At 33.3% G+C, this 130651-nt stretch overlaps 8 protein-coding genes across 12 annotated transcripts; 5 read left to right on the forward strand and 3 right to left on the reverse strand.

The window, feature by feature from the left end:
* Nucleotides 1–10689: 10689 nt before the first annotated feature.
* LOC133292243 (transcription factor TCP14-like) lies at nt 10690–12619 on the reverse strand. The gene has a single exon (XM_061490637.1). The coding sequence runs from the start codon at nt 12356–12358 to the stop codon at nt 11132–11134; it is 1227 nt and encodes a 408-aa protein (XP_061346621.1). The 5' UTR covers nt 12359–12619; the 3' UTR covers nt 10690–11131.
* A 25128-nt stretch (nt 12620–37747) lies between these two features.
* Nucleotides 37748–42925, reverse strand: LOC133292223 (NAP1-related protein 2-like). Of its 4 annotated transcripts, XM_061490608.1 has the most exons (11): nt 42711–42925; nt 42265–42387; nt 42103–42153; nt 41825–41896; nt 41505–41618; nt 41349–41410; nt 40371–40431; nt 40160–40216; nt 39978–40022; nt 38756–38810; nt 37749–38629 (listed from the first exon to the last, which is right to left on the reverse strand). In XM_061490608.1, the coding sequence occupies exons 1-11, from the start codon at nt 42822–42824 to the stop codon at nt 38607–38609; spliced, it is 777 nt and encodes a 258-aa protein (XP_061346592.1). In that variant the 5' UTR covers nt 42825–42925; the 3' UTR covers nt 37749–38606. The 4 variants fall into 4 exon arrangements, with proteins under 4 accessions (XP_061346595.1, XP_061346592.1, XP_061346593.1 ...); XM_061490611.1 differs by having other exon boundaries at nt 37748–38804; nt 39978–40019; XM_061490609.1 differs by having other exon boundaries at nt 37749–38810; nt 39978–40019.
* A 3230-nt stretch (nt 42926–46155) lies between these two features.
* On the reverse strand, nt 46156–48590 carry LOC133292251 (uncharacterized). Of its 2 annotated transcripts, XM_061490647.1 has the most exons (5): nt 48412–48590; nt 47798–47974; nt 47306–47758; nt 47112–47210; nt 46156–46672 (listed from the first exon to the last, which is right to left on the reverse strand). In XM_061490647.1, the coding sequence occupies exons 1-5, from the start codon at nt 48565–48567 to the stop codon at nt 46382–46384; spliced, it is 1176 nt and encodes a 391-aa protein (XP_061346631.1). In that variant the 5' UTR covers nt 48568–48590; the 3' UTR covers nt 46156–46381. The 2 variants fall into 2 exon arrangements, with proteins under 2 accessions (XP_061346631.1, XP_061346630.1); XM_061490646.1 differs by having other exon boundaries at nt 46158–46672; nt 47306–47974.
* Nucleotides 48591–49777: 1187 nt separating this feature from the next.
* Nucleotides 49778–53951, forward strand: LOC133292249 (putative pentatricopeptide repeat-containing protein At1g74580). The gene is made up of 5 exons (XM_061490644.1): nt 49778–52326; nt 52710–52830; nt 52974–53010; nt 53092–53296; nt 53490–53951. Exon 1 carries the CDS (start codon nt 49800–49802, stop codon nt 52119–52121), a length of 2322 nt encoding a protein of 773 aa, XP_061346628.1. The 5' UTR covers nt 49778–49799; the 3' UTR covers nt 52122–52326; nt 52710–52830; nt 52974–53010; nt 53092–53296; nt 53490–53951.
* A 1013-nt stretch (nt 53952–54964) lies between these two features.
* Nucleotides 54965–57245, forward strand: LOC133292286 (pentatricopeptide repeat-containing protein At1g74630). Its single transcript, XM_061490688.1, has one exon. The coding sequence runs from the start codon at nt 54965–54967 to the stop codon at nt 56894–56896; it is 1932 nt and encodes a 643-aa protein (XP_061346672.1). The 3' UTR covers nt 56897–57245.
* A 2882-nt stretch (nt 57246–60127) lies between these two features.
* Nucleotides 60128–63353, forward strand: LOC133292246 (uncharacterized). The gene is made up of 4 exons (XM_061490642.1): nt 60128–60503; nt 61070–61385; nt 62070–62229; nt 62671–63353. Exons 1-4 carry the CDS (start codon nt 60327–60329, stop codon nt 63137–63139), a joined length of 1122 nt encoding a protein of 373 aa, XP_061346626.1. The 5' UTR covers nt 60128–60326; the 3' UTR covers nt 63140–63353.
* A 5434-nt stretch (nt 63354–68787) lies between these two features.
* LOC133292237 (myb-related protein 306-like) lies at nt 68788–70447 on the forward strand. Its single transcript, XM_061490628.1, has 3 exons — nt 68788–68955; nt 69179–69308; nt 69563–70447. The coding sequence occupies exons 1-3, from the start codon at nt 68823–68825 to the stop codon at nt 70275–70277; spliced, it is 978 nt and encodes a 325-aa protein (XP_061346612.1). The 5' UTR covers nt 68788–68822; the 3' UTR covers nt 70278–70447.
* Nucleotides 70448–95617: 25170 nt separating this feature from the next.
* Nucleotides 95618–96546, forward strand: LOC133292274 (mini zinc finger protein 3-like). The gene is made up of 2 exons (XM_061490674.1): nt 95618–95632; nt 95805–96546. Exon 2 carries the CDS (start codon nt 95970–95972, stop codon nt 96210–96212), a length of 243 nt encoding a protein of 80 aa, XP_061346658.1. The 5' UTR covers nt 95618–95632; nt 95805–95969; the 3' UTR covers nt 96213–96546.
* The last annotated feature ends 34105 nt before the right edge of the window (nt 96547–130651 follow it).

Here is a 130651-nt window from a genome sequence, read left to right on the forward strand (position 1 = left end):
TATGGGTTACAACGAAAGAAAAACTTTGTTGAAAATGGATTGTTAATAATAATAATATTTTGAAGATAATGAACATATTTTTATATCTTTTACTTGACATTTTAAAGAATTTAGTTTGTCATATTCTTTTCCAAGTTGTATTCCTTTTTCTTTCTTTTTTATTATGTGAGATGCTGCGAATACGATAAGTATACTGGTCGTTTCCAAGTAATAAAGTGATGAGTGAGTATCGTTCTCACGAGAAATAAATTCAAGCAATAATTCACTATTTTTATCTAAGTTAAACAATTCAAAAGTGGTTGTGACAAACAACCAATAACTGATTAAAAATCGAGTATAAATGGCAATTGAAAAAATTAATTAAAAAGATGATTTGTGACTTAAGAATGAAGACCTAGTTAGGGTCCACTTCACCTCTGATCCCCCTTAAGTGAGTTAAATTAATGCAAGAAAATTCTAACTCTATTGTTACCAAACGATTAATCATCTAACCGATAATTGGTTAAATCCCTAATGTCTTAGTTATTTAACCTTTTAACCTAATTAGAGTCCTAATTTCTTATAAACCCCTTTTAGATTAAACCTTATGCTGCGCGATGAATCTCACAAGTCTATGTCTAGAACATACAAATATTGGTATTTATCCTAGTGCAGATTAAAATCCTAAATATTTTTATGTAGACCACAACCATCTTTATTCCTATATGGTTGATCAAGTCATACAAGAAATTGAACAAACAATTAAGGAGGAATACAAATTGAGATAGATTTTCTTGAAAACAATTTAAATCGACATAAAAATTACATTAGATTCATAACCCTAACTACAGAGTAGATTAACTAGACATAACTGGCTTATACAAAATAGAAAATGAGAAGAAAACTAAAATAAATCCCTGGAGGAAGAATGTTGGCGCTTTTAGCACGAGAGTGCTTGTACTTTGGCGCTTTTGGCGCCACGGTATTTTTTTTCTCGCTTATTTGAGTTGCTTTTGAGCTTTCCAACATAATCTTCCTCAATGAGCCAAAATTCATACAAACATAAGAATTTCTTGTGGGAATATTACTGACAGTAAATTAACACTTTACTTATACTTCTCATTTGTTTTGTTCTTTTTAGATCAATTTCATACACAATTTGACTCTTAATACATAGCAAGTTAGAAGCTCATCATGAGCCTATTAGGGTTAGTAGGAAAAAAATGTATCACTATCTAGGGGTGTTCGCGGTCTGAATTGGATCGGTTTTGAAAGCAAAAATCATCCGATCCAATTCTTTCGGTTTGATCATATAATCATCCATTTGGTTTGGGTTTTTTTTCAAATCCGATCCGATCCAATCAAAAAAAATTCGGTTTGGATTGGATCGGTTTTTGGTTTTTTAAAAATCCTAAAATTAGTTTCATGATTATTATGCAAATATCATCTTTTGTATATATTGGCTTTTTAAAAAAAATTGAAATACAAAAACATCAATAAACGATAATATAGTTTTTTTTTGGACAATGAGATATGAAGCTCTACACAGAAAAAATTTTGTTGATGAGATGTAACTAGGTTTTTTCTTGAGTTTAGTTGATGGGTTAATGGGTCTTGGGTTTAGAAATTTTTGAGCTATGATTAGGGAAAGGATCAAGTAGGTAGAGAGGAATTAATATATTGGATCGGTTTGGATTGGATCGGTTTTCATCAACCCATCCGAAAACCGATCCAATCCAATTAAAATTTGCGGTTTTTTTCGGTTATCGATTTTTCGGTTCGGTCACCGCGGTTTAAATCGATTTGGATTGTTTGATGAACACCCTTATCACTATCACAAGTTTTCCCTCTATTCAATGGAGTGATAAAATAAGTTTATAAGAACAAGGGAAGCCTATTTTCATTCCATATAGCTTTTCCTTGTTAAGCCAAGGTTTCAGCAAGCATATATCCCTTGCAAAGTTTGGGGAAGATGACATAAGGTTACCTAAGTGTATTTTTATAAAAAGAGTAGAATAGACATACTGATTAGAAATTCTAACACTATTAAAGAGGGACTTGGATGAAAAAAAGTACATTAGAATATATGATTCAAAAGTAAATCACATGGGGTATTTAAACTTTTTCCTTTTTTTTTTGGTAGTCTACTTTTTCCTTTTTTATTTTCATATGTTTGGTCTTTTTTCATTTTTATTTTCTTATCACGGTTAAAAAAAATGAAAAAATGAACAACAAAAAAATAAAAGAAAAAAAAATCAGTGTTGTAATTTTCAACGTATTTAATCTTATTTTTTCTTCTGTTTTTTTTGTCCTCGATCTTTTTTTTCTTTTTTATTTCAACATATAATCTTATTTTTTGTTCTATTTCTTTTTTCGTCTTCAGTCTATTTTCTTGCTTTTTGGATTTAGACTACTTTTTTTTATTTTTTATTTTTTTGTTACTGTTGTTGATTTTTAACATATTTGATATTAATTTTTTTACTTCTTTTTTGTATTTTCTCAATATGGATTTAGACATATTTTTTCCTTCTACTTTTTTTTTTAATTCTTTTTTTTAATAATTTTTTAAGTCTTTTTCTATAAGTGTTGTAAATTTTCAATATATTTGATCTTATTTCTTCTTTTAATTTTTTTGTTCAGTTTTTTTCTTCTAAAAAGGATAAAATAGGTAGATTAGTTTAGTTTATAACATTGTTAAAAATGAGTTCAAATAGAAAAAAAATTATAGGGGCATAAGTGATTAAAAAGAATATATAGGTGTGAGTGATTTAAAGCAACCATAAGGAGCTTTTTGAACTTTCCCCAAGTAATAATTACATAAACGCTTCATATATTTTTAATAGATCTACAAATTTTTATATTTTACCAAAGTTATTTTACAAAAACATATGAAATGATATAGGTATTTCATATTTAAATAATTGTATAAGATATAAAAAAAACTAAGCATATGAAATGATATTAAGTATTTTCATTTATATAAATTTATCCAAAAAATTCATACCTTTAATTTTCAACTCTATTTCAAAAAAGTATATCAAATTTGTACAAAATTTACAATTTCTAAAAGTAATTATTAATGATATTTAATCAAAATTATATTAAAAATTAATCCCTGAAGACCCCAAATGCCAGAATTCTATCCAAAAAATAATAAGGGTTCACTTTTTTTGGAGTCACTGTAGGTAATTTATCTAAAGTAAGTTCAATATAATGTCATTTTGGAGCAGAAATCATGATATTTTTATAATTTTAATTTATTTCAGAGTTATTATAGTCTTTATAATTATAATTTTTTATTCTTTTAATTCTAAAATGATGTCATTTTAAGAATAAATACAGATAATTTATTTGCAGTAACTGCAGAAATATTTTTCTGAAGTAATAATAATCCGGAATTGATAAATATTGCAATCAATAAAAAAAAAAAAACACGCAAAAAAGAGAGTCTTATTAACAACATTGCCATGCGATACTCGATGCATTCCAGTAAACTCTGTTAAAATGATCTAGTAGATTTCACAAATAAAATAAGCCACATTTCATGAGCAAAAATAGTTAGTTTGATCAATAATTTTTTTTAGTTAGTACTACGATTCGGGGGGGAAAGTTTAACAATATGATTCAGTATATGTTATTAAGGTTTCTCTTTTCTCATGTATAACATCTTTCATGTTATAGGCACAATAAATGATAGGTCCTACCACTTGTTAAAAAAATAAAAAAAAGATAGCACAAATCATGCCTTACAACATGAGAAAACAATCTCCAACAAAATTGGAAAATGATTTCCCATGATATTAACTAACCATATGATAAGCTTATGTGGGGACATATTCGATTTATTTTTATTGGAGGAAAGAAAAAAAAACGAACACTTCTGTATTCAGGTCAGAGTTTTCTCTAAAGATACATTCTTCACTTCACATGGATATGCAATTCCCATCACAATGTGTATATAAAGGAAAGCATTTCAATAAAAGATCTTTTACAAATTGTACTCTGAAATTAAACTAAATGATACAAGGAAAGATAAATTATGAAAATGTAAAGATAATCCCATTTATAGAGCTTTAAAAACATCTAGCTCATATTTCTCATCTCTGTGGACAAAATGACAAAGTCCCAAATGATCAGTAAATGTACCTCTTTGTGGGGCATTTTGCTAATGTTTGATGCCAAATGAGTGAAGGGAAAATGAGAATGGATAAATTTCTCAGGAAATATAATATAAAATTATTATCCAGTCCTTTAACTAACATCTTAAGCTTGTAGATAAAATTGATTCTATTACTTTTCTCTAACAAAATTTAAGAAACACCAAGTAAGTGAACCTACTACTACAATTAGAAACCTACACATGCAGCTACTGCATGATAAGTTTAAAAATCTTTTACGTTAAAATCCTTTCTCAATGGTCTCATGCTGCAAAAATGTAAACCAGCATTAGTAAAGACTATATATGAGTGGAAAAACTTCAGTTTAATTGCAGAGTTTTGCATGAAAACAACTACTCCCTAGTCCCTACATCAAAGCCAATCAGGTTGTGCTTAATCTCTGATTTCAGTTTTTCAGTGCACCTCAAAGAGCGTGTGGCCTCAAAGTCTATCTCGTGCATCGCACAGTCCTAAATTAAACTAGTTATATACGAAACATAAAAACGTGTGGCCTCCACAATGATGCATCAGATCAAAGCTTTACGATTCTTGCCAAGCGCGTGGCAAGCACTGATGTGAACTATATTCATGTTTGCCACGTCATAATCTAATTCCATTTTACCCTTTTCCAACTCAGGTTGGTGTCAATTAGTAGTAGACTTTGTATTTTGTAGGCTTCTTCAAAAGCTATGACTACAGCTAACAGAAAACTTGTTACTGCCCAAGTCGGTAGCAAATGAAATTTTAAGATGGGAGATGATATCAATCAGCAGCTAAGTAAGTAGAATGTTGGTGAAAAATGTATGCTGTTGATGCATTTTTTGGTAGCGGATGCTCAAAGTGGATCCAAAAGCCTTGTAAAAGATGTGTGAATTAATCGCAGCATCACACTGCATAAGAAGATTTTGGAACAGTAATAGTTGAATGAACCTTGCTGTCAAAATCTCAGGAAAAAAAAAAAAAAACAGAATCTGGATTTGATGTATCACAATTATTTGTAACGCCCATCCCCAACCTATTCAAAGCTTAACGCTTTGGATAAAGGTCTTTTTAATAGATTATATTATTCTCTGACACACTTAGTATGGCTTGTATGTAATTGTGTGTTTTCACAAAATTCTGGTCCATCTTTAACCCCTAATGGACAATAGCTGCACTAGAAGTAAAACTAAAACTAAAACTACACACACCACCAAATTAAGCAGAGAGCCATACTCATTTGTTTGGCCAGTTTAGAGTCCACATGCTCGCTGCACCAGGCCAAGAGCTAGGACAAATCCTCACTCATCACCAACATTACATGTGAGGGATGTGGCTCACCGTGTTTGGCAACTGCATTTTTGTATTATTGTACCTCCCCTAACTATCAGTTGTCACTGTATTACGTATAAAGAGGGGGAGAGAGAGAAACACCAAGTAGTGTAGAGGATATATAACTACCTCGAAAGAAGGTTGTGGTTTACTACCTGCTTTTTCAGCTGCCTCCCTAATGAATGGGAAGAGTACACAGCGGCCTTAAATGCAGATTCATATGTATAACACAAGATAATGCACATGTTCTTACGGGGCCTTCTTGTTTCCATCTTCTGAATTGCTCATCATAGGAGTAAAAGAAAATGATGAGCATATAGGCATTTATTAATTCTGAGTTTCCAAGCATTGTTTGTAAATCTGTCATCAGAATTTGAGACTTCACAATCTAAACAAACATTCTCTTTTTGACACAGTATTGTGTTTCTTCCTTATAATTTGGATACCAATTGAGTAACTAGCTTTCTACTACCAAATAACACTGAGCTTTTAGTCATTTATGTGTATGCCTCCTTATATATATGCTCGTCATTTTCATCTTCTAAATTTATCATACCCAATTTGTTGAAACCATCAATATAGAGTAAAGAACACACACATATATGCTCGAGTAACATTTATCTATGTTTATTGTTATAGCAATTTATCATATACTTTGTAGTTTCCTACTGCTTGGTAAGACAACATTTAATACAAACTTTGAATGTCTTGTTTTTCATGGAATTGTTGGTTTATATCCTTGGCCTACTATATCTGTTATAATTTTGAGGTAATCAAGCAATTGCACGGTTAAAAGTTTTGTGAATTTGTTATTCTAAATACACCAAAAGGCAATAAAAGTCAATGGGCCAATTTATCTCTGGTGCCCAACATGTACATACAAAGTGCAAACATAGTAAGCACTGGTACGCACAACGTTTGAGTGGATGAGGTGGTGGTGGGTCTAGATCTCTGATTACATAAGACGTAACCAGTAACCACCAACATGTAGAGTGATGAGGCACATGGTGATGCCTCAACATCTATCATATTTTTCTTCTTGCGAAGCCATGGCAAGATTAAGAGATTTCCTGGGCCCAAACGAGGAATTACGGATATTATGGGCCAAATATATAGAATCTGTTGCCTCTTAGCAGGTAAGTTCGCAGACAATTTTGTACCCAAAATCTAGCCAACTTGTTCACCCTTTAAAGAAATTGGGTGGCCTAGATAGTCTAATCATGATATGAATTTTTGAGATATAAATTTTATTAGGGGGGTGGGGACCATTCCAGTGGCTTATGTACCATATATGATATATCACTCATTTGACAGATTTAGGTCCATGTGAACAATAGGTACGACCCAGACCGTATTCTCCACTTCATGGTGAAGGTAAGGCAGCGTTTTCATTCGCTAATTTAATAAACAATATACGTGACAAGTTAAACGTATGAGTATCTGACAAATTAACGACATATTGAAGATGTCTAGATGATAATGCAAATAAAGCCAATTGATCAATTCGATCCATATTTTCTTAACCACCCTATTAATTAAAAACATTGTGATTACAGATTAATTAATCGCCTTCTATATAAATTTTGTTCCTTTTTTCTCTAGTAGTTATTATTAGAACTTTTAATTTCCTTGTAGATATAATATTTCAAATGGTTAAATTGTCAAAATTGAAGGTGACCAAGATAAATAAATTTAACATACGATGCTATTTTTCAGAAGGAAAAAATTGATATGCAAAGTTGCAAACGCCAGACAAGTGTCAATTTTCATTTTAGAAAAAAAAAATCCCCTAAATAGCGAACCAAATACTGTAGTTCACAAAATGGTAAATTATTGAGTTTTTTTTCAAGAAGAAATGACAATGCTCATTCCATTGAATTTTGTGTACATCTATACAATAAAATAACTAGAAAATCAAAATAAAAAAAATTATAAATCAAAAAAATTGAAATTATAAGGGAGGTAACCAATTCAATTAAAGTATAATCTAAAACATATAGATGAAAATTATATTATAAAAAATATGTGCACAATTAATTAATTTAAAAAATTTAAATTTAAATTTTTAAAAAGGGAGGTTGATAATAATTAACATATGTGATTCGTCGAGGTCTAGAGGAAGAATAAATTAATGGGGCATTTGGCACGCGATATTCTCCAGGATTATCGAGAAACTGAATTTTTCTAAATTCTTAATTTTTAAATATTATCGTAAACTGAATGTAAAAATCATATTTTTGAAAATCGAGATTTTTGGTTAAAAAAGATTTCTCCTCTACCAAACGTCTCATAAAAGATAAAGTGGCTCCTAAAATAATGTACCGTGAAGTTGTTGGGATTTAAGAAAAAAAAGCGAACTTTAATGTTTTTTTTATAAATGGATCAATTTGAAAGTATATAAAGTATAAACACTTATGGCCTGTTTGGAGCACCTGATAAAGAAAATAGGATAGTTTATCATATCCTATTTTTATCTCTTGTTTGGTGGGTTAATAGGATATGATTAACTTATACAATTGTCTCATTTTATCTTATCCAATGCATGATTTCTTATCTTATGGGGGGAGCTGGGTTAGGATTCAATAGGTTAGGATATCAATATTGGTTACCCAATAAATACCCACGCTACCCAATATATTTGTATTTATTGCATTATATTTTATTTTTTCTTTCTCCTTTCTCTTTCTACATAATCTTATCAGATTGCTAATCAAGTGCTCATCAAACACAGGACATGATATAGGCTTATCAGCCTCATATCATATCCTACCCTTATCAGCTCCATATCATATCCTACACTTATCATATCCTGTCCACCAAACGAGCCCTTAAGGTTTGGTAAGGAAACAAAGGGCTTTTTTATTGTGTTTTTTATTTTATTTTTTGAAATTATTTTGTAGAATAGCTAAAAAAATAAATATTTTTTTATTTTTTATTTAATTTTAAAGTTTAAAGTCAAAACACAAGACGGAAACAACTAAAATATATTTTCTAAACTTGATTCCAAAAATTAAAAATTAAATATAATTTTTATTTGCAAAATAGATATTAGATCCCAAATTAATTGCAAAAATACAATTTTAAAAATAAAATAAACGAAATTTAGCATAAATAACAAATTATTAATTTTGTTATTTTCAAAAAATATAAAAATATGTGCTAAAAAATAGAATTTGGAGTTTTTAAAAAACGTAAAAGAAAATGTGCTAAAAATAGTAAAGCTTCGTTTCTTAAAAAAAGACACAATAACAAGAAATTTGTTCACTCTCAGTAATAAAAAGAGTAAATACGATACTTCATTATATAAGGTTTGGTATAGTGATTTATCAATTATATTCAATTATGTGGTGCTTCTTTTCCCACGCAACTAATTATTTTCTCTTCCTCACTGCAGAGATTTATTTACATTGCCTCTTCTAGTCTTCTTTCTCTCAAAATTAAATACTTAGACTCCATACCTAAAAAAAGAAAAAATACTTAAGACTACACCGTAATAAAGTTCTATGGTATTAGTTTTTGGTTTGATATGATATGTGGTACGGTCATTACATAAAAAGACAGAAAACCCATGTTTTCGGGGCTTGTTTAATGCACTTCGCAACAACAAACTCCAAAGCCTGACCAACATTGGAGGACCCTCATCTAACTTTATATGATGATTGGAATTTAACAACGGAACGTTGAAGCTTAAGTGCATGTGCTAACTGAAACAAACAACAATCTTTCTGCTTGTTTCTTAATACAAGACATTTGTTGCAGCTCGCTGTGCACGCACGCATATCAGAAAATTCTACTGCAAAGTGTTATCAATTCTCTTTTTTATAAAACATAATTTTTAGGTTTATACTTCTAAGGCTAAGTGGCAAAACGAGAAACGCTATATATAGCTAATTCTGATCTTGTTCATGATTTGCTTTCACAGCTCTGGTGGGAACCATCTTCAGCAGTGTCATTATCAGCTTAATTACTAATGTATTATGCCATAATTGGAACCTCACCAAGGTACCTTATTCCATTGACCATTCTTCTCAAGCAACAGATTATATTAATCAGACGTGGGCTTAATGTTGATTATAATTTAAGAAGCATATTTGTTTTCATAGCTTCTTTACAGTAATGTAATTATTGGCATGATCTTCATAAATAAAGTTGGCTTAATCGAATCATATTGTGCAGAACAAAATTTATAACGGAGGGCATATCCTAATCCTGCTTTTCCCCCTACCCTACTAATTTTCAATTAGTGAGGCGGTGATATTATTAGATTCTAAAACATAATAATAAATAATCTCAACATAAATATATAAAAATACTTCCTCAGTGCCGAAGTGAAAATTTAATTGGTGTAACTCAGTTAGCAACACAGTCAGACAAATATATTTTTTGAATTTGATTTTTAGAGAAGGGATAATTTTTTTTTAACTATAATTAAACTAAATCCCAATTTGAAATTAATCTCGTAATTAACTTAAAGAGTTGAAATTTGTAAAAATATTTTAATAATAGTAAAAAATAAAAATAAAAATTCAGAGGGTGGAATACCAATTTTCCAACTGTGTAGTTAGTAGCAACTAACAAGTTATGGAAACATTTTGAATGGGGACAGTAATTAACGAGGGAAGGGCATGAAACTTCAGATTCCATGTTTACCCTTTTGCAAAGCAGAGACCCAATCATTCAATACGACCATCAAAGTGATGGCCCATAAAATGAAGGGTCCAGATTGATGGAATGGTGGGGCATATACCAGTAGGGTCATTAAGACTCACGACGGATCTTTCTGTGATGCCAGCAACTGCTCCATTAAAAGGGCAAAAAATAAAATAAAAAAAAAAAGAGAAAAGAAAAGAAAAGAAAAGAGAAGATGGGGAATGATCCACCTGTTTGTCAGTGACATGGTACATTGGTTTGGGCAATAACCAGCAGCCAGACCCCACCACCTGAGCCAACACCTGGAACCGATAAGGTCTTGACCCCACCGTCCTATTACCCCCATCTCTCTGAAAAATCTTAATCATTGATGCAGTAAACCTCGAGATTCATGGCAGAGATTTAGAATCGGAATGATCAGAAAGCAATGTAAATTTAATATATAACCAGTACATTTTCACATTAGTCTTGCGGTAACACTGTTTCATCCCTTTTTACCGCACGAGCTTTGTGGCCCAGAAAGAGAGATAGATGGGGAAAAAGAAACCATAATGTGAAAAACCAACATCTTAAGTCTTAACTGTTAGGTAGGAAACTTAGCAAAGGCCATGGAATGGAAGTGAGTCGTTTTCTTCTCTTCAACATAAAAAGCATAAAATTACAAAGCAATTAAAAGGATACTGGTAAAGCAATTTAAACAATGATGATAAGATATCGTGTAGTGAAATAACTCAAAGAAGACATTTTTTTTTTTTTTACCCAAAAAACAAAAAAGCAGGCAGCCAAATACCCAATTGTTAAATAGTGTCATCTCCCAAACCCTAAAAAACCCTCTTCTCTTCTCTTCTCTTCTCTTCTCTTGGATCCTCCCCTCTCCTCAAAAATATTAATCACACACCAAAAATTAATATTTTTGGGAGTAATAAATAAAACTCAATTTTGAAGATCAACCAAACCTCACGTGTGTTAAACACATCATCAAACTACTACACGTACATGTATATGAAGAAGAAGAAGAAGAAGATGATGATCCTCTACGAATGGTGACTTGTGGTATCATGTCGATCATCAGTGCCACCGCGATGTGATTGTGACCCACTTGCCTGAGACTCTGAAACACCAATATTCACAGGCCTATAAGGGCTAAGCCCAGCAAGCATACTCAAATGACCTTCATTCATATTCCCAGTTCCACTGCTTCCTCCAACAACGCCAATCCCAGATGAACCTAATTGTTGACTTGGCAACAACGCCATGGGTGTGGGAAAGTTCATAAAATGCAACCCACTTGACATGCCGCCTCTGTATAACCCACTGTTATTCACTTGTGGGAAGGTCCATATTGGGTCACCACTCATAACTTGGTTATTTGAATTCGCCACCATCCATATATTACCCGGAACCTGAGCGTGACTCGCTGGAATCGCCCCTGCACTCGACTGCAGCAGATAATTCCCCATTTGATGCTGCGTCGATGACAAGTCTTGTTCGGTGGTTCTTCGTTTCCTTCCCAAACCTTCTTCTGCGTTTGTGTCTGACAAATCCAACGTGGACGAAGAGGGAGCACCGACGCCGCCGCCGTCGCGAAGCTCCTGCTTCGCCTGTAACATGCTGGCGGTTAGGTTATTGGATTGGAAATTCAGAAGCGTGGTGGAGGTGTTGGTGTTCTCGGAGGACAACCCGATTCCGGGGAACAAGCTCCTACGTTGTTGAACCGCGAAGTTTGGGTTGAAGTACGAGGATCTAAGCTGAGATGGCACGGACATGGTGGAGCCTGAGCTTCTGAGAGATATGTTGAGGGAGGTGAAGTTAGCTGGGATGGTTCCTGTGCCGGTGGCGGCGATGACGGCTGGTTCGGCCTGCTGGAGGAGCCACTCGATGGTTTCTCCGTCGGACTTGTGGCCGAGCTCGCGGGTGAGCTGGAAAACTCGGGCCGCGCAAAGCGCCGGCATTCGGATGCGGCGGCCGCGGCCGTCTACTTTGGTGTGGCGGTCCTTGGTGGAGGTTCGTTTCGGGGCTGGCTTTTTGTTGGAGGGGTCGGATGAGAGTGGCACCACCGCTAGCTGGTTGGATCGGTTTGAATTGGATGTGTTGGGTGGTTCTGCGGAGATCGCTAGGGAAGGGTATGGGGAGGAGGTGGAGCATGATGCGGCTTCTTGATCTTCTTTCTTCTCGAGTAGCTGGAATGGGAAGTTTTGACGGTGGTGATGCTGATGGTGGTGGTGATGTTGGTGGTGGTGGAGATCATCATCTCCCTCCATGATCGCATGGAGAGAATATAAAATTGGTCACAGTTCTCTCTGTGTGTGTGTGTGTTTGTGTATGATTGTGTGTGTGTATGTGTATGTGTATGTGTGTGTGATCGTTTTTTATGAGACGGAGTGTGATAAGTGGTGAGTTTATAGTTTAATCTGTGTGGTGGGTCTTTCTCATCAGTGACTATGTGTAGAGGAGGGGATGTGTGTTTGTGTCTAGTTATTTTGTTTTCATTCTTTGTATATGGGGAGGGATTTGCTTTGAAATTGATGTGGTTTAGGAGGAAGAGAAAGAGAAAGAGAAAGAAAGAGAGACATGGGATAAGGGAGAGTTGAGAGGGGGAAGAGCTTTTAAGCAACAAAGATAATGAGTGGGAATTATATGGGTGAGCTTTAAAAAGCTTGATTTTTTTAGAAAAGAATTGCTTTGTTGCGTTGAGCTTTTTAATTATTGTTTTTTTTTTTTTTTTCCTTTTAGTTTTTAATCCTTCTATTTATATGGAAAGCTTAAACTTGAAGTGAAAAAAATCTGAGATTCTTGGTTTTAATTTATCTTTTTTTTTGTTTTTTTATTTTTCTTAAAAATAAAAATTATTGTGATGGAATGGAAGGGAGGAGTTCCCTTTTAATTGTGGTTGGACAGCGTCTTTGGTTCAGAGTCCACGTGAGGCGCTCTTTATATCATTCAATCCATAAAGACAATGGTGGCCGAAGTGGGACCCGATCCCAAGTCAAAAAATTGAAAGACCTGGAAAGGAAAGATTATCAAGCGGGTCCCGTCTCATTCAAGTAATCATTTCGTTTTGCCTTTGGCCTTTGCCTTTTGTTCTGCACCTTTGCTGGGGAACTTTGGGATTCCTCAATTGGCCCTTTGCCTTTCCTATGCCCCTAATTACAGCTTTTGCTTAGTTTTTGTTTCGCTTAGTTTCACATCAATTACAACCTCAATCTACCCTTCCCTATCATTAATACATATATCATTCTAATGCTTACAAACATCTTGACCCCCTAACCAGGGCTACTCATTTTAGGAGCATCCCATGGATTAATATCCAAAATTATTATATTATAGCTTCATCTTCTTCACTTTTTCCTTATAGGCATGCATCTTTAGCTGTCTCTTATCAAATGCCTTAATTGGCATTTTTGTTTCATGGATCGATATTACATATGTGCATTCCTCTCAATCAATTCCTTTATCTATTTAACTTCTAATCAAATCAAATCAAACAAATTGCATTTTCCTATTTTGAATCATTGCAACGATTATAATAAATACCAAAGTGCTTAAGATTTCAAGGATTTCGGGGAAAAAGACAAGATATACTAATGAGGAATTTTTGTAGGCACTCAACATATGCTATTGCTGGTAATCTTGTTAAGCCTCAGGACCACAAGTAGCACATGGAAATGGATCTAACTCCTTGTAAAGTTTCAGAGAGAACAAGTAGCAGCTATGTTGATTATATAGGATGTCGACTTCAACATTTCTATTGGTTAGGACTCGTTTGAGGGGTTTCGTTCACTTGAGGTTGAGGCTGACACTGTTCCTTTTCCTCTCATGTGAGCAAACTCCACATAACCCACTTTCGTTTTCTTTGCATTTATGAAGAGGCTCTGGTTTCTTGTTATAGAACTTGGGATTGACCACTAAACTAGCTCCAAAAAATAATAATTTAAAATTAAAATTAAAGTGACACTTCGAGTCTGTGACAACACTGAATCTAAAAATCTCGCGCTCTTCTCCACCGGAATATATCCAAGCTTTTCCTTTTGCCATTTTAGTTTCTTCGCAGTTGTTCTTCTAAATAGCTACATGAAATCAAATAGTTTATACTTTGAATTTTGATGAAGTGGGACTAAAATTTTGAGTTGTACTTTTTTTCTTTTTTTTTATAAACTGTACTCCTATGAAGCACCGACATTTCAAAAACTCCGATATATCGTGTCTGACACTTATCGACACTCTAATACTCGTTGCAAAGACTCAAAAAAAGTTCAAAGATTACGTTGCGTTGCATTTTAAGTCCAACTATTAGATTCGTTGAATTACGATTACCATTTTATTGAGTTTAATATAAATATTTGAAATATCTTATGTTATTATCAAAATTGATGGATATATAAATTTAGCTTTGTTTTTTTGTTAAATTATTGAATATTAAATATAATATACACTATATAAATTAAAAATATTATATAATATCAAAACGTGTCTTAACGTGTCAAAATTTAATATTTTTTAGAATTAACTTGTCGAAGTGTCGTGTCGTAACCCGTATCAATGTCGTTGCAACATAGTTGTACTCCACTAAAGGCAATCTTGTTAGAAAAATATTTTTAATAGAAACATTTACATATTATAATGGAACTAACTCTCTAAAAAAAATTACATTTACAAAAATTTGAATTAAAACTTTATTTAAGCGAAATTAAACACGTACTTATTGAATAAATCCCTTTTGGTTGTTAGTTCTTAAATAGTGAACTTGGTTCTGTTATTTTCACATGCAACGGCATCTCATGGAAAACGACAAAACAACGCCTTCCCCTACAGAAATTAGGTCAATTTTGATTTTTGGAATGAATTTAATCATCAAATAATTTATTGTGATACATCTGCAAAAGTAAATAAGCATTGACAATTCAACGCAAAATCCAATTAACTGGTGCGTACATTTTACTTTCACGACTGTAATTTGTCATTACGCAATCCACTCTTTTTGACCCAGAGCAATTACCGATTAAAATATTGTAAGATTTTAAGCATCTTGTTAATACATTATGGGTTGCTTGATATGACGTATAAGGTCTGATAGTATAAGTTTATATTATATGTTATGACATTTTTAATTGTTTGGTGTGATAATCGTATAGTATAAAACTATAAACTTATACAACAGGATTCATTAATACATCAAAACGATGTATAGCTTAATCCGACATAAGGGGAAGGGATAAGGCCTGATAAGGGGTTGGTGTATTAACATCGTTGAATAGTGTAATTCTAAAAAATTAATATATTATTTTAATATTAAAATATTAAAATAAAAATTAATTTTTGAATATTTTTATTTTTATAAAAATTATTTTTCAATATATTAATTTTTAAAATATTGAATATTTTTATAAAAATTAATTTATGTTTTGGACACACCGATCAATAAATTTTTTTAAAAATTACTATGATGATATTTTTTGAAGAATTATATAAATTCTTTATTAAAGGATATTTTTAAATTTATTTTTATCCTATATAATATTATACAGTACATTACCAAATACTAGATTATATTATTTTATATAATACCGTGTCAAATGCTGGATAGTATTAAAATTTAATCAGACCTTATACTATTAAGTCTTATACTATCAGACCTTATCATATACTATACACCATAAGAGCTAATTAATTGCGGCACTTTGCAACTTTGTTAGACATTACATAAATATAAAAAACATGCTTCTTATCATTGGCATATTTCAAATTACTGAAAGTCGACCTCCTACCTACTTTCTCATTTTTATTTTTGTTTTTAGAAACTGAAAAATCCAAATAAATGCCCAACCTAATTCCTAAGTTTTTTTATTTTTTATTTTATTTTTTTAAAATTAAGACACATTGCAAAGCGGCCACGTGAGATTCGTCAGCTTTTTACACCACATGTGTAAAAGTTCTTGTCGCGAAATTACATGCCAAGAAAGGCAAAGACTAACGTACCGACAAGTTGACAAAATTTTAAACGCTCTCTTCAATTCTTGATAACGACTCTAAACTTAATAGTAAATATTGATGGTCAAAATCAAACGTATAACTTGTTTTAATTTTGATAAAAAAAAAAAAAAAAACACGCCCTGATAATAAATATCATATTAAAAATGAAAAAAATTTGTACTTATCATATCACTCTTATTATCGATTTATTTATCATTGATTTTTGTTGATTTCGAATTTATCTAACAATAACCAATCAAATAATAAGAGTGGTTTAGGATACTAAAAAAAAAAAAAAAAGAGTGGTAAGCTTAAATAGTGATAAACATAAAAAAAATGATTCAATACTTTTTTTTTTGCATTCTAAACATTTTATAATACTGATAAACTTATTAAATAAAAGGTAATATTATTGTTCTGTTACAGGAAACAGAGACATTTTCCTGCGCAGATAAGAATTCAGGAGAGAGAAGAAAAATTGAGGTGAGAGAAAAAAATTTCATGAGTTCCATCTGTACAGTGTCTCTGTAGGAAATTTATTTTATTTTGCTATAACATAAGAATTGAATTCCCCTTAAATAAATCTTACAAAAAAAAAGTTCACAATTTTTTTTAAAAAATAAATAAATATTTATTCCATAGTTAATAATGTGGGATTCATGTTTTTCATATTTATCTCATATATACATATAAAAAGATATAGAACTAATATGAGACCATGTGAAGAGAAAAAAAAATATAGGCACCATATTTATATGTGTAAGAGATAAAATTTATTTCCTACAACATTAAAAATATTATTCCCAAACAACATTTTCTTATATTTCATTGTGTTTGGTTCCAATTAAAAACTCAATATTTGTTAAAAAAGAAAAGGGATACAGTAAAAGATCATGTAAAAATATGTGAGAAGACAACAAAAGTTAATGAAGGACCACTCAAGAGACACACGAAACAGTTATATTATTTTTATACCTTAAATTTAGGGAAAAATATTACTCACCTTTCACACGAGATATTATCTCTCATTTTTTCTTACTTCGATTTTCGTATCCCACCTTTTTTTTTCTTGTAATAGTGGGACCCACTTATTTTCTCTCTACAACATAAAATAAATATCTTATGTTAAATGAGACTAATAAAACCCTTAAATTTATTCTTAATTTTCGCACTTACTCCATCAGTATAGTTAAATTGGCAATACAGTGTGAGTAGCTGAGGATAAAATCTGGATTCAATTGAATCGAACAGATACATTTTTGAGGGATAAAAAGCTTTAAGTGTGACTAAGTTGTTATTATAAATTAATCTCGTAGCCTAAACTTTTAAAAAATTCTGGGGCAGACTCACTTAAAAAAGGTAATTAACGTCAATATTAAAAAAAATTAACTCATCCATAACCAAGAATAAAAGAAACATTTTTTCTCATGAAATTGAAATGGAAATTGGTATCAGATAAAACAATGGAATCAAATGTACGTCTAGTGTCCTATCCACGAGGGCATCGCAGACCTGCGTTGCTAAGCGGAGAAGTGGACCAGATAGATATTAACTGTTGCGACCTTTTCTAATATCACGTACTTATTATATTTATCTCAGGTTACATAAGAGAAGTCAATTTTTTACATGCATAAAAGAGACGTGGGTCTCACTTCTATTTTCTCTCTCTCCTCTTACCTATAAGTCTTATTTATAATTTTATTTCTACTACATGAGGAAAAAAATTTCTTACAACATAAAAAAACTATTTCCCATCACGTATGTACATGCCTTGCTACTTATGCATGTCATATTTTATTTTTTGGGTAAACTATGTGTGTCATATCGAAGAAGACAGCCTGCACAGGTAAAAAAAAAAAAAGACAGCCTACCCTCCGCATTATATATATACATATATGAGGCAGGATATTTTGACACCGGTGTCAAATTTAAAGTTTGACACCTGACCTGAGAGCCGTTAGATCAAAAAATATCAATGGTGTCACATGCTTACGAATCAGAGTCGTTGATATTTTTGATCTAACGGCTCTCAGATGAGGTGTCAAACTTTAAATTTGACACTGGTGTCAAAAGATCCTGCCTCTACATATATATATATATATATATATATATATATATATATATATATGGTTTTATAAGAGTTATGTTGTAGGAAAAGTGATTGTGTAATGTTATAGAGATTCGTTTTGCCTGCCGTAGTTTTTTTTTTTTTTTTGCTTCAAAAAGTGTGGATCTCACAAAATGTTGTGTGTATAGTATACTTTTTTATGTTATGTTAAATGATAAATACAAACCCCATATATATATATATATATATGAAAAAATTGGGTGTTATATAAAGTTTTGTCCAATCACTCCATTCACTTACGGACCTACATAGTAACCAATATTTGCAAGTGAATATATTTGAAATAACAAAGCTTGATATATGTGAATAGCTGGTAAGCCATATCTACTATCGTAGGAGTTGCTATATGAATAACTTAAAATAATATTTAAAAAAAATTAATAGCTTGAATAGTATTTACAAAAAATGAGATATGCATGAAATAACTTGAAATAGCAAAGCTTGAAAAATGTGAATAATTTTCTATATATATATAAAAGATTAATATTTCTTATATTATAAAAGATAGTTTTATTTTTTACATATTCATAAAAGTGTGTGAGACTTATATATATATTTTTTTATATGGGTCTCGCCCACATACTTTTATATGTATAAGAAATAATTTGATGTTATAGAATATTATAAACATCAAATCTTAGATATAGTGCCACCAAAACTGTAATTCCTAATTAATTGGACAAGCTAGCTAGCAACCCAACCCAACCCAACAATATTATCAGTCTCGGAGCCCCCCAGTCAATGCATGTTAGGTCCCACTCTGTTTCAACTTAGCACAGCGCATCACCAACTTGACGTATCTTTTTGAAAAGAATTTAATTAACCCAAAGTTGAATCAAATCAACATATTATAAACTTTTGATATAGAGAGAGAGAGAGAGGAGATTAATAAGGATTAATGAGGAGGGATCTAGGATAGTGACACCAGCTAGAGAAATTAATTGCTATTTTTGTGTTTGGTGGTTGCTGTCATTCACACTTCAAAGACGACTCGGATTCCACTATCTAGTTCTTTCTTGTCACCGCAACTCACTACTAAAATATCACTTCTCCGCTCCATTTCTTCTACGTCAACCCATTCTTCAACTCCATTGATTAGATCTAATAAAACAATTTCCTGCGAAAACATATATAATGCCATTTACATACTAAGTACATTTTTTACCTTTTTATTGTAGGAAATTTTTTTTTTGTCAATAAAATGTGTCCTTTTAACAATTATAATTAGAGATAATACATAATTATAATATTAAAGTTATACTTTTTTCCTCACTTCAAAATCCGTCTGCTAACATGGATATTAAAAAAATATATAACTTTAATATCATAACTATGTACTACTCGTAATATATAATTATAACGGTTAAAAAGATACAATATTGTATTCTTTAGAACAACACACAATAAATTCTTCGATGTTAATGTTTACATGAATTTCCTTATGGGTGGGTCACACACCAGTATCATATTTAATGACATGGAATAATATATAGTTTTGGGCCTGTGTATTGTACAGTGTAAATCTTATATTCGTAAAATGATAAAAATAAAATTCTGAATCATGTTTATGTAGGGGTGGCAATATGGGTTGAGCCCGGCAGATCAACTCGCCAAAACGGGGCGGGTTGGGTTGAGATTTTCAACCCACCTCAACCCGCCCCGCCTAGAAGTAGGTCAAAACGGGTTCAACCCGCCGCAGGACGGGTTGACCCGCCGGGTTTTAAATTTTTTTATTATTTTTTTTATTCTTTTACAATTAGGTAGTATTTCATTAGTACTTAAATTTTTGTGATATTCAATTTTTTTTTATCTTAGTACTTTCTAGAAAAAATAAAGAATAACAATTTTATTTATGACAAATGTTATCTATTTATAAATTCCTAAAGAATGTTTGACAAATATTAGTATACATTTAAGATTGAGACTAAAAAAAATATAGAGAAGTGTTAAATAAAATAAAATAATATTAAAAAAATTCATAAAATATAATTTATTTTTGAATTTTAATTAAATTTTTTTAATTGGCGGGTTGGTGGGTTGACCCGCCAACCCACCATAAAACGGGGTGGGTTCATTCAACCCGCCTCGCCCCGTTTTTGGCGGGTTGGTGGCGGGGCGAGGCGGGTCGGGGCGGGTCAACCCAAATTGCCACCCCTATGTTTATGATTACAATATATCCAAAAAATAATGAAATCAAAGCTCTAGTTGTGCTATTTTGTTGGGTCATCATAGAGCTGAAGGAAAAGAGACAACTTGATTTTAGGATATTCCTCTCTATATATGACCTATTTCGAAGATGATGGTTTTCTTGTGATGGGAGCATGACAGCTTAGAGCTTGTTTGACATCTCTCTTTTTAAGATAAAAGCTACTTTTAAGCTAAAGTTAAAATAAAAATTTTAAAAATAAAGCTACAAGTTGTTTGGTGATTATATATATTTTTTAGGTTACAAATTACTCAAAAGTTGTTCATTTCAAAAAAAAACACACACATTTCAAAAAAAGCTGATATAACTTAAAAGGGTTTGATGTTTGTCATTTTAAATGACATAAGTTATATCATTTTATGAGAGAGATAGATACAAAGAATGAAAATCATGGGGGTAAAGGTGGGAGTTTTTTTTTTAATTTAAATTTTAAATAAAAAATTAATATTTTGTTTCTATCTCTCTCTTAAAATGACATAACTTTATGTCATTTAAAATGACAAACACTTTTCCCAACTTAAAAAAGGAAAAAAAAATATTAAAATATTTTTACTTAAATAAAAGATTACGAAACATGGCATTTTGAAACCAATTTACGGATTTATTGCATTCAGTCTCGCCCAAATAAGGTGAGACCCCTCACTATGTCTCGCCTAAATTAGGCGAGATCTGGCAAGCCTATATATACCCTTTTTTTTCTATTTCACATCATCTCTCTAACTTTTCTCTAGATTTTTCTCTGACTTCTCTATAGATTTCTCCTTGCATTTTTTGCGTAGTGAAAGCTCTGTCAGTCAAGTAAGTCTTAATATCTTCTTTGTATATTATTTAATTACAGCAATAGATATGTTATACTAGTGACCTAAGACATTGTTAGTGACTTAGAAAATTGTTATTAACCTAAGTAATTGTTAGTGACTTAGGAAGTTGTTAGTGACCTAGAAAATTGTTAGCGGCTTAATGTATGAATAATAACGTTGGATATTATTCTGCGACATGGTTAATGATTTATACTAACTTATAATATATCCATAGGGTATTATATTCATGATTAAAAATTAGATTAAGCATACATACTTTTAAGATGGCTATTAATTATGATCGTAGTTAGTATAATTTATTTTGTGTGGTGACTTAGGGCATACATGACGAATATATTATGCTTAATGATGCGCATTAAAATTAAAAAAATTATATTTATAATTTAATTTTTTTTAAAATATTAGACTAGACATGTAAATTATTTGAATTTAAATTATTATAGTAATGAATTTGTAAAAAAATTTCATAGTATATTAATATGGCTAAGACGTCGTGTACCAAAAAAAATATGGCTAAGACGTCATCACTCGAGTCTCCTCGGTCTTCATCGGACCACGAGTCTGAGCCTATCAATCCTACCACACACGTTCTTCCTACACTATACGAGTGGGACATCCTCCGAAGGTGGACACAACACACACACATTGCATAGGCCATGTGGAACGAGGACAGGATTCGAGCGCTAAACACTAGGCGATGCAGACTGCATGGGGGACCAGCCCCTGATGACATTCCAGATGTGGTCATAGAGTACCTTACTCAGGCAAGATGCATACATGTCGCACACATGCGACATATTCAGGTATGTATCTTAGAATGTAATATGTTATATTGTGTTTAAATATAATCTTTGTAAATTAGTGTATTGTTTACATATGAATTGATAATTGTCTTATATATTTCAGATTAATCTCGCCCTTATCAATGCTTTGCTCGAGAGGTGGAGACCAGAGACACACACCTTTCATATGATGATGTGGTGGCTATCATAGGATTGCCTACTAACGGGCAAGTGGTTATCGAATCTCCTTGGATTGGGCGACCGGGTGTGATGAGGTTTTTGGTCATTTGCCTGACGAGGTCACCGAGCTCAAGGATGGCAATCTACGATTTGTGTGCTTTGATAGACATTATACTCATTGGGGTCCAGTTGTTGAGCATCTCGAGCAGGTGATTTTTTACACTAAGGAACATATTGCACACATATATTAGGAGTATGGATCGAGGGGTGTACTATTGCATGTCGCTACATTCCATTGCTCGCAAGTGGCTTTGAGAAGATTGGCAGATATATCTGGAGGGTCTGCGATTCTCTCACATTTGTTTAGGCAGATGTTCGAGTGTATAGACCCGAACAGAGAGTGTATAGACCCGAACAGAGGTGACATTGGTGGGTGCCACATTCTGCTTTAGATTTAGGCATGGTTCAGATTCCTACCCATTTTCCCCCCTTTTCTTCTTCTTATATAGCCGAAGTGGCACTTAGGACCCTGATATGTGTGTTTTGTACTACCTGGTTTAGTATCTTGTTACAAGTATTATAATTAATGTTTATGTATGCATTTAGAATTTAGGTTTAATGCTTTAGCCGACTTTAGGCCACATGAGAGATCTGGTATCAGTATATATTAAACTCGTTATGCAAGGATGAAGTATGTTGTATATCTTTTAAATTTCAAAAAGTGGTTACATATTGTAGTATATTTTGACTATATGTTTATTTTTTGTGTAGGTGGTTTGGCAACCATACGAAGGTTATCCAGTTCTTACATGCATCTGATCGTGAGCGGCGTTTGTGGAAGGCCAAGACTATGGTCATCTGTCTTCACACAATTGAATATTGCCAGCCCGACGAATGCATGAGACAATTCAGGAGGAATTAATCAAAACCATGTAGGCCTAGAAAGCTCAGAGGTGTATATGATCATACTCTTCGAGATAAAAAAAATAATGATTAGGTTCGTAAGTTGAGGCCTTTTATACATAGATGGCAGATAAGGGAGCAATTCATAGATATGCCCTTTCCACTTTGGGGATTAATGTCACCCAACCTTGTGTACATGGATTGGTACAGGATGAGAGAGGCAAGCGCTTCGTGTTGAAGAGGGTTGCAAAGCTAAGATGCAGTGTAAGCTATTTATGTTGTATTATTTCGTGTTTTTTTATTTCTTTTGTTTGGCCAATGTATTTATGTTATGAGTTATAGATTGATGGCTTGGAGATGCTGTATTATGCGATCGCTCTTGAGAACCTCTCGGGGCTCTCTACGGAGTAGGGACACGAGGAGATTGTTGTGACTTCGACAAGTACACCGATCGTACAAGTAATAAAGTGATAGAGTAAAGTTGTCGATTTCACGAGGACTGATGACGAATCACTAATTTATCTACTAAATTAAAGTTGGATCAATCGTGAAAGGTTTTCTTGAGAATATTTTAATTTAATTAAAACAGAAATTTTAAACTAATTATTTTTGGTTTTTAATATTTAGGAAATTAAATTCAGAATTAATAATGCTAGAAATTTGGTTTTAAGTTTTAATAAAAGACGTAGCTAGGACTCGAATTCCCTAATGTTTTCATAACGAGTTTACCTATTCTTATGATAAACACTCAAGATCAAGTTATTAACAGTTCTTTCTATATTTGATTAGATCTCAATCCCTCGGTAATCTGATCCTTTACTTCACTCAAAAGCCTAATCCCTTAGTACTTTTTCATAAAGCAAGCATTAATGCAAGAACTATACAGTTATAAAATTTATAAGTCTATCCCTAGATCATACAAACTCTAGCAATTAATCAATCGGAATCAAAACACCAACATCCTTATTGTCATGCAAGATTCTAATGCCCATTCAAGATTGGCCAGATCATAAATGAGACTAGGAATTTAAAACAGATTAATTGCATAACTTTAAATCAAGAATATAAATGATAATGAAGGTAAACAGCGTTTAAGAACCCATTGGATCCGTCTCGCCCTAACTACTTAAAGAAAATTAGCCTGACATAGTTAGGAAAACAAGAACAATAGATGAAAAGAAACTAAAGTTCATAAAAGGAAAATAAAACCCGGTCTCCACGGTGAAGCTTTGATTGTTCCTCCGCTCCTTGCCTTCTGAATGCACTTCTCTGCCTCGTCTCCCGAATTTATGGAATGAGCCCTAACGTGCATTTTTATAGAAATAAAAATGGGCTTTTTAATTTAGACCAGGCTTACTGAGGATTAATTTTGATTAATTCTTTATTTTTCTTGATCCATATCCTTTGCAAATTGATCTCAACTGCCTTTTCCATCAGATTAGTGATTTGTTATTTCTAGTATGAAACAACCTGAAACAATAAAAATGATTAGAATCTTATCTAGTTGTTGGAATTTTTAATATCTTTTAAGATTTTATTAATTAACACTATATTTTTAATCATATTAATTATTATTTGAACTATATTTGATATTAAAAACATAGTGTCTTTGACACTTATCAAAGATTGGTCGGGATGTTAGTGATTTTTAGAAAGACATCTAGGGTGAAGGGGGTAGGACCACATGCATCCCCATCCTAGTTTCAAGATTAGCTGCAATTGTCTCTTGATATTCCGCATTGTAGACAGGAAGGACACGAGTTAGGACATCGTCGACAGAGTGTACGAGCAATTCCAGAGCCTATTCAGGAACCCAGGCTACACACAGATGGATATTACAGGCCTCTGGTGATAAGTCATACATACAGCACTAAGCCCGTGTATTATGAGCCCCCTCAGCAGGAGGATATGCCAGATCATATATTTACTAGTCAGACTGGTAAGCTTCAAACGATGGACAAGTAGAGTCAGCCGATGTATCATACCAGTCTAGTGGCTATAGCATTCGGGCATGAGCCATCCAGTTAGGCAGAAAGCAATAATTTAACATTAAAACAAACAAATTATGGACTGTGTTTCTTATTATGAATTTGCTTTTTTTTTTATTCAATAACTTGGCATTAGTAATTTAACATTGAAACAAACAAATTAATATATTAATAACCAAAGATAAGGGTAATGCAACATAGACTAAAATGGAATGCATTAAAGGAAAAATATTTAAATTGATTCCATATCATAATCATTGGTTAGCTCCACAATTAGGACAATTTATGCGATTATGACCAGGTTACTTGCAAATACCACACTTAATACGACTTTGACTCGTTTCTACTTCATTCATCTTGTTACATATTCTGGTTGACTTTGGACGGCCCTTTGCATGCAACATAGATTTGTCATTTATAAGCACTGGATCTGCAGTGGGAGGAATAACTTGCTCATTAACAATTGGCTGTCATGGAAATGAGTACGCATCAACCAAGTTAGATGTCAAGAATACGTCATCCAATTATTAAAATGGATTCTGACGAACATGTAAAGTAGCTATTGTGGCATGACTACATGGGTATTTAAAGGCCTTAAACTTTTCACATTGACAAAACTGATCTGGAGGGTTGACAAAATACGATCTCTCATGTCAACCTCGAATACTGTTTGGTCAACATTATATGTACGAGCATGATGACCTGTAGCAGCGGAGTCATTATTCTTCAACACATCAACCACATTTTTACAATGACGATAAGAAGATTGTAGTTGCGAAGCAGTCGCTTGACCCCTGGTAATAAAATAATGAACCAATATGTTGTATGTGTGCTTAACCATAGTGGTTATTGACATATTTCTGGTCATCTTTAACATCATGTTTACTGATTCAGAAAAGTTTGTTGTCATATAGTCATATCTACGTCCCTTTACATCATATGCATGTGTCCACTTTTTATTTGGGATGCTATCAATCGATTCCGCAACCTAAAGACTAGTATCACGAAATCGTGCAAAGGCTATCTCAAAATCCAATATAGAATGGGTATAATTTGCTCACGATAATACAATTAAGACATATAATGTCATCAATGCATTCAAATATGAGATAAGAGTTGTTAACCATACCTAAATTTATTATCGCCTTATTCAATTTTTCATTTCTGAATTTTTGATTAAAATTGCTAGCAATATGATGGAGGCAAAATACGTGATATGCATGTGGTGGCTGCCAACTATGGTGATTCTCCACAGCAGATAATATGCCGCAGTGCCGATATGAAATGAGACATATATTTTACATATCCGTAACATGAAAGCGAATGTTAGCGAGAAAGTATTCCCAAGCTTCCAAGGTCTTGCCTTCAACAATGACAAATACAAGTGATAAACATTCATTATTTCCATCCTAAGTCATGGAAATCAACAATTTTCTTTTTTACTTGACATATAAACGAGTCCCATCAATTTGAACTACTGGTTTGCAATTATTAAAAGCCTCACAACATTGTCTAAATGTCTAAAAAATGCAATGAAATACACATTTTCCAAGAACCAATTGATGATGGACAAAATAATTATTTGTCTGAAGATGATAAGTAGAACTGATGAAAAGCAAAACATATATTCACACCATTTAAACAAAAATACATAAGACTCCTCCCAATCACCATATATCATTGCTATTGCTTTTTGATTTGCATACCATACCTTTCTATATAAAACTTTGAATCCAACACAATGAGTGATCCTCTCCTGAACTAGTGCAATTGTCTTTGGACAGCCCTTTGCATGCAACATAGATTAGATAGTGGACTTCATTATTTTATCTCTGTTCTATGAGATAATTATTTCCTCCACACACACACACACACACACATATATATATATGGAAAAAATTACTCTTATGCTACATGTGATAACTTTCTCTTCTACATACTCTTCGATAACTGTGTCACTTTTTTTTTTTCAGATAGTGGAGCCCACAAATTTGTCTCTATGACATGAGATAACTTATCTACTTTAATATGAAATTAATAAAACCCTATATATATATATATATATATATATATAGCTAATTTTAGGTACATACATGTAGGCTGTAGTTATATCTAGGATCCAATTATTATGTACAGTACTTAGATAATGCTACTGATATGCAGACACAGGGATATCATATAATATATATCTATCTCAATTGGCAATGACGTTTGACAAGAATTTAGTGAATATTTGTAACCTCCGCTGGTATTGGCTAAGTGCGTCATTAGTTTTAGACAGTTCGAATCTCGGTGATCATTGAGCTGAGCAGTGCAGAGCGCAATCCTCACTCCTAAATAATATCTAACCATTCTTATGACGTGACAAGAGCCATTTCAAATTCCTGAGATATATTTGAATTCAATTTAGAGGATATGCCATTAGAATTTTTAAATTTAAAATTAAGGATGATAATATAATAAATTGATTAAGAGTCTTCCATTTAATCTTTCATTTTTTTTTGGATACATAATCTTTCATATTATAAAGGAGAATGAAATTGTGGAGCAGAGGAAAGAAAAAGAAGCATCAAAGAAAATTTAGTGTTTAATCAGCTCGGCATTTCCATTGGGACTATAGTCACGCAATCTACGTTTAGGAAGGAGAAATGGTAATCGATATTCCTCTCCTCAAAATAAAAATACAAAATGACCATTTGATACTTAATTATTAATTAATAATAATCGAAATTGTAAAAAAAAAAATATATATATATATATATATATTTGAATTCAACTATTTTATTCATTCATTTAAAATTCGGTCATCAGTGAGTTAACATTTGTAAACAACATTTCTATACAATAAAATTAACAGATTAATTGTTGGAGAACAATGTAAAAAGAATCACGTGAGGATAATACGATGAAATACCCAATATGGTAAAAAAACATTTAATTTTGAGTTGATCGATGTATTAGCTCAGCTTGACTTTAGAGAAGGTTAGATTAAAACGGGCTTAATCTGGCTAACCGAACTTTGAGCCTAACCAAATTAAGTTGAGTTAAAAATAATTTTACAATGAAAATTTGTTATATATCTTTCATTGGGTTAATCGGATGGACTTACTAGCTCGATTTATTTTAATAAGTGTACTAAAAAGTAAAATCACTAAATCACTCATGAATTGGTTGGCCAATATAATTATATAAACATATATTATTAATTAGATTCTTTTTTTATACAATGATAGCATTAAGATTCAAGCCTATAACTTTATGTATATTACCAAAGCCCTTCACCACTAGTTCATACCTAGTGAATTAAATGGATTACTTTTCTTCTCATGTGTAAGTTTTACTTTTAAAAGCATATAAATTTATATTGTATCTTCTCTTGTGACATAAGAAACCATTAACCCATATATATTCATACATATTTATTTAAGGAGGTGTTGAAATTTCGCTACTTTGTTACTTTACTTTGGGTTAGTTCATATTGGTGGGCGTTGTACTATTTTATTTAAATTATGTTTAGTATTCAGGATGAATTGTCACGTATATCATTGGCAACCACTTATATTTAATAGTCTTTAAAATACTCATTGTAAAACCACAAATCAATAATTATTCAATAAGTCACTCTGATACCAAACTCATAAGGATATCATAATAATCCATAACATTGTTATTAGATGCTTTAAGGTTTTATGATCACAATTCACAATGTTCACATTTGTGGTGTATTTGAATTTTTTTCCGTAAGTTAATTTGGTCATATTGATGATGTATTTGTACTTGTAAATAATTTTACCTACACACACGCTCTTTTCAATGAGTTAAAGATGGGTGTATTTTTAGAAATATTGCTACAAAAGAGAAAAAAACATAAAAAAAAACTAACAAAAATTCTTTTTAAGAAAAAAAAGAGAGTATTTTGAAGGAGAAAATACAAACAAAATCTTTACATGTAAAAAATTACACCTTTTTTAAAATATATTGTTTAAAAATAAAATAAAAATAATTATTATTAATCTCATGTTAAAATAGATAAATTATCTCATATCATAGAGGTAAATTTATGGATTCTATTATTTATAAAAAATAAAATAAAATAAAAAAGCTCATAAGATCCACATTTTTATTAACATAGGAGAGAGAATTTATCTTTTTTAACATAAGAAAATACTTTTTAACAAAAGAAAATATAATACTTTATTTACCAAAAAAAAAATATAATACTTTTAAACTCTCTATTTGTTTTATGAGGAGAGATATTTTCACTACCAAAATTTTTCACTACCAACTTACTACCTATCTAATCACCATTAGATTAACATTTTCTCTCTCTTCAAAATTTTTTTAACATTTTCTCTCTTTGATCTAATAGTGATGTGATGAGTAGTAAGTTACTAGTAAGAATTTTTAGTAGTTAGAATATCCTTACTCTTGTTTTATTTTTTGAAGTTAAGTATAAAATAATGTAGTAATCTTTTATGAGTAAATATGTTTTTTAAATATAAGTGGGTGCGGAGGAGGGTCACATCACTTTCATCGTTAGGCCATTTTGCCTGCCGCTATTGGGCACTTTTATGAAAAGTAGAGCCCAGTGAATCCGATTGAGAAAAGGGTAAATCTGTAAAATCAATGACATCGTACCTTACAGCACACTCCACGTTTTCGTTTGCCGCGTGGCATGCACTCGTGCGAAGCTGAAGAATTTGTTCCCAATAATTTGGATTAGGATGCCAACCCATCTCAGTCAACTGTCAAGTCTTTACCCCAACTTTGTTAATTTTTTTTCCTCTTAATAAATGTAAGTTAACAAATTAGGGCATTTATAAATTGATTGTATAAATTTTAAGAAATGTATTAACTAGTTTATAAATTTTAATTATTATTCAAATATGTCCTTTTATATCTTAACTTTCGTTATGTCATTAGGTTAATTAGAAGTATGATTGCCAGTCAAAGTATATAGTCGAGTCGAAAAACTTAAATAATTTTTTTTACAAAAACAAATTTATTTAATTAAAATGTTACTTTATAATTTTGATAGAAAATAACTTAATTATAATATTTGAAAATGTATATAATTTAACATTACAAAAAATTATAATATAATTACAACATAAATATAAAAAATTCTTAAAAGATTACTTTAAATAATTAATAATAAGAAATGATGGAGGAAAACTGGAACTCTAACTATTCTTATTATTGTTACATTCATCTTTTATATATAATAGATGTTTTTCTATTTATTTGGTATATTATTTAATTGTTTTCTTTATTTTTTTTAATTCGAGTGCAGTTAATTCGCACACTCTAATTTATTAGTATTTTGTGAATTAGTATTTGGAGCGACAATTTTCATGAAAACGATATTCCATCTACTTACTTTATTACTTTAAACGATTAGTGTATTTGTTGTGGCGCAACAGTAATGTGAAAAATATATAAACTAAGGGTAATACATGAGTTATGTTATAAGAAGCAAAAATTCTTTTCCTACAGAGACAACGCAAACCATGGGACCCACAATAGAAGGAGTGAGAAAAAAACATAATGAATCCCACATTGTTTATTGTCTCTGTAGAAAAAAGTTGGTGTTTCATGTGACATAACCGATGCATTACCCATAAATTAACGTGACAATATTGCACATAATGCTCTATAAATGAATATTTTTGTTAGTACATTATAATTTCTATTTCTTACAAATATTTGTGCATAATTTAATTAAATATTTTTTGCTTCATATTTGCATGTATAGCTTGTTTCTAATTCTATTACATATTATTCTGTTTTTGGATAAAACATATTTGAGATAAAAATAATGTTATTGTCTTGAAATTAATGCAAAGTGAAATATCAGCTTCTTATGCAAAGCATAAAGGAACAAGCTAAACCAGTCCACATACGCGTATCTTATCCGGAGGAGTTAGGAGAGGTCCAATGAAACATCACTGTTTCACAAGCGCCAAACAAAAGCTATCTTGTCAAATTACTAAGCTGAATAGACAACGTTAAAAACATTTAGCTTCTAATCTCGGTCTCTTAAGATTAAATTTTTTGTTCCATATTTAGAAATTAGTGTCACACCTTTAAAAAAAATTATAATGAGACATAATTTATTATCTTATGATTTATAAAAATAAATTACTTACCCAAATAATATTTTATAAAAAATATTACTCTCTAATATTAGAAACAAACTTTTATTCACCTTAAAAAAGAATGCAATATCTTCCGTTTCGATTGATTCAATATAAAGTGGCAGGACTAGATGCGGAATTATACTACTTTGTTATTGTCTTAATTTGCTTCACTGTGTACACATGTGGTGGAACTTCAAATTTAATCTCCTAATTATTGTGATATGTGTCGGTAGTGATAACTGTAATGACCGATTCAGCTGACAACTTCGTTTATTTGTTTATTTATGTTGATAGATCGACAACAACTTCGTTTATATTTTCACCAAAAAAATAAATAAATTTATATGACTGTAGGCTCCATTTTTGTTGTCAGTAATTACTCATATATTATTTATACTGTAATTGTAAACTATTACTAGACATGTGACATGCTATGACTTGATAATGAGTAACATCTACATCTTCATCCTAAAAAGAAATTCTTTTAGTACCAAAAAAATAATATAAATATAAATTCTTCAACAACGATATCTTAATGACAATTACATACCCATTAATAGTAGTAATGACGAAAACGACAACAAAATAGTTAATTTTACTTCCTTTTTTGAGCTTACAATATGAGTTTTAGTTTACGTTACGGAAAATTACTTTCCGTATATGTTAAAAAAAATTATTGTTACTTTTTTGTGTGTATATTTTGATATTATTGATGTGCTACGTCATGCCAAAATTGAAGAAATGAAAAATTGTTGTGAATATGAAGAAAATGACTAAAGGAATTTTTATGCTATGAATGGCAATGGCATGTAATAGGCACAGAGCCCTATTTGTTGGAAAAGAAATTTAAGTATAATTAAGAAATTTTACACTAATTAAAAGTAAAAAAAAAAAATCATAAATTCCGTATATTAAATTTTTGGATTGAGATGCAATGTGAGTTCATTATTATGATTTATGAGGTTTAAACACTATTTACTCCGTCCTCAAACCTCTCTTTTCTACTCCGTGTATCCGTCCTTGCTTGCCTTAATTATTATTTATAGTCTGATTTCAATATTCGAGGACTCTATGGCCTATAGAATGAAAATGAATTATACTTGCTCCCGAACACACAAATAGGGCAACATGAGTCCCATCCTCATCTCCACAAAGAGAAAAAATATCCCCTAATTCCTTACATTTGTCGGAATAATACCTAACAGAATTTTTTAGATCGACGATTAATTTTTCTTACTATATGATCCAACTGAAATTTGAACAGCAATATATGGTATAGTCATAAGGATTCTTTCATGAAAAAAAATCAAATGGTAATATTATATGTTAAAATCCAAAAGAATGTCAAATTACCATCCCATGTTAAATTGATGTTAATTTGACATTAAAATGTAAACTAAAGGATCGTATGTTTTGTAAAAAAATAGATTATATTTACAAATTTTTATAAATTATACTATATATTTTAAGAAATACACACTTAAATATTTATATATTTTAAAATATATAATATAATTTATAAAAATGTATAAATAAAAAATTTATAAATTTAACAGTACTTTTTATAAAATAGGAAGGGAACAGTGATCAAAGTGCCACTTTTTGTTAAATTTTTTATCCAAATGCTATGCGAATAATATTTTTTATCAGACTGCCATGTGTCATAATTTGCTACCACTGGTAGCGAATTTCGTGGTCAATGATTTTGTGACACGTGACCATATTGCAGACCAAATTCGCTAACGAATTATGACACGTCAACTTTTTCTTGCGAAAGTTGTCACGTGTCATAAAATCATTGACGAACGTAATTTGTTACCACTCTTAACGAATTACGACTGCTTTGATAAAAAAACACTATTTACGTAACATTTGAATAAAATTTTTGCCAAAAAAATAATATTTTCGTCACTGTTCCAATAGAAAGCCTAACATAGTATCTGATATCCTTGGAGGGGAAAAAGATTCATTAAAATCTGTGCTTCCTACGTGCCACTTTGTTAGTGCTCAAAGATTTGATTTGATTTCCACGGGTTGTCACTTTATTCTTCAAAAGATCAATTATGAATTGACCTTTTCCTGTTCATGTTCCAGAATAATTTTCAGTACACACCATAGAGCATAGTCGTCTATGTTTTTAAGAGGAAAAAAATAATGTCTGTTTTAGCATACTGTTAGGTTTGCTGTCTCCTAAAAATAATTCAGAGTACATGTACATGGCATGCCCTCTTGTGTGTCACACTCTGCCACCTAAATTAAATGACACATCCTCACCCACCCTCACTCTGTTACAATTTTGTTTGTGCCATCTGAAAAAGCTGCCTCAGTTTCTAAAATCCTTAAGCCCAAAAATTAAAGTACTTCACTGAAAATATCTAATATCTATCTATCTTTTTGGGACAACAATGCATGTGTTCTTATCAGTTTTAGAGCTGAACTCCAACATATGCTAGAAACCCTGTTGGCTGGTCCTGTAGATATTAAAACCTCGAAAAGAATGAAACTAGTGGATGGACATTAACCACTCCTCGTTTTCCTTGCTGAACTGGCTTTTCTTGTCTTAGCCAAGATTTTATTTCAAGAGATTCTTTTGTCAAAGCATATAAAGTGTTAAATAAATTATAGACGACTGATGAGTGATTCTAATACAGTCTAAGAATTTTAATAGTTGTTTTTTTACACGATTACATTTTTTCAGGGATGGTTTTAGCATCACTCACATTTTTCAGATGTTATGAGCTCTGCGACATTGCAGCTCCGAAAGAGATATTTCTCTAGCGTAAAAGCAAAAGAAAAAAAGTCACGAAGAGTAATTGTAAATTGTTATATCCACACAAAATCAATGTCATGTATTAGTAAGTAATTTGTCAAATAACTTAAGATATGATATTCTTTTGAAATATGTGAATAACCTTGAAGCAATCTCCTTTATTTTGTTGAAATATTTTCTGAAAAGGAAAAAAAATAAAAATACTAAATTGGTAGAATGTGTTAATGATTTTTTTTTTCATAAGATGAGTTGAATTTCATTTTCATATTTTGATGGATGAATAGTTTGTATCACTTTATTATCATCGTGTTTAAATTTGGAATTGTATCTTCTCATATTAAAATTTCACGTGATTGGATCATGTAAAATTTTTGTATCTATCTTTCTTCACATGCATTAAATAGGTCGGGTCTAATTATTATTAAAGAAGAAAGAGATAGACACAAAAAATTCACATGATCCTCTCATGTGAAATTTTAACATTCCCTTTAAATTTAAAGTTATCTCCAACAATTCTAAAATAACGTCGTTTTGAGATTTAAAGAAAAAAATATATGATATTTAAAAAAATTTACTGTCCTTATTATATAACGAATTTTACTGTCCTCATTATATAACGAATTTTACTAGAATATCATATATTTTTTTCCTAAAATCGAAAACGACTTGGTTTTAGAGTTTAGGGAAAATGCAGGGTAATTTGAAAATTTTACTTTCCTCCTTATACAATGAATTTTATTAAATTCCCTTGCATTTTTTTCCCGTAAACCCAAAAATGATGTTGCTTTAGGGTAACAAGAGACAATTTTATTTATTGTTACAGAAGAAATATTAATCCCTTAATTAAATTTTGTAATATTTTTGATTTTTTTTGTTTAATTAATTTACACCGTCAAACTCTTTTTTTTTTGGAGTTACCCAACCCTAATTATCTCTTTGAGACGAGTTGGCTCCCTCCGGTATCCCCACGAGCTTCGACTCTTTGAGCCGGCTATGGGACTAATCCGGAGTGCGGGGGAACAGTGATGGCTAAAGGTTCAGCCCCCTCCCCAAGAATGCATTCAGCGGGAATCGAACACATAGCCAATCCCACTAACTCAGCGCCAAGTTACCAACTGAGCTGCACCCCATTGGGTACCGTCAAACTCTTTTGTATATACTGGCATTTACTAATATCTTAACAAATCATTATTTGTCATTACCTCATTCTTTAAGTAACAAAAACAAAGAAAATAAATAATAATATGACTAAGTATTAGCAAAAGTTTAATAAAACTTGCTAACAATGCATATCATTTTTCCAGTATAAACCAAACAATAATTTCTCGCCAGCCTCATAATAGTACAATTTAGACTAATTATGTATTTATATTTAGGAAAATTGTTCTGTAACAATAAATATGAAGAAAAGAGAGCTTAATTAATTCGTAAATCAAACTCAATTAGAAAACAAAGGAAATTAATCCGTAACAGGTTGTGGCCAGCTTGGGAACACTGATGTCGACTTGAAAGTTTAACATATTATATACTTTTTGAAGCTTAGCTTACTACATCATGGTCAATTCGGAAATGCCACCGAGAAAACTCCATAATTTTGATTTGATGCGTGGAAGCTTGTGGTCCATATTATCCCCGTAAAAAACACGTTGGCCTTCCGTGTTCCAATCCTTTCAATCATGTCTCTCCTTGCTTGGACGTGTCCCTGGGATGATATCTACAATCTAAGTGAAGCAATTTTACTAAAGCCAAGCTTGCCTTGTTATCTGATTTAACATAAAAGAGACTGGATAATAAATATACTTGTTACATTGGGGCGTTGCTTTAATCTACGTACGCGCACCACACTAACAAAAAACGTTCTCATAAAGCACCGACCAACAAAAAGGTTACAATTTTTTTTTTATTATCTGTGTATATTATAGTAGAGGTCAGCTGCTGGTGACTTAATATCAACTCAATCTTATAAAGGGATTGTGTTAGCAAGTACATCGCCAATATCTAGGGACCACTGGCTTGTTTATTTCCTATGGTGTTGCCATTCGCATGGATATTACAGCTTGTGCTAAACTCTACTAAAACTGTCTTTCGAGTTCAAAATTGAAATGATCTTGTTGCGCTAGGCCCCAGATATCGGGTCTCATCCATCGCATGGTTTGGCCCAATCATATGGTCTAGTTACGGTTGAGACTTATTGCTTTCTCTAAATGGTCCTCATAGCTATTGTAAATGTCTGTAGCAATGAGAGAGATTCAGCAGTCTTCCTCTTTTTTGTTTTTTGACCAAAAATAGACTGCTTATTTTATTTTGAAATAGAACATTTAGCGCGCAATCCAGTTATGTAAACCAACTCTGTCTCTAAATATGGGAACGTTTCAACGACTTAGAATTGAAAGCATTCTGTTACTCATGCAAGTAGAATAGAGGAATCGAACTAAAAAATGTGAGGGAGTAAAACAAATGGAAATATATATATATATATATATATATATATATATATATATATATATATATATATATATATATGTGGATTTTTTTTTTTATAAAAAAAGATAGAGAAATCAAAATAAGAATTAAGACCATACAATAAGAAAAGAGAATAATATTAAAGGGACAAAATTGACAAAACAAAAAACGAGAAACCAAACTGAAAGTACATATGTAAATGATTAACCAGAAAAAGTTGCCTTAATTAAACAGTTCGTTATACTAAGATAAAACCTGCTGCGAACAATCAGAGTGTCCATTGCTTTTTGTATTTATTTTGAATTTATTAGACTTTCCTGCTATCATTCATTTTTGTTCAGATCCTTCAGTGCCAACGTCAGCAAGATGCAAACCATAACATTCCACTTTAAAACCACATTCCAGTTTTAAATCCTTGCCAGGCCGTTACACGGCATTGGTAGGAAGACTGAGACTTAAGAACGACTACTTATCCTAGTAGGCAAGCTATTAAGTATCTTGAGCATTGCACATTCTCAAGTTTCCAGTGTCACGCGGAATTGTAAAGACCAAGGATTGCTTGCTTATGTTCGATATGTTTGAATTCCATCGGACAAGATGGAAATTAATGCCATTCAAATGCAAAGCAAGCATGGCTTTTGTAAATAATAAAATTTAGGGATCCGTCAAGGCTGTTTTGTATTGATTTTTTTTTTTACAAGCTCTCAATTTTTGCATCTACATTTTGAGAAACTGGGTCATTACACGGGAAAAAAAATATTAAATGGGCAGTCAGATATGTTCTACAAGATAATGTCCTACAGCGAAGAATTTTTTTCGAGCAAGCTGACAATAATCGGCATGTCACAATTTAATGGTTGCACAGCTATTTGCACTAAAAAAGTTATAGCCGTACACGACTGCAAATATGAGTGCATATAAGTTTGACATGGAACGGTTGCAATGGGACCGCATAAGTTCAAATGTAGTGACATACAGTTATGCTCAGACGTGCTAGTAACGTCACGCAAAGTGTCGGCAAGCCAAAGATCATACATACAAATATGGTGGAAGGAGTTATAATTACAATTACCTCTTACAATTACGTTGGATTAAAATCAGATAAACAGTTACAAAATAACATCAAGTAAAAGCCATTGATTTAATAAATAAGAAAAATTAAAAACATATCAAAAACAATAAACTAAGAACATATTTTAGAAAATAAAATTCGCTAAAAGTACCAAAAGCTTAAGGGATGATGTTATAACAGGTTCAGATTTACAACCTACAATATAACAGAACAGAGAGAGAGAGAGAGAGAGGAACAATCAAATTACAGTCAGAGTCAGGAACAGAAAACCTACCCAGAAAGCGTAAAAAAGGAGGAACAAAGAACATGGGAAATAAAAGAAATAGAGAATTAGAGAGAATAGCGGCACAAATTGTTGTTACCAAAGAGAATCAAAGATCAGAAGAAATTGTGGAAGAGACACAACACAAAGTAGAAAGGAAAATGGAGTCCCTTCAGGTTCAAATATGGATTATTTGCCAAAGATGGGTAGGACAGTTAGCACAGTCGTAGGAGATGGTGGATATGGAGTTCATTCCGTTTGCAAAGGACGTCATAGCTGCTCCACACTGTTGGGATTTCATATATCTCTTTCAAAACAATGCCCATTTTTGTTTTAAAAAAAAGAAGTCCAAGCTGTTAATTCCGCCTAGGACTGTCAATAACCGCCATGACCCATGATAAAAGCAGCCAGCACGCAGAACCCTCAACGCCATGCATGTCTGATGGCAGTTTGCTCAAATTCTGCCACACCACGGCGGGAAAGCAGCTATTTGACAACACTATATGAATTAATCTATTATTCATCACTACTTCTAAGAAGAAAATGGAAGGAACACTCATTCCAAAAATAGTCATCAGGTGGGAGGAAAACATAAGGAATAGCATTGAAATGATATTGGATACCAGTAAAATGCCTTCAATAGTAATCCTTCATGCTAAGAAATGCAAACAGCTATACACCAAATACTGTAATTTGACTACGTAGTTCCCCAATAAAGAGCCAAGAGAAAAAGCCTAATACCACTAGTATCACAGAGTGCATGAAGGGCGAAACCAGCATAAATAAATTCACAGGTTAATTAATAGATTATGTTCAGCTATCGACTAACTGGCCTTGGTAGCTCTACCTGCAGACATAAGTTAATACCTCGAATGAATGGCCATGGTCACCATGCCAAAAAGCCTAGTTACATAGAAAAATAAACAGGTAACACCACCATAATGCATTTTTCAATTGTCGTCGTCATCCTCACCGTCATCGTCATCATCCTCTTGCTCATCATCTTCGGAGTCAGCCTCATCCTTTCCCTGCCAATGAGAACTATACTGTAATACATGACTATTTCAAAAATTGTAACGTCCTTCATTTAAAATGCATAGTCTGCATGACTTAGATCTTTCAGAATGCTTTCTAGAAAATTTCACAAAATAATTGGACCTTCAATGCAAATTGCACGTCAGTTTGTCAAAGCATTGCACCCCTAAAAGCATTGAACTATTGGTGATCCCTCAAAATCACCTCAAGTGATTAAACAACATACTCTCAATTCAAATTTCAAACTAGCTCAGTAACTGACATCCTGAGCTCCATAACCATTGAACAGGAACAGAAAGAAAGAAAAACTAAAGAGGAGGAAATAGGAATATACACCAAGCAAAACACGCTCCAACCTATGCATTGAGTAGTTAAATAGAAAATAAAACCCAATAAAGAATAATTTCACAGTTCAAGCAAGCTTGAAAAAAGAAGCAACCTCTGCCTGCCCCATGACAGATAAATATTCAACTATGGATATCAGGGAAGTGATACAAAGACCTCATATCTATAATATCATATCAAACTTCAACCAATTACCAATCCAAAGTAGGCAATGAAGAAACAAAAATAACAACCAGTTAGCAAACTCGCCCTAAGTTTTTTGTTATCAAACATCTTAAAATGTGTTAACATTCTTTGTTGTTTTCGGATCATGAATATGATTACAACTTATAGCATTCTGTCATGTCCTCACTGAAAATCTCTAATGTTATTAAAAGGAATTCACATCACATTCGTCATTTGACAGTCAAAACTCCAAAGTTCCATATTCTTTATATAAACAAGAATACCATACAACCAAATGGTGGTAGCTCAGTTGGTAGCAAGAGAGCTGAGTAAGTGAAAAAGAAAGGACCTCGGTTCGATCCCCACATGCCACCTTTGGGAGAGATTTAAAATTAAAGCATTCATTTCAACCCCTGGAGTTCAAAATATCACTGCTAGAAAGGCACTTATACATGCTCAACAATGACATGTGCTGCCATTAAAACTTTGTGTCTTTATATTGAATATTAAATTTGAGTGCCCACTGACTGAACTTGGATGGATTCAGCATAGATCCAGTAATTGTCAGATTCCATAAAATTATTAAAAGCAATACTCCAACAAATTGTCAATCACCTATATTTTTCTGAGAAAAATGAAATTTCAATTACCTCATCATCAGCTTCATCATCAACATCCTCTTCATCAGGCTCCTCCTGTAAAAGGAATGATGAACTACTGTTAGAAACAAAATGGAAGAAAAGATGGCAAAGTAGAAGGAATGATAATGTGAAATCTCACGTATAATTGTTATTCATCAAAGAGATGATACAAAAACTGAAAGTTAACGTACATTGTTGAAATAGGTGAGTGGATTTGGCCATAAATCATCCTTGATTAATTCTGCAACCTGCAATTTAGATTAAAATATTACACTGGGACAAACGAAGAAGAAGAAAGAACAAACTAAAGAAATTTAATGATTGTAATAGAGAGCCAGCAAAACCTGTGGCAGGGAAGCACAAATCTACAAAGAATTTTACAAAACCAGAACAAAAATATACCTCATCATGGATGTCATCCATATCATCTTTCTGCTCACAGTCACTAAACCAACTAAAGAAGCTGCATTTATTAGAACAAGAAATTCAAATATCAACCATTTGTTCTGTCAAGTGTTTACAAAAGGAGTTTCAACAACATAGCACTCCCCCATTGAACCTCGAGTCCTCGACTAGTGAGGATAGTTCTTCCACGCAGCCTAACTTTTGCCAATTTGCAAAGAGGCTATTACGCGGATTTGAACCCGTGATCTTTCAATCACTTAAGAGCATTTAACTATTGCTCCATGTTCACCCTCTTACGAGCTACAACAACATATTTCCCTCAAATATATTAACTAACAATTAAAGAACAAGAAAAGCTTCAACCCTCATACAGGAACGAAGCTTAATTAAAAGTGTGATATCTGCTCCGCCTACGTATACAATGTCTTGCTTATAGCTACCCCATTCATATGGTCAGAGATTTGATATTGCCATGCAAATGTTTTGGTGGAACAATATACAGCCAGGTCAAGGTATTCATAGGAAAAGCTGGAGGCAGATGTGTATTCCAAGGGATGAGGTTGGCCTGGGTTTAAAGGATTTGCATGCATTCATCCTTTCAATAATTGCAGAACAAGGCTGGAAACTTCTGATTGGCATATAGACACTTTTCTACCAACTTCAAGGGGAGAACTGCAATTACGTTAATAGTGTCTGCATTCGTTATATAGATACTAGATAGTGTCTAGATTCATTGCATAGACAAATCAAATTATGTTAGGATATCAATACTCTTTGTATATATTACTTTTAGCCTATGTAATTCAGTCTCCAGTGTTTAGTCCGACACATGGCTTTCATCATATGTCTCTTGTTTTCTATTCTCTTAACATATACAAAACTAATATGTACGCATGAACAAGGCTTTCTTTGTTTATAATATTACTGTTCAAAACATTAAAAAAGAAAAAGAAAAAATAAACCGAAGACACAAACCTAACATCAATAGGAGCCCGCTTGTTTCCTTTCTTCTCATGATCGACTCCATTGGGAATTCCCTGCACATTTAATGATTGTTTTTCAAATCAAAACAAGCAAAATAAAAACTGTAGATGCTGCTAGGGGAGAAAAAAGTGAAACTCATAGCCTTACCTTGCCCTCTTTCCATTTTATGGGGGTAGCAGTAATCTTTGTTGTACCTTCTTCGAGGAAGGTAAAAGTTTTTGTAAGCTTTGAATCCTCAAAATAGGAATTGGGATTGAAATTCTGAACAAGAAATAATTAAAAAATGGTTATTTTTGTCAGTAGAATCTGGTTATTCTTCAACGAAGAAAACAGTTCACAACTTTTCATAGACCATAGATTTTAACCAACTAAAAATGATTTGCACATCATTTCTACAAAGAAAAGCACCACAGAAGGAAGTAGAGGGGTTTGGGGGCGAGGAAAGAAACAGGGAAAGGGCAACTTACAAGGGTGATTGTGTAGCCTGATTTGACATCTTTATGATCTTCAACCTCAAGAGAATCCAAATACTTAAATATCTATCAAACAAACGGTCAGCAGTAAATCAAAGTTCCTCAGCAGGTATCAGTAGTTAAAGGAACAAAAACATTGAAAGTACTCGCATGGAACCTTCATAAAACACCCAGAGTAATTTCCCGAAGTAAATAAATAAACCAAATGTAACAGCAGGGAAAGCTTGACAAAACTGTGAAATTTTAGTGGGTTTGAGAGAAAGAGGCCAAACCTTTTGATCTTCGTCGTTCAGAAGTTCACCAAGGGTAGGATGACTCAAAAACTGAACAAGGAGGACAGAGATAAAGCAAACATAACATTTTTAACCATCATGATAACAACTTTGTATGATCAAATTGACAGAAAGAAAAAACAAAAACAAAATAAAACTCACAGCAGTCAACCAGAAGTCAGGAATAGACTTGATGATTTCATTTCTCTTATTGTAAACCGGCTTCCTTATCTCATTGTACATCTGCTCTATTTCGAGGACTTTGTCACTTGCCTCCTCATTGATCTACAACAACGTCCAAATTCATCATCAAAGATAAACAAAAGAATAATCATTACAGGTAGACAAACCACGTGACCATTTAGTCCCACACCCGAAGTCATAATTCATAAAATATGATTTAATCACGCTAGGTTTACGTAATTTGGGGAATCAAGAAATTGCATTACGGTTTAAAACGGAGAATGGAAACCTAAAAAAATAAAAAATAAAACGGTTCGGCATGGAAATTGAAAACTTCAATCAATCTATGAGAGTTTAGCAAAGTGGCTACAAAAGAATAATAATGATGATGATGATGATGATATTGGAATTGTAAATGATGAAACCTTTTCGAGTTCGTCTTGGATCTCCTGCAACTTCTCGATGGAGAGAACGAGTTCTCCGTCGATATCCTCCAAATTCTCTGCAACTTTCAGCTTCTTTGTCCTGTCACCTACCATCTTCACGTTCTCTGTTCTCACACCCTAACACCACTGTCTCGTGCGAAGTGTGTCGTTTTTTTGTTGTTGTTGTTGCAAAGTATGGAAAGCAAAGCGAAAAGTGAGGGATAAAGAGTGAAATGGTTAGGGTTTTTGGGGTTTATGCTCTATATAAGTACTCGTTCATGAGCTCAAATCAGCTTCCACAAGACAAGTGTCCCTTGAAGGGTGCTTCCGTCATTTTGAGTTAAGGTGACATGAACCTATCTATATTCAGATTAATATTTATTTAATTTTTTGTAATGGAAAACAAATATTAATTTAAAAACTAAATCAATGTTCAAGTTGAATTCCTGATCAAATTAATATTTAAAATTTATGAAACGTATTTTAACATGCTAGATACCTATCTGGAGTTTCAATTTAAGTGCTTTGTGTAAGTTGTACTACTGAGTTTAAAACAATGTGAAGAGTTCAGGACAAGAAACTGTTTTTGAGGAAAGGACACAAGAATTGGATAATGTGAAAAACACGTTTGGTAGTATATTTTTCTGAAAAAAAAAAATCTAGCGAGAAAATTTTAAAAAAGTTTGTTATAAAAAGATTATAATGTAATACTTTTAAAGTATTTTATTCTTAAATAATTATTGCATATTATTAAAAATTCTTTTCTTTTTCATATGATAACACAAAATGTGTTTTTTTAAGGTTTTTTTTGAAATTCATCTAAACATACTAAAAAAATCAACAAAAGTATATGCAAACAAGCATATCTACAACCCTCAAGGGTTGGTTTAGCCATAAATTGGCATATGATATATAAGGTGTTTGTTTATAATTTTGAAGGGTTTGGTGTTTTTCATTTTAAATGACATAAGTTAAGTCATTTTAGGAGAGAAATAGACACAGAAAATGAAAATCATGGGAGAGAGAAAATGAGTGATTTTTTTTAATTTAAAATTCAAATTTTATATGTCTCTATCTCTCTTAAAATAACATAAATTTCTGTCATTTTAAATGACAAACATTTTTCCCAATTTTGAATTCTAATTATGCTAATTAAAATTGATATTTTGTCTTAATTTTAAAATAGAGAGAAGCTCCTCTCATTCTAAACTTATATAGAAACAAGTTGGTATTTGCATAAAATATATGAGTCTAGAACAAATGACTTATCAATTTTTTTTAAAAAAATATTAATACTTTTCCCATGTTTGATATTTGCATAAAATATATGCATTTGAACATTATGTACAATAAAATTTGTCAAATAAAATAATTTAGAAATACTAAAATAAACACTATCTATTATAACATTTTTTATACACTCAAATTATTATTTAACACGTGTAAAACTATTTTTAAAAACATGTTTGTTTTTTTTGAATTAACCCAACTTTAATTAATTTTTTTTTTTAAATTTTAATTAATTCTTTGAGCCGACTATGGAACTAATCTGGAGTACAAGATGAGACGTTTTCTTTTTCACTTACTCAGCTTCCTTACTATCAACTGAGATACCACCATTTTTAAAGACATGTATATTCAAGCATGGCTTCACAACCTATACAAATTAAATAATATTTTTTGCACACAAAAAAATATTACAATTTAAACTTTTAGAATAAATTTCCATCAAAAAACATTATGACAAGTCGTGCTTAAAGATGATGACTTATGCCCAACAGGTCATTGATATGAAATTGTCACTGGAGTTAAAAGAATTCATGTCATATGCTTCACATCGTTCATAGGTGAAGGAGGAGGAGAACTTCTTACACTCTCAAATATCTTCTTTATAAATACCTTTTTTTTTCCCTCCGTACAATTTTTTTTCACACTTTTAAATACCATACTAATATTCATTTAGGTTCAAGTTTTGATATTTTAAAGGTATCTCAATTGCTGAACTCAAATTTATTTATCAGAGCCATTGTCCTCATTGTTTACAGGTGAATGCCAGTCTATATGAGCCTTAGGAGGCGTTTGATACTGGAAAATTTTTTATTTGTCTGAAAATCTCAATTTTCAACAATATAATTTTTACATTCAGTTTACGATAATATCTGAAAATTTAAAATTTAAAAAAATTCAGTTTTTCGGGAATCCAGAAAAAATCCGTGTACCAAACGACCCCTTAAGATTTCTAAACAAAAATTCATAAAAACCCACTCTTCTTTCCTTCTTTATATTTTTGTTCAATTAACGCTTAACCCTTCTTTATAAGTATGTTTCTTTCTGCTTTATTTGGTCGAGAAGTTTAGTTCAAATTATAAACCCATAAAATTAGTTTTGTTCAAATTCCAACCTCACATTAGTACAATTATCTCTGTTGGCATAGCAGGATGCTGGTCTGGACTCTCTGGGGCTCTAGTCCGCTGCTTATATCAATTACTAATTGAAGTTTGTAAAACTATTAACTGACAAGCAAGTTCAGTTTCAATTCAAAATCTCTACCACTGTAAAATCATTTGGATTACTCAATGAATATATGCTTATTCCAATTTCATACTCCACTTAGCATAGTAGTTCTCTCTATAAGGCAAATCTCAAACGTAACAAAACATCTAATAATTAAGGGAAATCTAGTCTAGCCAGGCAAGAGGAACTCCCCTTTTTTTTTTCCAGACACCATCCCTTCTAATTAATTGCTCGTAAAGATGTACTCTAGTCTAGCTAGGCAAGGGGAAATCTAAAATTTCTTCAACTAAAACAATCACTGTAAATTCTACCAAAAAAAGGGTCACCAAAACTATAGGAATAGGCAATAGATTGATATTTAATATCTACATAATCATCATAGGAAAAAATATATATACCGCTGCCTAAAATGCTTAACATCATTGACTTCCTTTCTTTCTTAAAAACCAATAATTTCAAAGCTAAGACACAAAAGTCAATAAGAAAATGGGAGTAAACAAATGAAAATGGTACCTGTAAAGAACCAATTCAACCCAAAAGTTTAAGCTATTGGGTGAGGCTATATTAATGGTTTTATATATCTCAACACACCCCCTCACACGAGAGCCCACTGGACTTGAAGGGTGGACAATGCACAGGCCCATCTACCTGTGCGAAGAAAGAAATTCCACTTGAAAGAAAGTGGGGAGCGGTGAGGATCCAACCCGGTACACCAAAGCTCTGATACCATGAAAAGAACCAATTCAACCCAAAAACTTAAGCTGGTGGGTGAGGACTTTTTAATGGTTTATACTATTCTCTAACACGCCGCCTCACACGAGAGCCCACTGGGCTAAAATGGTGGATAATGCACAGGACCACCTACCTGTGTGAAGAAAGAAATTCCACTAGAAAGAAAGTTAGGGGCGGTGAGGATCAAACCTGGTACACCAAGGTTCTAATACCATGTAAATAACCAATTCAACCCAAAAGCTTAAGCTGGTAGGTGAGGGCTTTTAATGGTTTATATTTATACTATTCTCTAACAAAAAAATTATATATCTCAACAGTACCAATAATCGGTAAAAGCTAGATAACACACTTTACTCATTATCATTGATTAGTAAACATTAACCATCATCGTCAACATGCAGTTCTCCATTTCTTGAAGAAACCTGCTAAAAATTTTCATTTGAAGCTGTTGCGAATTGGCTTTCCATCATATGATACTTCAAGTCATTGCTATCATGCTGCACCCTCCCAGTAATCTCCAAGCACAAGCCATTGCTTAGGTCATTGTTTGATTGCCTATCTTTAGCAGACTTCTTTCTGAAGCCCAGGTCAACAAAAACTGGCTGAATCCTAAGAGTTGGGTTTGGCTTAATACGGTTCACTTCCCTTTCATCTGGTGGACGTAGTATTCTATTGTCAGACTGTAATTCTGAAACTTCATCTTCATTCAGAAGGACCTGCAAGATATAAAATAAATTAGAATCCAAAATGGAAAAAACCAACACTCTGCGTAATACTAGATTTGCTGTATAAAAGCATACAAAGACTACTATATAAGCAACAACAATGGGAAAATGGGGAAGAAAAAAATATCTAAAACTTCCTAGTTTAGGTTACTACTTAAAACCATGTATAGATTCCCTGTAATTAATAGTAGCATAAGACCCTAAAACGACCTTTGCATGCCAGATTCAAGATTCCCATTCAAAAAGAGAAAAATAATTGTAACTCATAAATCATAATATGCAAAACCATTAGAACAATGGAACAAGCATAATAACTTGAGATACATCTGTAGATACCAGGAAAGAATCACAAAACAAAAGACATTTGTTTCTAATATAAGATATTCATGACTAGCAACTTTAGGCAAGACCATATGGCTAAAACATAAACCTTGCGGCCAACAAGATCAAAAGTCACAACAACTTTATTCCGTTTGGCTCGCTCAGCTTCTTCCATCTCCTCTTGTTTCTTCTTCAACAGTTCCTTTTCCTAAAGAAATAGGACAAAATTGAAACAGCTCAATGTGTCATAAACACAGCATCAGATGTGAAAGTGATATATAAGTTGCAAACAAAACAGAATACCTCCTTTGACAACCAACTGTTTCCATCAATCTCATAGTAGTCGCTCTGGTCATCAATAACAGTTGTACGAGCTGCAGAATTCCGGTCATATTCGACAAGCCTCTTTGCATAAGCTTCAGCAGCAGCCTCGGCATCTGACAAGGGTGGCAAACTTTCTTCCAAACCAGCATATGAGCTTCCTTCTTTCAACACAAGTGCACCACAAAAATTACAAGGTCCTTCTCCTTCTTGTTCACAAACTATTTTGCCACAAGATAAGCAATTGCTGATTAGCCTGTGACTACGTGCTTGACAAGAGCACGGTCTTCCCTGCTGAAAGACAATTGACCCTTTGGCTGCCTCAGCAAGTGAAATTGTTTTCCCAGGTTTCTTCTTCTTGGAATTCACTTGGTTTCCTTTTTGTGATGTTCTTGATTCACTAATCTGATTTTCCTGATTACTGCTAACCGCATTCTTGTTGGGTTCTGCGTGAGAATTGCGAACTGTCACTGCTTTCGGTGCTCTCAACGATTTCTTATTCACACTTGCAGATGTGTCAACTGAAGGAGGTTTGACATATGCATGTAATTTTGTCGTTGGAATATCTGAGTTGGGGCTGAATTCTGAGTAACCTCTCCGTCGTAAATATTCTTCAATCACAGTTTTCCCTGCTTCCTCACCAATTATATTCTTCAAAGGAAAACAAAGATAAAAGCTATTCAGAGTTAAAAAAAATAAAATAAAAAATCTTCCATTAAACAGCGACATAATAAGATTCCATCCACCACGAAAATTCAGTGAAGCATTCTTTATTAATATGAATGCATTGTAAAGATATTCAAAACAGTTCATCCTTAAACTTAATTCGTGTCCTTCTAATCCAAAAAAAGAGTGATTAATTTAATTCTAATACACATGAAAGCCTAATGTCTTAGGTTTCCAACGAGCCAAAGAGTTTGTCATTTGGGCACAGTCGCTAGCAAAACAAACTTCAAAAAAAAAAAAAAAAAAAAAAAAAATCGTAATTGATTGATAGCAACTAAACCCTAAATTCCATAAAATAAAATGAATTATCGTTACAGAAGCATAATAGAAAGGAGAAGAAGAGAAAAGGAAAAGAGGGTTACGTCAAGATACTCTTTAGCATCTCGTGGTTCAGCAAGGTCGCAATAAGAAACAAGGCCTTTTATGATCTCTTCATCCAAACCTAAACCCAAACCTGTTTCAATCTTCGAACACAACTCCACCAGCGCCTTCTCCAGCCACTCCCCCGCCGATTCCATCTCGCTCTCTGCCTAACCAGTCATGATCCTCTACTTCGCGGGCCGTGCATTTTATATGAATGTTCGATCCAGATCATGCCACTTGGGTTCAATTCTTTGATGACGTGTCTATCAGCACTGTGATGAAATTCAAAACCCTTGCTCTTCTTCTTTTCCTATTGGATTAGTATTTTAAAAAATAATTTTAAGATAATTTTTTTATAACTTTTAAAAGATATATAAGATTATAGAGACTTTAAAAAAAAAAATTAAAGACTTTTTTTTAAATGAAATTATCTATTAAATTTTTTGGAAAAAGTTCATTAATGCACTTATGGGTTTACTCCAGAATCATCTATGTTCCTGTGATTTTTCTGTGGTTTGCAAAAGGGTATATTTTTTTTATCATAAATGCTCCTGTAATTTTTTATTTTTTACGCACTACATGGACATATATGATAAACAAAAAATTACAGGAGCATAGATGATTCTGTAGCAAACCACAGGAGTATTGGTGAATTTTTTTATAAAGTTTATATATATATATACACACTGCGCAATAGATATTATTTTTCTGCTCATTATCTTGTTAAATAGTAACTTACATTTATTATGGTACGAGAATATTTAACATTGTTAAGTATATGCTCTTTTAATTCCATGACAAAAGTAAATTATGTAAAAAAATTTATTATTCAACAAATGTCTTTTGTGCCTAATATAATGCATAAAAAGTCTTGACAAATTTTTATTGTCAATATACTGTTTATTAATCATGCATTTCATCAACTTATTACTAGTGCTACAACTATTTAAAAAAAATGGAATCAATTATAAACAATCAATTAATCATGAAAAAAGAATAGCATAAAAAAGAATGTTAAAATTAGAGAAAATATATGAAAATAAAAAAGAACATACAATTTTGAGAAAAAAATGCTAGGAAGATCGTGAAACACCATAAGAAAAATTTCAAAAAATCTAAGGGATTATTTATACTTCTTACTAAAATGTTTCATATAATTTATATTAATAAAAAATTCATTAAAATTATCAAATTTTTAAATATTACAAGATATTAATTTTTTTTTAAATAATGAATTTATAGGAACTCTAAAACAATCTATTAAAATTCTAATGGAATATCAGCTAATTTTTTTTTTTTTTTTCAATCTTTGAAATCTTAATTGAATAGAAACGAAAAATCCCATAAAATCCCGATCCAACACGCCCTTTGCTCTGTAAATTTTGGAATGAGTCGTGCATTGCTTCCGAAGCACGTTGCTGCGGTTGTGAAAGCCCAAAAGGACCCTCTGAGAGCGCTCGAGATGTTCAACTCGGCGAAGAACGAAGATGGGTTCAAGCACACGGTGTTGACGTACAAGTGCATGGTCCAAAAGCTTGGGCTTCACGGGAAGTTTGAGGAGATGGAGAAGGTGCTTTCGGAGATGAGAACGAACGTAGATAACAGGTTATTGGAAGGAGCGTACATCGAAGCTATGAGGAGCTACGGGAAGAAAGGGAAGGTTCAGGAAGCAGTGGATATATTCGAGCGCATGGACTTTTACAACTGTGAGCCATCGGTTCATTCATACAATGCCATCATGAACATTCTGGTTGAGTATGGGTACTTGAACCAAGCCCACAAAGTTTACATGAGGATGCGAGACAAAAGGGTTGATTCTGATGTGTACACCTACACCATAAGGATCAAGTCCTTTTGTAGGAGTAGCAGGCCTCATGCTGCTCTTAGGCTCCTTCGTAACATGCATTCTCTTGGGTGTGATTCCAATGCTGTGGTGTATTGCACTGTGGTTGCTGGTTTTTATCAGTGTGATCACCAACCTGAGGCACGTGACTTGTTTGATGAAATGCTTGGCAGGTGTTTTTGTCCTGATGTTACTACTTTTAATAAGCTTTTGCATGCGGTTTGCAAGAAGGGTCTTGTCTCAGAAGGTGAGAAACTTTTCAATAAGGTTTTGAAGAGGGGGGTTTCTCCCAATTTGTTTACCTTCAATATCTTCATACAGGGGCTTTGTAGAGAAGGTGCTCTCGATAAGGCTGTTAGCTTGTTGGGTAGTGTGTCAAGGGAAGGGTTAAGGCCTGATGTTGTCACCTATAATACATTGATATGTGGGCTGTGTAGGAACTCTCGGGTTCAAGAAGCTGAGGAATATTTGCATAAAATGGTTAATGATGGATTTCAGCCCGATGGTTTCACCTATAATAGTATTATTGATGGATACTGCAAGAAGAGGATGGTACAAAATGCTAATAGGATTCTGAAGGATGCAGTTTTTAAGGGTTTTAAGCCTGATGAATTTACTTATTGCTCCTTAATTAATGGGTTGTGCCAGGATGGTGACCCTGATCATGCCATGGCTGTCTTTAAGGATGGACTAGGAAAAGGTTTAAGACCAAGCATTATTGTTTACAATACCTTAATCAAAGGGTTATCACAGCAGGGTCTTATTTTGCCAGCTTTGCAATTGATGAATGAGATGGCAGAAAATGGTTGTCACCCCGATATATGGACTTATAATTTAGTTATAAATGGCTTGTGCAAGATGGGTTGTGTATCTGATGCTAATCATCTTATCAATGATGCTATTGCCAAAGGGTACCTCCCAGACATATTTACCTATAATACTTTGATTGATGGCTACTGTAAACAGTTGAGGTTAGACAATGCAATTGAGATAGAAAATAGGATGTGGAGTCAAGGTGTGACTCCTGATGTTATCACATATAACACTTTGTTGAATGGGCTCTGCAAGGCTGCAAAATCTGAAGAAGTAATGGAGATTTTCAAGGCTATGGTGGAGAAGGGATGTGCTCCAAACACAATTACATACAACATTATCTTAGAAAGCCTTTGCAAAGCTAAGAAAGTAAATGAAGCTGTAGATTTGCTTGGGGAAATGAAAAATAAGGGTTTGACACCTGATGTTGTTAGTTTTGGCACATTGATCACTGGGTTCTGTAAGATTGGGGATCTGGATGGTGCTTACCAGTTATTTAGAAGGATGGAAAAACAATATGATGTTTGTCATACAACAGCAACATATAACATCATCATTAGTGCATTTTCTGAACAGCTCAATATGAATATGGCAGTAAAGCTCTTTTCTGAGATGAAGGAAAATGGCTGTGACCCAGACAGCTATACCTACCGGGTCATGATTGATGGCTTTTGCAAAATGGGGAATGTTACTCATGGATACAATTTTCTGTTGGAAAATATTGAAAAGGGGTTTATTCCATCACTGACAACATTTGGACGGGTTTTAAATTGTCTTTGCGTGAAGCATAAAGTTCACAAAGCAGTTGGTATCATCCACCTTATGTTACAAAAGGGAATCATCCCAGAGGTCGTAAATACAATTTTTGAAGCTGATAAAAAGGTGGTAGCAGCGCCTAAGATTCTTGTAGAAGATTTGTTGAAGAAAGGCCATATAACTTATCAAGCCTATGAGATACTATATGATGGCATCAGAAATAAAAAAATACTTAAGAAAAGACTCACCACTGTGAATTCTCTCCATCGAGGGGCCAGATCATCAGCTGTTGATTAAAAGATTATATCTGTGGAAAGTGATGATTCCTGACCCTCTGCTCGGTCCCAACTTCCAAAGATGTTTGGAGCTTACAGTAGACACCTGTTACGAAGGTGAAATTGAAGGCTTTTGAACATGAACTTAGTGTCTCCTTATTCATTTCTTTATTTGATGTCTAACTCTATTCCCCGACTGCATGCCATGCTCAGAAATTTTGGTCCAGGTATATCTGCTATCTATACTACTGCTTCTTCATAAATAGTTGAGTTTGTTGTATTAATATTCACATTTCATAACAGAACTCTAGCTGATTTCAGGTATTGGTAGCCTATCCTATTCATACAACTAGTCTTTCCCATGTCAAGACTATTTCCTTCCCGGACTAAATCTCTTTTCTGTCCAAATTAATTGAGTAACGTTTAAAAAATAAAAACATGTAAGTAATTTGTATGAATTTATTACTCAGACAATATGTAAATTTAATGAAATGGAACACTGCTATAACTGTCTATCTGTCTGGACTCTATTTTTTATTTTGGGATTGAATTGTCTTACACAATAAGAAATTCTGCATGAGCACCCTGTGTCATTGTTTTGTTCTTGTAGGGTTTGATTCATGACACGTTCGGTTTATATGGAACAGCTGCTGTGCATATTCGGAGCTTGTTATTAAGACAATATTTCTGCCATAGATAGACAGATAGCTTTTGTTTCTGCACGACTAAGGGTAATTCTACTTCTACATAATTGGCTCGGTTCCCTTTGATAAATGCTTTGAACCTATTTCATGAACACGACATGTGATAACTTGATGCTATTTGCCTCCAAAATATAGCTGGAGTTTAATTTTCTCCTTGTTAGCTAGTGTAGGTATGTCAATAGGGTGCTCTCGAGCCTATCAATTGCGGTATGCTATTCTTTTTCATGCGAATGTCAATTATGATAGGACCATTTTCTTCGTAAATAACACATATAATATCAATTTCAGGACATGATATGTAAGCTTTAACACATACCTACAACCCTTGAGTCTTCATACCAGATTTGACATTCACAATGGTACATTTGAAGAATGATGCTCATCCCCATACTTAAGTCCTCAACAAACAAGAAAGATAACTGCTAATTTCGTGGCATTCTATTTCGATTTATAGCATGGAAATTCTAATATAAGTTGTGCTTGTATAACTAAGGTAAGCTCCCTTTTTTGATTGAGATATACTGTATGTAGTCGATGATGGTAACATTTTATATATGGAAGCTTAACTGCTTGGCTATAGTATCAAAGTTCTAATGAGATTATTCTGGTCCTAATTAAAATTACTCTCCCCATTAATACATAGCCTTCCATGTCCTTATTGTTCTTGTTCATTTTCATATTGGCAGGTTTACTCCCCATACAGGATCCAATAAACTGTTTCTTACTTCAGGGAAATTCTACAAAAGAACCTCGATGTCAAAATGAATGCCACTTCTTTTGCGTATTTGCAAGTAAAACATGATGTGCATAATCTCGATGTCAAAACATGCTACTACTTTCCGATTTTTAAGAAAGTTCTGAAGATTCAGAAAGCCAAGGAAAAGCAGGCATCAAAAAGCTATGAGGACGTGCGTCTTTCACCTACACCTACTATTTTTTGTGGTCGGAAATTTGAGGATGAGTAATAAAGTGACCCGTTGGTGACGAATAGACTAACTAAGAATCATGTAAACAGAAAAACCAATACACACAATATCTTAAAAGTTTTGACGGAGATCACCTAACTTTTAGCTTTCTGCCTGACATTTATTTTCCCTTAAAGAGGGTCTAATAATTTTCGAAGAGAACGAGTCCTTATTGAATTCTTGTACCAGTCGCTGAGACCTATCTGCTGTGATTTATGAACCATAAATGACTGGAAGAATCCTGCGAATAGAAGAATTTTCATTTCATTGTGGAAGATACTCTTGTGTAATTTTGTGGAACAAGAAGAAAAAGCTAAAGAGGATATCTAGGAATCTAGACATGATAATACTTAGATAAGGAAAATATTAACTTTCATTCTCTCTTTTTGTTTAGCAAATGAGGGTGTTAAGTTGGATGCATTGCAGAGTGATCTGTCTTTTGCTTGAAATTATTAACTCTTCTCTTGGAAGTGAGACAAGTGTATTAAATTATTTATTAAAATAATTATTTTAAAATTGTCTTTTTTACAATAAGAGAGATTTGCAAATAATAATAATTGGGAAAAATATTTCTCCGGTCATCGGAGATGAAGTTATCTCTAATGAGCCCAAACGATGTTGTTTTGGGATTGTAAAATTAAAAATTTATAATGATAAAAATTAATATAACCTTACAATAAATTAGAATTACAAAAACACTTTGATTTTCCGCCACAAAACGATGTCATTTTGAGCTCACCGAAGATAATTTATCTCCATTCCATTGACTTGAGAAATTGTTTACTCGTAATAATTACACGTTAAGAGAGTATTGGTATTAAATTATTTATTAAAATTATTATTTTTAAATGGGGAAAGGATATATATACTACCATAAAAGTTTAGCACTCTTAGTCTCTTACAACCAATTTAATCATCGTTGATTTCCATCGATCTAACAGTTATAATTTATTAGAAATTATTTGATCGCACTTATTAATTAATTATTAATTTTCTATAAACTCAATAAATTATAACCATTAGATTGACAAGAATCAACTGTAATTAGGTTGATTATAAAAATGATAAATATTTTTTTGTTGTAAAAACATCCTCCCACTTTTAAATAATTATTTGTAATAATAGTACCAGTACTATTAATTTGTAATTATATGGTCATCCTAGTTTCATATTTGAAAGCAGAGGTGGAGGAGGGAATGAACATCTGGGAACAAGGATGGGTTTCATTGTTGAGCAAGTGCAGCAGCTTGAAACCCGCGAAGCAAGTCCATGCCCATATCTACAAAACGGGTCTTCAATCCGACCCGTTTGTATTGGGGAAGCTCCTTCTCCACTGCGCCATCTGCATCTCCGATGCTCTTCACTATGCTCGTCGTCTCTTCCAACACTTCCCCAACCCAGACACTTTCATGTACAACACCCTCATTCGAGCACTTGCTCAATCTCAAACCCCTCTCAATTCCCTTCACCCCTTCATCCAAATGCGTCGCCAACCCACCCTTTTCCCAGATAGCTTCTCTTTTGCGTTTGCACTCAAGGGCGTCGCTAACTGCGGCCATTTGAGACCTGGCATTCAGTTGCACTGTCAAGCTTTTTGTCATGGCTTTGATACCCATATTTTTGTTGGGACAACCTTGATCAGTATGTATGCTGAATGCGGGAATTCTGAGTCTGCTAGACAGGTGTTTGAGGAAATGCCAGAACCAAATGTTGTCACGTGGAATGCTGTTGTCACCGCCTGCTTTAGGTGTGGGGATTTGGAGGGTGCGCGGGATGTGTTTGGACGGATGCCCATTCGGAATTTGACCTCGTGGAATGTGATGCTTGCCGGTTATGCTAAAGCAGGTGAGCTTGGGTTGGCAAGAAGAGTTTTTTCTGAAATGCCTATGAAAGATGATGTTTCTTGGAGCACTATGATTGTTGGGTTTGGTCACAATGGTTCTTTTGATGAGGCTTTTGGGTTTTTCAGGGAATTGCTGAGGCAGGGAATCAGGCCAAATGAGGTGAGTCTGACTGGTGTGTTATCTGCATGTGCACAAGCTGGGGCATTTGAGTTTGGGAAGATTTTACATGGGTTTATAGAGAAAGCTGGGTTTCTTTGTATTCTTTCGGTGAATAATGCTCTCATAGATACCTTCTCCAAGTGTGGAAATGTAGCTATGGCTAGGTTGGTCTTTGAGAATATGCTGGTGGGGAGGAGCATTGTGTCTTGGACATCAATGATAGCTGGCCTTGCAATGCATGGTCATGGAGAAGAGGCAATACAACTTTTTCATGAGATGGAAGAGTCTGGAGTTAGGCCAGACGGTATTACTTTCATATCTCTACTATATGCTTGTAGCCATTGTGGCTTGGTTGAGCAAGGGCGTGCTTCTTTTTCTAAGATGAAGAATTTGTATGGTATTGAACCTGCCATTGAACATTATGGTTGCATGGTTGATCTGTATGGTCGAGCTGCAAGGTTGCAGGAGGCCTATGAGTTTATATGTCGAATGCCAATTTCACCTAATGCAATCATTTGGAGGACTCTCCTTGGGGCATGTAGCATTCATGGTAATATTGAATTGGCAGAGCTTGTGAAAGCAAGGCTTGCTGAAATGGATCCAAACAACTCCGGTGACCATGTACTACTCTCAAATGTTTATGCCATTGCAGGGAAATGGAAGGATGTTGCCAGCATAAGAAGAACAATGATTGAACAGAGCATGAAAAAAACTCCTGGTTGGAGCATGATTGAAATTGACAAGGTCATTTATGGTTTTGTGGCAGGTGAAAAGCCTAACAAGGTTACAGAAGAGGCTCATGATAAACTGAGGGAAATAATGTTGAGACTCAAAGCAGAAGTGGGTTATGCGCCACAGGTAAGGAGTGTCCTGCATGATATTGAAGAGGAAGAAAAAGAAGATTCAGTGACTAAGCATAGTGAGAAGCTTGCTGCAGCTTTCGGAATAGCAAAACTTCCTAAGGGAAGGATTTTAAGAATAGTGAAGAACCTGAGGGTTTGTGGGGACTGCCATACTGTGATGAAGCTGATTTCTAAAGTTTATCGAGTAGAGATCATTGTTAGAGACAGAAGCCGCTTCCACTCGTTTAAAGATGGATTTTGTTCTTGCAGAGATTATTGGTGACAGAGGTGATTGATCAAGTAGTTTATCTTGACTGCTCTTGATTGATCAAGTAGATTGGCTGATCTTCAGCAAAATGGCTGAGCTAGATAGCTCAATGCTGGTGACACTACAGGAATATGGTGAAATGGCTACTAGAGAAGCATTTAGTTGTTTCTTTTCAAGTGGTCTTTCTACCATAATGGAGAAATATGGTGAAATGGTAATACCCATTAATGAAGAAGAAATATGGCCAATAACTACTGGTCTTTGTACCATCATTCCTCCAAAGTACAAGACACCTACTGGAAGCGGAAAAAGAAAAGCTACCAAGAAGGGAAAAGGATGAGCCTGTAAAACCATACAGGCTAAGGAGGAGCAGGACTTCATTAAGGTACTCAATATGCAACAGCTACAGTCATAACAAAGAAATTGCCAAAAGAGGATGCAGTAGGGGGAGAGGTAGAGCAATATCCTATAATGGGTGAGGAAAACCAGTTGCAGATGCATCAGGTGCTAATACATCAGCTGCAACAGCAACTGTAAGTGCATCATCAGCTCAAGCTGCATCTGCGCATGCCTTTGCAGATGTTGGTGCAGCAACTGCATCTTTTTCCACCCAAGGCTAAGTGACTGTAGCAACCCCTACAGGAATGCCCCTAGGAGGGGGAAGGGATTTAATTCCATGGAAATGTGGAGAAGTGAGGCCAAAATTTGGGATAATAGGAGCTTTTTTTGCTGAGAGGGAACCCTTGTGTTACAAGGTCACACCTTAAACAAGTGGCCAATAGGAGACAAGGACATATACAGAGAGACTCCAGCAAAACCTGCCACTCGTTGGGCGACACCCTCTTTACTATGAACACCCGAGGAGACCACGCCCAATAGACTTTTATCTCTTGCTTTTTTGTTTTCTTGTGTTTGAGTAATGAGTATCAATATCTTTGGAGTTGTCTCATATGTGTAATAGTCCTTATAGTTTCTAGTGGGAGTCGAAGACAAAGCCTTTTCTTCCCTTAAACCTCGGTTGCCCTTCGTAAGTTGAGATTTCTTTCTGGTCTCCAACCGATTTAGCATTCTCGTTGCAAAGCAAATGGAGGTAGGGAGTTTTCACTTTTTTTGACCGTGTGCAAACACATTTGCAAGTCAAACAAACTTGAATGTCATATCAGTATTACTTGGTCAAGTAAGCAAAATCTTTCCGCAATAGATCTCTCGTGTCATCATGTCACGTGAAAATATCATTTATTCATTCACAAATCAACCAAACATCACAATTTTATTGAAAAAGTTAGTAAAACAAAAAAGATAAAAATTATCACTCAAATCTTTGACGATGTTATATCTTCCTTTGACGGAAGAACCTACTTTGAAAGGTGATCAGATCAAATACAATATGGGTTGGCCAATATGTATTGGGTTTAATCACACACGGTTGAGACGTGGATGAAGTTCTCTGTCTTGGACTTGGTGTTGTTGTTAAGGATCAGTATACCTTTGTCCTTTGCTAGCGCGATGAGTCCGGATGAGAGTACCTGCGAAGACATTCTGATGCTTAAGTCAGTATTAGAGGCAAGTGTATGTATGTTCTTAATGAAATAGATAGATGTACCTGGGTCAGTACCCTCTGCTTATATAGCGGTTATGATGCTGCCTTCATAAGGCGGTATGGCTTCTGATTGGCCATGCTTGGGTTGCAGGTCAGGCTAGGACTTAAGTAGCCTTATCTTCTTAATATCAAGCTATCTTGATAGAGTCGCGGCCAGCTGGTGTTGTCTTATGTTTATTAGTTCAAAGGCGCGGTGAGCTTGCCTTGGTTCTTAAGTTAACTTCCTTATTTCTGGATCTTATACCAAAGGGCGGTTTCATGCGCGATGGGAATATCGTGTCCTGCCATGCGCGCGATGTTGACCATCGCGCTTTAATCTGGACCCTTCATAAGATTGGGCTCCTTTGTACGTTATTGGACCTCTAATGGGCCTACTGCATTTTATCCGGATCAAAAGATATTAGAGATACTCGTGATGAAGATGAAAAACAAAAAGACGAAATTAAGAGCTTTGAGAGCTTTTATGTATTAAGAATTGAAAATGATTCATGTTGTACATTATGGAGCTATATTGTATTTATAGTCCATACTCGATAAAGAGAGTGATACACGTGAATGATAACAGAATAACTAACGTTAGTTAGAGTTAGCTTTGGGCAGTTATACTGATGGACTTTGATACTTGATATTGTTTTCACACGTATAACAACCTATTTTATAGAAACCAAAAATTTAATTAAACTTATATATAATGATTGATGGAATAGAATTAAATAAAATAACGAACCAATATGTAAATATTTTATGATAAAATGAAATAAAGTTTTTATTTCTTTGTTAGGGAAGTAGATAAAATGATAATAATTATGGATTCATCTAATCTCTTGTTGCATGAGAGAAGATCTCTCATATTGTAGACAAATATGTGGTTGGGCCCGCCATTTAAAAAGAAAAAGAAAAAATAGTGTCATGGTTTTCGATGGGTCTATTGGAGATAAAACTACTGTTATGTTGCATAAGAGTAATTTTTCCCAATAATTATAAAGGTTCGATTTTTCTGCGGGCGTTTTACGTGTAGCAGTGACAAATTTTTTATATATATAAGTTAAAACATTTAATGTGAAAAATCATAACCATATAAAAGGTGAAAACATAAAATATGCAGAATTATAACCATACACCTGTCATTGCTACGTATAACAACTTTATATATGATTTTATCTATTTATAACTTCATTATTATTACTATGGACATATGATTTCTGTTTTAAAAATAGAAAAAAAATCTACCTGCGCGCTGAAACAAAATGTTGGAGAGAGAAAATAAAAGAAATATATTTAAGTGGCCAGACTTTTTTTTGGTTATGAAGCAAAAATCATTTTTCCTAATACTATTTTTCCTACAAAATATTAAATGAAATAAAATGGTGTATTTTCTATTTTCGTGAATTTAATAAGAGAAATAATTTTTTTATTTTGTAAGAAAATAGTTATCTTATTTTGTAGAAATAAAATTACAAATAAAATCCATAAATAAGAGAAAAGAGAGAAAAAATAAAATAAAATAGAATTCATCCTTCTTTTATACGTGTAAAAAATTTAATTATCTCGTTATAAAATGAAACAAATATAATCCATTTAACACTGGCATTGGAGCATTCCATAAGCCAAGTAATATTTCGAGAACAACATGGGACGTCAATGAGATATTTTGAAAGATGGTATCGGACATCCAATTAGCAGTTGTCATTTTACTTTACCTTCCCCGACCAAAAATCTCATTGGGTCCTTGGTCAGCATTTTCTGCTGTGGTTCCTTTGTCTTAACCTTAGATCTCCTCGTTGAACTTTTCATTTTCAGCTTTCACCATTACCCATCTTCATTCTTGAAGTTCTGCCTCCTCTGATGGCGCTCTCTTCAACTTTTATGCCTAATTCATCTCCAAGTTTGAACCTTTACGCCAAATTTCGTAGACCCTTTCTCTCTCACTCTGTCAATGTCCTTAATCCCCTAAAGGTTCGAGCTTCAACTACTCTGGATTTTTCCAACGTCTCTGCCAACGACAAACCCTCCACATTGAAGGTGAGAATAACTAGCCTCTCTAACTGTTAATTGTTTCGGTAAATTGTTGTAGATGGTGTTCACCAAAATATTTCCTTGGTTTCCTTAAACTATTGTGCTAAATTCATAGACGCGTGAAGATTATTCATTAGACACATGGGCAAAACGGAACGATTGTGTATTTGTTCGTTGCTAAACTTTGTTTTCTTTGATCAATTTAACACTCGCTTCCCCCCATTCAAGAGATAAACTAAGAAACCAGACAGATACATATTACATATACCCTTGAACGTTGTTAAGGTTTAGTGTTTTACAATTACTTAAACACACCAAAATAAAGATCAAAGAAATAAGGCTGTAGTTTATCTGAACTTCAGTAAGTCCATTATGTAGAAGATTTTATGTAATAAACAATTTTTTTGTTTTACTTCTTTTATTTGTAAAAGCAATTGTCTTTCATTTGATTATTCACAATTGGAATTTGGATGCTTGTTTAATTATGATACAAAATTTCAAAGACTTGTGTCTGAGTTTGCAACCATTTCTTGCCTAATGCATGATGCCTTGCCTTTTCCATTTCCCATCAGGCTAGTAATTGGCAATGGAAATTCAAGGACAATTCTATAAACATTTATTATGAGGAACATGTAAAGGAGAGTCCCGAGCCTTCCCAAAATATCTTGATGATGCCAACCATTTCTGATGTCAGCACTGTTGAGGAATGGAGATTAGTGGCTGGAGAAATTGTTCAACGTAATAGCAACGTCAATTGGCGAGCAACTATTGTTGATTGGCCTGGTCTGGGTTATTCTGATCGGCCAAAGATTGATTACAATGCTGATGTCTTGGAAAATTTTTTGGTTGATCTCATCAATTCTCCTACTGGTCCAATAAAACAACCAGGTACTGGTGGAGTACATTATCCTTTTTAATAATTTTCACTTAACAGTTACCATTGGATTAAGCTATATAGTTAGGTTGCAACTATTATTTATTTCTTCTTAAGAATATTTACTTACAATTAATTCCATATTTTACTTGTTTTGAGCAGTTTCAATTTGTATATCTGTTTCTGTCTGTTTTTTAGTTAAGACGTTTAGGAATTAAAATCTATTAACTTCCACTACATTGGATTATGTGTTTGAGGAATTTTGCTAAGTTAGTCTTTTATGTTGGTTTCCCCCCCCCCTCTTGATATATGAGAAATCTATAGCCTAGAAAGTCTCAGTTTCATTTTAGCTGGCACTAGGAAAATGAGAAGGTCTTTACACAGTTGAGCTAGGGATTACCTGATTGGTTAATTTCATCTCCTATATATATCTATAGTCATTCTTTTTCTGTCTCTTAAATCAAATTGGTAGATATTTTTTGTTGTGCCATGTTTCTTCTATTGCTTTATTGAATGCTTACATCTATCATGATGCTTCCTGTGATTGTGGAGGCAAAGTATGTTTTGCGTTTATCTATTGAGTGTCTTCTATTTGATTTATTTTTTCGAGGATGTATATTTATTTCCATTAGTAATTTAATATGTCCTGACTTTGTATTGAACAGTTTTTATGACTAACATTGTTCGTGTTAAAATAGAAAATGATTTAGTAATTGTTGGAGGAGGGCATGCTGCGTCAACAATAATCCGTGCCGCAAAAAAGGGTCTGGTGAAGCCCAAAGCCATAGCTGCTGTTGCACCAACTTGGGCTGGTCCCCTTCCTATTGTGTTTGGTCGAGATTCGAGCATGGAAACAAGGTACTTTGATGCTCCCTTTTCCAATGGGCATACTCTTTCTTTACTGATTACTGTAGCATGTTTTTTTTTTTTTTTTGGAAATCTGTAGCATGGTTTTCTAGTATCTAATGAAAGGAAGGTAAATTTTAACCCAATGAACTCAAATATTTCTTAACTGAAATTTTAAAATAGTTAACTTCAGGGTAAATTTCTTTGCAGTTGTTGAGGCAGTAAAAGGATACAGTGCTACATTTCTTAATTATTTCCATCTGCATAACTGGTTATTCCTGCCCCTTAAAAGATCTTCTCATTTTCCCCTACTCCGCCAAATGTTGTTTGATTTCCCCTAGAATTCTCATTGATATAAAATTCAAAGAACCGCGTATGTCACAACCAGATTACATTGTTTCACAATATACTATATAACCGGTTTCTTTTCTCCCTTCCCTGTAAACATGACAGGTATGGTCTTCTAAGAGGCACCTTAAAGGCCCCTGCAGTTGGCTGGATGATGTACAACATGCTTGTGAGCAATGAGAATGCAATCCAATCACAGTACAAATCCCATGTATATGCCAACCCTGATAATGTGACTCCTGAAATTGTGGAAAGCAGATATGCATTGACAAAACGAAAAGGAGCACGATACCTACCTGCTGCTTTTCTGACCGGGCAATTAGACCCAGTAACATCTCGCGAGGAGTTTCTTCAACTCTTTGCAGATTTGGAGGGAAAGACACCAGTCCTGGTTGTATCAACCAAAGACTCTCCTAAGAGGTCTAAGGCTGAGATGGAAGCTCTTAGGGGATCCAAAGGGGTGACCAAGTTTGTGGAAGTGCCTGGTGCTCTTCTTCCACAAGAGGAGTATCCTGCTATGGTGGCAGAAGAGCTTTATCAGTTCTTGCGAGAATATTTTGGCTCTTTGGCTTAAAATTGACACTTTTTTTTTTTAATAATTTATATATCAAATAGGGATTATCAATATCATTGGTGTTACTCAGCTTTTCCGCCTCTGCATGTTGGTGGATAAACCGTGTCAATGGAAACTCCACCCCTGTTGTTTGTATAGTTGAAAGAACTGATACCAAAATAAGTTTTCATAGGAAGGATGTACTCACAGGTGTTTGTTTGGCTGAGATATATATTGAGACATTTTATATATAAGATTTTAAAAACACAGGATTCTCATGTTTTTTTATAGCATATTAGATGCCTAGATCTAGATATGTGATATTATTATATGATTGCTCTTAGTAATTTAAGACGTATAATTTTTAATTTTCAAATATGTATATAATTTATACAAAAAAGTTTGAGGGGGAGATTGGTTTATTTTACGCAGAGACAAATCGATTTTACTAGTTAATCAATCTTTATTGACTAAGGTGTTTCCTGATACCAACATATTCATTTAGTTTCTCGTGGATCTCTCAGCCGTTAAAATGCCTCTCGGAGTAAATGAATTTCTACATTATAAAACAAGGTTCAAAATACTTACTCTGAATAATTGAAAGCACAACTTATTTTTGTTAGGTTAACTTCTACCAAAAAATAATAAAGTTATGTTGTAGGAAAAGTGATTGTATTATGTTATAGAGATTCGTTTTGCGTGCTAGAGTTTTTTTTTTTTTTTTTGGTTTCAAAAATTGTGGGTCCCACAAAATGTTGTGTGTGTAGGAAAGTTGTTGTGGTCATGTTAAATTATAGATACAAAACCCAATAATAAAAAAGAGTTATTACTTGAAACCAATTATAAATAATCTAGGACCTGTCGATAAGAGTGAAAATGGGAAGATTGAATCTATGGCTGAGTTTGGTTTAAGCTGTGCTTTCGCTTTGATTACAAATGAAGAACCACATAGCTCTTTCAATGGTCGGTTTCTCTTGAGGTAGAAATTTTAGAATTCTACATTATCATTTAATAATCAATATGCGGGACCAATTTTAATACACTGATCCTACCAAACAGCTCATTGTTCTTGTCTCTCGTGCTCTTATATAACCAACTCCCATATGCCATCCAATTTTCGAAACCCTAAATCAATTCCGACGTACATTGGTCTTAATTATGTCACTCGATGTGTCATGTCATGTTTAAAAATAAGAGGATTGTACTTATTCCGAACAAGTACTCTAAGAAATAAAAATAAATATATATTAAAAAAGTATATTTTTTTTAAAAAAAATTATATATATTAAATGCTTTTGTTTTTATTTAATATTTGTTTTTTTTTAATTCCTTAACTAGTACTCTTAGAACATTCAATAACAACATGCTAAAATTAATAATGTTGATGTAGCTACTCATCTTATTAGGGATGAACAAAAGTGGTATGGGCATGGTGAATAAAGGATATGATTTTAGTTTTATGTTGTCGCTTTAAAAACTTGCTTTGTTATATATTTCCTTCAATCATAAAAGCTTGGATGTTAAGAGAGCCTATGCTTTTAGGAACATATATAAGATTTAGAAATATCTTTAAAGGTGATTATGAGATGATATGAAATACACTAGTAAGTTGTACCCTAGATATATGTTTGAGTTTTGAGTTTTCCTTCAACATACTTATTATTGAAACAATTATTTTCATCTATAACATTTTCATGTATTCGTCGTTGAAGTAATATAATGTCACTGCTCATCCGCACAACTGTTTGTCTTTAGAGTTTGATGGCGGCTTCTATATATCACTTATTTTCTCTTTTTAATTTTACTTTTGTTATTGTTAATGAATAATATATATATATATATATATATATATATATATATATATATATATATATATAAGATTGTCTGACATTTAATGTGAAAATATAAATAATTTCAATTATTAAAAGGAAGATTGTACTTACTACCATTTTTTCTTATTACCCCTTACTATAATTTTTGATATCGTTGGATCAAACTCAAATCAACGACTCTCACATGATGTTACTTTGTAACCGTTGATTTGATTTTAATCCTACGATAACAAAGCTGGTAATAAGTATAACCTAACCCTTATTAAAAATATGTTATTGAATAATTTATTTAAAAAATGCTTGAGTTGTGTAGTATAAATCGCTTTTTTTCGGGTAATTTCACGACGGTTGTTTCCTATTTTAGGGCTCTTGAAAAATTTTCATTTCATTATCAGCCAAAAGAAATATTAGTTTTTGGATTTATGATCAATATTAAATACCTCAAAATTATCATTTAATTATATAATGAGAAATCATTGGAAGACTTTAATTATTACTCACATAAGAAGTTAAATTAATTTTTTTTAATTACATGCAAAGATATGGTTAAAAATAACGTAAAATATTTTTACATAATCACTTTTTAAAACTATTAATACTCAAAATAAAATCACTATATGTAAGGCATTGATTGGCATTACATACCAGTCAATTCACATTTTCTATTTTTTATAGATAAAACATAAACAAATAAAGAGACAATGAAGTGAGTTATAATTATATAAGTACAAGAGACTGAGAAGTATTTGACGATAATGTACTTAAAATTAAAAAATATTTTATAATTTTAGTTTTTTCATGGTGATCTTTATAAAAAAAATAAGAAAAAATATTTGTCCTTTTAAATAACAGTCATTTTAGTTAAATTACTATTTTTATTTAATATTTAAATTAAAAAAATTCTCTCACTTTCTTTTATCATGATTTCTGTTTCTCTTACTATAAAACACAACATAGTAATTTTGACTAAAATGACACAATTTTTATGTCATTTAAAATGATAAACACTAATTTCAAAAAATAGTGGTGCGTTTATTAAAAAAATTAGAGACTAAATTAAGATAATATTAATAGATTACTTATGGATAGATTACATACGTCATTTTCTATAAAGTAAACTGTGTTGTTACATGTAATAAATTGAAATAGGCTGTTTAATTTAAAATTAGACCTGTGTTCTTCATTAACCCATTAATTATAACGATAGTATTAAAAGGAACAACTTGAAATACGGAAAATTGGCACGCTAAGTGTGTAAGGATTTTTTATTTTTTTTTATACAAATAAAAATTGAACATATAACCTAATACAACCTACTCAAACCCCTCACCTCTAAAACAAACCTAATGACTTGTGTGTAAGGTTTTCCAACCATGTGCTTCCAGTGGTTGTAAAGAGAATGTGGAGAGGTTAGTTAGGATCTTACTTAAAAGATTACGTAATATAAAGAACTGAGAACTATATATATATGTCGCGATGCAGATATATAGCAGGTAGTTAGATCTCTGTCATAATATTATACATTTGATAAGACCCTTTTATTAGATTCGACAACAAAAGCTATATTAGCCACTCCTGATACCAGTGCTGCCACTAGCAATATTGAAATTTTCGTATATATAGGAGCGGATCGTACCGGCGATTAAGTGACCTAAAAAGATTTTGAAATTCCATACTAGGCAAACGTATTAAATAATTACAGACACTTTTCCCCTTAAAATACATTATCATAAAACATCATCTATATTATCTCTCTCCCTTTAAAAACGATGTAAATCCTTTTTAAATTGATTAAATATTTTAATGTTTATTTAACAATTATTTTTTATACAAACAGGAAATGAAAAAAAGAAAAAACAACAAGAAACTATTGCGCACACAATTTGAGTGCAGAAACACCTCTCTACACATCATGCCAGAGGAGAAGGGAGCTTTTGAAATGCGTGAGTGGTAATAATATGTCAATCAAAATATAATAATAATTATTAAGAGAAAATATTTTTACTTTTTCTGTAGAGTTTTTTTTTTTCAATTATATTCACATAAAAGTGAACGAAGAGAGGAGAATTTTTTTTTTAAATAAAATCCATTTATTTTTATATAAATGTGATAAAAAGATTCTTGAAGCAAAAAACATAAATATTATTCCTTTATTATTTTTAGTTTCTGTACATGAGTAAAACAAATCCATTAATTAATATAAGCATGGTAGCTTTGTGTTACCAATAGATTGCCAATATCTCACGTTAGCTTTGTGCTAACTGCTACCAATAGATTGCCAATATCTCATGGTAGCTTTTGAACTAACAAGAAAAGTCGTGGTTTTCATTTTTTTTCAAATTCAAATCAGCAGCCTCTATTTTTACTTAAATGTCTGACGGTCTCAGATGACTTTCGAGCCACATCATGATCAATCATGCATCGCCAGGTCTGGGAAATTTCTTTATTACGGGAAACTGAAATCGGTATTCTTTTTTATTAAAAAAGGAAAAAAAATCATTTTAACCCTTATTTTTTTATATAATTTCTTTTAAGTTTCAAAAAAATTTCCCCTTTTAACATTGATGTACTTACAGCAATTGTACCAAAGGTTTTCTCCGATGTCAGAGGTTTAATTACATCGAAAACAACTTATTCTGTAAAAAACCAATATTAGATACTATAAACGTACTTATCTATTCCAGATGGAGAAAATGAAATATCAAAGCCGCAAGGTTTTTTTATTAATTGTTGAATTTTTTTTATAATAATTACAGTTTATTAAAGTAACAATATTTTTTAAAAGAATGAGAAGGAGTATATATATAGAGTAACAAATTTAATAAATTATTAATAATTAAAAAAATAAGCAATCAGCAGATAAATTTTAAATAATTTTTATGTTAAAAAGTTAAAAAAAAAAGTTGTCTCGTTAATTTTTACGTCTTTCAAACTTATAATTGTATTAATAAATAATCTATCTATAAAGTATTATTAACAATTGAACTCGAAATCTTTTTGCATCCACACAAATTGATTGTAATATATTTAAGCTAAAACTCGTTGGCGTAAATGTAAAATAACTTATTGATAGTATAATAGCAACCACCGAAAATAAAGTAGTCAAATAGATGTTTTTTCCCCCCTTACGATCTGACTGCTTCCACAGTTGCCATATTTAATGTTACGTGGATTTGTTATCATATGTAGTTTATAATGCTTACCCAAAGGGAGAAAGAAAGAGAGACATGGAGTTGACGTATAGCTGACTTTTGCAAAGTAAGAGTAATTCTTTTATCCTTTCGTAGGTGATTGGAGAAATTCTTACATAGAGAATCAAATTAATATTTGCCATGTACAAAGACACGAAAATGAATCATCTAATGTTTTATTTGAAGATCAACAGTAACATAAAAATAAGAAAATGATAATTTAATATGAAGATTTATGAATGAATGACTGAAATTTTTTTAATACAATTTGATTATATGAAAATATGATGATGTTATAAAATGAAATATAGATGATTCATTCCGGAGAATATACTTATTTGTAAGTTGTCATTAAACGTGTGTAAAAATTAGGAGAGTTACGGGGGAAAGAAATATATTAATTTTTAAAATACTTTGACACATTTAATATTGATTTATGTGGCTTGTGCTTAAGAAATTTCCTAGCTATTAAATACAGCTGGTTGTCTTGTCTCTCTATAAAAAGAAAGTTCTAGTTGTGAAGGGTTGTCTCTGCATTGCTAAGAAGGAAGTAAGCGAGAGAGAGATCTAATGAGAATTGAGCTTTATATATAATCTACTTAAAGAAGAATCGATTTGGGTCATTCTCAGAATTCAAAAAAGAAAAGAGAGAAAGAGCTCTAGCTAGCTAGATCACATAACATGGGGAGGCCACCTTGCTTTGACAAAATTGGGATTAAGAAAGGACCTTGGACTCCAGAGGAAGACATCACCTTGGTCTCTTACATTCAAGAACACGGACCAGGGAATTGGAGATCAGTTCCCATCAATACTGGTAATTTATATATATATATACACATAATTAATTAATTAACCTAATTACATATATACTTCTTTAATTTGTTCATTCAGTTTTCATTTCTTTGCTTATAGCTTTTTTGAGCTTCATATATATATATATATATATATATATATATGTATTGTTGGGAAGAGATGTAATAACTGATTTCGTAGCCATTAATTTTTATTTTTATTTTTTTTATTTTATATTTTTCTAGGTTTGATGAGATGCAGTAAAAGCTGCAGACTTAGATGGACTAACTACCTTCGACCAGGTATCAAACGAGGTAACTTCACTGATCATGAAGAGAAGATGATAATCCACCTTCAAGCTCTTTTGGGTAACAGGTACTAGTTACTCTCATGCATCTTTCTACCAGCTGTTTGCTTTGCTTTCTGCAAATATATATTTGCTATTTATAAGCTTCAACATATATAGTAACTCAATTATTACAAGATTAATGAAATGAAGAAACAAATTAAACTCAAAAATATTAAAAGAAAGGAAGTTTTGGATCTGCTGCATGTATTTTAATTTTGCCAATCTTTTTGTAATTAAATTTCTGAAATGAGGTAATAATTATATTAATAATGGTTTGCAGATGGGCTGCTATAGCTTCCTATCTTCCACAGAGGACAGACAATGACATAAAAAACTTTTGGAATACCCATTTGAAGAAGAAGCTCAACAAACAACAAACTGGGACTGAAGAGGGTCTTGAAAAAGAAGGACATTCTAAATCTTCACATGAAAAGGGTCAATGGGAGAGAAGGCTACAAACAGATATTCAAATGGCCAAGCAAGCTTTATCTGATGCTTTGTCCCTTCAAAAACCAAACCATATTTTGCCTGATACAAATCCTTCAGATTCTCATCACCTAACCTTTGATACAAAACCAAACCATGCATCATCCCCATACGCATCAAGCTGCGAAAACATAGCTCGATTGCTTGAAAACTGGACGAAATCACCAAAGTTAACTGATACAAATTCAGGATATTCCTTCAACAATAACATGGTCACGACAGGATCTAGTTCTAGTGAGGGAGCACTGAGCACCACCAACGCATGTACACCAGATCATGGTTTTGATTCCTTAATGACCTTCAACTCCTTCAAATCTGATGGCTCAGTTGAAGAGAACAACAACTTCACAACGAGGGTTGGTCTCTTCCAAGATGAAAGGAGGCCAAACTTGGAGACACAAGTCCCTCTTACGTTGCTTGAGAAGTGGCTTTTTGATGATGGAGCAGTTCAATGTCATGAAGATCTAATGAATATGTCACTGGAAGAAAGTACCGCAAGTTTGTTTTAGAAAGCAGCTCAACCTAGGCACTGAAGATCCCTTGTTATGGCTTTTTTAATTTTAGTGGTAAGAACTCTTAGAAAACTTGAGCTCTTGCAAATGGAACTTTTTCTGGATCTCATGAGTAGGAAGATAACACCCTCTTACTCTACAAACAAGAATTGTACATTACAAGTACATCTTAATTTATCCTTCTTAATTATGCTTTGTACCAATTAATAAGAGTTCAAATTGTGTTTGTATTTTGGACATTAATTATTCACTGTATGTTTCGAATTTAGCGTTTACAATTCATCTAGGGTTACAAAGAATTCCAGCATTATTTATCAATGAAAACTAGATAATTGAAATTTATCTAATGCTTTAGTACCAATCCCTTCGTCTTAAATATGTGTGTGCTTGGATTTATTTATTTTATATTAAAAATAACTTTAAATTAAAATTTATTGAAAGAGCTTTGAAAAAATGTTATTTTTCCCTGAAAATTAATCTACTCCAAATAAAGCACTAAGTTCAGACCTCATGAAAATCCAATGAAGTTAGATTATGGAAAGAAATAAACTAACCCTTGTTGTAGTATTGTGTAGGATACCAATGGATAGATGAATAAAATATAGAATTTATCCAATATTTACATATAGTTAAAAGCGTACTAAAACTTGATATTGGATTATTGATAAATTTTTCATTTAATCGAAGTTTTCCATTTCTTTCTTGCTATCCCATATGCCGAATAAGAATGTTCTCGTCTAATTATAAGCGTTTATGTATATGTATTTTTAGCACTTGGGGTATTGCGTTGTTAGTGAGGACTGAGGTACTGTATTGTCCCCAAGTAATTAATTAGAATAATGATCTTATAAATGGTATCAATTGATAGTATTTTCATTTGATTTAAAACTGTACATCAATGTATCTTAAATAGAATAGGTTGTTACGGCTGTTACCAAACAGTCTGTTACCAAATAGTAAAACAACTTCCTAAAGATAAGTAACTACACCTAATTACAATAGGACTCAGTTATACATATCCTAACAAACTACAGGTTACAACATATCACAGCAAATCATAACAACATATAGAATCTTCTATTCCAACACTCCCCCACAAGTTGGAGCATGAAGACATAAAATGCCTAACTTGGAAAGAACGGCAAGAAATGGAACACGACCAAGTGCTTTGGTGAAAATGTCTGCGAGTTGCAAATGAGAACGAACAAAAGTAGTTCAAATCGTCTTAGAAACCAACCTTTCCCGGACAAAATGGCAATCAATTTCAATGTGTTTAGTTCGCTCATGGAACACAGGATTTGCCGCGATATGTATAGCGGCTTGATTATCACAACATAATTCCATAGGATCATCATGGATAACATCAAGTGAAGCAAGAAAAGACTTCAACCATATCAATTCTGCTATCGCGGCAGCCATGGAGCGGTACTCAGCCTCTGCTGAAGAGCGTGAGACAGTGAGTTGCTTCTTTGTTTTCCAAGAAACAGGTGAGGTTCCAAGCATAATGAAGAACCCAGAAACTGACCGGCGAGTTAAAGGGCAGCTGGCCCAATCTGAATCACAGAAAGCATGAATTTTGAGATCACTTTTGGAAGAAAGGAGGATACCTTGGCCAGGATTCATTTTGATGTATCTTAGTACCCGAATGGCAGCCTCATAATGTGCTTCCTTTGGAGCTTGCATGAACTGTGAAAGAGTGTGCACTACATAACTCAAATCAGGACGAGTGATCGTAAGGTACACTAGCTTGCCGACAATTCTTCTATAGCGACCTGGATCATCATAGTCAGGTCCATCTGCCAGAGCTAAGCGATAATTATGTTCAATTGGAAACTGAACCGGTTTACAATCCAACAAACCTGTTTCTTTGAGGATATCTAATGCATATTTTCGTTGGCACAAGAAGATACCCTCATTGCTACGGGCAACCTCGATGCCCAAAAAATATTTCAAGTGACCCAAATCTTTAATTTTAAAACACTTGTTAAGATAAATCTTAACCTCTTGACATGCTTGGGAAGCATTGCCTGCCAACACCAAATCATCAACATAGACTAGTATGGTCAAGAAGGTAGAACCACGCTTCAAAGTGAACAAAGTGTGATCTGCTTCGGATTGAACAAAACCGTATTTAATAAGTGAGGAACTCAACTTTGCAAACCAATTCCTGGGAGATTGTCGTAAGCCATATAACGACCTTTGCAAACGACACACTTTTCTTCCTTGTCCTTGATTAAAGCCTGCCGGTATGCGCATATACACTTCTTCGTCCAGTTCTCCATTAAGAAACGCATTATGAACATCCATTTGGTGCAAGTACCAACCTTTTGCAGCTGCAACCGAGAGTAGAGTTCTAACACTCACCATTTTCGCTACAGGAGCGTAAGTTTCATGGAAATCTTCTCCTGGAACTTGATGATTACCTGCAATTACCAACCTTGCTTTGTAGCGCTCGATGCTACCATTGGAATGATATTTAATTTTATATACCCATTTACATGGAAGGGCATGTTTGCCTGCAGGTAAATCAGTGATAGTCCACGTATTATTTTCTTCTAGTGCATGTATCTCCTGAGCCATAGCTTTACGCCAAACATCATTGGTCATTGCTTCTTTAAATGACCGAGGTTCACTACCTGCATCAATAGCAGCAACAAAAACTCGATGTTTTGAAGAAAATTGTTAGTATTCACATAGTTGGCAATTGGATACCGTATACCTGAGGTGGAGCTAGAAGAGGTGAGACTGGGAGTGTATGTATGTGCCTCAATCAGATTACATTTGTAGTTACTCAAATAGGACGGAGGCCTTCGTGTGCGTGCTGGACGAAGAGAATCGTTTTGAGCTGATTCTGCACTTCTTTGCACAAGTTCGTGAGCTGAATCTTCATTCCTTTGTACGAGAGCAGGAGCTGGATCCTCACTCCCTTGCACTTGATCAGCATTTGATGTAGAATCTTCATTCGGCTCCCTTTCAGACTGATGGACACTCCCCCTATCTTCCAACTGCACTTCTGCCTCACAATCATTTGAAGTTGATTGAGATACTGGATTGGCAGAATCATTAGAATCTATTGGTATAAATGTAGGTAATGATGGGCTAGGTGTAGGCACACTTATAGCAACAAAAGGAAACTCATCTTCGTGGAAACTGACATCTCGTGACACAAAGAATTCCTTAGTATTAAGATCATACACTCTCCAACCTTTCTGCCCATGAGGATAACCAACAAACATACACCGCCTAGACCGTGGACTAAATTTGTTTGTAGGTTTTGGTTGTGTCACCGCATAACATAGGCAGCCAAATATCCTTAAGTGACTGTAACCAGCAACAGATCCATGCAAAAGCTCATAAGGAGTTTTGCCATTGAGAAGCTTTGTGGGAGTTCTATTAATAATATGAGCTGCTGTCATCACACTCTCTCCCCAGAATTTGATTGGCAAGTTTGCTTGAAACAAAAGAACACGAGACACATTTAGAATATGCCTATGCTTCCGTTCTACCCGACCGTTCTGTTGCGGCGTATGAACACATGATTTCTGATGAAATATACCATTGGCAGTGAATAATTCAATCATCTTGTTGGAAGTAAATTCAGTTTCATTATCTGATCTAATACTCTTAACTATTGTATTAAACTGATTTTGCACCATTAAAAGAAATTTTCGTAACACACCAAAAGTTTCACTTTTGTCACCCATCAAACAAACCTAAACAGCACGACTGAAGTCATCGACTATCGTTAAAAAATAATAAGCACCAGAGAAAGAGGAAGTGCGGTAAGGACCCCATGTATCACAATGAAGAAGATCAAAAATTTTATTACTCTTTCGATCACTAATGGGAAACGAGGATCGATTTTGTTTGGCACGATAACAAATATCGCATGCCTTATTGTTTACATTGCCAAATCGAATGCTACTAGAAAAAGGAATCAGAGAAAGTGCTTCGGATGATGCATGGCCCAACCGCTTGTGCCAAAGTTCTTGCGTATCACTGGAGCAAACTGTTAAAGCTACTGCTTGGCTTGGTCGAAACACATACACACCATCCCTGTGATCACCCAATCCAATCTCCGTCCTCAGCTTGCGGTCCTGCAAAACACAACTATTATTAGTGAATACCACATCAACATTATGTTGTCGTACCAACTGAGATACAGATATCAAGTTACACTTTAAATTTGGCACAAATAAGACATTGGATAATGAAAAAGAAGGAGTAAACGAAACAGATCCTTGTTGCACAGCATAAGTAATAGCTCCATTGGGTAAACCGATTGCCAAAGGTTCAACATCTGTAACATTCTCCAGCAATTCCAATACCCCTGTCATGTGGCGTGATGCACCACTATCTATAAGCCAGTGACAATGGGAATCTTTACGATTTAATTTGTCCTTTGAGCGTTGCGGGTTGTCAACCAATGATAACAATTGTGTCACCACGTCAGGTGTCAAAACGGCGAATGCATTTGCTTGCTCTAGTGGTTCCTCCGTTTGAGCTGCGTGTGCACCAAATGGCTTTGCATGGAATCCTCCTTGTGGGTTACTGCTCCTATCACCACCGAAACGTCCACGTCCTCGTCCAGGTCCTCGTCCTCTGCTACCACCACGTCCAGGATAGCCAAATGCTTGCCAGCATCGAGAGGCTTCATGATTAGTTTTCTCGCAGTGAATGCATGGAGGACGTTCAACAAACTTTTCCCAATTCTCTTAGTTGGCTTCTCCTCTCAGCATAACGGTTGTTAAAAGAATCCCTGGGCTATCTGATCCAGTCAGATAGAATGGTGATCCAGGGTCTGATGGCTTCAACCTGCTGCTGTTTTCATTGGCCATCTTCAACAGAAGCTATCTCATGCTCACTGTTTTCAGAGTCTACACGTTGCAGAAGTTTTTTTTTTTTTTTTAACAAGGGATCGCTCTGATACCATGATAAATGGTATCAATTGATAGTATTTCCATTTGATTTAAAACTGTACATCAATGTATCTTAAATAGAATAGGCTGTTACGGCTGTTACCAAACAGTCTGTTACCAAATAGTAAAACAACTTCCTAAAGATAAGTAACTACACCTAATTACAATAGGACTCAGTTATACATATCCTAACAAACTACAGGTTACAACATATCACAGCAAATCATAACAACATATAGAATCTTCTATTCCAACATGATCCTTACATTATGTTTTATCTTCATCACCCCTTATTCTGATATGTACATGGATTGAAGAGTTTAGGGGGGGGGAGAGAGAGAGAGAGAGATGTTTGTTGAGTAAATATTCTCATTATTTGATAATTTTGTAAAAGGTTTAGAGATGTTTTTAATCTCCATAAATACGTTTTCATCCTTCTTTAGTTTTTCTTTTAATTAATTTTGATCTAACTCTTTTATAAAAAAAATATGCGTCTATTTGTTCCGCTAAAGGCAAATTGTTAAATTATGAGTTGTCAAACAGACCTATATTGTACATACCACGTGTCATTGCCCCTTCTTCTTTCCACGAATATTAACCAAAATAATATATAGCTCCATTACAATTAACAACATTGTCGATAACCGACGGTCTGGTTGCCACGACGGCGGCAGCGTGACAGAGGTTATGGGCTCTGATTTTGGTTCCTACGATTGATATTGCCAAGGTGGATCTTCCGACGAGTTCTACAGAGGTTCGAGATTTTCTAGGTGTTGTGATTTGGCCTACGATGTGACGTAATAAAAACTCTAGAATCTTAGTACAAAAGTGTAACATACAAAAGTGTAACATCCCCCACGCCGACGAAGATGAGGAGTGATCGTTGATGCGAAAGGGCATGGACAAGGAACGACTCCTCTTGGTAGGCTTTCAGCTACGGGGTACATGAATGAATCGAATTAACACCTGAAAGAGAGGAATTTCAGAGACTATGCTGGCATGGGACGGTACAATTGAGAATAACTTATAAGAAATAATTGGTACTACCTATACTAACAAGATGCATCTGTTTTTCGGTAGCCCGGAACGGAAGAACTCCAAAGTTAAGAATGATTGACTTAGAGCAATTCTGGGATGAGTGAACTCCTGTGAAGTTTTTCAAAAAAGTGTGCGAGCGAAGAAAAAGTACACTAAAAAATCTTATATTAATATATAGAAACAGTCATTGATTCTTAAAGTTGTCGGTCGTTCACAAAGTAACTGTAAAGATAAGTGTTCCTCGTGTTCTCTTCTGTTAGCTATAAATGGTGGCGTCAAATACAAATGATGAAATTCCAATTGTGCTCGTCTCTGAGTTGTTATTTAAAAAAAATAAAAAAAAAATAGGAAAAGCAATTTTTTTCATATCTTCAGAACTATACAAAGATTCTAGAAGTAGACGTAAGCACGGCCTATTTAATTATGCACATTCAATTAGAAGAGCAAATAATTGCACGTATCTGATCGTGCAATTGAAATGTCTACAAATTTCCTTTGTAGGGTGAGAAAAAATAATAAAGCAAATATATTATTTCATAAAATTATTTTTAAATAAATGATTGTAACTGAATGAAAAAAATTGAATGAACGATATTAAGTTATGATTTTTTTTTAACTAGATACTATAATAATGAGATATGGAATGATTAGAGAGAAGCAAGTCGTAAACAATAGGAAGCAGAATAATCTTTTCTCGCAAAACTACATATTAGATAGGCTTAGCATTGGTCAAACTTCAAAGTAAAGTCATAAGCATATATAAAGACGAGGTGTAAATAAAACACATGATTAATAGATAGATTGGTTAGATGAGAAATGACCGATTAGAGCATTATTGTCAAATTTTACTTATTTGCCTTTTTCCATCAGCTGATGTAATTATCTGTGTCTTATATGTGCCGTGCTTGTGTGTTTGATTGTATACTTTCATGATTGTCGAATGTATTAATAGCAAAGAGTACTAATTTAACCAACTTCTCAACAACTTGAAGGAATCCTATACGTAAATACATTTAATGTATTTTGTAAGAATTTAATTTTTCACAACATATAATTAATTAACAATGCAAAAAAGTTATAATTAATATTAAATCAAATTTAAACGCATAATATAATATTAATTACATTATATGAAAAGATATACATAAGGCATTTTCATAAATAAAAATGTTCCAAAAAAATTTATAATTAAAAGTTGGGCTACATAAAATATTATATAAATGAAAATAATTAATTGTAAAAATAAGTTAACATGATAATAATATCAGTTAGAGTCACAGTTACCCTTTTTTTATTTTGTCCCTATCTAGAAAAGGAGTACCACTGGAGTAGACCTTAGGAATGCTCAAAGGAAACCTGATAAGCGAAGAAGTGTATGTTTGAGGATTCAGATCTTTACACTCTTTATATGTATATATCTCTTATAATTCAATGGACTAATTCATTGCAACTGGAGAAGTGACTTTTTGTATATATTCTTGTTTTACTTAATATACAAATTGTTTAAATTTTTGAGAAAAAGTATATTATAATTTTAAACTAGTTTTAACATTTTTCAAATCTTGAACATAATGTGTATATATAATAGTGGCATGAGATTTAGTTATTTACAAGTTTTGAAAAATTGATTATGTATACGTAGTCACGATATCAAGACATTAGGGAACATATATTTCTTTTTTTGAATAATCGGGAGGTATCCTCATTCAATCTCTTTCTGTCACCTTATTTTTGAAGTACGGCTCTGAATATTATCCCTTATTGAAATAACGGATGCATTGAATTTTGCCACAGAAAAAAAAAATTAATCCCCCATTCGAGAAAAAAGGCATATCATCTTCCCCCAAAGATACACTTTTCTTTTTCTTTTTGGTAAGTAATGTAAGCATTTAATCAGTGATTCATGTTCAACAACAACCACATCCAGAACGTGAAAGAGGATTTTTAGAGTTCATGAGTTTCACATAAACATACATTTGTCCATAAATGCGAAAGATCTGTAAACGGTAGAATACTTTCTCAGAGTCTTGACCCTTTTCTATTCTTATATCTTCTTCTGATAGGGATGAGATACAACTCTCATGGGCAGAAAATGATGGACTGTCAGTTTCTCAAAAATACTCTGTTATAAGAAACTCTCCATTACCTATTATATAACTGCACCTATCAACAGTTATACTTTAAATAACTTCCCTTAACAGTCAATTACCATTATGACCTTTTATTAATTAAATCAAATGACACGTAATATTATACATGAGACAAATAGTTTTACATTCTCCCACTTGGCTTATGTCATGAGGTGTCCCTTCATGATTTAATCAACATTCATTATAATGTGCATTTACTAGGCTAAAGGTTCCATACACTGACCTCATCATAAATCATTATTAGAAATGAAATCAACATGATTCATGGCGGTTCTATACTATCAAGTTGGCATAGTCCCTTCCATGCACCACTATATTGACTCTTCTTCCTAACATGATACTCTAATAGGAAGTACACATTATGTCCAACAATAATGTCTTCATTACGGACCATAAATATTTTCAATATCATCACATATACTTGCATGCATACATAAATTGAAAACAAGACAATATCATAAACATATATTCATCAATGAGCTCAGAGTGTCGACATTTAATACATAACAATAAGTATCATCATTCACTAGCTGACATAATGCCCATTCTACACACATGACCAGTAAACGTCTTGGGCGGTAATCCCTTCGTCAAGGGATCAGCTATCATAAGATCAGTGCTAATATGCTCTATAGACACTCTAAGTTTCTGAACCTCTTCTTTAACGGAAAAGTATTTCAATTCCACATGTTTAGCACCTTTGGAATACTTGTCGTTTTTAGAAAAGAAGACTGCTGCAAAATTATCACAATAAATTTTCAGCGGCTTTTCAATGTTGTCGACCAATCCAAGCCCTGAAATAAAGTTTCGTAGCCATTTAGCCTGAACCGTGGCTTCAAAGCATGCCACAAATTCAGCTTCCATAGTGGACGCAGCAATTACAGTCTGCTTCGCATTTTTCCATGATATAGCTCCTTCAGCTAAAAGATACAGGTAACCACATGTAGACTTTCTTGTGTCTACGCATCTTGCAAAATCTGAATATGTGTATCCTATCACTTCAAGGTCGTTAGACCTTCTATAAGTAAGCATGTGACTTTTAGTTCCTTGCAAATATCTCAGAACTTTCTTTGCAGTTTTCCAATGATCCATACCGGGATTACTTTGGTAACTTCCCAACATCTCAACTGCAAAGCAAATATCTGGTCTCGTACAAGTCTGAGCATACATTAATCTCCCAACTAAAGATGCATACGGAATTGCTTCCATTTCTTTTCGTTCCAATTCATTTTGGGACATTGCATGAGACTAAACTTATCTCCTTTCTGAATTGGAACTGGAGATGATGAGCAGTTTTCCATTCTGAATCTCTCTAAAACTTTATTAATGTATGCTTTCTGAGACAAACCTAACAGTCCTTGTGATCTATCACGGAATATTTCTATTCCTATCACATAAGCTGCCTCATCCATATCTTTCATTTCAAAGTTACTAGAGAGAAACTTCTTAGTCTCATTTAAAAGACTAAGATCATTAGTTGCAAGCAAAATATCATCAACATACATAATCAATAATATAAACTTTCTCCCACTTATCTTTAGATATATATATACCGATCAACAATGTTTTCTTTAAATCCAAAGGAAACAACGGTATCATTAAACTTAAGGTACCACTGTAGTGAAGCTTGTTTAAGTCCGTATACTGATTTCTTAAGTTTACACACCATGTGCTCTTTACCCTTTTCTATGAACCCCATTGGTTGGTCCATGTACACATCTTCATCTAAATTCCCATTTAGAAAGGCAGTTTTCACATCCATTTGGTGTAACTCTAGATCATAATGAGCCACCAATGCCATAATAATTCTTAAAGAATCCTTCCTTGAAACTGGTGAAAAAGTTTCTTTATAGTTAATGCCATCTTTATGAGTGAATACTTTTGCAAGTAGTCTGGCCTTGTGACGTTCCAAGTTACCATGAGAGACACGTTTTGTTTTAAAGACCCATTTACAACCAACTCTCTTGCACCCTTCTGGTAACTCAACAAGATCCCAAACCTTATTCTGTTCCATAGATTTCAACTCATATTTCATGGCATCTAACCACTTATCACCATTATCACCATTCTTGGCTTGTGAAAATGTTACTGGATCATCCTGAACACCCATGTCAAATTCAGACTCTTGTATATATACCACATAATAATTAGAAATGGCAGATCTCCTTTCTCTTTGAGATCTTCTTAATGCTATTTGTTGTGCTTCTTCTACTATGGGTTCATTCGGTTCATCAACAATGATTTCTTCATGAGTAGTGGGATCATCAACTCGTCCTTCATTATTATTGATTGGTTCAATAACATGAGGAACAACGACTTTGCTAGAGCTACAAGTCAATGGAACTTGTATTCTCACTTCATGAATATCCACTTTACTTGGTATTTCACTCCTACTAACTTCACCATTCTCAATGAACCTTGCATTTTCAGATTCAATAATCCTCGTAGTATGATAAGGACAATAAAATCTATACTCTTTCGATTTTTCTAGATAACCAATGAAATAACCACTGATTGTCCTTGCATCCAGTTTCTTTTCTTGCGAATTGTAGTATCTAATCTCTGCCTGACAACCCCAAACATGCAGGTGTCTTATACTAGGTTTCCTTCCAGTCCAAAGTTCAAAAGTGAGTCTTTGGAACTGACTTACTAGGAACCCTATTCAATACGTACATGACAGTTTTTAGAGCATAAGTCCACAATGAAACGGGTAAAGAAGAATTGCTTAACATACTCCTAACCATATCCAGTAAGGTTCTATTACGCCTTTCTGATACACCATTCTGTTGTGGTGTACCGGGCATTGTATATTGAGCACAAATATCACGCTTTTCCAGGAATTTAGCAAATGGGCTCGGATATTGTCCACTTTCATCATACCTTCCATAATATTCACCACCCCTATCAGACCTGACAATTTTCACCTTTCTGTCTAATTGCCTTTCAACTTCATTAATATAAATCTCTAAAGCATTTGCAGCTTGAGACTTATCATGCAGCAAATAGACATAACCATAACGTGAACAATCATCAATGAAGGTGATAAAGTATTTTTCTTTATTGAAGGCATTAACATCAAACAGACCACATACATCAGTGTGTATAATTTCAAGAAGCTAAGTGCTTCTTGTGGCTCTTTTCTTTGTGTGTTTTGTTTGTTTTCCTTTAATACAATCCACACAAATATTTAAATTAGTAAAATCTAAATCGGGAAGTATTTCATTCTCCACCAATCTTTTCATTCTTTCTTTGGAAATGTGTCCCAAACGTTTGTGCCACAAGTAAACGGAACATTCATTAATTAAGGTACGTTTAGTACCAACGTTATGATGCAGAGTCATAAGCGTTTCAGCATAAATATTATCAAGACATAATTTATATAATCCATCACATAAAGTACCATTACCAATCAAATGATTGTGCTTGTACAAACTGAAACTACCACTACCAAATTTAAAAGAGTATCCAGCAACATCAAGTTTGGAATATGAAACTAAATTCCTAGATATACTAGGGACATAAAGAGTTTCACATAAGTCCAAATGAAATCCACTATCGAGAATTAAACGGTAAGTCCCAACAGCTTTCACCAGAACTTTCACTCTATTGTCTATAAAGACAAACTTTTCATTTGGCCTTGTGGTTTGGGTCATAAGGAATCCCTGCATTGTATTAGAAACATGAGTAGTACAACCAAAATCAATCCACCACTTATTATAAGGAACTTCAGCCAGGTTTGATTCATTACATACATAAGCACTAGACTTACCTTTCTTTTCGAACCAAGCCTTACGTTTCAGGAAATCCTTTTTTAAATGCCCTTCCTTTTTACAGAAATGGCATCTCATCTTTGCATTACTTTCTTTTTTGTGGATTTTAGAAGAAGAGGCCTCATCCATCTTAAGGGGTCCTCCTCCTCCTCCTTTTTCTCATGCTTCTTAGCTTTATTCTTTTCAGCTCCTTGATGCTTCACATAATTGATGGAATGAGCTCTATGATTCTTGAGTCTGGTTTCCTCCTGAACTAGCATACTATGCAATTCATGCACATTCCATTTATCTTTCATGGTATTATAGTTCATTTGGAAAGGACCATACTCAAACAGTAATGAGTTCAATACGAACTGCACCAGGAAATTCTCATCCACAACCATTCCCAATGATTTCAATTTTGCCGCAATGCTTCTCATGTCAATAACATGCTCATGCATAGTACGCAAACCATCAAACTTCATGGTGGTCAGTATACTCATAAGTGTCTCAGCAAGAGACTTATTAGCGGTTTGGGAGCGTTCTTCCATAAGTTTCATCATTTCTATGGCACTTTCAGTTTGTGGAAGAGCTGACTTAATGTTGCTTGCAATGCTCATTTTCATGTACATCAGACTTAATCTGTTGGATCTTTCCCAGTTCTTAAAATGGTTCCTTTCATCCTCAGTGCTTTCAGGAGTAACAGCACCAGGTATCTCTTCTCTAGGAGCCATATCCATATCCATTACCCCAAGGTAAAATTGGATTTGCTCTTTCCATTCAAAGAAGTTCAGCCCATTAAAAACTGCAACAGTTGAGAACATGGAATGTGTGGCAACAGGTACTGTGAGAAGTAACATTTAAAAACATTAATGCTTTGAGTCATACACATCACATACTAACATACTTCACATATTCAAATATACCAACTTCAATGCATATTAATGTTCACCTTTGGGGATCCATTAACATACAACATTAACCATAATGATGCTATAAAAATTTCACATAATTTGGCAATGATGCATACCCCTATCAGAAATATTTGTCATCTTTGGATGTCCAGATGCAAGGAAGTATACCAACAATACCAACGTCCATGTTCATTTTATAAAACAAATAATCATCCTTTGGGTTGATCCCTAACTGTCCTATAATAATGAACTTCAATATACCACAACATGAAAATTATTTCATACTCTTCATAACATCACAATCATGGTAATTGAAACAAAATCATAATATTTGAAATTAAAATAACTCTTCAAGATTTGGTCACTTTGGTGACTAACATATCTACCATATTTAATTCCAAAACTTTGTCCAACTTTCATATGTATCAATGTCCTTTCAAGTTTTCCAATAATTCATAAATTGGAATAAACATATGACAGTGACACGATCTGTCAAAACAAGGACCAGAGAATCGGCGCGAGTGAGCACCGCTCTCGAGCGATCCCGCGCGGTGGTCCTATAAAAAATCCAGTAAAGTGGCGCGGACTTGCGCCTCTACCGCGCTATCCAGCGCCGGGGATCCAATACGAAAACCAGAAAAGTGGCGCGGACCTGCGCCATTACCGCGCGGTCTCGCGCCATTGTCCAGAAAACGAAACCGTTCATTCTTCTCTCATAATACGAAAACGATAAAACTTGAATGCCATTGCAACATTAATATGAACGCACGGTGAAATGATTACAATATCAACAGTACTTGGACATAATTTAATAACAAAACATGGATTTCTTTCTCATTCCTTTCAAATAAGAATTTTCAATAATAAAATCCAGAGGAATCAACAGTCATGGTGATCAAGAATTTTCAAAAACCCTATCTTTTCATGAATTAAGAATTCATTCATAATTATTTATGGAAAAACATAAATTATTAAACACATCCTCTGATACCACATGTAAGCATTTAATCAGTGATTCATGTTCAACAACAACCACATCAAGAACATGAAAGAGGATCTTTAGAATTCATGAGTTTCACATAAACATACTTTTGTCCATAAATGCGGAAGATCTTTAACGGTAGAATACTTTCTCAGAGTCTTGACCCTTTTATGTTCTTGTATCTTCTTCTGATAGGGATGAAATACAATTTTCATGGGCAGACAATGATGGACCGTCAGTTTCTCAAAAAGACCCTGTTATAAGAAACTCTCTATTACCTATTATATAACTGCACCTATCAACAATTATACTTTAAATAACTTCTCTTAAGAGTCAATTACTATTATGCCCTTTTATTAATTAAATCAAATGACACTTAATATTATACACGAGACAAATAATTTTACAACTAATACACTTTTTGTTATATGTACTATCCAACATACTCATGTACTCGCTAGTACTTAATATCACATGTTGTTATTAATTGCCCTCTTTCTCTGGGCATGTTGAGCATTTATCTTGCTTGTACTGGACGTTGATTATTAAACTTGAACCGGATACTGGTCAATGTTAGAATCGATTAATTGAATTTACATAATAATATATAATAAATATAAATTAGAAACATTATAATAGATTAAAAAATGACTGCCGGTTAAACCTGATTTAGTAATGTTTCATCCTGTTTCGTAAACGTAATTAATATCACATGTTGTTATTAATTACCCTGTTTCTCTAGTCATGTCGACCTTATAATATAGGCAAGTGTAATTATATTAAAATTATTTGTAATTCATTACATTTAAAATTTTAAAATATTTAGTTCTTTCCATTAAAAAAACTTTTTCTAATCAAGTGATCAAAATTTAATTATTATATTTCTATTATTTTAAATACAAGTTACTTTTTGCCGTAAAGTTAAATAAATTTGTGCATTATACAATTTCATGTTAAATAACTCTTGCATGAGTCTAGGGGTAGATATAATTAATTTCAAATATTATAATTTTAATTTTTTTTTATTAATTGTGTAATTTTCAATTTTACATTACAAAACTTATCATATTATCATTGGATATCTTTCATTATTATTAGGATCTAAAGAAATTATATCTACATTCGTGTCATCTTATTGATGTATGCGTTTGAGCACATGTGTTGCATTTAAATTGACCTGTCACATCATTTTAGATAATAAAACTACAAGTGTAGATAAAAATTTCTGAAGTCAATTTAAAATAAATTTGAATATAATTATTTAATCTTTTAAATAAATATTATTTTCCTTTGGTTATAGTTGAAAAAGTTATAGAAGTGTAATATAACAAAATTCTACAATATAAATATGCGAGAGGTTATAGTTACTGTTTTTTTCTTACTACTTGTTACTATCAAATCTTAACCGTTGATTTTCGTCAATCTAACGGTTATAATTTATTAAAATTTTATTAATTAATAAATGTGACCCAATAAATTATAACCGTTAGATTTGCAGAAATCAATGGTTAAGATTTGGTACTAACAAGTAGTAAGAAAAAAAGTAGTAACTATAACATTTTCCTATAAATATAATAAAAAACAGAATTATATTTTAAAAAAAAATTGAATTCAGTCATACTTATAAGAATATTATACTTTTTAATTTTTATTTATTGTTAGTTTAAAAGTTTTCATATTATGTTTTAATTATGCATTAATAAATTATAAAATTTTACATATTTAAATAGTTCTTATCTTTGTCAAATACTCCTTTAATTATATGACAAAATATCATCAGATAAAATTAAAATATTTTTTATGTTCACCGGAAATGAAAATGAAATCTTTCATTTTGCATGAAAGAATATGATTCTTTTCAGATTTTTTAAAATTACAAAAATCAAAGCCAACTAGTTAGTTTGCCTTGGTGATAAGGAAAAAGTCTTAAATGCCTCATGCGAAGGTTTTGGCTTTGCCTTGTTTTATTGATTTGAATTTCGCATAACGTCCTGCGATTGCCAATTGAACCAGTAAATCTACTACTCAAAACTGTTTATTTAAAATTAAAATTAAAAAAATAAATAAATAAAGTTGCTGAAGCAAGATGTCCATGGGATGCACAATCAGAATAAGAAGAAAACATGTTGTGTTTTGCCTAGCTCTCTGGTTTTGCCCTTTTCAAATTTTGTCAACACAGACCGACGAAACTAAATTAATGAAATAAATTTCTAAAAAAGATAATATATTAAATATATCTTTGATGAATTAAAATAGAAACTTATTAAAATGTTCAATTTCTCAAGAGTTACCTCTGAGCACAGCCTTGAATTCAAGTAAGATAATAGAACCCATGTAACGTGGTATCTGTATGATTCGGATTTCAAGCATTACCCAAGTAAGAGAGAACCACATGTGGATGTAAGACATGCCCCTTGCGATCTAACCAGACATTGGATTAAGTAAATCATGTGGCACAAGGAAGAGCAAAATTAAGGGTTGGCCTTGTCCTGAGGGGTCAAGCACTTATATCACGGTTTCCTTGTGGGTCAACTATATGTTACATTGGGAATGTGGACCTTAACTCGTCCTTCCCTTACCACACATATTGGGAAGAGGGACCTAACCTTAACTCGTTGTTCCTTTACCGCCACATCATTTGGCAACCAAGCATACATATATATATATATATATATATATATATATATATATATATAAATTTTTCTCATGTTGCATGAGAATTCAACTCTCATGTTAGTGATCCTTCGATAGAGTTTTTCTTTTCTTTTTCTTTTTCTAATAAATATGGGGTCCACCACTAGTTGAGTCACAACACGAGAATTGAATTCTCATGCAACATGAAAAAATCAAATCCTATATATATATATATATAGGAATATTAACAGTAGTGGCCTATAATGACCTGATTCTCAGTAAAGGACAATAACTATAAGGAATTCTTTTGGACCCTATGAATAGTATCATCCATTTTGGTTCACAAGAATGGATAGAAAATATTGCATCAAGGAATCCGATCTTTCAGTACACATGAACGGTCCTATTCATCTTCACATTGTGCTGTCACAATGTGATCTACCGATCAAATTCGGCACAGATGTATAGATCATACTTCTGTATGTTCCAAGTTCCAACAACTGAGATATCGTCCGGAACAGATCCACCGGCGCATTATTAATCCCTTATAGCCAGTAACCGATCTAATTATTTTTTTACGGTTTATCTTAATTATTTTATTACTTTTCTAACTGTTTTAAAGGCTAATTCATTCCCCTTCTGAAAATGTAATCTCATTCAACTCAACTACATTTTTGCAAATTTCCGAGTATTGGGAAAAAGCGTACAATTAATAATGTCATCCAAGTCCATGACGTTTTTCTAAAAAAGTAAGTATTAAAATAAGGAGAATATTACTCTCATATTAATATAAGAAAATTATTCTCTCATGCACTTACAAATTATAGAAGAGAGAATAAAATATATAAAATGAGTTCCACCTTTGATTTGTGAGAGCATGAGAAAATTTTTCTCTGATATAACATGAAAATAATATTCTCCTTAAAAATAAACGTACAAATAATCTAGCCCTTTAATGTTAATAATAGTAATAATATAAATGATTAATTATATTGATATACCTCTCATACTTAAGATTAAATTAATTTGAAACTTCGGATTATTAGGGTTGACTTTTGAGCTAAAATTCTAATAATATGTTAGCCTCAACAGACAGATTTGTTTAACAAAAAAAATACCCAGGTAGGTATCCTAGACGCTAGAAAGGGAGGCACACATAAAGTCATAAGTGTGCACAGAAAATGAATTTTATTTTTGGGAGGAGGGGGGATGGCATAGTATAAGTATTTAAGGGGGGAAATGATGATATAAAACACAAAACAAAGAAAATGAACTAAAGTATTTTTTTTAAGGGTTCGCTTTTTCTGCAGTTACTGCAGATAAATTATTTACAGTAAACTCAATACGATATCGTTTGAGACGGAAATTATGGTGTTTTAATAATTTTAATTTATTTCAGGGTTATTATAGTCTTTATAATTATAATTTTTTAAACTTTCAATCCCAAAACGATGTTGTTTTGAAAATAAATGCAGATAACTTATATGCAGTAACTGCAGAAATATTTTTTTTTTTTTTTAAATTATATTGTTCACTTTAATTTTTATTTTATAAGCTTATAATGTTGGTGAATAATATATAATAAATGTTTGTATGAAATAAATTTTTTTATTTTCCTTTGAAAAAAACAATATGAGAAATCTCCTCAATATGGTCTTAATTTATTATATAGGATCCATGAATATAACTATCTGTCGATATATACACCCCCAATAATTTTATTCTTTTCTCAATTTTCAGAGTTTGTGTTTGGTTTCTTTTATTTATCGTAGTAAACTTTCATACATGCACTTTTATGATAGAGTTTTGTTTTTACATATTTACAAAATTGTTATTTTTTTAAATATTAAATAAATATTTAATACTAATTTAATACATGAAGAGTTGCTTAAAATTAAAAAAATTTATAAAAAAAAATTAATAATTTTCATTCTAAAAAAATAAATGAGAGTATGTTAGGGAAAAAATATTAAAATTTTATAGTATGAAATTTACAAAGCACGGACATGCTTTGTTTTTCAAAATGTGCGTGTCGGACATGTAGGACACGTGTCCGACACGTTTCGACACGCGGTTAATATTTTGAGACATGCGGTTAACGTTTCGACACGTTTTTTCGACACGCAATCAACTTTTTTCGAGACGCGGTCAACGCTCTGACACATTTGTTTTTTAGGTCTTAATTTTATTTTATTAACTCAATATAAAAAAAGTAATTTTTTGCTGTTATGAAATTTGACATAAAAAATTAAGAAGCAATGAAAAATTATTTTTTTTATATTTATGTTATGAAATTTGAATATTTGATTGGTTATATGACTTATTATGGGATGTTATATTATATGTATTAAATATAGATTATATTATATATACTAAAAATATTATTTAATATCAAAACGCGTCCCAAAATATCGAAAAATGATATTTTTTAAAATTAACGTGTTGTGTCGTGTCCCGTATCAGCGTCGATGTATTATAGTATGAAATCACCGATCACCATTTCAATTTTTTTTTAAAGCAAACAAACATGAGAATATTTATTTCATAGAATCATCATACAATGCATGAAATAGAATCATCATTCAGCACGTAGCATATATTTAATAATTCTTGGATGGATGAGTAAATTATGCCCCTTCGTCTTAATTGAACGGTGTTTGTTAGATGGTTTTTGTTTAGATTCCTAAGGAACTGAAGGTGGTAATCTAAATTATCCATATTTGAAAGAGGATTTTAAAAACTTTTCTCGGGAATATGATTTTCTCATAATTTTGTTTTGTGAGAAAAATTTAACCAAAAATACCATCCACAAATAACATCAAAAAAATTGATCCCGAAAAAATGGAAAAGTTAACACATTTCTAGTAATATTTTCAATCAACCAAATATAATATCAGGTAAATTGGTTCAATATTTTTGAAAATATTTTAGCTTTCTAAATAGCTTTTTTGTAACATTTTTTGGAAAGCCAATTTTTATCATATTTTCAAAAATTATGATTCGTAGATAAAAAAAAAAATTCCCTGAACCTACGCCTTATAACTAAATTTTGCTATGTAGTCAAGTCTGTCCTCTAATTTCGGTAGTCATACAGAAGTTTGTTCTTTCAGGCCCAAAAGAGAGGGTCATTAATAGCCCAAAACTTATGGGCTATCTTGATCTAATCGTCATAGCCCAAACGGGTAGTTCGTGGTAGAAGCTGTTCGCTGTGCGTTACGTAAAGTCAAAGCAAAAACGCATGGATAGAAGCTTTGGTCGATTTAGTAATGGGAAAATAGCAATGTGAAAAAACTTTTTTTAAAAAAATCCTATAGCACAATGGCCTTAAGTTAAATCGCCGCATACCATTTTTTAAAACTCATCCAATGTCAAAGTTGTATCATAATATTTAAAGAAAATATGTATTATTTTTGAAAATCAAAATCAATCAGTACCTTTGGCTAATCTCTAAGTAGCTCTGCAACTATGTGAGGATTAACATTTCTCATATCACATAAGATAAAATTATTTCTTGCAACCTCAAGACAACGCCGTTTTGGGGTTTAGAGGATAAAATATACAAAGTATTTTAATAAAATTCATAATACAAAAAGAAATAAAAATTTTGAAATACCTTTTATTTTTTAACCTAAAGTCCAAAAATTGCGTCATTTTGATATTGCATAAGATAATTTTATCTTATGTGACAAAAGAAATATTTTTGCCTTATATTTATATGGTTTTCCAAGAAAAAAAAGAACAATAATTCCTCCATGGATCTTTATGTTAAATTAATGTCAAAAATCTAAAAGTTTTTTTCTTAAGTGAAAAATAAGCCCAATAATTTTTCTAGTTCGCAAACCACCACAAAAGGAAACTTTACATAGTCAATCATAAGTGTAATAATAGGCAAACATTACTTGCAAAAAAAAATCACATAAAAAAAAAATCATCTTGGGGAGAATTATTAAAGAATTTGACATATTTAATGAATTTGATATTTCATTTAATATAATTAAGAGAAATTGTTAAGGTCTATTTCGTCTTTTCTTAAGCACTCAATCATTATTTGACATGGGTAAATGATATTTTAAATACAGGTGCAATTCTATTAGTTGCTATTAACATTAAACATGTCGATTAATATATAATTTGAGTACTTCTAATAGATTGTGCCTAAATAAGAATTTAATCCATAGTTAAACTTAAATGATCCGTCGATAAATGTAAGGGTAAAATCTTCTTACTCTTATCAAAATTAAGAGTAGTTTTTGCACGAGCACACCTTTCTTAGCAACAAATCAAAAACTCAATATAACCTTAAAATACCTTCAGCAGGGTCTTTTGTTGTCTTTTTTATTGTTATTTTAATGTATCTTGATTTTTTGATTAGTTTTTTTTGGTAGTTTATTTTCTGATTAGTTATGCCTAATAGATACTGTGTTTGTGTAAGAAAATCCCAAAATTAAACTCATTAACAAAAATAAAAATAATTTTTTTTATAAAGTATAAATTAAAGTTGAACCATACAAGGGAATGTTAGGGTTATTTAGTTTTAATTTATAAACATTATTCCAGACTGATCATATATCTTTTTGGAATAATTTTGTCAAAAATCATTCTTTTCTTATTAAGTTGTTTCCATTATATATTCGCAAGTAAATTCAACACGCCTTATTTTAAAAATAGTTAAAGAGAATTGAAAGTATGCTATTTAGAGTGTTAAGAACTCCAATCATAAAATTTGTGATGCACATCATATTCATAAAAGTTCATATTTATATAACATGATCTTTTTTTTATTGATGTATCTAAATATGTTAAATTAACGTTAAATATACTTTAAAAAATTTCAAAGTGTCATCACTTTCATATATCTAGTAATATTTATATTTCTTAATATTTCTTCATGGATTTGCTACACACTCACACATGCTTGCTTTTTTTATTAACAATAATTAAGGAGATAGAGACGCTCTAACTTGGAGAAAGGGACTTCACTTAAATTTGGATGCTGATGGAATTAAAGATACTTTAGTATGCTGGGTGGATCGTCCACTAATTACATAATTAGTAGAATCTTCTCTTAAATAATCTCTGATTAGTGTATATTAATCCTCTGGATCTATTTGTCGATGACGATGCACACACCGGACCCATAATTTAAGAAGCTTTATCTCTGATTAGTGTATATTAACCCTTTGGGCTTGCAATTGTAATCAGGTGGCTGACATGTTAATTAGCTAATTATGTAAAAATTTCAGGAGAATTACCTCAATGTGTCAATGGTGGAGCCAAAAATTAGTTAGGGTGAGTGTTCGCCCAATACAAAGTGTTCCTAATCTTGATTCTAGAACAATTAATATATACACAAATTGGATCCGCTTATATTACACGATTTAGTCGTCTGTAAATAAATTATGGTGATATCCATTTGCTGGAAATTCAAGTGTGGATAGAGAAATTTTATATTGGTTAGACATGAACTAAGTAGTAATAACTATATAAGTGAAAAAAATCTATAAATTTAGCATTTTAAGATTTTAGATTGAGATGTCAAATAAGGGGTGATACGGGTTAACACAACATAACATGAATCACTAAACACGAACACGACCTAACCCAACACAACACGAATAATATGTAAGAAGATTAATGCGGATCAATTTTGTATTTATGGGTTGGCACGTAACATGTACCACGACACAAATTTATTCATGTCAGTATTTACTAATACGAGAACAAAATAAATTTGAAAACGGTTCAACTCTAATATAAATTTTTCATATTATGTCAATGTGAAAATTATCAGTTTTCACCCCTAGTGTTAAGGCAGCTTCAACACAATTTATATTCAAATTTGGCTCAAAAAATTATAGTAATTAATTATTTATTAAAAATATGTCACTATTTTAAGGGACAGTTATATTTACTACTATTTTAATCTTACTATTCTTATTACTTGATTAGTTACCGTTTGATTAATTTAAAATGAACGGTTGGAAAATGAGAAAAATTAACTACCATTGACTTCAAAATTCAAATTCATCCAACGGTAACCAATTAAGTAACAAGAATAATAAGGTTAAAATAATAGTAATTATAATATTTTTCTTATTTTATTATGTAAATTAAGTTTTTTTTAAAATTTCTCAATCTTTGGTGCGACTGTTCACACGAGAACACATCTAATAGCCGGCATCAATAAAAATGAGCCAGGTGGAGCTTCTGGACCCATAATTTAAGCTGTTACCGTTACTTGACCAAGGCAATAATAATATAAAAAATGTTATTCCTACAATAATAGTAACTTGCCAATGTGCAAAATATGTGTCAGGGATATCAGACCTGCCATTATACCAAAGATGGTAACTTTTTTTTTTCTTTTTTTAAGAAAGAAAAATGAAAATAAAGACAGCTCTCAGGACCCACTTTCGAAAAATTTCTTTGGCGTGGTTAAGAGGTTTCTTTCATTCCACATATGAGCACATATAAAATGTCTCATTTTATGAAATTACAGATATATATGTAATTTAAGCATCATAGAATCAAGATTTTTTTTGGTATAATATGGAGATATACTCGTTCAACTTATTTCGGTCACCTTGTTCTTGAAGTATGGCGGCTATCCTCTCATGAGAACAGTGGGTGCATTGAACTTCGTCATCGAAAAAAGAATAAGATTAATCTCACATTCGAAGAGAGAGATATGTTCTCGGACCCCCAATTAAAGATTTTTCAAGAATTTATTTGAGACAGGATTTAAACTCCTGACTCAAGCAAACTCTTGAAACTCAGTTGCCAACTGAGTTACCTTGGGAGTTTAGAATCACGATTTATGGTATAGAAATCCTATTTCAAATTGCTATGTTTTGGAAAAAATCTAATATATTATCATATTACCTATATCCCACCAAAAGGAATATAACACCGGTCCTGATATATTTCCTAGAAAAGAATTTTTTTTTTTTTAATATTATGCTTATGTATTCCATATATATATATATATATAGTGTATAGTTTCATTTTAAATAAGATTCGTACGTACTCACTACTCAATACGTCGGTAGTATTGAAAATATTCTCATCGTTTCGAGGATTCCACCAACAAGTACGTAGGATAAGGAAATCTTGGCTTCTGCAGGACATGTAGATATGGGCTAGTGGTTCATACTTAATATATGTGAGTGAAGAACAATATGGGAATAGTGACCCCTACACGCATACGTCTTCAATAGAACAAAACAGCCACACACACTTCCATCAGTACTTGGCCTTAGCCAAATGGACAGATTGGTATACAGCAAGGCTCAGCACATTGTTTGAACGCCTTCATAAATTCTCTGCTACTAGAAAGCTGTACACAATTCACCTTTCAACGCTGGCAAACTCATGCCATTGTCTTTGCAAACCCTCCCTCTTAATTTCCCCATACATATTTCAATTCTAACTAGTCATTTATGTAATCCTAATAATTAATTTCAGCAACACAAAGATAATGGACGAAGCTACTTCAATATATAAATTAAATTGCTTTTTGAGTTCTTCACAGAAAGTTTTAGTCTCTCAACTTCAATTCTTTCAACACAAATTAATTAACATGCGATATGGATCGACCTCTACTGTTTGATTTTCCGGTTAAAATATATCATTGATGAGTTTAATTTTTTATTTTTTTAAAGGAGATCATCCAAAGAAGAATTTTCGATTCATCTAATATATGAATGAACTATATATGTCTATGTTTGATTGACAAGCACAGGTGTCTTTGTCCTTTGTCAGTTTCTCAAATGCGCACATGTTAGTGCCCCATTGTGGGCTTGTCCTTTCTAGTTCTTTACTTTGATATGTTGTTTGTGGAGGCTCCTCATGCCTGCTTGAGCATGTATTACTCATGGCTTCATTGAAGAATTAATCCAGACCTTTCACATCAAACATGTCTATGGTGTATTCTTATTCTTCCCAAGCTATTCTCCGGCCCAATAAAGAATATTTCATGATCCTAATTATGCAGAGAAACCGGACACCTTTTTTTTTGTTTCTTCTCTTTATCTTTCAATTTTGCTGTTCCTCCTATATTTGAAAAGTCATGCTGTGAAAACTAAAAACTATATGCCAGGTTCTATTCAGAGGACATGTACAATGGAAAGTTTTATGTGCCATCGTTTCTTTTCCTGTTACACACAAATTGCATTAGGGTAGCTTTGAGAGCTAGTTGAAGAGCATCTGATGTTCAAATTTTAAAAAGTTATGATTGTCCTTGATTTGGAAAAAAAATTGTATGTGTATCGAATGTACCCAATTAGGTATATATTTTTTTCAAAAAACAAAAAATTAATGTTGCAGAATTTTTTTTTTCAAAAAAAATAAAAAATTTACCAAAAGTAAAAAATTGAAATACCTATTGAGTACTCTTGTAGTACCAAAATTTTACTCCTTGATTTGATCCAAGGAGTGAAGATAAAGGTCCACGTTCATATATATAAGAGAGTGGGGTAATAGTCTTATAATTATTAGAATCGTACAAGAGTTGTTGTCACAGTTGGAAGGGCCTCCTCAGCAATCTGCCTTTTGAGCATCAGATTGGACCCACTGTATATTAAAATTAGCGGCTATCTCTGCCCTAAATAGTTTAATCGAAGTATTCGGCCAAAAAGCAAGTCTCTCTTATCATACTTAATTTTGGTGAAGATCATTTTACATTATCGGTGTAAATATATATGTTTGTTAAAACTCAATTCTAATTTTTTAGTCATGTGGATAAAAATAAGTACAAGACTTATTATAATATTCGTATAAGAATAATCTACTCTATATAGAGCTAGCTGAGCTTATTCTTTTATCCAATTTTTTTTTTTTTTTGGAAGAAGACCTTTCTATGGATAGGTGAGCCATCAATTCTTAGGGTTGTACGGCTAGTGTGAGGACAAGCATTCCCTCATTAAGTTCCCATTTTAAGTTTTGTCCGGTTCTGAATCAGAGGGACGGTATATTTTACTAATTATTATACCTCCAAAAGAAACAGATGATCTTTTTTTGTGTAAACAGATGATCATAATATTACTTATTTTACTTATTATAATTCCCCGTGATTATTTATGGTCTTATTTTCCAGCTAGTGCTTTACACCTAACAGCCATTTATAAATCTACATGCTAGGGTTAGGGTTGTTCACCAAACACAGACTGCGTCTATATACACTGCTAGCGCTATATCTACAGTTATCATCATCTACAGTTACCTATATCCGAAATCCTGGGTTTGTTGTGGATGAAATGAAGAACTGAACTGAACCTAAATTTAGTGCCATAGGGTTCTGCAAACATGAAAAAGAAGCAGGTGGTGGTTGTGAAAAGAGATGGTTGCAACACTTCATCTTCAGCGTTGAGAAATATTAGATATGGGGAGTGCCAGAAGAATCATGCAGCTAACAGTGGAGGTTATGCTGTGGATGGATGCAGAGAGTTCATGGCTAGCGCAGAGGAGGGAACAAGTGGTGCGCTTATGTGTGCGGCTTGTGGTTGCCACAGGAACTTTCACAAAAGGGAAGTGCAGATTGCAAACTGAGGTACCCTCAACCTAGCTCTGATCGTAATTGGTTCCTAAAATGAAAAAGAAAAAAAAAAGAAACACGAGAAATATTATATATATTGCAGAATTTGTGTATTGAATTTACTGATTGAACTTTTCTTCCCATCTTTCTTCCTTTGGGTTCTTGCAAGCTTTGATTGCCAATAGAGAGACATTGATTCTGGTAGATCAAAATTTTAATGTTCCGGATTTCTGTTCTTCGAATATTGTTCAAATTGTTCTCTTTTCTTATTCTCATAATTCCATTCTCTTTTCTCCTCTTTCTTCTTTGTAAACGAAATGAGCTGTACGGATTCGAACTTGGTTGTAATGAGCTTTTGATTCTGATTTAAAACTTTGGGTTAATTGTTTGTGATGTTAAAAGATAACTTTATTTCCGTACGTGAAAAAACGTGAGACTCATATTTTCTTTTGCTCTCTTTTATCTTCATACAAGTCATAAGAGCCCATATATTTTTATGTACGTGAGATTGAGCTAAACCGATTAGGCTCCTTTATCATTTTGTAACCATTTTGACATTCACCCAATAGCAAGGGTGGATCTCAGACAATAAATTAGGAGGAACTAAGGGTACATATATAATCCAAGGATTAATTAATTAATCGTATGAGTAACTCGATCATGAGTCGGAAACTACGTATTGCTTTTTAGTTGATTATTGATATAATATTACAATCTTTATAATCAAGTGATTGATAATTTAACACCATCCATAATTTTTTTTAAATAAAGTTAAATTTCAATAATAATAAAAACAAACTTATACATTAGCCACACACTTCGTGCTCAAAGGACCCATCGCTTTTGGAAAACTTGAGTTTCTAACTAAAAGAAGTGGTGCGTCAAGCTTTTCATTACATATGACTTTGTGTAAATCTTAAGTAAACTTTCCGATTTTAATTTTAATTGTACAGCTTATATATTTTGAGTTGGGAAGAGGTACAAAAGCTTTCTTCTATTGGTTGCTTTATTGTACTTAATGAGTGAACTGTCGAATTTTTTAGTTGTCTGATTGATGAATTATGTACCATACCTTATATGTACTGTCAAATTCGGTCAATCTTGACATAGAATGACCGAAGAACTTCTACTGATCATGTAAACTGTTTCTGTCTATAGCTAGTTTGCCCATTTACGAATCCTGGTATAGCTCTCGATATAGACAAGAGTCTAATTGATCACGCATCGATAGTATACAAAAATGTATACTAATATTTATTAATATTTTAACTCATTATTTAGGATTTATTGCTGCAAGGAGCTTATTAATTAGCTGGTCTAACCATTTTAAGTATAACTCTTTATGTTCAATTCTTTCCATGCTTCTTACCCCGTTCCCGAGAGAGACAGCTAGTTAGATTAATTTGGCAGTTAAGAGGCATAGAAAATTGAGGAAAGAATGTTGAAAGACTTCTCTATCCCGACAGAGTTTAAAATGTTTATGGAACGTCAATTAATACATCATTTTAGCTTATTAATTAGTGGTAAGATTGATCTTTTGGAAAGCTCTAAGTCGTGATTTCAGAATTTTAAAAGCTCTAATTAGATTGACCATGTCATGTATTTTTTCACATCCATTTCCATTATAGATTCTGCTGAGAAAGCTAAAAGATTTGTTTCTACATACTCTTTGTTCCCATGTTCTTATAACAAGAAAACAGTTTATAAGGTTATACTTTACGAAGGTAAGTAATTACATTTGCAATATTAATTATAACTCTTTAAGGCCCAGTTATATCCAATCATGTGCCATGCGTGTGTGTGTGTGTATAAGTTGACTAAAGGTTAATCTACAGATTAAGATTTTATGTTCTTGTGGAGATTTGACCATCTTCTTTGTGGGTGGTGAGTGAAATTGATCATAAAACGTTAGGAAATTATTACAATAAAGATGGAAAACCAAAAAAAGCAAAAACCGTTTATATCTTTAATAAATTTGAAGTGGCAGCTGCACTTTCTATCTTTTGCTTGTGATGTATGGGCTGTTCAGTTGTTTATTGTGTTGGTAATGAAAGGAGGATATATATGCTTCTTGTCTTGAATAAGCCTAATTTATCACCTTGTTTAAACTGGCACTCTCTCGGTCTCTCTGCCCCCAAGGTCCGTAGATTTTGTTGTTCAACTATCTGACTTGCAATCAGCAGGGAAAATTAATAATAAGCAAAGAAGAAAATATATGGAATTGGTTAATAAGAACTGCAGGGAAAAATCATGTAAATATATAAATATTCTTAATAATTATCACTTCATGACTTCATGTCATAGAACTATCTAAAACTCATACAAAAATGTCAATTGATTGTTAGAAGTGATTCTTGTTATGGGCCCAACAATTTGTTCTGTGTTTGCAGAACTAACTACTTGGGATTTAACATCCCAAACCATTGGTATTTATGTATATGTATTGTATTAAGTGCGGGTAAGGTGGATAAAGAGATAAAGTTGCGTAATTAATGACTAATAATTATAATTTTTGACTTTGTGATAAATTCGATCCTAACAATTCTAACATTTTGTTGGGAAGTATCTCAAAAGCCAAAAAAATACATTGATTTATTGCATCAGGTTCACGAGTTCATGATATTATTATAGGCGGACATCAAATAACTATATACATGCATGTGGTTGTTGACTAAAAATTGACTAAAGGCCAATAAAAACCACTCAATGAGATGTAGGGTACTGCTTTATTCAATAAGGGGTTTATCAAACTCATCTTATTAAATTTTAACTTGTTTATCACTCGAGCTACACCTTTACGAATATAAAATATGGGTTTTATAATTCTCATGTTGAAGGAGAATTAAAATCTCATGTTGGAGAGATGAAAAGCATATGGAACCCATGTATTAGAAAAAAGTATATGTAAGACCCATGTCAGCACGGAAATCGAAGGGTGTGTAAGAAAGTTGTAATTCTCATGTTAAACGAGAATTATAAAACCCATAAAATATTTAGGAAGAGTACTTTGAAATGACCATAATATATATTATTTTTAAAATAATGCTTTGAAGCAGACAGTTAGATGGCATACATAACCAAACACTTTGTGACAGTACATGCTTCGCATGGGTATTGTAGGGACCTTCAAGTGTGTAGAAGAGTGAGGATAAAATCATGCAGTGAGCCCATAATTAGACATAGATGGATGCATGGTTGGCCTTAAAATATATGTCTATGCTCTGTCTGGGTTAGATAGGAGTGCGCGCATGTCCTGGTTTGCCTTCTCATTCTCAATTTCCGTTGTTTATATGGCGAATATTCTTCAATAATGTAACGTAATTGTAATGATTCAATTCAACTCAAAAGTTTAAATTATTGGGTAAAGTTAATTAATGATTTTATATATCTATAACATACTTTTTTACAAGAGAGTTTATTGGACTTTGAAAGGTGAATGATGTATCATGCATAGTCTATTTGTGCTAACAAATTTCATAAAAAAAAAAAGCAGACAAAGATTGAACTCAGGATATCGAGGCTCTGATATCATTTAAATTACCAATTCAATCTAAAAATTTAAAATATTGAATAAGATTATATTAATAATTTTATATATCTCTAGCACTGACAAAAAAAAACATATAAAACCCTTTGGTGGTGTCACTATCATGCTTTACCTTGCATCTCCACCATATTTTTTAAAATATATATTTACATTATAGAATAAAATGACAACCACAAGTGATTGGGTAGAGTCATAGCTGCTGCTTCTTCTTTTCTTTTTTTCACTTTACGTGAGGACTCTCAATCTGCCATTTAGTACAAATTAAGCAAATGTGAAAGAAGGTAAGCAAGAAGCTTTATCTATGGGAACTGGGATTTATATAGGACCTACATTGAAGATGTCTCTTTCAATACTTGCTCTGTATAATCCATTTTTGTTTGATTCCCCCACTCGGTTGCCGCTGTACGCAGATGCCGTTATGTTAATAAATAATAATGGGAAAAATTATTCTCATGTCACATGAGGTAAGTTTTCTTCCTACACACCCTTCGATAACCGTGCAATATTTTTCTTTTCTTTCTTTTTTATTTTTTAGATAGTGGACCCCACCACTATGTATCTACAACATAAAATTTCTTCTCTCATGCAACATGAGACTAAATAAGCCCAATAATAATACTAACAAATAGCCAAGTGGCACTCACTGCAGGGTTTTAAAATCCAATTAGTCTATAGCTAAAAATGGAGAGAAACTTCACTACGACGTAGTATGCTATTGGGTACTCATTTTTTTCAATTTTGGATAAATTATTTCCATTCTACTCATCTTTTTTATTTTTATTCCCGTGTAAGTTTCCAAAAACTTTCTTTTCTTGGACAGATGTACCGTACATCGGATGTATGGAAGATTTTTCCCTATAAATGGCAAACTTAACCAAATTAATAATAGTAGTTTAGATTGTATGTGAGAGCAGAGCAGGTGGAGTGAGAATATATGTTCGATTCTCCTCAGCATTATCTTTGGAAGAAATTTAAAGTATTAATCCTGAATTCACCTCAAACAAAATTGACTCATATAAAAAAATACTCCTGGTTTATAAAAAAAAATGGCAAACTTACATAAATAACTCATGCCATGCAGAAGCACTGCAGCACCGATAAAAAATCATTTCATACAAAAAAAAAAGTGAGTTGTTTAATCAGGTTATATTAATAGTTTTCTGGGTAATATTTTTCTCCTTTCACATACAATTAATTTTCCTACACACACACATAAAAGTGGGCCCATCAATTCTTTTATTTTTTTATTTTAAAAATAGTGGTCTTCACAATTGATTGTTTCTATGACATGATCTAAAAATTTTCCTACAACATAATACTTGTTTTTTGTATATATATTATATTTCTACAAATATGTTTTCTAGTATAAGAAAGAGTCTATTAGACTTAAAGAATGGACAATACATAAAGTTCTTATTACTTATATTAAGAAACTCTTTAATATTTAATTATTTATATCGCATAAGTCGTTTTGCTTTAAAAGTAAAATTACATTAATAATTTTATATTATTTCCTCTCACGGCTGATATTATGATTAGGTGCCTCTTAAGCCTTAACAATATTGATTTCTTTCTTCCCAAACACAGGATATTCAGAAAATGATGATTCATATGATTGGTTGGAAAGATCTCATGAGGAAACAAATACTTTGTCGCTTACCAAACCAAACTATTTAAGGCAATAGTGTTTCACACGGACACAGTTATTAACAGATTGACGGAATTTTCATGATAATTGTTTCGTATACAGCTCACCTTATTTTTGCGTGGTGTATGTACGGTAATGTTTCTATGTATGTAGCTAAACTTAGAGACGGCAAAAACGAGCGAATTCGTCGAGTTTGCTCGTAAACCGTCAAAATGAGTCGGATTGGGTTGGTATAAAAGAGTTATCAACTCGACCCGATTCAACCCTGACAAAAACTAGCCATCTTGCGGGCGAGCTCGCGGGTTGATTTTTTTTTTTTTAATTAAAAATACTAATATCAAAACTGCCCTAAGTTGTAACGCTACGCATAGTTTATCGTTTTCAGTAGTCACTTTCTTTCCTCGTTTTCATTTTTTTGTCCAACCCTAAATTCTTCTCAGTTTATCTACTCTTTTACTAAATCAAAGTGAATGAACTCAAAGGTAAAGGTAAAGTGAAACTATTCTCCTTCTTTCTCTTTCTCTCAACGCATTTCTGCAAATTTTGTGCTTTGTATCAGATCTGTTTTCAGATTTCATGTTATAGCTCTCAGGTTTACAGATATGTATCAGATCGGTTCTTCAAATTATATTGTTTATTTATTTATTTATTATTATTGTTAATTTTGATGATTCAAAGTTGGTACTTTTGCTTTAACTGACCCTCGCACTCCGGATTAGTCCCATAGCCGGCTCAAAGAGTCGAAGCTTGTGGGGATACCGGAGAGAGCCAACTCGCCTCAAAGAAGTAATTAGGGTTAGGTAACTCCAAAAAAAAAAAAAAATTGATACTTTGGATTTGTGATTGTTTGATGTTGACTACGGAAGTCATGAAGTACGGTATTGTTACTTTGTGATTTGTGATTGTTTCGACTAGCTGTAATGCATTGAGCCATTATGTTATCTGTTATCGGTGCACCACTTCTTCTAGCAGAGGATAATTTGCTGCAAGGAGCGAGCCAATTTGGTATCCAAGGGATCCAAAATTGATGTAATTCTAGCCTGTGCTTAAAAGACAGCAACTCTAAATGATTCAAATGCTAGGTTCAATTTTATTCAAATATGTTATGCTATATGATATGTTCTGGATTCTTATAGCTATATCAGCATTATCCATTAGGCAAAAGCTTTGCCGGTGTTGATAATTTTATGCAGTGTTGAAGAATAAATAAGACTAACTCCACATCAACCAATTTTTTTGAGCCGACCCGCGAGCCAACCTTAACCCGACTCGGGTCGGGCTAAGTTGAGTTTTCTGTCTTGTTTTTTTTTCGGACCAACTCTAATCCAATTCATTTTTTTCGAGTTGAATACGGGTTGAGCCGGGTTAAGCCGTTTTGCCAACCCTAGCTAAAGTTACTCAAGTCAGCAATTTTGGACGCATGCTCTTCTCAACTTTGAGTCTCTGATGACTCGGTAATTAAGATCGAATCGTAATAGCAGACTCAAGTCTCAAATTTAAAAAGTAATTCGTACCCAAAAAGCACAGCAAATTTATTAAAATGGTTGGTTTCCGCGTTCTAATTAATAACTAGGAAAAAATTGTTTGCTAGTGGCTAATGATATGACTCCGCCAATGGTGGACCTGTGTATGTTTTAGTGTGTTCAAGTGCACACATAAATTTTTTGGAGAAAAATAAAATAAAAAATATTTTGGGTTATAAGTAAAAATTACAGGATCCAATTTAATTTCTTAAAAAAAATGGACTCGTGATCACGTTAAAATCTAAAATAGACTATTGTTTGTCCTTTTGAAGGATTAATGTGGATCTTTTTGAATTTCAGAGGACCATAATTTTGATTAACTGGGTCTATTTTTGAATTTTGAGTGATCACGAGTAGACTTTTTTCCCCTAAGAGATTAAATTGAGGCCCGTAATTTTTGTCCAGGACCCAAAATGTTCTATTGTAACAGTTTAGTTGACTCGTGATTACTTTTTTATATTAAGTTAAAGTTTTATATATATATATTCTTTTGTATTTTAATATATTTAAAATTTTCTTTTAATTTTTTTCTTTATTCTTTTATTCTAAGTATGCAGACATTAAAAAGAATTACTAGGTCCGCTATTGCGGCTCCAGCATATATATGATTTTAAGCAAAAAAGAAAAAGAATCTTATCAATTTTGTATAAAAAAGGGCTGTAATTGCTTTTAAATTGATAAATCTCAATCAGAGATCGTATCACTGATTTTCTTACAATTTTGTAGGAAAACAAGACAAAAAGAAGCTCGAATCAATAGTACAATCTGAAGCCCGCGCTACTGGCGCGGGTGTGGCGCTAATAGCGCCAGAAGAAATCTTCCATCCAGGACCTCCACGTTGTTGGCGTGGCACTCACGATAACAGCGCCAGCCATTCAAAACTCCCACACTACTAGCGCGAGCTTACAATTTTCTGAACAAATCTCCCACCACTTGCGCGAAAATGACGCTAGTAGCGCGAGAGGCACGTGGAGATTTTAAAACATATCTCAGGCTGTATTAGAAGAGGATTGGAATCAAGATACACAAGGAAGATTGATCAAGATTTCTAAACAAGGCGCAAAGTCTATAAATAGATACTAAAACCTCACAGGAAATCATCTTTGGCTGGAGAGAATTGTGAGGATCAGAGAATTGAGAGAATTCTTGGAGACTCGCGCTGGAGATCAGAATTCCACCAGAGTTGAAGACTGAAGACCATTGAGCTTCCCTCTTCTTCTTCTTCTTTATTGCTTTTATGAACAATTTTTATTATTTGAATTTGTTTAAGTCAGACATGAATATGTCTGGCTAATTTTTTTTTTTTGTAGTTGGGATCACGGATCCGATGTGAATTCTTTATATTTTCTGTATTGTTTTTATAATTTATTTAATTTGTTTGTTTTATTCTGTCTGTGTTAATTTTTTCATATCCTGATTATAATTGGACACTCTAATTATAAGACTTTGAGGGTTAGTGCTCACAATAGATATATTGGAGTTTTAATCTGAACAAGGGTAGAATAACAATTTGTGCATGACCTAGACATAGGCTTACATATATTTGCAGACTTTTAATTCATTTGCTTAATGCTCAATTCAAGAAGGATTACTAGGACACTAGGATTCTAATTAGGTTAAAGGATTGAAATCACTAAGACATTGATGTTCAACTAATTTATAGGAAAACAATGAATTGTCTGAGCAAACCAATTAGTTAATTATATAATACAATATAGGAATATAAAGGAGGATCAGAGGTGAACTGCATCTTGGCTACAGTTTTTATTCTTGATTTTAAACTCAATTCTTATTAGCTTTTTAAGTAATTTCTTTTATTGTCATCTTTATTTGATTTTTAATTAAATATTGATTACCTTTGAAAACACTTTTTGAATTTGTCTAACTTAGATAAAAACGATGAAAATATTGCTTGAATTTAGTCCTCGTGGGAACGATACTTTTACTTAATCACTTTATTACTTATACGACTGGTATACTTGCCGTGTTCGCAACAGCTAACTATGCTACTTTACTTGGTTTCCCTTGTCTGTAAACATTTTGGTATGAAGAAAATCTTTATCGTAATTAAAAAATACATTTTATTTCATATCAGTAAATATACATTATCTTAATTATAATACTAAAATATAGATAAATTAATAAAAACTCTTATGATCATCATTTAAATGGTATTGAACAAGAAAAACAGCGCGAGAATATTTCCCTTAACACAAGACCTTTGGCTCTTTGATCAAATAGATGATTTTACCCTTTTATAATTTTTCTAGAGGACTATTCAATTTTTGATATTTACCAACGGGGTGGTTTAGTACTGCAGGAGGGGTCCAGCTGGTTTGAGTCCTACACCCCCTGCCATGCAGGACAATATTTTTTTTTCCAGGTGAGTTTTGCGAGCCCCTGAAGAACTCACACAGTATGCCAAGTGGCACAATCACAACCTTTCATTCATCCCTCGTTTTGTAAAGAATCAATTTAACCCAAAAAGTTAAGTTATTAAGTGAATGCCTCTTTTAATGGTTTTATATAACTATAACACGCACACTCACAAGAGAGTACATTGAGCTTGAAAGGTGGATGGTGCATCAAGCCCGACCTACCATGTACTAAGAAATTCCACAAACAAAATGGGGGGCGACGAGGATCGAACCCGGGACACCGAGGTTCTGATATCATATAAAGAACAAATTCACAAAAAAAAATTGCATTCAATAAAATACTAAACACTACTCATTAACCATTAAGCATTATGTAAAATCTCTACATAGTATTAATTACATATACCTATGTTTGGATAATTAAAAAATTAATTTAAAAAATTATTACAACAATTCACTAATTTGTTAATTTAAAAGAAACTCTAAATATTAATCAACATATTTTTACCCCAATAAAATTATTACTATACACGAAAAATTTGTTGCAGGGATATATCACTCTATTTTACAGTAAAATTTTGTAATTTTGTTGCCATAAAAATAGTAATAAACGGGGAATAATTTTGCTGCAGTAAAAATAGTAATAAATAGGGGATAATTATTATGCATCTAAATAGTAATTTTATTATAGTAAAAATAGTAATTTTACAGTAAAATTTTTTTTTTTGGATATTTCAATCGGTTCATTGCTTCGCGACTAATTCAATTCAGGCAGGTTCCGAGATCAATGGTTTAAACTTCTCCCAAAGATGGTACTTTGGAGGACCGTATACATGCTCTCAGACTCACCTGCTCAGTTCTCTGGCGCTAACTGAGCTACCATCATTTGGTATTTTACAGTAATTTTGAAATTACTATTTTTACTACACAATAATAATTTTGTTGCAGTAAAAATATATTGTTTAATATTTATAGTTTTTTTTAAATTAATGAATTAGTGAATTGTTGTTATAATTTTTTAAATTAAACTTTTTGTTTGTTATCCCAACATAAGCATGTGTAATTAATAATATGTAGATATTTTACATAATGTTTAGTGTTAATAAGATGTATTTAGTATTTTGATGAATGGACGAGGAACGAAGAATAAATGAAAGACTGAGATTATGCCACTTGGCACACCGTGCGAGTTCATTTATATTTTCATATACTATATTTTGGTTAATAAAAGTTTTGACCTCTTTGCCACCGTTTTGCTCTCTTTTCATTTACACAGTTGTGTTTTTCTTTATGTAGTGGTTTCATATAAAGTAAATGAGTTTGCTCTAACTTAAAAGATTCATTTTTTGGGACAACTTGATTGCCGTCTTTTATTTTTATTTTTATTTTAAATGTAGTTAAAAGCATTGTTTTAGTTAAGACACTATTTTTTTTTAAATATTTCTTTTTAAACTACTTTTTATATCTGTTGGACCCGACCAATAGTACATCTTTTCAGTATTTCAAATGTTGTTAAATGTTAATATTTTAGTATGAATATATCTAAATGAGTTCCTACGAGATCAATAGATACAAAAAATACTAATATTATGTAAGATAAAAAATTAATTTTCGCCCTCCCTCCCCTCCTGGCTCCGCCACTGCTAAGGAGCTTGTTTTTGGTGAACCGAGAGTTTGTGCTCCCTTTCCAAAAATAAGAAGAAAAAAAGATTAATTGAGAGAGAATTTAAAAGGAACCCAAAGATATAAATGACAGAAAATATTTTTTTCTAATAAAAGACCATCAAATTCATCGAGATCCGGAACCATATTAAAAATGGGAAATATTATTCTTATGCAACATAAGATAACATCTTTTTCCTACACACCTATTGATTTCTGTGTAGTTTAATTTGTAATTTTTTATTTTTTATAAGTGAGTGAACCCCACCTATAATTGTGTCTATGGTAGGAGATAACACTCTCCTACAACATGAGATTACTAAATCCCATTAAAAATATCCCATGCTAAGACAACAAATGACAGGAGCTACTTGTTATATCGTACAATGGCTGCCCAATAGGCAGGCAACACATAAATTACGTCGTCATATCTGTTTGAAATTTTTTTTTGATGTCTTCCCAATAAATAAAGAGGGAGAATATACATATTATCCTTTTTTTTCATTACTAATTCACTATATCTCTAATTATCATTGAATCAATATTTTTTCTCAGACAAATTTATGAAGTAAAAAAAATAACTTTAATATTATAACTATGTACTCTAGTCCCAGAGTATATAGTTATAATGGAAGATAATATATGATAGTGAAAAAAATGATAGTATAAATATTTTATGGGTTTTATAATTCTCATTCAACATGAGAATTAAAATTTTCCTACACACTCTTCGATTTTCGTGCTGACATGGGTCCTACATATATTTTTTCTAACACATGGGTCCCACATACTTTTTATCTCTACAATATGAGAATTGAATTCTCATTCAACATGAGAAAATCAAACCTCATATTTTATCTCATAAATAAATTTTGAAGGTACATAACGTGTGGTTTGCACTATGCTCATCAAATTAATTTACAATATATAAATTTTGATGCGCAAAATATAAGAATAGTGACCAAAATATCACTGTTCACCAAGTTTTTTACCTAAATGCCACACGAACAGTGCTATTTTTTAATCTGCCACGGGAGCAAGTTCGCTACCTAGTGTAGCGAACTCGGTTTGCTGACGTGTCACGTTTCTAGTGGACACCAAATTCACTACACGGGGTAGCGAACTTCATATATATATTTAATATTTTTTTAACTTGGTACTTGTTATCCACTAGGAATGTGACACGTCAGCAAATTGAGTTCGCTACACCGGATAACGAACTTGACCCCGTGACAGATTGAGAAATAACATTGTTCGCGTGACATTTAAGTAAAAAACTTGATGAACAGTAACATTTTGGTCAGTGTTCCCAAAATATAGAGACATACGCGTAAGTTCACTTCGTCTATTTTGTGGCCAGTAAATTTTCAATATTCTCACGTTATCATTTGTTGTCCTTCTACGTTAATTTCCTTGTATTTCTCGTTTAAATGTCTTAATTCTCACCTTATTTTAATGCACAATATTTATAAATGTTTAATTTTATCTTAATTATTAAAAAAATAAAAAATTAATTAAATCATGAACTCCTATTTTTGTCCAAATAATGAGACTAAACGAATGTAGTAGTCAATATTTAATGAAAATAAATAAATATATTTTTCCTTTTTTAAATAAAATATTCAACTATTGTAACAAAAAAAAAAATCTCAGAAAAAAACTTAAATAGACGTACTCGCTAATGATTATATATTTTGCACACGATGCATTTACGTTTACCTGGCTTTTGCTTTTAAAAGTGCATATCGTGTATTGGTGGGTCCGTTTGAATTTAGCTGGATTTGATGAGTACGTCTATGTGTTGAAGCATTTATTTCTGAAATTTACACAATAATATTTGCAGAAATTGTCTCAATTTACACTTTCAGGTGATTAATTTAACTCACTAATTTTCTTCGTATCATCTGTTACTTATGAATTTTACAAAAAAAAAGAAAGATAACAAAACTGTAAAATAAGGCCTTTTTGAAACCCTAAGGGTAGCTCAACCAGTAAAGTTGAGCGTCTAGGGTTGCTTGATCCAGTGATAGATTTTTGAGAAGTAATTTTAAAATTCTTTAGGTTTAGAGGGAAAAGACTTTTTTCGACGGGAAATTAGTTTCATTCTTCCTCCGATAGCATAGTTCAGTGCACTTGTTATTTCAACGAGAAGGTAGCCCAGCTTTGGGGCCGTATTCCGAAAATAAGGTGGCCGGAAGAGGTTGAATGAGGATAGTTTCAAGTTTCTACAAAAAAATAAGATCTTTTGAATTCTATTTCCAAACATAATTTTTTTTTATAAACCCAATTTTTTTTTTAATTTTCAGGATAAAAAAAAATTGTTTGATAATGTCAGTTTTATAAAAATACCTTTTGGGATAGGATATTGTGACACACAAATAATGTTACGCACAATGTTACGACCACATCTTAATCGTTGATTTCCGCCAATCAACGGTTATCATTAAATGATAACCGTTGATTGGCAGAAATCAACGGTTAAGATGTGATCGTAACATTGTGCGTAACATTATTTATGTGTGACAATATCCTATCCCTTTTAGAAATTATATCTACTTTTTATTTAAGTTGATTCTATTTTGTATTTTATTTTTTACTTTAAAAAAATACAGAAAATATTCATTTCATTAATTATTTTATAAAACTATTTTTTTATTAAAAAAAACACATGGCAGAAGTTCCAACACAAAACTTTTGTATTCTTGATTACTCGCTACTTGAAGATTATTTATGTATTTATCAATTCACATTGCAGAAGTTCCGACACAATATAGATATAAGAAAGGAAATACATATATCATGTAACACGATAAGAAAACAATTTCCTGCCAAACAAACTTTGATAGTGCCCACCATAAATAAAATTAAAAAACAAAAAAAATGTTAGCACAATATTCGAATATGAATTATTTTCTGTCATGTTAGATGTATTTCCCATATAACAATGATAATTCATAGGGTTGCAGCCCATAAGCTACAGGCGTAGGTCTGAATCCAACAACCTACTTAGATCAGCCCAAAAATTGATCATAGCCTGAACCTTTTCTGCTGCAAAAAGTAAAAAAGTAACAGCAACTCAAGTCGGAATATATATATATATTTGAATGTAACGAGATTAGTTTTTAAATCTAAAGTAATTAATAATTATTTAAATTTTAAAATTAATTTGTATGATTTTTAATTTTTAAAGTGTATTTTCCAATTTATTATAGAAGTGTTGAAATTAGGTTCAGTTTCTCTACAATTCATTCGGGCTTATTCTTATACAATTCAAACTATTCATGGAGTATTAGAGATCAAAGTTTGGGTATTTGTCAACAAAGAATAATCAAATTTTCCTTATCTTTAACGATTAATGTTTCCTAGAACAAAATATTACAAATTCTAACATTCTTATTTTAAAATAAAAAATTAGAAATTTTATAAGATTGACTTAAAAAATTCAACTAATCATTGGAAATGATATTATAGTTCTTATGCTTAATACGCAACTAGTTGATTTTTTTAGAGAGTTTATAATTTTTATTAAAAAAATAAATTTGTTTGTACTATGAGTTAATTAATAAATAAACAATAACCAAATCATCAATTTCGATACAAAGAACTAGTCAAAATAAAAATTGTGTATAAATATAAGGAAAAATACTTATCCTTTTAAATGACATAATTTATGTCATTTCACTCTTATAAAGATATGAGATTCATCTTTTATTTTATTTGTGTGCACTTTTTCTCCTCTTTTATTTATCTCTTTCTCTCATTTAAAATGACACAACTTCACATCTTTTAAAATGACACGTACTTTTACATTAATATATGATATATTTGGTGATATAATTATAGCAACTGAAATATTGTATAGAAAGAGAGAAAATATGAATGATATAAAATTCTAATATGTAAAAAGGTCTATGGGTCATCTCGTAAGAGAGATTATAATAAAACATCAATATTAATCAATTCGTATATACATGAATATATTCCTAGAACAAGCAATTAAAGAATCTTGAGTTAATAAAAATTAAGGAAGTTGATTTTAAAAAAATAAATATAATCTTAATAGAGATGCTCTATTGTAAAATTCAGACCTAATCATTAATCGAGAAATGGAATAATGAAATACATAAATATCCAAGGTTCTATTAAAGACGAATTTTAATGATTTATTTGATGGCTCGACGAAATGAATCAATAACTAATGCATATTTTAAAGAGGCATTAATTAATCTTACATTACATCTTGAATTGACAAATAAAGAGTAAATATTCGTGCGCAAAAAATTTGGATTTTATTGAATTTATAATTTTGTTTTGCCAATCCAAAAAAATAATAATAATAATAATAATAATAAAAAAGATGGAGTAACCAGAATGTAAATGAAAGCCCATAGAGAGAGAGACAGAGAGTAGGAAAGCCCACCAGTGTCAATCTTTAGAGGCCTACGGCAAGATGAGCTGCAGCGCCTACTCCCTCTTTCATGTGCCACCTGCTGTCGTTGTTTCGGCCTATCTATGACTGATTTTAATTTCAATTATTTGTTTGTTATGGTTCTAATTAATTGTTGTTGATTGTGAAATTACATTAAGAGTGCTGTTGGGTAGTATTTTTCTCAAGAGAAAGAGTTATCGTTCTCAGGGAACGGTTTGTTTAGTTTTCCTTTTTTAATTCCTATTGCTAATTTCTTGAAATTAAGTGATCAATCTTTTAAAACTAAGAAAAGACTAAATCAACAAGGTATTTATCAGATTTGTATTAAACAAAATTTAACAGAGGAATATCTAATCACAAATGTATCAATTATAAGGTTCTGGAATTCTTTGAATCATGGATGAAGGAAAAATTTCGCATTCCTGCGTTTTATAACTGCTACGGCACTTTAGTATCAGAATTCGAATTACTATGGCTATTTTATCTGAAACTTCCCAGTTCCAGATTTTAATCTTTAGAAGGATCTTTTCCCAAAGTCTTCTAAATCTTTAAAAATTGTATCAAAGACCTCCTTGGGTTATCCCTAACCTCAAGGGTTCAATTAACAAGGGACATAACCTGATTTCCCAATCACAATTATGCAAAAATTATTCAAGACCCATTCCCATGGTGTTCTTGAACTTAAATCAAAATCTTGCTAATCAAATGAAACTAAAGCAAACCATCACAGTATTCAGAAAAATAAAAGATCACCCAATCATCGTGAATCCCAGAAAGGAAAAGATCAGAAACCCATATTCAAAAATATTACAAATCTAAAAGTAAAGAAACATGCATCACAAACATTCATGAAAGAAAACTCAAGGTAAAGTTACAAACCGGTTCTTAAAGAGTCAAAGTTCCTAAACTAGAGCTAGGAAGATAAAGATCAGAAATGTGAAAACAGTAGCTCGTATGCAGATCCGTGGTTCCTTTCCTTGAAGTTGCGTTGTCAATGTACTTCGAGATCAAGAATTGAAGAACATGCATCAGCTTTCAAGACAAACACTCAGATTCGAAGAGAGAAAATACAAAATTCTAAACGTAAACTGAAACTAACAAGTACGGTATCTGACCCTAAAAATGACTCAGACTCCTATTTAACTAAAAATTATAAAGCTGCCTCCAAATGCACTGCTGTCCATCCATCTCTATGTCCATCCAATGGTTCAGATTTGATCTTGATTTCAAAGAGTTGATCTTGCTTCCAAACTGCAGTAAAAATAATAAAAGAGAGTAGTAAATCATCAGTTTATCTCTTTCTCTCTTTTTTTTACCTTTGGGCTGATTGGCACTCATTTGGCCCATTACCATGCACTAATATCCAGCCTTCAACTCAAATATTGTAAAAATAAAGCCATTAAAATAATCATAATTTATAGCTAACAAGTGCCCAAACCAAAAAATAAGATAAACACAACATTCATGTCAGTCAAAATTCTTAATTCACGAAACTGCGAAAGCAATACTTAGATTATATTATAGTTATGAGTTTCATTTTAAGCATTATATTAGGTTTTTCTTTATTTCTTAATTATTATTAAATTTGTCTCCTTAAAAAATTAAAATAACAACTCAAAATATTAAACCAACTTTATAATTTATTTTATAATAAACTATATAAATATAAATATGTTAAGTTCTTAAGCAATATGTATTAATTTAAGAAATTCAATTATTTTATTAATAATTAAAGTAATTATATATTTTATAACATGGTGGCAAGTTAAAACAACTCAAAGCGTGATTTAAACTTAACCCAAACTTTTACTGAGTTTTTAGTAGTTATGAAGATGGAAAAAAAATAAAAGAGGTATACGAACCGAATACACGCCACGATGATGGAGCAATGTAAAGCTGATCATGTACTCTTTGTTGCTCAACTGAATCCACATACTAAACTCATTGGGCCATGAGCTAATAATTGTGAGACTTGAGTTCTTAATGCATGTACGAAAGCATTTCATGTGTATTTCATCAAATAGTAAATCGGAAATACCCTTTAATCGAAAACATTTATAGTGAAACTAGACAACCACGGTCCTTAAATTAAAATTTTGATATTTAGCTTAAAAAATATTTAATTTTTTTTTCTCTCTCCTCTCTTATCAATTTTTCTCTCTTTCATACTCTTCCGCCCTACTAAATATTATGTGTTCCAAGAGCATAGAACATTAGCTGCTCTAAGAGAAATATGCTCTTAGAATACATATAGAAAAAAGGCAGAGATTAGAGAAAGACGTTCTTCCTTTAATCTTTATCTTTTTTCTATTTACTTAATTTTCTTGCTAACCTTGATTTGAAAGAGGCATTTGGTACATGAGTTAAATTCTCTCGAAACTGATATTAAAAATTTTACTTACCCACATTTGATATAAAGAAGTGTGAAAAATTTTATGGAGAAATTATATTCCCAAATTTTAAAATATGAATAAAAGTCTCAACAATAATACTACCCCACAGGTGGTATTTCAGAAATCCCACAATGGAAAAATATTGACTAATTTTTTTAGGCAAAAATACTGTATGTAGTTAGTCGTAGCTTTGTTTTTGTGTAGTTCACAAAATCGATTTGCTCGTAGACTAGACTGAAACTTGGCTTTGTTTTTTATGGTTCACAAAATCAATTCACTTGTTGACGTTTGTTTCACGCCGTTCTACTTCACACCACATAAGTTATTTTCCTCAGCTATCTCTCACTTATACAAGAGTTGTCTTCACAATTTCTCAACATCATCCTTTTTTACCAACTTTTTTTTTATTCTTTTTCTTTTTGTGAATTTTTTATTGTTGCTTTATTGATGCACTGGAACCCTACAGAGTGTGTGCACCATCATCACAACACTCTTGATTCTCTGTCCTCAGATGTTAATAATTGTAATTGCTCCCTTTCAATCTTTATTCCTTTCTCTCCTCGAACGGGAAGTTTCATTATGCATTCATAGCATTATCATCTTCTTATATTTCCGTTGTGAAATCTGTTGTAGTCTTAGCCTAATTTTCAAAAGTTATAACTTTCTATATGATATATTTTTGGGTTTTTGTAATATGGCCTTTTGTGATCTTTACTTAAATTTGAAACTTAGTTTAAAGCATCTTGTAATATTGACTTGATAAGAGAAATAGAATTCAAATTCCAAGGATTTTGTTGAATCTGAAAATGAATGTAAACGTGGTTGACCAATTTACGGGTTCCATACTCTGCACTGACTCACTTCTAAAACATTTTTTTACTTCTAATAAAACTTTCTAACCATTCCTCCATGATTTAAGTGCTAATGATTTGCCCAAATCTTTTTCAAGATAAGATATCAATATGGTTCCGGTGCATGGTTTAGTTTATTTTTATTTAATTACGTTAATTTATTCTGTTTCCGTTTCATGTTTCTTTTTTGTCCTTTTGCATAATTAAATATTGACAAGTCAAATAATGGTGTAGAAAAAAAAATTTGAATTAATGTAGAGGATTATGATCATGACATGAATGTTAGAGCCACATATGAGTCATTTTCGTGGGGTGTACATGAGTAAGCATACAGTGACAACCAAATTTCCTAATCAATCTCAAAAAGCAACTAATCAATCTTAAACAGCAACTTTGTTATTTGCATATAGGGTCTCTTATTTTTGATAAGTCAGCAACATATTTGACGGTTGAACTAAATTTTTTGTTGATTTACATGCTTTACGAGTGGAGTTTCTAATTTGTCAATAATTCCATTGATATCTCATGATTGCGTTTTAGAACTTTTGCTTGAGCTTAATTCATAGCAGGGAATAAGATGTACAAAGTTTGTAGTTCAACTATCAAAGATGTTACTGACTTAATTAAGAGAGACCCTATATGCAAACACCAATATATATATTTCATAGGATCATAGAATGGTTGGAACTTCTTCTAGAACTTCACAAGGAATAAGTTTTCTACAATTAAAATTTATTGACACCCACATCTATTTTATTTTTATTGTTGAAGGGATTAAAATAAACAGTTTATATTAGTTATATTTAGTTTGACTTGGACCAAAAATATTCACAAGAGAGATGAAAAAAATAGGAATAAGTGATTTTAGAATAAAACAATTTTTTTTAAAATATTATTTGAATAGCGTTTTCTTACTTGAAACCTCTATCTGTTAAAAAAGATGTATGAAGTTATTAAAAATTAAGAGATATTTTTTATGGTTAAATGATTAACATTTAAATATGAAAAGTTCTTCCAATAGCTTCTCTTTTTGTCTTCTCCTTAACTGTTCTTATGACTGTTTTCGTTGTTTGTTTGGATTGAATTCTAGCTAGACTTTCCATCATTTTCATTGATCTATCTTCTACTTTATGCTTGTCTTCTGCATGTTTGGGTGGCTTTCAGTATTGAGTCCGTTTCTTTTCCTTTTGTTCTGCACATATAGATATCAGACGCAATATATGTATACTTCAATAAGGTGGCTTCTTTTGAGAAACTTTATTTTGTAAAACTTTATGTGTGTAAACTATATCAAATCCTTTATTCTTTTATTATTTTTCTTTAAAAAAGGTCATTCATAATCATTATCCGATTAATTATATAGGGTAGCTAGATTATGGTAGCTAGATTATGGAATATGGAATCTCATTTTGATAAGTTTTTGTGCTTGTTCTGAACATTTGCTTTCAATTTCTTTGTAACCTGCAAAGACTGAAATTGTCACTGAGAAGCGTAGCAAAGTTGAAATATTCGAAGAACAAAGTAATTATATAACATACTCGGCAGCTGTAATAACCTTAATATATAAATTATGATTTTAGAAATCTAATTAATAATTAAAGTAGGATAATTAGAAAAAAAATCTAATTAATTAATTAAATCACTTTTAGGGCAAAAATGGGATATTGTGTGTTTCACGGTAAAAATACAATAGGCAATATTACCAAAACTTATAATAAATTAATGGGCACTGCCTCATAAATTTTATAAGACACTGTAGTAAATATTAAAAGAGAATTAAGTGAGTGGGGTATATGAGTCTATACTCGTTGGTCGTTAGAGTAAGTGAACCCACTTAATATGACCTAAAACATTCTCTCCCCTCATTCTCTTTTCACTTTATGTAGGAGACTTTTTCCTTAGGGTTGCCTCTTTCTCTCCTCCATAAAAGTCACCTTTATCCCTTGAAGTAAGAAAAAACACTAACTGCATTCATCTCTCATCGTCCCATCATGAAACCCTCTTAGGGCTAGGTGTTTTGGAGGAGAAAAACTCAATCTTGGGAAACCTATAAATATGTTTAAGCTTGAGGTGTGTCATTTCTCCAACTTTGGGAGCTTGGGTCATCTCCATCACTCGTGTTGAAGTCTCTTGGTAAGAAAGAACCAATCTTTGGAAGCTCCAGTGTTGCGAAATCGGCAAGTATACCGTTCGTTTCAAGTAATAAAATGATAAGTAAAGATCGTTTCCACGAGGATTAATGCACCAAGTATTAATTTAACTATTCCCCTTAAGTTGGAAAAGAAAATTTGTTTGAATTGTGAAAGTAATTCATTTTGGTATTTTAAAAACAGAATTTAAAAACAATAATATTTAAAAACAAAAAATTAAGAACAATTAAATTCAAACGCATGCAAGAGTATCAAGAACGTTAAGAAAATATAGATGAAAATTTGTAAAAAGACTGTAGTTAGGATGCACTTCACCTCCAATCCTCCCTTATATTCCTATATTGTATTTTATAATTAACTAATTGGTTTGTTCAGACAATTCATTATTTTCATATAAATTAGTTGAACCCTAATGTCTTAGTGATCTCAACCCTTTAACCCAATTAGAATCCCAGTGTCCTAGTAATTCCTCTTGAATTAAGCATTAAGCAAATGAATTATAAGTCTGCAATCTATGTAAGCCTATGTCTAGATCATACACAAATTGTTATTCTACCCTCGTCCAGACTAAAACTCCAATATGTCTATTGTGAGCTCTAACCCTCAAAGCCTTATAATTAGAGTGGCCAATTCTAATCAGGATATGGAAAAATTAACACAGGTAGAATAAAACAAACAAACTAAACAAATTATAAAAACAATATAGAAAATATAAAGGATTCACATCGGGTCCGTGATCCCAACTACAAAAAGAAATTAGCCAGACATATTCATGTATGGCTTAAACAAATTAAAATAGAAATTGTTCATGAAAGAAAAATAAAAGAAGAAGAAGATGGAAGATCAATGGTCTTCAGTCTTCTACTCCGTCGGAATTCTGCTCTCCAGCGCGAGTCTCTAAGAACTCTCTCAATTCTCTGGTCTCACAATTCTCTCCAGCCAAAAATTGTTTGTCTCTGAGGTCCGAGTCTCTATTTATAGAGTTTATGCCTTGCTTAGAAATCTTGATCAAATCTTCATTGTGTATCTTGGATTCAATCTTCCTCTGATACATGGTCCAATTTGTTCTGATACAGCCTGAGATCTGTTTAAGTATTCTCACGCATCTCCCACGCTACTAGCGTGGTTCCCACGCTGTCAGCGTGTGAGTTTTGTTCACAGTTCTGGAAGTTCACGCTACTAGCGTGGTTACCACGCTGTCAGCGTGGGTGTCAAGATTGACTGGCGCTACTAGCGTGGATTCCACGCTAACAACATGGGTGTCTTTGGATGGAAATTGCTTCTGGCGCTACTAGCGCGGGTTCTGCGCTATTAGCGTGGGGCTTCAGCCTGGTAGCTTTCAATTTGGTTTCTTTTTGTCCTGTTTTCCTACAAAATCAGAAGAAAGTCAGTTGCATGATCTTTGATTGAGATTTATCAAATTAACAGTAATTGCAGCCCTTTTTATCTAGGATTGATCAAGATTTTTTCTCTTTTTGGCTTAAAATCATATATATGCTAGAAGCATGTCATCCATTTTCGTGCACACCTCTGGACAGAGAAAGAGTGTGGTGAAAAAGCCTTGAAAGTCCCTCCTTTTAGCTGTTTCGAAGCTTTAGGTAAACATCTCAATACTTCCCTTTGGATTCTCATGAAAATAACATGTGTAAGGGCTATAAAAATGGGAACTTTGGTAACCTGGGTGTTATCTACTAAACCCAAGTGTAAAATGAGTAGGTTGAACCTCTGGAAGTATGAAAAATCGAGTTTTGAATGGATCATCTCACGTTGAATGTTGTTCTGGGCAACTGACACGAAATATCCCGATATAGGAAATCCAATATCCGGATATGTATATCGGGATATTCCTTCGATAAATATTCGGATATGGCATATCCGAATATTCTCTATGACATATTCAAATATTACCCTATTTTTTAGTTTTTTTTTTATGTTTTGGTCATACAAAACCTTTGTAAATGATATAGCACCCTTAAGAGATCAGTATAGACCTTGTAATATGAGCTTAAGCCACAACCTAAGTAATTAGTGCTTATGATTTTGGAAAAGAAGCCTTAAGGATTATAACGGATAAAAGACAATGTTGAAATGAATGTCGTAGACTAGTGTATGTGCTAATTGTCTTTATGTCTTTGAAATAGGTTGTGATATTGTGAAGGTCTGTGATTGTGGCATCTTGGATATTGATAGTGTATTGGAGGGTATTGCTATAAAAGGTAAACTTTTGGTCCTCAAGATTAATCCCTTGTTTGTTCCACCAAACTTCATGGGAGGATGGTTTATATATATATATGGGTTTTACTTCTCTTATGTTGTATGAGAGAAGCTATCTCATGTTGTGAGATAAATTAAGTAGGGTCCACCAATTTTTAAAAAAAGAAAAAAGAAAGAAAAGAGAAGCACGTTTTTTTATGTGAGAGTAAAATAAGATAAGAGTCTTATGTAGCATAAGAGTATAATTTCCCTATATATATATATGGTATGTTTTGGAAATGATTTGTATTATAATGCATTAATATGTGGATGTGATGGTGTGTTTTTCACATGAGATGGTGATTCCTGAGTGTGAGGCATAAGGTGAACTCCTTATACTTTATATGTAGCAATCTGTTGCGTAAACCAAACATTGTTCTTTGGCCAGTAGAATTATTGTTGCACACATGACATTGAACATATACTGCATTATATTTTTACTACTCTGTTTATTATTTTTATACCTGAAGTGAACTTAGGGATCGAGGAATCCTTTGAGAACTCCTAATTTACTGATATTGTTATCTCACCTAGTCTGGATATTTTCAGGTACCTAGACTTATGATGTTGGGGTATTTCATGGAAAAAGGCCGGCATAGAGATCTTTGCATGACATGAGACATTTATTGCTTCATTTGATATGCATATCTTTGTATGAGACATGACTACTGTAAGAACCCGCACCGTTAATTAAGGTATTTAATTAATTAATTATGTGAAAATAGAAAATGATTCCATAATTGACCCTAATAATTATTATGAGGCTTTAATAATTATAGTAAGTGATTAAGAATGCGGAAAGTCGCTTTTCGGAAGAAAAATGCAGATACCGGTTCTGCTAGTCGGTATAAATTTGCACCAAAAAAGTATCCTGGAAAATTATAATAAGTGCATGATAATTACTAGAATAATATGTAGGACTTGTAAAACGAGTTTCAAGTCCAAATAATGAGAACTGGTGCTAGAAACCGGTACTGGCTTTGAAAAGCGCCTAACGGAAAAGTGCTCCGAAAATTATAAGAAAATATGATAATTCTTGTAAAATTGAGTAGGTTAAGAATCCAAAGTTTGGGATTAAAATTCTAAGCGTAGCAATTAAAGTTAATATTGTGTGTTAGTGACTTAAACCGCCTATATATAGTGCTTGGCACTAAAACCTAGGTTGATACTCAGCTATTTGGACGTGAGTGGATGCTTCTCTCTGCCTTCTCCACCATTTCTTGACCTTCCTTGTAGCTTTTCTTCACATTTCCTTCACCAATCCTCCTTGTGTAAGTGAGATAGAGCCTTGGGAGTGGGTGAGAGACCTTCTTGCTGAGTTGGAGCTGCTGTGTGAGGGGTTGTGGTTGCTGCCTCTGTGTTTGTGGAGGGAGTATACCTTTGGCTTGGTATTTGTGGTGCCAATGAGTCACCTTTTGATGCAAGAACCAACCTTTGGTGGAACATCTTCGTTTTGGGACCAAGTCAGAACCTTGAGAGTTGGTTGTGAGCTCCAAGAGCACCCTTTTTTTTTGAGTTTGAGCTTTGGTAAGCTTCATCACCTTTGATCATGAGTCTTTGAGCTTAAAAATGGAACCTTGATGCATGCAAAGGTTATAAGATGATAACTTAATGTCGGGGTTGGTCAAACACACCTAGAAATGCATGTTTAGGTGTTTAAAATCGGTAAAAACCCAACCTTGGAAGGATATCTTCACGAAATGCAGTTTCTGCATTCTGTCGTGAAATATCCAGATATCTGCCCGAGAAATATCCGGATATGTGATATCCAGATATGGGATTTGGATATTCAGATATTGGATATTCGGATATCGTATATCCGGATATCGTATATCCTGATATGTACAGTGAGATATCCGGATATTGCATATCCGGATATGGTCCCGAAGAATATCCGGATATTCTGGGATTTCGTAGAACAGTAGCTGTGTTGTGGGTACAGTAGGCTATTGAGGGTTTGTGGACCCTAGTTTGATGAAGTTGAACTTCTGTAATTAATGAACTAAGTCAGAATCAAGTGATTAAGGGCTTATGGCTTGGTATGGAGCCTTAAGACGTAAAACGTAAAGGAAAGGCGTTGTCTTTAAGTTATATGCTTGTGGTGCATTATTATTGATATAGTATTGGTCCATAACAGATTGTGAATCTGCTGTGTTTGGACTTTGAGCTGTGGACTCTTGGCTTTGGGTGTTAGCTTGCAAGGTAAGCTATCGTGTCCTCGGTTTAGCCATGTTGTGGTTCCACCATGTCCCATGGGGGTGTGGTTATTAGCATGTTGTGTTACATGCTTTGAATATTTGAAATGTTGTTGAGCTTTATATGTAATGGCTTTTAATATGCATGTGTTGTTCCATCTTGACGGTAAGCCTGAGTATGTAGCGTCATACAAGACGGTGATCCGGGGTGGATGCAAATAGCGTCTTGCACTATTTGTGGGTATTAAAAGTATATAAATCCTGCATTTCTCTGGCCAGTAGAATAGAATTGACACACATGACATGATTATCTGCTGCATTGCACTAATTTAGAACTGATGATGATAAACTGCTTTTGAACTTATATTGCACATGTAAGTGAGCTTGGGGTGGAAGATCCTTGAGGACCCCTTGTCTTACTGAGATTTCTTGTTTAGAGATCTCACCCCACGTTTGGGGAATGCTTATTTCAGGTTCAGGTAGTATGGTGACTGATGCCTCTGGCGGCAGTAGGCCAGAGCTTAGCTGATATTGATATTATGTTGTATTGCTGCCATGACTGGTTTTGGATGTTGTTTATGTTTTCCGCTATTTATGATTATGTTGTTGTTGAGACTGATGTTGGGCTTGTTGCTTTATTTGAGTGAGCATGGGTTTGTCCATGAAACTTTTGTTAGTACTTTTAGATTGGAGTTGTATAAACTGTTAGATGGTCCGGTCTACGCTGTTGTAGTTCCGTGACTAGAGCCACACTTATATTATCTATTTATGAGGTATTTCAGTTAGTTGTTTTATTGCAATTACATATAGGCGATGTTTTATTAGTTGATTAATAAGCAAGTTGGTAATGATAATGACATCATAATTGAAAAGAAAAAGATATTCCGCATTTTTAATTAAGCGCTGCTTAATACGATAGTATGATAACATTACCGGATATATACGGGGTCTTACATTTATGGTATCAAAGCAATGGTTCGAGGGAAAAACCTGTATGTATTGCAATAGTAGGATGTTTGGTTGTGTCTGTCTTGTGTGTTTACTCCGTCGAATTTTATTATGATACTGCAAATGTAATCGCATTGCGTGGGCCTGATCAACTCATAATTTGTGTAACTTGTGCAGAGTCATGGTAAGGTCCGGGAGAACACGAGAGACTTCTGAGGATCAACCCGATCCTATCCTGACTGCGTTGGCTGAGATGTAGGCGGCTAGGTTAGCCGATCAGGAGGCCACTAGATTGGCCAACACGGCAATGATGGATGTTGGTCGCGAGGCGAACCGGATAGCCGCAGAAGAGGTTCGTGAAGCGAACCGGAGGACCAATGAGGATGTCCTCGAGGCGAACAAGATGGCGAACATGACGATGATGAGAGTCATGTTGGAGGAGATGAGGGTTGGTCCTGTTGTAGGCCAGGAACCACCGCCAACACCGTCGCCGCCTCCACCTAGTGTTCAGGATGAGAGCCTGAGTCACATTGGTAGTGCTGCTCATGTCGCTGAGACGAGGGAGACTCTTGTAGAGCCTGCTGAGGATCGTGATGTGATAGATCGCCGGTTGAATGCTTTCAGGAAGCATAAGCCACCTGTGTTTGAGGGGTCTTTGGATCCTATTGCTGCTGCAAGATGGTTGGAGTCGCTGGACAAGATATTTCGGGTCATGCAATGTACAGACCCACAGAAGCTGATGTTCTCGACTTACATGCTGGAGGGTGATGCCCATGAGTGGTGGACGAACACCTCTCGTGCTTATGAGATGCAGGGACGTGTCTTGACGTGGCCATTCTTTGAGGAGTGCTTTTTGGGCAGATATTTTCCTTACGATGCGCAGGAGAGGAAGCAGGGGGAGTTTGATAGATTGGTTCAGGGCTCAATGACTGTTGACGAGTACCTGGCCAAGTTCAATGAGCTGGTGAAGTTTGCGCACTTTCGGATGGTTCCTCCTACTCCGATGTTTCTGGCTGCTAAGTTCCATAGAGGACTTAGTGAGGTGATTGCTGAGCATATTGCTGGAGCTGCTTCGAGGGACTTTGGTACACTGGTTCAGCAGTGTAAGGACATTGAGGATGTCTGCATAGCGAGTAAGGCCAAGAGGGCCAGGGTCGACGAGACCAAGGGGACTGTTGGTTCCACTCCTGTTTCTACTTCTTGGAAGGACAAGAAGTTTGCTGGGAAGGGCAAGGGTAAACAGTTGGCTACTAGGCAGGCGCCTGGTTAGTTCAAGATGGCTGCTTCACAGCATGTGAGTGTTGCTAGGCCTCCTTCCACTCCGCGGTGTTCGGGATGTGGAAAGGAGAATGTGGGACGTTGTGCTTCGGGGCAGTTGGTTTGTTTCCAGTGTGGCAAGGAGGACCACTTCTCTAGAGACTGTCCGTCGTCGATGGCGAGAGCTGCAGCTGTTCAGGCAGTTCCTTTGCAGATGGTTCGGATGACTTCTACTTCGGCACTTGCAGTGCCACCTTCTGTTGGGCGTGTGTACACCTTGGATAGGCAGCAGTCGGATCGCGCTCCGAACCTTGTTAGAGGTACTGTGTCTATTGGTGGTATTGCTATTGATGCATTGTTTGACTCTGGGGCTACGCATTCGTTTGTTGCTACCCCGATTGCTTTGGGGCTTGAGTTGCCCGTGTCTGTGCTTTCTCCACCGTTGCGGGTGACTACCGCCACCGGAGAGATTTGTGATTCTACCACTGTACATCGCGATGTTGCGTTTCATTGGGATGGCCGTGAGTTCTCGGTGGATCTGATAGGATTGCCGATGGCCAACTTGGAGATTATTTTGGGCATGAATTGGTTGTCTAGAAACTGTGCACTGATTGATTGTTGTGCAAAGCGCGTGGTGATGTCTCCGTGTGATTCCACAGCTAGTTCTTCGCCATATATTTCATTGATGCAGGCTAGGAAGGCCTTGAGAGAAGGGGCATTTGGTTATGTCATGTTGGGAGGTTTGGTGAGTGAGACGCAGGAGGATATCACTGGCATTCCTGTGGTGGAGGAGTTTCTTGAGGTGTTTCCTGAGGAGATTCCTGAGTTTCCGCCACAGCGGGAGATAGAGTTCTCCATTGATTTGTTGCCTGGTGTGGGGCCGATTTCTTTAGCTCCATACCGGATGTCGCCACCGGAGTTGGCTGAGCTGAAGAAGCATATTGAGGATCTTTCAGCGAAAGATTTCATCCTTGGGGAGCACCAGTCATCTTTGTGAAGAAGAAGGACGGGACAATGCAATTGTGCACCGACTACAGGCAGCTGAACAAGGTGACAATCAGGAACAAGTATCCCCTTCCTCGGATTGATGATCTGTTGGATCAGCTCAAGGGCGCTTGTGTGTATTCCAAGATTGATCTACGGTCCGGATACCATCAGATTCGGGTGAAGCCGGAGGATGTCCCTAAGACCGCGTTTCGTTCGAGATACGATCATTTTGAGTATTTGGTGATTCCTTTTGGACTCACAAATGCGCCGGCAGTGTTCATGGATTACATGAACATGATTTTCAAGTCGTATCTAGATCAGTTTGTGATCGTCTTCATTGATGACATTCTGATTTACTCCAAGATTGAGGAGGAGCATGCAGAGCATCTGAGGATTGTTCTGCAAGTGCTGAAGGAGAAAAAGCTTTATGCTAAGCCTTCTAAGTGTGAGTTTTGGCTCAAATCAGTCAAGTTTCTGGGGCATGTGATTTCAGCAAATGGAGTTGCAATGGATCCCAACAAGATTAAGGCCGTACTGGATTGGGAGAGGCCCAAGACAGTTACGGAGGTGAGGAGCTTCTTAGGTTTGGCAGGTTACTATCGGAGGTTCATCAAGGGTTTCTCCACGATGGTTCTCCCTTTGACTCGCCATACCCGAAAGGAGACTCCATTTGTGTAGACTCACGAGTGTGAGGATTGCTTTCAGGAGTTGAAGGAAAAGTTGACTACTTCACCTGTGTTGATCCTTCCTGATCCTGAGGAGCAGTTTGAGCTTTATCGTGATGCTTCTGGAAAGAGGTTGGGCTGTGTGTTGATGCAGTCTGGTAGAGCTGTTGCTTTTGCTTCGAGGTAGTTGAAGCCTCATGAGGAGAACTACCCGACTCATGATTTGGAGTTGGCTGCGATTGTGTTTGCTTTCAAGATTTGGAGGCATTACCTGTTTGGCATGCAGTTTGCGGTGTTCAGTGATCACAAGAGCTTGAAGTATCTGTTTGATCAGAAAGAGCTGAACATGAGGCAGAGGAGATAGATGGAGTTTCTGAAGGACTACGACTTTGAGTTGAAGTACCAGCCTGGCAAGGCCAATGTGGTAGCTGATGCTTTGAGTCGGAAAACCGTGAGTCTATCCAGTTTGACGATGGGTGACTTCGACCTCATAGAGAAGTTCCGAGATCTGAAGGTGACCACCTTGTTTGGGGGTTCACTTTTCGAGATGGAGACTGTGAGAGTCAGGAATAAGCTTATGGAGAAGATCCAAGAGGCACAAGTGCAGAGAGAGTGTCTCGACTACGTGAAGAACCAAGACGGTGTGTCTTGGAATGAGGATGGACTTCTGTTGTTTCAGAAGCGTGTTGTGATTCCTAGAGGTCCCTTGACCGAAGAGGTTATGGCGGAGGCCCATAAGGGACAATTTATTGTTCATCCTGGTGCTACAAAGATGTACCAAGACCTGAAGAGAAATTTCTGGTGGCCAGGAATGAAGAAGGACATAGTTGTGTATGTGTCCAAGTGTTTGATCTGCCAAAAGGTGAAGATTGAACACCAGAAGCCGTCTGGTAAACTTCAACCTCTTAAGATTCCAGAGTGGAAGTGGGAGAGCATTTCCATGGACTTCGTTGTGGATTTGCCGAAGACTCAGGTTAGCTGTGACTCGATATGGGTCATTGTGGACAGACTGACGAAGTCTACCCATTTTCTTCTAGTGAAGGTGAGCTTCACTACAGAGCAGTTGGCCAAGCTTTATGTTCGCGAGATCGTGAGGCTTCACGGGGTGCCCGAGAGTATCATCAGTGATAGGGACCCGAAGTTCACATCTCGGTTCTGGGAGGCGCTGCAGGGAGCTTTTGGTACGCAGTTGAGACTGAGTACAGCCTATCACCCTCAGACTGATGGACAGACTGAGCGGACTATCCAGACCTTGGAGGACATGTTGCGGGCTTGCACGTTGGAGCAGGGCTCGGCATGGGATATGTACCTTCCATTGGTGGAGTTTTCGTATAACAACAGTTTCCATGCTAGCCTGGGCATGGCACCCTACGAGGCGCTCTACGGTAGGAGGCGTCGTACACCTACCTGCTGGTCTGAGGTTGGGGATCGTGAGTATTTTGGCTTGAACTTTGTCCAAGATACCACCCTGCAGATCCAGATGATCAGAGAAAAGCTGAAGCAGGCGCAAAATCGTCAGAAGAGCTACTACGATGTCAAGCATCGTCCACTGGAGTTCAGTGAGGGTGAGCACGTGTTTGTGAGACTTTCACCTGTCACCGGTGTTGGACGGGCACTCGGAGTGAGGAAGCTGAGCCCGCGGTTTATTGGGCCATACAAGATTCTTGGTAGAGTAGGACCTGTTGCCTACCGGTTTGCCTTGCCTCCGAACTTGGCCAACATCCACGACGTGTTTCACGTGTCTCAGCTTCAGAAGTACATAGCAGATCCTTCGCACGTGGTGCAACCGGATGATGTGGAGGTTCGGGAGAACCTGAAAACTCTCGTCGGACCACTCATAATTCTCGATCGTGGCAAGAAGCAGCTGAGGAGCAAGATCATTCTGATGGTCAAGGTGCAGTGGACTGGAAGAACTCCTGAGGAGTGTACTTGGGAGCGAGAGGACGAGCTTCTCCGGCAGTACCCCGAGTTTCGACCAGGTATGTTTCTGATTTTGAGGTCAAAATCCTAAAAAGGTGGGGTGAATGTAAGAACCTGCACTGTTAATTAAGGTATTTAATTAATTAATTATGTGAAAATAGGAAATGATTCCATAATTGACCCTAATAATTATTATGAGGCTTTAATAATTACAGTAAATGATTAAGAATGCTGAAAGTCACTTTTCGGAAGAAAAGTGCAGATACCGATTCTGCTAGTTGGTATAAATGTGTACCGAAAAAGTATCCCGGAAAATTATAATAAGTGCATGATAATTACTCGAATAATATTTAGGACTTGTAAAACGAGTTTCAAGTCCAAATAATGAGAACTGGTGCTAGAAACCGGTACTGGCTTTGAAAAGCGCGTACCGAAAAGGTGCTCAGAAATTATAAGAAAATATGATAATTCTTGTAAAATTGAGTAGGTTAAGAATCCAAAGTTTGAGATTAAAATGCTAAGTGTAACAATTAAAGTTAATATTGTGTTAGTGACTTAAATCGCCTATATATAGTGCTTGGCACTAAAACCTAGGTTGATACTCAGCTATTTGGACGTGAGTGGCTGCTGGTGGCTGCTGCTCTCTGCCTTCTCCACCATTTCTTGACCTTCCTTGTAGCTTTTTTTCACATTTCCTTCACCAATCATCCTTGTGTGAGTGAGATAGAGCCTTGGGAGTGGGTGTGAGACCTTCTTGCTGAGTTGAAGCTGCTGTGTGAGGGGTTGTGGTTGTTGCCTCTGTGTTTGTGGAGGGAGTATACCTTTGGCTTGGCATTTGTGGTGCCAAGGAGTCACCTTTTGGTGCAAGAACCAACCTTTGGTGGAACATCTTCGTTTTGGGACCAAGTCAGAACCTTGGGAGTTGGTTGTGAGCTCCAAGAGCACCCTTTTTTCTGAGTTTGAGCTTTGGTAAGCTTCATCACCTTTGATCATGAGTCTTTGAGCTTAAAAATGAAACCTTGATGCATGTAAAGGTTATAAGATGATAACTTAATGTTGGGGTTGGTCAAACACACCTAGAAATGCATGTTTAGGTGTTTAAAATCGGTAAAAACCCAACCTTGGAAGGATATCTTCACGAAATGCAGTTTCTGCATTCTGTCGTGAAATATCCAGATATCTGCCCGAGAAATATCCGGATATGTGATATCCGGATATGAGATTTGGATATCCGGATATGGGAATCTAGATATCTGGATATCGTATATCCGGATATGTACAGTGAGATATCCGGATATTGCATATCCGGATATGGTCCCGAGGAATATCCGGATATTCTGGGATTTCGTAGAACAATAGCTGTGTTGTGGGTACAGTAGGCTATTGGGGGTTTGTGGACCCTAGTTTAATGAAGTTGAACTTCTGTAATTAATGAACTAAGTCAGAATCAAGTGATTAAGGGCTTATGGCTTGGTACAGAGCCTTAAGACGTAAAACGTAAAGGAAATGCGTTGTCTTTAAGTTATATGCTTGTGGTGCATTATTATTGGTATAGTATTGGTCCATAACAGATTGTGAATCTGCTGTGTTTGGACTTTGAGCTGTGGACTCTTGGCTTTGGGTGTTAGCTTGCAAGGTAAGCTATCATGTCCTCGGTTTAGCCATGTTGTGGTTCCACCATGTCCCATGGGGGTGTGGTTATTAGCATGTTGTGTTACATGCTTTGAATATTTGAAATGCTGTTGAGCTTTATGTGTAATGACTTTTAATATGCATGTGTTGTTCCATCTTGACGGTAAGCCTTAGTATGTAGCGTCATACAAGACGGTGATCCGGGGTGGATTCAAGTAGCGTCTTGCACTATTTGTGGGTATTATAAGTATATAAATCCTGCATTTTTCTGGCCAGTAGAATAGAATCGACACATATGACATGATTATCTGCTGCATTGCACTAATTTAGAACTGATGATGATAAATTGCTTTTGAACTTATATTGCACATGTAAGTGAGCTTGGGGTGGAAGATCCTTGAGGACCCCTTGTCTTACTGAGATTTCTTGTTTAGAGATCTCACCCCACGTTTGGGGAATGCTTATTTCAGGTTCAGGTAGTATGGTGACTGATGCCTCTGCGGCAGGAGGCCAGAGCTTAGCTGATATTGATATTATGTTGTATTGCTGCCATAACTGGTTTTGGATGCTGTTTATGTTTTCCGCTATTTATGATTATGTTGTTGTTGAGACTGATGTTGGGCTTGTTGCCTTATTTGAGTGAGCATGGGGTTTGTCCATGACACTTTTGTTAGTACTTTTAGATTGGAGTTGTATAAACTGTTAGATGGTCCGGTCTACGTTGTTGTAGTTCCGTGACTAGAGCCACACTTATATTATCTATGTTATGAGGTATTTCAGTTAGCTGTTTTATTGCAATTACATATAGACGATGTTTTATTAATTGATTAATAAGCAAGTTGGTAATGATAATGACATCATAATTAAAAAGAAAAAGATATTCCGCATTTTTAATTAAGCGCTGCTTAATACGATAGTATGATAACATTACCGGATATATACGGGGTGTTACAACTACCATCTGAATTATTATGTTATGTTATGCTATATTTGTGAAGAACATAGGGGTTGTCTATGCATTCTAAAATAAGGTTGTATTACTTTGGTCATTTGATGTTGTGATATATGAAATATGTTTATGGAATAAGTGGTTAAAGCCTTGAAATGGTTTATTTTATGCATGATATATAAATGAAGGTCCATTAGATGATGTAGGGAATCTATGGAGAATATGACATGTGTAAATAGATTACCTAGAAAACATATGTTTAAATTATAAGGAGTTAACCATGAAAGAATTTTGGTTAAAGATGTATGAAAGTAAATGACCTAGAAAATAGGTTGATAAGTATTATATGCTAAGCTAAGTATGAATGTAACTATGGCAATTCTATATCAAGTAAGATATGGATTTGGGCATGATGCCTAGAAACATGCTAAATGGACGACTTAAAGCGATTAATGGTTAAAAAGTATGTCACCATATTTGAATAATTAGGAAAATGACAATACATAATAAAAAATAGATAAAGTTTATTCACCTTTTTATATTATTAGTTGTGAATCAATGAGTATAGCTTCTGCAATTTATTTTATTAAATATGTTGTGCTTAATTCCATTATGATGTTATAAAATCAGTCAGGAACGGGTGTTACAACTGCTTTCTTTTTGTAGTGACTGTATTTTTGGAAAGTATTAAATATTATTTTATCCTTTTCGTGTTAGATCGTGGTAATGAACAATGAAATGAAGTGCAATGTCATTGTTGTACTTATTACTTATTTGTAGTGTTTGAATCAATTGACTGTGTTCTTAATTAGTATATGTGCTTTGTTATTAGCCAATATTGCAAAAAGGAGAATTAGTAGGAAGAGAGAAACAAGAGATTGTTATAGTAGGGCGACGATAAGGAAAGTTGATAACTCTCTTGATGAGAGTTAATTTTATGCCTTATTTACATGATTTGGTGCCATATTATATCATAAATCCCTTATAATTGCATGATAGTAGCATTAATCATGTCTCTTTATTTTTTGATTGAGAAATATTCTAAGTGTTGATATTTGATGTTATT

The sequence above is a fragment of the Gastrolobium bilobum genome, unplaced genomic scaffold (genome assembly GCF_033153095.1).
Source record: "Gastrolobium bilobum isolate Gb01-03AN ecotype WA unplaced genomic scaffold, APGP_CSIRO_Gbil_v1 utg2182, whole genome shotgun sequence".
Lineage (NCBI taxonomy): Eukaryota > Viridiplantae > Streptophyta > Magnoliopsida > Fabales > Fabaceae > Gastrolobium > Gastrolobium bilobum.

Excerpts from the sequence above, each read along its gene's own strand:
- LOC133292243 (XM_061490637.1), bottom strand. The coding sequence starts at position 12,358 with ATGGAGGGAGATGATGATCTCCACCACCACCAACATCACCACCACCAT.
- LOC133292223 (XM_061490608.1), bottom strand. The coding sequence starts at position 42,824 with ATGGTAGGTGACAGGACAAAGAAGCTGAAAGTTGCAGAGAATTTGGAG. Across the intron at positions 42,388-42,710 it reads TCCAAGACGAACTCGAAAAG|ATCAATGAGGAGGCAAGTGA; the intron begins GTTTCATCATTT and ends ACGTTGTTGTAG. Across the intron at positions 40,217-40,370 it reads TGGATGACATCCATGATGAG|GTTGCAGAATTAATCAAGGA; the intron begins GTATATTTTTGT and ends TCTAAATTGCAG.
- LOC133292251 (XM_061490646.1), bottom strand. The coding sequence starts at position 48,567 with ATGGAATCGGCGGGGGAGTGGCTGGAGAAGGCGCTGGTGGAGTTGTGT. Across the intron at positions 47,975-48,411 it reads ATGCTAAAGAGTATCTTGAC|AATATAATTGGTGAGGAAGC; the intron begins GTAACCCTCTTT and ends TTTCCTTTGAAG. Across the intron at positions 47,211-47,305 it reads ACAGTTGGTTGTCAAAGGAG|GAAAAGGAACTGTTGAAGAA; the intron begins GTATTCTGTTTT and ends CTATTTCTTTAG.
- LOC133292249 (XM_061490644.1), top strand. The coding sequence starts at position 49,800 with ATGAGTCGTGCATTGCTTCCGAAGCACGTTGCTGCGGTTGTGAAAGCC.
- LOC133292286 (XM_061490688.1), top strand. The coding sequence starts at position 54,965 with ATGAACATCTGGGAACAAGGATGGGTTTCATTGTTGAGCAAGTGCAGC.
- LOC133292246 (XM_061490642.1), top strand. The coding sequence starts at position 60,327 with ATGGCGCTCTCTTCAACTTTTATGCCTAATTCATCTCCAAGTTTGAAC. Across the intron at positions 60,504-61,069 it reads ACAAACCCTCCACATTGAAG|GCTAGTAATTGGCAATGGAA; the intron begins GTGAGAATAACT and ends ATTTCCCATCAG. Across the intron at positions 62,230-62,670 it reads GATTCGAGCATGGAAACAAG|GTATGGTCTTCTAAGAGGCA; the intron begins GTACTTTGATGC and ends TAAACATGACAG.
- LOC133292237 (XM_061490628.1), top strand. The coding sequence starts at position 68,823 with ATGGGGAGGCCACCTTGCTTTGACAAAATTGGGATTAAGAAAGGACCT. Across the intron at positions 68,956-69,178 it reads ATCAGTTCCCATCAATACTG|GTTTGATGAGATGCAGTAAA; the intron begins GTAATTTATATA and ends ATATTTTTCTAG. Across the intron at positions 69,309-69,562 it reads CAAGCTCTTTTGGGTAACAG|ATGGGCTGCTATAGCTTCCT; the intron begins GTACTAGTTACT and ends AATGGTTTGCAG.
- LOC133292274 (XM_061490674.1), top strand. The coding sequence starts at position 95,970 with ATGAAAAAGAAGCAGGTGGTGGTTGTGAAAAGAGATGGTTGCAACACT.